The 142,938-nt window shown below is 30.1% G+C and overlaps 16 protein-coding genes across 29 annotated transcripts; 9 read left to right on the top strand and 7 right to left on the bottom strand.

Annotated features, from left to right (window-relative positions):
• The first annotated feature begins 40,473 nt into the window (after positions 1-40,473).
• Positions 40,474-41,131, top strand: LOC134837725 (mantle protein-like). Its single transcript, XM_063853112.1, has 2 exons — positions 40,474-40,482; positions 40,541-41,131. The coding sequence occupies exons 1-2, from the start codon at positions 40,474-40,476 to the stop codon at positions 41,129-41,131; spliced, it is 600 nt and encodes a 199-aa protein (XP_063709182.1).
• Positions 41,132-80,398: 39,267 nt separating this feature from the next.
• On the bottom strand, positions 80,399-89,124 carry LOC134838427 (protein kinase C). Its single transcript, XM_063853994.1, has 11 exons — positions 88,746-89,124; positions 88,327-88,558; positions 86,788-86,981; positions 84,899-85,060; positions 84,757-84,830; positions 84,563-84,594; positions 84,262-84,332; positions 83,924-84,205; positions 82,993-83,860; positions 82,794-82,936; positions 80,399-80,995 (listed from the first exon to the last, which is right to left on the bottom strand). Exons 2-11 carry the CDS (start codon positions 88,478-88,480, stop codon positions 80,831-80,833), a joined length of 2,145 nt encoding a protein of 714 aa, XP_063710064.1. The 5' UTR covers positions 88,481-88,558; positions 88,746-89,124; the 3' UTR covers positions 80,399-80,830.
• A 1,007-nt stretch (positions 89,125-90,131) lies between these two features.
• LOC134837954 (actin-related protein 2/3 complex subunit 4) lies at positions 90,132-90,750 on the top strand. The gene has a single exon (XM_063853354.1). The coding sequence runs from the start codon at positions 90,239-90,241 to the stop codon at positions 90,743-90,745; it is 507 nt and encodes a 168-aa protein (XP_063709424.1). The 5' UTR covers positions 90,132-90,238; the 3' UTR covers positions 90,746-90,750.
• Positions 90,751-91,026: 276 nt separating this feature from the next.
• LOC134833433 (ubiquitin fusion degradation protein 1 homolog) lies at positions 91,027-92,487 on the bottom strand. The gene is made up of 3 exons (XM_063847751.1): positions 92,361-92,487; positions 92,128-92,251; positions 91,027-92,067 (listed from the first exon to the last, which is right to left on the bottom strand). The coding sequence occupies exons 1-3, from the start codon at positions 92,361-92,363 to the stop codon at positions 91,232-91,234; spliced, it is 963 nt and encodes a 320-aa protein (XP_063703821.1). The 5' UTR covers positions 92,364-92,487; the 3' UTR covers positions 91,027-91,231.
• Positions 92,488-92,542: 55 nt separating this feature from the next.
• Positions 92,543-94,048, top strand: LOC134838056 (mitochondrial chaperone BCS1). The gene is made up of 2 exons (XM_063853500.1): positions 92,543-92,916; positions 92,968-94,048. The coding sequence occupies exons 1-2, from the start codon at positions 92,597-92,599 to the stop codon at positions 93,920-93,922; spliced, it is 1,275 nt and encodes a 424-aa protein (XP_063709570.1). The 5' UTR covers positions 92,543-92,596; the 3' UTR covers positions 93,923-94,048.
• On the bottom strand, positions 94,027-95,138 carry LOC134838057 (metaxin-1 homolog). Its single transcript, XM_063853501.1, has 2 exons — positions 94,977-95,138; positions 94,027-94,920 (listed from the first exon to the last, which is right to left on the bottom strand). The coding sequence occupies exons 1-2, from the start codon at positions 95,058-95,060 to the stop codon at positions 94,027-94,029; spliced, it is 978 nt and encodes a 325-aa protein (XP_063709571.1). The 5' UTR covers positions 95,061-95,138.
• A 77-nt stretch (positions 95,139-95,215) lies between these two features.
• Positions 95,216-96,797, top strand: LOC134836755 (nucleotide exchange factor Sil1). The gene is made up of 2 exons (XM_063851963.1): positions 95,216-95,368; positions 95,428-96,797. The coding sequence occupies exons 1-2, from the start codon at positions 95,218-95,220 to the stop codon at positions 96,612-96,614; spliced, it is 1,338 nt and encodes a 445-aa protein (XP_063708033.1). The 5' UTR covers positions 95,216-95,217; the 3' UTR covers positions 96,615-96,797.
• Positions 96,798-97,953: 1,156 nt separating this feature from the next.
• Positions 97,954-100,005, bottom strand: LOC134828024 (ADP,ATP carrier protein 1). Its single transcript, XM_063840968.1, has 3 exons — positions 99,724-100,005; positions 98,797-99,293; positions 97,954-98,737 (listed from the first exon to the last, which is right to left on the bottom strand). The coding sequence occupies exons 1-3, from the start codon at positions 99,899-99,901 to the stop codon at positions 98,492-98,494; spliced, it is 921 nt and encodes a 306-aa protein (XP_063697038.1). The 5' UTR covers positions 99,902-100,005; the 3' UTR covers positions 97,954-98,491.
• Positions 100,006-100,280: 275 nt separating this feature from the next.
• On the top strand, positions 100,281-101,028 carry LOC134838126 (zinc finger CCHC domain-containing protein 10-like). Its single transcript, XM_063853594.1, has 2 exons — positions 100,281-100,655; positions 100,718-101,028. The coding sequence occupies exons 1-2, from the start codon at positions 100,556-100,558 to the stop codon at positions 101,026-101,028; spliced, it is 411 nt and encodes a 136-aa protein (XP_063709664.1). The 5' UTR covers positions 100,281-100,555.
• Positions 101,029-101,046: 18 nt separating this feature from the next.
• Positions 101,047-105,978, bottom strand: LOC134838117 (DNA replication licensing factor Mcm2). The gene is made up of 3 exons (XM_063853582.1): positions 105,873-105,978; positions 103,676-105,808; positions 101,047-101,673 (listed from the first exon to the last, which is right to left on the bottom strand). Exons 1-3 carry the CDS (start codon positions 105,873-105,875, stop codon positions 101,146-101,148), a joined length of 2,664 nt encoding a protein of 887 aa, XP_063709652.1. The 5' UTR covers positions 105,876-105,978; the 3' UTR covers positions 101,047-101,145.
• A 51-nt stretch (positions 105,979-106,029) lies between these two features.
• LOC134828022 (serine/threonine-protein phosphatase 4 regulatory subunit 2) lies at positions 106,030-107,760 on the top strand. The gene is made up of 2 exons (XM_063840966.1): positions 106,030-106,097; positions 106,168-107,760. Exon 2 carries the CDS (start codon positions 106,191-106,193, stop codon positions 107,577-107,579), a length of 1,389 nt encoding a protein of 462 aa, XP_063697036.1. The 5' UTR covers positions 106,030-106,097; positions 106,168-106,190; the 3' UTR covers positions 107,580-107,760.
• Positions 107,761-107,779: 19 nt separating this feature from the next.
• LOC134828023 (transcription initiation factor IIA subunit 1) lies at positions 107,780-110,992 on the bottom strand. The gene is made up of 4 exons (XM_063840967.1): positions 110,659-110,992; positions 109,429-110,008; positions 109,123-109,358; positions 107,780-108,140 (listed from the first exon to the last, which is right to left on the bottom strand). The coding sequence occupies exons 1-4, from the start codon at positions 110,680-110,682 to the stop codon at positions 108,033-108,035; spliced, it is 948 nt and encodes a 315-aa protein (XP_063697037.1). The 5' UTR covers positions 110,683-110,992; the 3' UTR covers positions 107,780-108,032.
• Positions 110,993-111,087: 95 nt separating this feature from the next.
• LOC134828025 (large ribosomal subunit protein bL19m) lies at positions 111,088-112,188 on the top strand. The gene is made up of 2 exons (XM_063840969.1): positions 111,088-111,242; positions 111,300-112,188. Exons 1-2 carry the CDS (start codon positions 111,173-111,175, stop codon positions 112,118-112,120), a joined length of 891 nt encoding a protein of 296 aa, XP_063697039.1. The 5' UTR covers positions 111,088-111,172; the 3' UTR covers positions 112,121-112,188.
• A 5-nt stretch (positions 112,189-112,193) lies between these two features.
• LOC134828021 (zinc finger MYM-type protein 4) lies at positions 112,194-122,917 on the bottom strand. 2 transcript variants are annotated; one of them, XM_063840964.1, is made up of 9 exons: positions 122,801-122,917; positions 121,473-122,277; positions 118,934-120,428; positions 118,329-118,531; positions 115,315-115,410; positions 113,997-115,256; positions 113,662-113,934; positions 113,499-113,598; positions 112,194-112,490 (listed from the first exon to the last, which is right to left on the bottom strand). In XM_063840964.1, exons 2-9 carry the CDS (start codon positions 122,230-122,232, stop codon positions 112,316-112,318), a joined length of 4,362 nt encoding a protein of 1,453 aa, XP_063697034.1. In that variant the 5' UTR covers positions 122,233-122,277; positions 122,801-122,917; the 3' UTR covers positions 112,194-112,315. The 2 variants fall into 2 exon arrangements, with proteins under 2 accessions (XP_063697034.1, XP_063697035.1); XM_063840965.1 differs by lacking the exons at positions 112,194-112,490; positions 113,499-113,598; positions 113,662-113,934; positions 113,997-115,256; positions 115,315-115,410 and adding exons at positions 115,628-115,929; positions 115,990-116,089; positions 116,151-116,417; positions 116,481-117,830.
• A 417-nt stretch (positions 122,918-123,334) lies between these two features.
• On the top strand, positions 123,335-124,269 carry LOC134838259 (short coiled-coil protein B). Its single transcript, XM_063853751.1, has 3 exons — positions 123,335-123,559; positions 123,622-123,756; positions 123,812-124,269. The coding sequence occupies exons 1-3, from the start codon at positions 123,469-123,471 to the stop codon at positions 123,955-123,957; spliced, it is 372 nt and encodes a 123-aa protein (XP_063709821.1). The 5' UTR covers positions 123,335-123,468; the 3' UTR covers positions 123,958-124,269.
• Positions 124,270-124,612: 343 nt separating this feature from the next.
• On the top strand, positions 124,613-136,939 carry LOC134828015 (synapse-associated protein of 47 kDa). 13 transcript variants are annotated; one of them, XM_063840950.1, is made up of 12 exons: positions 124,613-124,717; positions 124,916-125,526; positions 129,543-129,800; positions 130,575-130,586; positions 131,739-131,818; positions 132,296-132,367; positions 132,538-132,638; positions 132,722-132,856; positions 132,951-133,090; positions 133,166-133,287; positions 133,442-133,708; positions 136,628-136,939. In XM_063840950.1, exons 2-12 carry the CDS (start codon positions 125,363-125,365, stop codon positions 136,750-136,752), a joined length of 1,476 nt encoding a protein of 491 aa, XP_063697020.1. In that variant the 5' UTR covers positions 124,613-124,717; positions 124,916-125,362; the 3' UTR covers positions 136,753-136,939. The 13 variants fall into 13 exon arrangements, with proteins under 13 accessions (XP_063697020.1, XP_063697015.1, XP_063697022.1 ...); XM_063840945.1 differs by having other exon boundaries at positions 129,543-129,809; XM_063840947.1 differs by having other exon boundaries at positions 124,623-124,717; positions 125,036-125,526; positions 129,543-129,809.
• Positions 136,940-142,938: the final 5,999 nt, after the last annotated feature.

Here is a 142,938-nt window from a genome sequence, read left to right as displayed (position 1 = left end):
AACTTAAAAATTTTAAAAATCAAGCATTTATTCAAGCATTGGAGTAATATAAAATCTCGTTAACATCCACAAATGAAAGCTTTTAAAAAAGAGAAAAAAAGGTTTAAAGCCATTTGAAAGCAATTTAAAACAAGAAAACGCATGAATAACTACGAATCAACAACTTTTTGTCAACCTCTATTAAAAAAAAAATGTAGAAAAAATCGTCTTTGCAATTTCTGCTACCGCCATTGCAACACAAACACCAACTCATTACATGACATTTCGATATGTGAACGTCAAGTTCGTAAAGACAAAAAAAACACAAGTACTGAAACTCATTCGCATGGTTTTTAGTGCGGGAAATATCAACTTGTCATTAGCACTTAAAAAATAAAAGTATTCAACAACCCTCGAAATGCAGCTCTATTTCGCGACAAGAGACGATATTTTCCAAGCAACAACTATACAACGCAATTACCCATTTAAAAAAACAAATCTAAGGCAAGAAAAGCTCAGAACACAATAATAATGCTCGTTCTCATATTGGTTAGCAACACTAATGATAAGCTTCATTAAACATATATTTTTCAAATAATCCTTTTGTTTATCATCTGGCCAGGTGTAAATTTCCTTGCAATGCTCGCCTCGTCTGGCGAACAAATACCACAACTTGTGCAGTCGACGGGAAAGAAAAATTGCGATAGTAAAAATGTTTGTTTTTTTTCTCCTGCAACGGAAAAAAAGGAATTAGGAAATTGTAGAAAAGAGACCATTTTATGGTCGGTTTAAGGTTGCAAAACCAACTGAAAGGCAGGATCATCCGAGAGATTTTTCGCACTCCGTTTGGCGACGATGCTATATGAGAAACGGAGCGGCAGAAAAGCGGTCTAGCATAATTTTTCACTGCTCACTGACTTGAATGATTTATGGTGGCGCGCCAAGAAAATTTACACTACATTTGCAAAAGAGATGCAACTTTTTTTTTGCTTTCTGTGTGCATAAAGTAAATAAATACACACAACAGACGAATAAAGAGAAGTTTTTCAGTTTTAAGAGTTACCGAGAAGAAAATATCTTTGTTTATAAATGCACCGCTGAGTCTACTTAGCTTGTTTGTATATGCAAAAAGTTTTCTGAGAAATCGGTTTTACGGTAGGGGCACAAAAGAAAATGGAATGTCATATCTTTGATTAGTTACATGAAATTGTAAAATGCAAGTCTTTTTGTGAGGAATTTGAATTATTTGCATACCAATGCAATGAGTTTAATGAAGAATTCTAATAAGAAAAGGTTTTAATCTTGAGAAATATTCTTTGAAACAAAATTCTCGGAATTGTTCAAGCCTTTTTGTGACGGAATAAATATCAAAATATATTTGGAACTCATAAAAGTGATCGAAAAATTAAAAAAAAAAAAATTAAAAAAATAATATAGATAAATTTTTTAAATATTTTTTTAAAAAAATTGTAAAATTTTTTATAAAAAAATTTTAAAATAAAAATACAAAAACAAGAAAGTTTATCAAAAATTTGAAATTTCATATTTTAGTTAAAATCATTTTCAAAAATTGAATTTGAAACAAAAACTTAAAATTTTTAATGATCTTAAAAATATTTTGTTTTTGTATTTTTTATATAAAAAATTTTTATTATTAAATTTATTATATTCATTACAACTAATAATAGTTTGTTATAACTAATAATTTTTTTAAGTAAAAAATATAAATTTTTTTATTAGATCTTATTTTACAAAATTAAAGTTGATTTTTGTAATTTAAATTTAATTAAGTTAATTCAATAATTAAATTAAATTAAAATAATTCAATAATTTAATAATTCAATAATTAAATTTAATTAAAATAATTCAATAATTTAATACAATTTGATTTTTTTTATTTTTGACGGTCTGCGAATTTAAAAACATTTTTAAAAAAATTGTTTGCGACCTTTAATTTTTATATAAATTAAGCGTTCAAAAATTTCTTTATTTACAAAATTTAACAGAAAAAAAAAATAAAAAAAAATTAAATTTGAACTTATAAAAAAATAAATTCTGAGGATTTAATTCTGAACTTTTACGACAACAAAGTTAAAATTTCTTCTTCAAACAACTTTTTTATGCTAATTGACAATAAACCCGAATTTTTATGAATTGCAACCCTCTCCAAATAGTCGCACCTGTCCCTCTGTTGTCGTTATTAATAGCCCGAATTTGTTGATTTTAAGTACTTTGGATTTACAATCAATCAATTGTACATGAAATAAAAATGGAAATTCGTGTAAGACAAAACAGAAGTAATAATAACGGCAATAATATCGCACAATAAAATAAATCACAGCTGACAATTGACAAGCATGGAAGACGAAGACGAAGCAGAAGACATTGGATAGATTGGATTGGATTGGATATGGATTAGCGATATTGGGTGACGCGGTAACGCCAACGATCCATCGATGGAGCAACGGAGAAGCGAGAGATATAAACAAAAGCAAGAAATCTGTAAGCGACTATTAATTTTGCTATCAATAACAATCAAGTTGATAAATGATAATCCTTTTATCATTTTGTGTACAGCGCATACACGACACAGATACACAAGGGACACTTTTAGTTTGATATGGAAACGAGAATAATTTGAGATAGATTTATTATGCTCGATACTCCGTCTCACACTCGGGCAAAGTCTCGCAAAGTGTGCCAACTTTAAATATTATTTGAGGGATTTTTGCTTTAAAGACAAGTAAAAAAAAAATTCTCACAATTTGATAAATTGACGTCCCATTTCATGTCGCACGATATTGGCACGGATGACTGACCCAGCACCGACCAAAAGCCCAAACGAAGGATTGAATGGATGGATTTCCAACGAAATTATATCCGGCACGGTAATCGGATATTATTGGGACGGCAAAGAAAAAATTAGCTAAAATGGTCTTTGAAAAGGGTTTCTCTTAGCTGAAAAGAAAGAATAAAAAAAAATGTGACGATAAATAATTAATGCGATGCGACGTCAAGTGACCCGTATCTCGATGAAGAGAAAAAAATAAATTATTAGATTGACGTTCAATTCAATCAGCGTCATAATTAATATTTACACATCAAGCAGCGCGATAGATGCAGAGCGAAACCTCACTTCAAGTAACGATCATTAAAATGTTTTTCAATTGCGGTTAACGCAATTAGTGCATCTTATGTAGACTTATTTTTCAACAATGCATTGAATGAAATGAATTTACTTCGTGCACATAAGCATTTAATGGACAGGTGCATAATGGAAAGAAGAGACCCGATAAATGTTTGCTATTTCATGCAAATATCATCGTACAAATAATGAAGGAAGAAGTAAACACAGGGATACCACAAAACTGTGAGTGCACTAATTAATTAGCTAATGAACATTTTTTTCTCATCTTCTAATAGTAAACTAAAAAAAAATTATATGATGTTGGTAAGTTAAAAAAAAATTAATTAATTCTTGAAAAAAATTTAAAAAAAAATAAATTTTAAATCGATTTTTTAATATTTAAAAAAATCTTTAAAGAAATAAATAGTATAAAAATTTTTCAATTTAAATAAATATTAATTTAAAGATTTTTATAAAAAAATTCTGATAAATTATTAAAATGATTTTAATTTAATTTTTACTTTATTTTTTTTTTTATTTATTTAGTTAAAAAAAAATTAATTTTATTTTATTTATTTATTTTATTTTCTTAAAAAAATATTTTTTTATTTTTATTTTTTTTATTTTTTTATTTTATTTTTTATTTTTTTTTTTTTTTTGAAAAAAAATGTTTTTTGTGTAAAATTAAATAAAAAGTAAAATTTCTCAAAAATTTCCACAAAATGAAGAATCAAATGTTGCCGGATTATCTGTCAAGAAACCTAAAATATCGAAATCTAAAATATGCCAACACAAGATAAAAATATAAAAAATAATTATATTTACCATTTACTGTCATGCTAAAATCCTTTTTGACTTGATACAATCTATCTAAGTTAAAATTTAGTAAAATTTTTGCTCTTGGCTCATTTAGCATTGAAAAAAAATCATTTTAAAAAATTTTAAATCATTTTCAAAATAAAAAATTTGTTCTCGAACTCTTTTATCACCTAAGCAACGCCGCAATTCTCATTTTTCACACAAAAATCTACTCATCTATACAAGTTATTGGTAATTCAAGCATAATCCAAAGCCCTTTTGAATAGCATTGAATTATTGATGTGATAGATTTTAAGTAGATGAAGAGGAAAAATCACTCAATTGTACATCGGGAAAAATGATTTGAATTCCAAAACACAATAAAAAATTTTTTTGCCGAGCTATTTCATGAATTATAATTATACAATAAATAGTAAATCATAACAACATTTTTCAACCCAATTGAACAACGCAACGAGTAGCCGCAAACGTATTGCGTTCGAATGACGGGAAAAATGCTAAATTCATTAATAAATAAAATGCCTCGTTCGTTGTTTTATTATTTAAACTATTATTATTAGTATTTGTTTTATTTAATTTCGAAATATATTTGTTTAAATTTTTGAATAAATAATCATAATAATTGCAAGAGTAACTCGTGCACGCGGCTGAAAAAAAAATTATTTGCATTCAACGCTCGCTGTACATTTTTGTCATTTTCATTTAAAGTAGAAAATTAGCAATTTAATTAAATTTTTTAGGTGTCTGTGTGTTTGTTTGTGTTAATGTGTGAGCAGAGCACGACAATCACTGTCATTACGCTTTTAATAATAATACATAAATGAATATTATATAATATAATAAAAACAAATGTCAGTCATGCCATGCCACAACACACTCGTCGTCGACACATTTCCCACTATTTTAATTACGTTTTTTTTTCTTCCTGATGCTTTTTCTCTCGCTCACTTATTCGGTGAATATTTACATTTGACGAAAAAAAAGCGATTTTTTTTACTGGCTGACAACGTGTGTGATTCAACACGAGGAAAAATCCCCCTTTTCGGCCCAAACTCAGCATGTAGTACTTGAAAACACTTGGCCATAAACTTAAATTAAATGAAAATATTTTAATTACTAAATCCTGGCTTCTGATTTTTGTTACATTCTTACAATTGTCACATACTTTTTGCATGACGACGACACAAGACACGTAATGCACGACATATGTGTGACCAAATCTAATCCTTTTGTATTTCCACGCATACAAACACAGACACAAACTTCATGCCGGATGCCATTAAAATGTCCACATATGGTGACCAGACCAAGCAAATACTTTAAATATGGGTATCAAATGTAATTTAGGTATGGGATTTTGTGGGAATTTAGGTGTATTTGACTTTGCATTGGTATTACTGGCATGGAAAATTAGGAGTTACGATATCAGAAATATTTTTTTTAATGTCACAATTTTTTGATAATATTCATGAATGTATCATTATTTATTTTTTTTTATTGTTTTTTTTAATTTTTTACATCCAAAATGGGTAATTTTAATTTTTGAAAATTCTAAAACATATTTATTTAATTTTATTTTATTTTATTTAATTTATTTATTTTTTTTTTATTTTTCAAAAAATAATAAAAATGTTTTAAAATTAAAAAAAAAATTTAAAGTGATATTTAACTTTTTTTTTAATTTTTAATATTTTTTTTTAAATTTTAAATTTTTAAATTTTTAATTTTAAATTTTAAATTTTAAATTTTTAAATTTTTAATTTTAAATTTTTAATTTTAAATTTTTTAATTTTTTTAATTTTTTTTTTTTTAATTTTAATTAATTAATTAATTTTAATTATATTTAAAAAAAATCTTCTTATATGAATTTCAAAGTTTGAAAATTTTTGATATAATTAAACATTTTTTTTAATAAATTAATTTATTAAGTTATTTTTACATAATTTTCATATAAAAATTTACTATTTAAACTCTACAAAAAATGTAAAAAAAATAAAAAAAAATTCTCAACCCCTAATAAATATTTTTAGACTATTCAAGTGGTTTTTAAAACGATTTTCAACAAATTCTAAATTCCTATAAATGCAGATTATGCGCAATTATTTGTCGTTATAGAGAGATTTTTTACATTTTCATCGCAAACTTTAATCAGTCTCTTTTCAATCACTCTCAAGCACACATCTCACGAATAAAACTGAATTGAAATATGTCCCACACTGCACCAATCTCAATTTGTCTTTATAGTCGTTTTGTCGGATGCAACTGGGAGTTGTAACTGTTGCACATATTTCTTGCCAGCTACTTTTCGCACGGCACAAGCACTTGGGGTGTGTCGTTTTTTTTTGCTTCGTCGTTTCTATTCTCTCCGAAAAATGTAAAACATTCCATTATTTATCTCACATTTTCTTCTTCGTCTTCATTTTACGAAGTAATAGTTCATTTATGTTTATTTTTGTGTGTGTTGTGTGCGAGAAAAAATCTCACCGGTGTCTTCCATTAAATTAACCTTAATTTTTCTGATATTTCCCCACGGTGACATTAAGCTTAAAATTTATTACTTTTCTGTGAGTGTTTTTACGTCTTCGCCTCCTTGTATTTATCAGTCTCTTATCAATTTCTGTACTTTTTTTTGTATTTTTTTTAAATGACAGTTGTTTTGTTTATTTCAAAAAACAAAAAAAAACTTTTGATTAATTTACTTCATCTTCTTCGTTTGGCGCGGAGTCGATTGATCTTGATAGATGCAAAGTTGTTTGTTCAAAAATTTATTTTAAAAGCAAAAAGAAGCAGATAAAAAGTGACAAAGGAGCAAATAAATGAATCATCATCCGTATCCGCATGAAAGACTTTTTCAAATATTTCTTTATGGATTAATGAATTTAATATTTTTCTTTTGTTTTTGTCGTTTTGCCTCTTTTTCTCTATTTTCTGTCATTATTTTCTGTCGTATTATATTTGAACAGTGCGCGCGAAGAAAAACTTTGCTCGATTTTTTTTTTTCTTAATTTAAAGTGTCAAAAGAAATAAAACCCTTTTTCCGTTACGTTCGAATGTCTTGGAAAAGTTTTCCTTTTTTTTAATCATCGACAGGATGGATTTACTGGCGAGAATAGTCAAGGTCGGTTTAAAAATTTATGATCGGATATCGCCTCTGGATTATTGGAAAAAAATTGTGACCTTGAACCTTAATTTTTTTTTTTTTCAAAAAGTCACGAAGTTTTTTTTTTTTTTTTGATTGAGTAATTTTTTATGTTTAAATATTTTTTTTATTTTTTCACAGAATTAAGCTTCCGCAAATTTGACATGTGAAATGACAAAAATATTTTTTATGGAAATTTTATTTTTCTTTTTTTTTCACAATAAACATTTTATGGTTTTTCCTATTAAATCAAGAGATTTTTTTTTTGCTAAAATAATTGATTTTTAAATTATTTTCTTACAATTAAATATTATCAAAAGAGACAAAAAAAAATATTTTCTAAAATTTTTTTTTGTGTTTTTACAAAAACTACTAAAACCCATCCCTGAGTGTCAGTTATGGCAATAAAAATTTAATAATTTTATTTCTGCTGTTCCCGCAACGAATTCGAACAAAGTTTCCAACTAGAAGCGCAATTTTTTTCATAAATCAAATCATTATCCAATTACCGTTTGTGCTTAACCATATGCAGCGAAACATTTATATTACTCGCACACACACCCGCCACACATGAAACAATAATTTTATACCCAAAAATTTCTGCAAAATTAAAATATTCATTTTCTGCCAGTTTTTCTGCCAAATTATTATCATTATTGCAACAACGATGTGTGTGTGTGTGTGTTTGTATTTGCAATTAGAAAATTTTGCAGTGTTGAATAAAATAATTTTTCTTGCACGCGCCAGCTGCTACCCAGTAGTTTTCTATGGTTTTATCATCATTTTAAAACACGAGCATTGTAATTTAATGTTACAAAGAGCGCGCTTGGGAGAAAAAACTTATCTATTAACTCTATTGTTTTGCACGATCATTAAAATAAGAGACATTTTCTCTAATCTTCTCGGGTTGTTATTTAAATATTTTCCACGGCAAAAAAAAATTATCTGAAAATTACTGCTAATTTGGCACCGTCCTCGCACTCGGGAATGCATATTAAAATTTAACGAGTTCAAACCCCAGATGATGCACGTCAAAAAGCTGCACCAAACATTTTCCACTTTTACGGCAATAAAATAATAATAAATGTTTATTGATTTGAGGAAATTTTTAAAACAAATTAAATCACGCTTGTTTAATTTAATTAGGATTTGTACACACACATAAACGAACATCGCCCGGACAATAGTCATTTTGGCAGGCTTATTGATGAGTGCGTGTGGAATTTCGGTTTTTTGAATTGAATTTAATTATTATCATTGTCATGACTAGATGCGGGGTGAAATGACGCGAACAGGACGTTTGTTTTAAAAATTTATCGAATTTTCCTCTCCCTCGCATTTTCTGTGGTCCAAATGTTGCTTCTCGTAACGTTAATGGAGACCTTGTTCGTTGTTGCTGTTATTTTTATTGCTGTACACAGAACACTAGTTTTCTGGAGAATAATAAATGAGGCGAAAAAGTCATAAAAACTTGTTGTTATTCATTGCACACTTAAGAGTCATATTATTATTGCTACTCTGATGTGTATAGTGCTATCAGCACTGATTTTTGCATCTTGTAATTGTCATTTTGTGAGAAAGTTTCACAATTTTTCAAAACACGAAAAAATTATTTTATTTTATTCATTTTAATTTTTTAATAAAAAATTTTTTGATGATATTAAAAGTATATATTATTTTAATTTTTTTTTAATAATATAATTCAATTCAATTTTAAGTTATTTAAATTTTAATTTTAATTAATTTTAATTAATTTATTCAAAATAAATTAATTATTAATTTTTAATCTTTAGTTTTTTTTTTAATTTTTCAAGGAAATTAAAATACTTTTTTATTTTAAATTAATTACTTTTTTAAAAAAATAGGTTTTCAAATATTTTTCTTAAATTTTTAGTTTTATTTTTTTTAAATAATTTATCTTTTATGAAAAATTAGACATTTCAAAAAATTAAAAAAATAATAATATTAATTAAATTTAATTTTAATTTAAATTTTTCAATTAAAATTTTAAAATTTAAATTGATTTTTTAAAATTAAATCTTTTATAAAATTTTATCTTAAAATAAATTTTTTTTATTTTTTAAAATTAATTTAATAATTTTTCTTTAATTTTTAATTAATTTCAATTTTTTTAAAATTAATTTTTTATAAAAATAAATTAAAATTAATAAATAATTATTAATTTATTTAATTAAATTTAATTATTAAATTAAAATTTTATATTTGAATTAATTTTTGCCAATAATCACTTGATAAGCAATAATTTTAATTAATTTAAAAAAATATTAAAATAAATTAAAATAATTAATTATTAAATTTGAGAAGCTTTTCATTAATTTTTTTCAGATATGCTTCAATAATATCTTACTAATGAATTAAAATAAATTTACTTCTAATAAAATTATTTTAAAAAATTTTGAGATCTTAAAAAAATAAAAATTTGCTAAAAATTTAAAAATTCATATTTACATGGAAAAAATTAATTTAAAAAAAATCGTTCAAATTTCTCCCAAAATCACCATTAAACTTCAAGAAAAAAGCTCGATAATAAAAATGTATGGGACTTGTAATTTAGTTTTTTTTTTACGAAGGAACGAAGGGGAATGAGATTTGTTTAATCAAAAAGTGCCAAACTTTCGACTTTACTCTCGAACATCCTCATTAACGCAAAGACTCGCAAAAAAATAACAATATCATTAATTTAGCGAGCCAACGAAGAACGCCTAACCAACAACTGTAATAAAAGTTGTAATTTATTTGCACTATTTTTAATTACATTTTGATGTCGTTTCCTTATTTTGTGTCGTTTTGTTGCTGGTGCGGCGCATGCAAGAAAAGCACTAAAAAACAAATAAAAAATAAAATAGAAACAAACACGTGTTTAATTTATTGAAATGACATAAAGCGACAACGAAAGCATGCCGCTCAGCCTCTTTAATCCGTTCAACAAATAATATTAAACTTTAACTTTTTTTCTATTTTTCATCTCTGTAATTTTTCTCGTATACTTGCAAAGAAACGCAATTTAATCACGTTTAAGCCATCCATTGTGCGGTTCGAATTTTGCGACCTTTCTTTCGCTTTACTTTTGCCATTTCAATCAACAACTGCAGAGTACAGATGCAACAATGAAAAAAAAACTAGAAGCAACAAACAAACGTGCTTTTAACGGAAATTTTATCAAAAAAGCCAACAAAAGGTCATGCATTCACACACACAAAATGCACTTTGCGAAACAATGTTGTTGAAAATCTTTTTCCCCAAAATTGTTGTCGAACATGGAACATGTACGAGAGACACCGACAGAGATGTCGATTCGAAAAGAAAGAGTCTCTTGTTGTTGTCATTGTATCACAAAATATCATATTTTAGTAATGATGATGTTTCTGCACTCCGATAAATGTTATTATTGTGTGTGTGTGTGAAAAATGTGTTTGTCATCATATTTTTGTCGAGACTTTCGGAGTGAGGCTTGAGTGGATGATGATTAGAAAATGCATTTTTCGTGTTCGTGTCAAAGTGATTTTCGAGAAAAAATGGATTAAATGCATTTCTGAGCATGGCAAAGACTGGAATGGATCCGACTTTTCTTGTTTCATTTTTATAAAATAAATAAAATACAATAATAAAAATATTTTTCTATGAAATTTCTCCTTTTTTTCTTATTTTGTTTTGTTGTTCTGTTTAATGAGTTTTTGTTTTAATTCTCCCCGGTTGAGCGACAAACATTGACAAAAGAAGGAAAATACATTATGCAACTCGACCGCAAAAATGCCTCAAAGCGCTTTTCATTTTGCCTTTATATTTATTGTTGTTGTTGTTGTCATTATCTAAACATAACCTCTCAACATTTCTTTGTCTTTGTTTTTCTTTACCTGAGCAAGTCTTTCTCTCATTATTTGTGACGACGACGACGACGACAAACACAAATGAAATTTAAATTGCGATATTTTAAAGGAAAAAAAGAGAAAAAAGATTTTTTATCGCAAAACAAAATTGTCGAACCAACATAAATTTTGCTTGAGAGTCCACAAAAGTCATGAATGAATACAAAACATAAATAAATAAAGCTCAAAGAAAATACAGACGTACAAAAAGTCAAACAAGTGAACAACAATACACAAAACAAGAAAAAGATTATGCTTATTTCATAATAATAAATTCTCTTTTTCTATTTCTCATACAATAATATAGTTATTTTCCGTAAAACAAGCAGGAATATTGTGAAAATTTAAGGTTTTGAATTATTTTAACGGAAATAAATTATGAGGTTTTGAAATTTTTTATGGTTTTGTGCACAAATTAATGATTCAATTGGTGTAAAATAAATAAAAAAAAATTTATTGGGGTAAAAATTCAAATAGATTTCTCAAAATATACAATTGGGCTTCAATTGGTGTAAAATAAATAAAAAAAAATTTATTGGGGTAAAAATTCAAATAGATTTCTCAAAATATACAATGGGGCGAAATTTTTAACTGAATGTGCATTGGGCTTAAATTTAAATTGTGAACATTTAGATCAAAATTTAAAGATCAACAAATTTGATAAAAAAAATAATTAATTAAAATAATAAATAAAATAATAATTAATTAAATAATAAATAAATTAAAATGTGCAATGGGACGAATTAATTTTAAATGTTTATTGGGCTAGTTCTAACAAAAAAATAATAGATCTAAATGAGCGATGGGTCAAATATTGTTCAAATATGCATTGGGCTACATTTAAATAAACAAAACAATCAAAATTTACAATAGGATAAAATAATTAAAATGTGCGATAGGACGAATTATTTTCAAATGTACATTGGGCTTATTTATAAAAAAAAATATGCAATGGGGCAAATTTTGATAAAATGTACATTGGGCTATATTTAGAGAAAAACTTAATAAAACAATTAAAATTTACTATAGGAAAAAATAATCAAAATCTGATAGGGCAACATTTTTATATGTGCTTTAGGCTAAAATTTAACAAATAAAATTTGAAATAGGACAAGATGTGCATTTCTGTGCATTGGGCTAAAATTAAAATTTTGGATATTTATAAGAATGAAAAAGTCAAAATGTGTATTAGGGCTACTTTTTTTAAATTTTATTGGTCTAAAGCTCAAATTGTTGTAAGAAATTTTAACTGGGAACGAATTTTAAAATAAATAAACAATATTTGGATTATTTTAATAACTGATAATTTTGGATAAAATTTTTTTAATGTGCATTGGGCATTAATTTTTTTTTGTTTCAAAAATTTTAAAATTTATGAACAAAATTTTAAAACATTGCGAAACGATAAATTACTATAACGCACCGAGAAATACAACAAAAGTCACATTATTTCACTTATCTCTCTAACTTGCTTGTAGTTCTGATGTTGTTTGGGTGTTTTTTGGCAACAAACATTAGAAACACACACAAAAAAAAGCTCAAATATGTAAAAAAAAAATCTCTGTGATTCGATTCAAAAAGGACTAAAAACCACAAAAAAAAATTTGTTAGACAATGGAAACAAGCAAAGAAACAATCACTATCTATAAATATTTAGAAATGTGTCATGTATTCACTCAATAGAGCAAAAGATGGAAAAAACCGAAGAAATTTCTTGTATACGCCCAGACTTTAATGCGACAAATAATTTATTGGCTTATGAATAAAAGATTGTCACTTTTCTAAAATATCGAAGATAATCTCATTGTTTCTCTGATTTTTTTCTGTGTATTTTCTTGTGTTCTTTACCAAATGACTTCAGAAGAAGTCATAAATTGAATTACAAGTCATTTTATTGGCAATATTAGTTTTTCTCTCATCTTCTCTCTGGTTATTCGGTCCAGTGACAATTGACGATCCAAAATCCTCTTAACACGACACTTTACTGTCGACAATGTCTTCGTCGCCTCCTCGGAAAAGAACAAAAAAAGCTCTTAACATCTTTTGTTTCTTCCTGTATTGTTTGTTACAACAACAACAACAGCGCAGCAGCATCTTTGATTGTAATAACAGCACTTTTCTGTCTCAGCTCTCGAGCAATCACGAAAAAAAAGGAACGATGAAAACAACAGCAAAAAAAACGAGTGAAGCTTAACTGCACTTGGCCATGTACCAAAAAAATGTTTCAAATGATAATAAGTGAAAAGTGATTTCATGCAAAAAAAAACTCGTTCCACGCGGAAAAAATTAAAAAGTTTTGCAATGAAAGGTCTGCTTTGCAACTCCTTGCATTTGCATTGCACCACGTCGTCGAGGAAAAATAATATTTTTGTAATAATAACTGTTTGCGACACAATTCCACGAACAGGAATGAATGCAAAACTAGTTCTGGGCCATTCATTCAAAATGACAAAAACATTAAAAAAAAAAAAAAAAATTAAAAGAAACGTGAAATTAAAAACGTTAAAAACTTTGTTGCCCGAAAAATTGTTTTTTTGAAAACTTTTTTTTTTATTTTAATTTTTCTTTATGATTATTATTTAAGGGAAAAAGTTGTGTATGACTAAATTTCGTATGCGAATCTACGTTTAAATAAAAAAAAAAAGAGTGAAAGAAGAAAAGTCACGCTACGTGTGTGGCACAGAAGTATGTTTGGCATCAGAACAGTAAATCAAAGAGATTTTTTTCGTTACGCGATACGATGCCTGGAAGCTGCAGAATAACAACAACAACCAGAGTTGCGACAACGAGTCACACACAACGAGCAAAAAGGAAGCAATGATTATGATGATGATATCATTTACGCTTGTACAACTTTTGAAAGTTATTATTTTTTTTCGCTTCTCATTTTTTTTGTGTGCGCTCAGTACTTTCCTAACTGCTGTTATGAAGAAGTTAAGTTTTGCCTTCAGTTTTAATATATGCGAAAATCTTGTGACTGTAGCAGCGAAGACGAAAAAAAAACTGTCTTTTAAAATTATTTTTATTATTATGAATGCATTTTCTTGCGGGCCGCCTTGTAAAGCAATGCAACTTACAATGTTAAGAACAATTTTTCGAAAATTAAGCTGCAAAAGTTTTAACATTAATTATATGCGAACATGAGCATCGTCGACGTAACTTATTACTATTAGTTGTCGCTCTACTTTGTATCTTTTTCTTAGCAAGAGTCTAAAAAGAAGAAAAAAAAATTTTTTACTTGCACAACAAATGTTTAAGTAGCATGTAACCACTTGATTTACAACTTGCTTATTAATGTTTTTCCTTCTTCATAATTTTCAGCTCTGATGTAACGAATTTCGTGAAGTGTTAAATTAGCTTCATGAGTGGTCAAATTCATTAATCTGACCACTCAGAGAACTCCTAATTTAGCATTTCGCGAATTTCGTTGTGGTTTATGTCATGTTACATCCGTCAGGATAGTTGCTGAAAACAAAATTAACAGAAGAATTTGTGCCAAAAATGACGAGTTACATATTTGACAAACAGAACAGCCATTTGGTTCATTGACGTTCATTAACGTGACAACAAGAACGATATATTTAGATGAAAACTGGCAACGAGCAACGTGCGGCTTAAGGTGCGACAAATTTTCAGCAAATATTAAATGTTGTTATCAGTAAACATAAACTGTTTACATCATTCATTGTAGAAAAGGTGAATTATGATGTGAGGAAAATTTTTGAATTAGTGAAGAGAATTCGTTTGAACCGCAAAAAAAATATTTATGAGAAATTTTATGGAAGATTAGTGGACCTGTAAACTTTGTTCTACCATAGTACTGCTTAAAGGTATGCAATGAATTTTTCAAAATATTTTTTTTACTGATTTTTTTATATTTTAGACATTTTTAGAAACTGGATTTTAAATGTTATATAATAAAAGAAAGTACAAAAAAAATTAATTTATCAAAAAAAAAAAAAAAAAAAAAAAAACAAACTATAAAGTATGAAACAAGTAAAAAATATTTAAAAAAAAATATTAAAGAAAAAATATTAAAAAAAATAAATCCATTAAATTTATTTCTCTTTGAATTCAAACTAAGCATTAAATATACAATAATTCAGAGATTTTGCCAAAACTACCTTATTATGATTCAAAGTTTTTTTTTAAGATAAAAAAATTTTTCATAAAAATATTAATTTGATTAAAACCGAAATTAATTAAAAAACAAAACTAATTAAAGCAAAATTAAAATAATTAAATTTTAAAAAAATTAAAGCAAACCAAAAATTTAAAAAAAAAATCTATGGAAAAGAATCTTAGAGGTAATTTTTATTTTATTTAAAAAAATAAAAAAATATAAATTTAATTAATTTATTAAAAATTTTATAAATAAAAAAAATTAAACTAAAATTTAATTAAATTCAACAAAAAAAAAAACAAACCGAAATTAAACAAAAAAAAAATCTATGGTAGATTGAAAAAAATTTATTAATTGAAAAAAAAAATGAAAAAATTATTTAATTTGGATTTAATTTAATTAAACTAAATCCAAATTTTATTTAATTTTTTTTTAATTGTAAAAAAAAATTTTTTAAATTTAAACTAATTTTTTTAATTTTTTTTTTTAAATTAAAAAAAAATTATTTAAAATTTAAACTAAATCTATTAAATTATTTTTTTTAGTTTTTTAATCAAAGATTTACCATAAGCTCTTTAGAAGAGATAATTTAAATCAAAAAGAATGAATTAAAATATTTTTTTCTCACCAAAATCAGAATTTCCTCCAAATATCTGTTCATGCAATCACATTTTCCGCCATCAAAAATAACATCCCATAAAATTCACTTGAATGTTCTCACGACCAAATTTATCGTTTTACTAAATCGACACAAAATATAATCCTTCATCTGCAACAACTCCATCTAAATTTACAAAAAAAAACAATGAAACGACAAAACTCGATGCTTGCAACAACAAAATTAGCAAAAATAAATTTGCTTAAAGTGCATCCCATATCAATTATGCCGTTTTGCCGCGCGCGCTCGGAAAAACAAAATGCGAATGACGCTAATTTGTTGAATGCTTGTAATTTACGTGATATTTCGCAGAATTTTTTTTTCTGTTTGACATGATCTGGTTTTGACAAATTTGCGTCTCTCATTAGTTGACGATATGCGATGCAACATAATAAATAAATAAAAAAATGTGTTGCTAACATTTTAATGAGAAATGTTTCCTGTTTTTTTTTCGCCTCTCTGTGTATTTGTTTTGTAATCATCATTGTAGTCGACGGCGCATCATCGGGCACACAAACGAAAGCCACATTTTACAAACAACAGCAAAACCTTGATGCAAGCATCCCATTATGTTAATTTTCAGTTTTAGTCGCGCTGTTTCACAATAAATAAAGTAAAGGATGAAGAGACACAGAGAGAAAAACCTTAACATAATTTATGTGTCGTAATTTGGTTACAAATGGAAAATTTAATTTTAAAATGCATGGAAACGATGTAGACGACGACGACGACGGATAGCGAATTAAAAGTAAACAGCGAACGAATGAACGCAGGCAACATGACTCTCCAACGTTAAATGCATAAAATAAATAAAATTACCTGATGGTGTGCGTGCGGTACCTGTGGTCGGCTGTCATGGATGTGCTGCTAATTATAAACTACCTGTTTAATGATTGATTAAAGGACATCACGTCGGGTGCTTGTATCAGATTTCCTCCTTTGATGCATCGCATTCGGAAACTCAAAAGTGCTGCACTTGAAATTCTTTTGCAGTATTTAACAAAGTTTTCCATTTTTTTTGTCTATTTTTGTATTATTTGCCAAAGCAAAACTATCTCTTTGTACAATTTTGTGAAGTATTTCAACGAGATATCATCATTTGATGCGAGCTACTTGTGCGTGCACACAAAACTTTTTTTACACAACTCTGATGTGCATCACTGACTAATATTGATACAAACGAGAATTATCATCAAAGAACTATGTTTGGAGTGGAAGTTCTCTCCTCCATTCAAATAGTTGAGCAACTTTTGCTTTATCTGGATCTTTATAAAATTTTCAAAACGAATGAAAAGGAATGTCAAAAACAATGAAAACCTTCTTCTTCATCGTCTTCTCTACTGTTTCTTCTCTTTTTAGGATTTTTCGTTTGTATTTTGTAGGCATGTGAAGATAAAGTACGTTTCAATGTGGGAGAAGATTTTTTCTTCTTCTTGTGCGTCAAAATGTACATTGTTGATATCTATAAGCAAAATGATGATGTTTCATGCATATTATTCAATTTCTAAATAATTGTTGATCGAATTTCATACTTTAAATATTTTTTAGTTACGAAGGGAAATTTAGTTTCAACAATAAGATAAAGAGGAATTTGAGCGGATTATTATTTTTTAAAAATTTTTTTAATTTATTTTTTATTTTTTTATGCATTAAAAAAATATTTGAAGAAATAAAAATTTTTAGACGTAAAATTAATGAATTAAAAATTTAAAAAATTAAATTTAAATTAATTTTTTTTATTTAAATTAATTTTAATTTAATTTTTTGAAGGAAAAAATATTTTTTTAAATTTTTGTGCAAAAATTTTTTAATAATAAAAAAACATATTTGGTTTAAATTTGTAAATATATTTTTTTTAATTATTATATTTTTTTACCAAATTTATTTTTATTTTATACTTACTTCTGTTTTTGATAAATTACTTCTGAGTCAAAATTCTGAAAAATAGGTACTTATAAAATTAAAGAAAAGAATGACAAAAACGTAAATGAAAATTTAATTGTTTAAATAAAATTAGAAAAAAATTAATTAAATAAATTAATTTTTAAGTTGTTTAGTTATTTAATAATTAATTTTAATTAATTGATTGATTAATTGATAAAACATTTATTAATTACTAATAAGTTTAATTAAATAAAAAAAAATATAATTTTCACACAAAAATAATAAATAAATTCATAAAAAAAAATTTATAAAATTTATAAAATAATTTTTTAAATCCCAGACTGACAAAAATCACCCAAAAAAATAATTTTTAAATTAAATCTTCCAAAACACGTTAAAAAGTTAAAATATTTCACATGCCATGCCAACAATCGTCATTCAGCGCAACAACCACACTTTGCACTACCAATAAAGAAACTTTATCCTTTATTTATGGAGAGTTTTCAATGTGAATGTTATGCACTTTTATTTATCGTTTTGTTGCGGAAAAACAAAATGAAAATACTTGAGAGCAAAAGCACGAGTTTATTGATAAACATTTATTGGCAATCTTCATTGCTTTTCTCTGAATACGAAAAAAAAAAATTCCTGCCTTCTTCAAAACTTCACATTTTCTCGTGAGTACGCGCACGATGAATTATGACGACGACAAAACTTTTTCGTTGTTTCAATTTATAAATCTCACATCTATAAATTTATAGTAAATTGTTTATTCATTGCCATCTCTTTCGTTCTATCCTCGAACTAAGACATCGTCTTTTTAAAAATAAAAAAAAAATTGTGAGGAAAAATAAATCTTTTTATGTACATATGTTAAAGCGTCTTCGGATGCATTAAAAGGTTTTGCCTGTGATAACTTATCTCTAGCAACTTTTCAAAAGATTTGCATTATAAATAAACAATTTGTGTGAGTGAGTTGCTTTTATAAATTTTTAAAATGCACTTCGCGTAACATGTGAACTTTTTATCACATTTCGTAATTTTTTGCATTTTTTTCGCATTTCAACGGTGACGTCAAAAAATTTTTTTTTAAATCTTCAAAAAATTTTTTAATAATATTTCACTTAATTAAGTCCTACAATTTCCTGCTGTTGGAAAATTTTGTTGAAAAGAGGACAAGAATGTAATAAACTTTTTTTTGTATTTTCCAAATTTCGTTGTAATTGAAGGAAACTTTAGTACAACACAAAAAGGGATGAAATTTTAATGATAAATTCTCTCGTATTTTATGCCGTTATGAACTTCAGATGCTAACGCTCCTGTAAGCTACACGAGAAAAGGAAATTCAAAGAAAGCATTCATCCAGATTTATTTTTCATCTGTGTTTGCCTGTGTTTGTGTGCGAAAACGGACAACTTTCCAAGTGAAGAATAAAAACGGAAAAACACAAAGTAAAATATTAAGAACGACTGAATGAATAATAAAGAGTATTAAATACTATCACCCCCTCATACACACTTCTTTTTCTTCGTTCTTCCGTTTCTGGCATGACAGACTGAGCAAAATATCGGCCAAACGCACAACGACACAACAATACGAACAAATTAATTACACTTCGTTTATTTAATCTAGTAGGTACCCGAAAAGTTGAATACCTACATAAGCTACTGTGAAAAATTAATATCGCATCCAACAAGGAGAGACAACAACAAAGAGAGTGAGTGCCAACGCCAAGAATACAAGACAAAGCAAAACGTTGGAGAATAGAAAGAGGAGGAGGATAAAATTTAATGAAACTTATTTTCATACAAATTCCAGAAGACATTTTGAGTGCCGACGTTATTAAAATATTGAAAATTGAGTAAAAATTTAATGGACCAGTTTCGTATTAAATAATAATGGAGCCGAACCATCCACTCGAACTATTTTGTCGGAAAATTTTCTCCACACACAGAGAGAAAGAGAACGAGAGAGAGACAGAAAAAGAGATTAATTGAAGTGATTTTGCCATGTATCCTTTTTCATTCACTTTTGCGAAACGACTTGGGTTTTCCCTCCACTTAAATATTCATATCATCATTAAAAACAATTTCACTTTCAGCCATCACCAATTCGGAAATTCAATACCTACAAAAGTGATTTCAACTGGAATAAAACTATGAATCCCTTTTTAGGAGAGAAGCCTTTTCTGGTAAATGTACTTCTCCTAAATAAGGAAATAAGAACGTCATTTATGGGATGATGAGATCTAAAATAAATAGAAAAAAATAGTTTAAAATTTGTTTGTTTTAGCAAGTGTAGTAGGAAATGTATCAAATGTTAAAACAAAGAAGCTAATGGCATTGCAAGGCTTTTAAAATAAATATGGTTTCAACATGAATTGGATGTTTACATTTTGTAAAATACTCAAGTTACATTTAATTTTTTGTGAATAAAAAAAATATTAAAGAAACTTAAGACATAAGTTCAAGAAGTTTTTCGAAGAATTTTGTCTAAAATATAAATTCAATTTTTTTTCATTTTTTAAAGACGTAAGTTTGTTAGACTTTCATTAAATTGATTTATGGTTTAACATTGTACAGATTTTAATATTTAGGATATTAACATTTTTTTTTTGTTTAAAAAAAAATTAGTGTAAAATTAAAAAATAAATAATATTTTTGAAAAATTAAAAAAAAAAAATAATTTATTAATTTAACTAATAATTATTAAAAAATTATACTTGAATTTTTGGTCAAAACTGTATAAAATTATTTAAAAATTAAATTTCTTAAATTATATTATATTTTTTTTTATTATTTTGATTTTATTATATTAAATCATATTTTTAAGAACTTATTCATATTATTTATTTGTTTTAATTCTTATTTAAACTTAAATAAATAAAACTTTTAATTAATTTTTCAATTATTTAAATTTTTAGAACTGAAAATTTACTTTGAATTTTTTTATTTAATTTATTTTTTTTTATTATTTAGAGAATAATTTTATTTAGAGAGCAAAAATTATTCCTATTTTATTTTAAATAAACAAATTTTTTATTTATTTTTTTAAAAAATTACTTAATTTATTTTAAATAATTTATTTTGATTAGTATTGTAAGAAAAAAAATATTTCGTAATTTTAACCAACTTCAGTCTAAAACACAATTTTCCCCCTTCTTTCTTACTAAAAAAAATGTTAATAATTCCTTTTTTGTAGCACGATTTTTAAAACGAAAAAATTTAAATATAAATGAATCTTTGAACCTTTGAGCCAAATTTTGACGAAAAAAAATGTTTTAAATATTTTTATTTTTAAGATTTGCCTTTTTTTTCTTCCATCAGTACAAAAAATTCAATATTTACATTATTTGACATCCCCGAAAAAAAAATCAACAACTTTCAATCAACGCAAAAAAAAATCTTAATAAAAATATTTTTTGGGACAAAATTTGCATGCAGTGTGTCACTTTCAACGGCAAACACCTTTCTCATCGCTATTCTTGAGACGACACAACGAACACACACATCGGAAATAAAAAATTCAATTTCCTGCCACACCAACGCGCTAAACCAAACCGCTTTTCTGTTAAAAATGATTTTAATGTTATAACCTACAAATAATTTACCTTTTCCTTTTTTTTCTCTCGCTCTTTGACGTTACTTACAATTTTTGCATTAAAAAAAAAACAAAACATAACAACAACGCCGTCAATCAAAACATTTAAAATACAAAAAAAAATAACATGAACTAAACTACCATTGATTCATGTTCCTGTCAGTAATGTGCAATTGAATGTCGTTTCCATTTAGATTGTTCCACTTCTCTTGTTGTATTTTTATTTCTCTGTTATTTTTATTATTTTTTTTTTATTTTTCGCTAAGCTCGAAAGTCAAACCACACAGAACTATTTCCATGATGATGATGATGTTCCTGGCGATGTTCGACAACATAAAAATTTGTGTATTTTCCTTGAAAATTTTCCATTTATGCGATTTGACACACAAAAAAAATGGGATTCCGGTGTAAAAAATATATATTATATACGAAAAATGGCACACACAAAGTTTGCTCTTTTCCATATTTTGTCATTATTTTCTATGCAATTGCGTCGTATTTAGACTTTTTTTCGGGAGTTTAGGCATTTTTGGAACGATAATATTTTTATTTATCGTAAGTTGCTGGATTATAGGGTGCTCGAAAGTTTTCTCGGGGGAAACGCAACAACGATTGGACATCGTACAAATCAATTTTTCTGCGGTTCGTTGCAAACACAGTCAGGAAACGGCATCCAGGAAATAAAATTTGAATAAAATTTTTAATATAAAACCACATAAACGTTTACTACTTCCACAAACCCATGCCATGCCACGACGACGACGAACGAGTTGACATTGGTTGTTTTGTGTGTATGCGGTTTCGGGTGCATTCGATGTGCATGTGGTTAAATTTTAACTGAACGCGGTATCGTCAGTAGATTAAAATTAAGTTTTTCAAAATAAAAAAATTGTCTCCCGCGGGAAATTTTAAACACAATGACGATCATAATATTAATGAATAATTAATATGGCGTCTGACACCGCAAGTGAAACACTCGGAAGACGGAAATTAAAATGGATCACTGTCTCGAGCGAAACGCGTGTGTTGCCATTAATTGAATAAATAAATAGACAGACATCCCTCGACACTCTTTTGTTTCATCTTTTTCACTTATTGTTATGGATGTCAACTTCATTTCGCGCCCACTTGATAAAATTTCAACACTTCCTATACCCAAAAAAAAAAACTACTATTTTAACTTGGCAGAACACGCTACTAAACAATCTGCGTGATATGACTACTAAACACACGAAGGAGATAAGAAAGAAGACGAAGAAGTGGCAAAATTATGAACACACCCTTTGACGCCACTTGCCACAGATTTGTAGGGAAAATTGTAACTTTTTTTTCGTGTGCGCGCGAGGCAATTCAACATGACTGACTTTTCGTGTTGTATCATGTCAAACTTGATTTTATACTCTTTTTCCATGTGTGTCTGTGTGTGTGTATGAATGCTTCTGTGACAGAACATAGAACATTATTCATGTCTTGCTTGTTGATAATATACATAATAGAAGTAGACAATTGCTCACATATTGAATGCGAAATAAGCTGAGAGACTTGTACGCGACACCAAATAAGCATTAAAATAAATGTTGAAGTTGGCACGGGGTAAAAAGTAATTTCAATTTATGTTTTGAATATTAAAAAAAAAATGAACAAAATTAAAAAAAATAATTTTTTATATGAAATTGATCTTTAACCTTATTATTTATTTTTTTAATTTAAAAATATTTTTTTTTACATAAATTCGTCAAAAATTTATTTTTTTCATTTTTTTTTCAATATTTTAAATTTCAATGTAGTTTATATTTTTTTATAAAAAAAAAATCAGAGATAAACATTAAAAATTTTTTTTTTATTTTTTTTTTAGTTCTAAGCTCAATTTAATTCTTACTTTTTTTATTATTTTAAAATTTTTATAACTTTTATTATTTTTAATTTATAAAACATTTATTTTATAACATTTATATTGTATTTGCCAACAAATTTTTGCTTCTAAAGAGTAATTTTCAAAACCATACGTTTCCGAGTGTATGTTCCATAGAGAAAAATGATCGTCGTAACGTAAGGAACGGTGTAAGCCAAAAAAAATATTTTCATATTAAGATATTCAATAAAATTAAAGTTTCCATATTCAAAAAAAAATTGTCCAAAATTTATATCATTTTGGTAAAAGATAAATTTTGATCTTGACCTTAAAGCTTGTTTCATACTTTTTAGTTCGTTTTTTTACTTTTTTTTTCTAAATATATTTAATTTTTTATTGTAAAGTTAAAAATACCTCCAATACCTTTCAATTTTGAAAATTTAATAATTTACCATAATTTTATTACTTTATGGTACAAATTTCTACAGTTATGAGTTCTATAAATCTAAAATTGATTCTGCTTATTGATTTAACTCTTCCAAAGCTAAATAATTTGATGTCAAAGCATCAGATAATTAAAAGTTCAAACAAGAAGCTTTTTAACTGAAGTTGTTCATCAAACGTTAAAAAAATGTTTCTCTCAGAAATCATTTCCGCACAATAAAAACACAGAAAGATTTAATTCCTCAAACAAACACACACACACCGACCAACCAGGTTTTCCAACAAAACTCAAAAGTAGGTTAGAAAAACAAAGTTGCATATATACGAGGGTTCGTTGCAGCAGCAAACTGAAAAAGGAACATACAGTTGAGTAAATCTCAGCTGTAAATTGAATTTGATGTCATAACAAAAAAAAACAACAAAAAAACTTTTGTCTGCCATATAGTTGTGTAACACTCTTAAATGTATGACGATGGAAGAGATGGAGCGAGATGACTGCAAAAAAAAAAGACGAAGAAAAAGTAGATTGGAAACTTGCTTGCATCCATTTTAAAATGATAGATTGAGCAAGCAAAACACACAAGAACGAAATAAATTAAATTTTAAAAATTTTGCTGGACAGCTTTTGCCACGCAGAAACACGAAACAAGAGAGAGAAAGAGTTAGGGAAATGCCAGATGGAAATTTGCTTTAATTATAACTTTTTGAATTTTTGTTTAAAATATTTCAATTTTTTTTTTCGTACCAAAAAAAACAGACTTCCGGCGGAAAAATTATTACTGCCGGAGATGCCAGAACCTCGCCTGTCTATAAATTCACTTTATTATTAATGTCCCATCTATCGCCATATTTATTCATGTAAGTATCTCTCTTGTGCGCGCCGCCGCTGGCATGTGGTGCCTCTTTAATACAAACGTGCATCATTGAACATTTACAAAAGGCCGTCATCGTCATCTTCTTTCTCCTTCGACAGAAACGAGCCAAGATTGCCACAACATTATCGCCAAAGAATAAGGAAATAGGAAGTTTCAACACCAACAACGAAAAAAAGAAAATGTAAGAAGAGAGTCAGCAGAGAGACGATACAACGAAGTGATAAGGCACAGATGTGTTTGATTTATGATTCGCAGAATTTCACCAAGAATTTCCTTCCGTCGTCATCGTCTCATCTTCCACGAAGACCAGAAGCCAAGAAGTAAATGAAATGATATTTATGCATGCTCGGTGTGTCGTTTTTGTTGTTAACATCATCGGCAGTCACATGAAGAATAGCAAAAAAAACCAGGAAATTTAATATAAAACCATTAAAGAGGACACTTTTAAAGGAATTTTCATTAAAAAAAATGCATGAAAGTAAATAAAAAACTATGTTGAGAGTCACTTTTCAAGTATTTTTTTATTATGAATTTATTTTATTAAAAACCGAAGCAATTTAACTTTTTCCTGAATAGAATGTTTAGTAGATAAAACTCAATTAAAAAGAATGAAAATAAAATAAATCTCAATTTGAGTTTTTATACTGTCCTATAATTTACAAGAGAATATGTTGAGGGTAAAGCAACCATGAAAGAATTCAGAAAAACAAATAGATTTTAATAAAAATTAATTCTTTTTTTGTGGAGTTTTTCTTTGTTTTGTTTTTGTAACATCATTAAATGTCGTTTATTTTGAATGAGCATTAATTATTTTTTTTTTATTTTTTATAGTGACTTTTTTGTGGTTTTAATGATTTATTATATGACATTATAAAATTATTTTTGTATATTTTAATAAATTTGACGCCAAAACGATCTTGAGATCAAAATTAATTGTTGGAGCGAAAGATCGATCGATTAAGAATAAATTAAGAATTTAAAAAAAAATCAACTATGATCTGATCAGATCTATTTTTAATCTGTCTTATTCCAGATTTGATCAGATATAATCCATTTTCTGATCTAAAATTGATCTTTTTAAAATATCACAAGTGATCTAAGCTCAAATGTTTAAAATTCTGTTTTAGCGCCATTTTTTGAAAAGATCGATCAGTTGATCTGATCTTAAGATCGCGATCTTTAATTAAAAATGTTTTTATGTAACTTTATATAATTATTTTCTAATTAAATGTGATTTTTAAAAATTATAAGTGATCAGAGATCAAATTATCAGTTTTGGCGCCATTTTTTTAAAGGAACGATCAGGTGATCTTATATTAACATCATTTTTTTATACAAATGAAATTTTTAGTAACTTTATTTTTTTTATTTTCTAAATTAAAAGTGCTCTTTAATTTAGTTCATAGATGATTTTAAAACGAAACTATTTTTAATATTCAAAATTCAGTTTTGGCGCCATTTTTGAAAGATCAGTTGATCTGATCTGAAAATGACAATCTTTTAATAAACTTTCAATTTCTTTCTTTACTTATAAAAACTTTTCAGACAGAAAAAAACAACAAAGACTTTCTCTCATCGTTAATTACATCTGTCTCCAAAAAGGTCAACGTTATTTACTTTTCCCTCCCAACCACGTGTAACCTTATCCGATTATCTTATACTACATATCGCGCATTAATTGCACGAGAGAATCCCCTAATCAAAAGACATACCCTAATTTTCTCACCTGTCACTAACAAATAGCTCTGCCATGTTGTTGTTGACACATTAAAACGCAGCAAGTGTCTCGGCTTGTGTTTGTACCGCGCGCGCACTCTATGATAAATGATTGATCCATTAAATGTATTTGCGGTAACGAATACCATAAATCAACTTAACATAATTCATATATCAAGCTGCTGTGCTGTTCTGTCGCTGATGTTACCATCCTCCTCATTGGAGAAGCCGCCGTTTGCTGGAAATTTCGCTGCATCAAAATTCGTCGCTTTTGGTCATTTTATACAATTATTGTTATAATGATGTTGCATATACAGATGAGTGAAGTGCGTTTTCCGAAATCAAATTACTTTTTTGGATCGTGCGATTAAAAATTTAGAAGTACCCCAAAATTATTGTCAACACACACACACAGCCTAAAATTATTGTATTTTATGACATTTTTGGTTAACCATAGTAAATTAATTGTAGTGGCATGGCATGGCAAGCAGTCTAGCAGCAGCAGCATGCACACATAAATATGATAAAATATATTTTGCTAAATGCATTCGGGATAAATAAATGTTTTTGCGGCGTAACAGGCGAAACGTATAGTTTATTATTGTGAATTTTCCGAGAGGAATGTTGGGGAAAAAGCGTTGTTGTTGCCACCATTTGTTATTATAACGTTATTTGATGTATGAGTTTTAAAACAATTTCGAAATGGTCGCATGGGAAATGCAAAAGAGATGAAAATCTAATAAAATGCGACGGACTTCAAATATTTTTTTTAATATTTTACTCCATTATTAGTTTTTTTTTTCGCTATTTTTTTTTCATAACTCTTTAATAATAAAAATGAAATAGAATAGTAGATGGCACAAAAGAAGATGACACAAACTATTTATTTAATATTTTATTCCATTTTCTACTTTTTTCCGTGAATTTACTGACTTGATATCAAGGCACTCGTGGGTGTGTGTGCAAAATCATCTGAAAAACTTTTTCATACAATTTTTTTTGTCTGTGAATTGAGGAAAATTGTACATATTACGTCCAACCGGATTCACTGAACGAACAAACGTTTCAAAAAAAAAAGTTTTTTTTTCGAGTCGTTTGTTAATAAATTTTGTCAATATTTATTTGCTGGTTATGTATCCGCCACGCTATCCTCTTTGTCTACGGTAGATTGAATCACAAATGAGAAGCTATTTGAAATGAAAAAGTTTCCGGATAGTTTTTTTTTTGTCCATTGCACGAATGCCACTGAATTAAATGATAAAATATATGAAGTTAGTGACAGTTTATAAAAAAAGAAGTAAAAAAAAGAGTAGAAAAATATTTATATAGTTAATTGAGTGGATTTTCACTGAAAATTTGAGTTCGTTATGATTTTTTTTTTAAATTGGCTATTGAGTGAAATATCTTGGGGATTTGCAAAGTTTTTTTTCCAATTTAGTCATCAAATGACTTGATCTTGAATGACCAATCAAATAATATATTCACGAGAGAGAATGAAAAAAAATGTAGATGAAAGAAATTCCTAATCGGAGCTCATCATCTTTTTATCCATTTATATTTTTTTTTATTCGTTGCTTCTTGTTCAGTAATAAAATATGGATCCTCTTTACGGAGCAAACATTGACGACGACGTTCAATATTGAAAGGACCGTTTTTGTTATTCTAATTTCATTGGTGCCTTTTTTTATAAATAAATACATATTTTGGCTGGGCAAGGCAAAAAAACATCAGTGTGTTGCTTCCCGTTCCGATGGGAACTGAATTTGCTTGAAAATTTTCTTTTTTTTAAGGGGTGACTGAAGAAAAAGGACTTGAGTGTATTTTTCTATTTTTTTAATGGTTTAAAGTTTATATTTTGATATTTTTTTGTCAAAAATTTTAAAAGAAATTTTAAAAAAAATATAGAATTAAATAAAAATATAAAAGTCACAATAATTTTGAATTTTTCGTTAAAATATTTTGTCTTGTGAAAAAAAAATTATTTAAATTATAAAAAAAAAAAATAAAAATAAATAAATTCATTAAAAACTCTTTAATTTCCTTAATTTAAAAATAAATTCATAAATTTTTATTAATGAAAATTTCTTCTATTTAATTTGAAAAAAAAAATTTATCAAAATTTTTTAAGCCTAAAAATTATCCCCCAAACTTTTTATACAATTTTTATTTTTTTTATTAAAATTATTCCTAAAATTTTCTTAAAAATTTCAATAAAATTTTAAAAAAATATATTTTTCTTCTCATTTAAAAAAAAAAATATTTAAATTTTTAAGAAAATTTTAATAAAAAAAAAAATAAAATTTTTATCAAAAAAAAATTAGAATTAAATTTTTTACGAAAACTCACCAATTTTTAGCAATTTTTTTTCAAATCACAACACAACCAATGAACTGCAGCTTTAAACGGTACATTATTTAAAAATCCAAGGCATGCCGATAGAGCAACATTTGCATCACAAAAGGTTCCCCGATGCCTATCTCTCGCAAAATATATGGCTGTTGTGTCGTGCCAAGCGGGTCAGAACGACGACATTTGGGAAAATTTATTGTTAATAAGGATGACAAGAATCTCTGAAAGGAAGAATCGATTTGAAATATGTCCGTCATTTCATTTTTTTCCTCTTCCTCTGCTTTTTCTTGTGCGTTTATGTGTGGGCGTTCGTTTGTTTGTTATTTTTCCTTCGCTCGTCCTTAGCCACGGTAGCCACAAGTTCTTTATTTCCTTTATTTCTCTATTGATACTTGATAAATTGTTGATGGATTTCAATTTCAATTAAATATCGTTTCCTGACAAACACGCGCTGCTGCTTCGTTCGTGCGCTTGCATGCGTCTGACATGTCAATAACGACGACGACCATCGTGATATTATTACCAAAAAAATAAAAAAAAATGCTTTTTTTCCTGTCGTTGTCTGCTCGTGTCTACGAAAACGTAATGGACAACAATAAGCATAAGCACTCAATTATTTTCATTGATGACTAGCTTTTATTAGTTTGGCAGGTCAATTGTTTTGTTTTCATGAAAAAAAAATTCTATTGCATGATATCTGGCTCTCTCATCTCTGTCTCTCGCTTTCTCGTGCGAAGCCTTGAACTGACATTTGCGAAATTGGGCATCGTTGTGAGGTTTGTGCGTGTCAATCAAACCAAAAATTCAATAAATAGAAAAAAATAATCATTTTTGTGGGTTTGACAGATTCCAGCTCGTGATTGAAAAATTGTCCAAATATTGACCGATTTTTCGCGCGAAAATCTTTTGCGAGGAAACAAAGCTCTTATTACGAGGAAACTTTGGTTCAGTTAATAATAATAAGAATTTTTTCTGCTGTCTTTTTTTTATTACACTAACAGACATGTTTCCACAAACTTTTACTACTTTAATAGTCCTAAATAACAATAAAAGTTTTTCGTTTATACAAACTTGCCTTTCTTCTTGCCTTCCTTTTGTTTGCTTTCCAATCCCTCCGCCAATGTGTTTGTGCATTTATTGAGAGGCGAGTCGACAAGCATGAGGCAGTAATTTACATGCGGTTGTTTTATTATTGGTTGAATTTTTGCATATTTGCTGCAAAAATTCCATTGGCAACGGTGTGAAAGGCAAAATCTTCATGGGAAATTATTTTTTGTGCGAATTTTTACGATGGAAGCTCGTTTCAAGGCATTTCTTCTTGCGTAACATTGTTGTTTTGAAATTTCTGGGGAACAAGACAACAACAAGAAAATGGTTATAGTTATTTTTATTGCACACCTATATAATAGTTTTCTGCACGTCATTCACAAGAAAAATTAAAAAAGTTGTCAGAAGAACGATTAAAACGCATTTTTTTGAAATTACGTCCCAATGCACATTTAGAATTTTTCACTCTTTGTATATTTAAACTTTTGACTTTGAGTTTTGTCTTAATGCCTTTTTTCTTTCAATTCTCATTTTGAATTACCTCTTAGTAAAAATTTTAATTGATAGCTTTCGAAATGAATATTTGATTTTTTTGAACCCAATGCACATTTCATATAAATCCCAAAGCAAATTTATTTTTTTTGCCCAAATCAAATTATCAAAAGAGTCTAATTTTGCAATTTAAATTTTCTCACCCCAATACACATTTCAAATTATGTTAAAGTCCAGAAGCCAATTTGAATTTTTGATCCTAATGCATATTTTGAATTTTTTCAATTCACATTCTGAATTTCTTGCCAAATATATTCAAAATTATCGCCCAAATGTTATTAGCAAATTAATTTAAGGTTCTAAAAAAAAATTTTTTTTGACCCTATGCACATTTATTTTAGTTTTACATCAAAATTTGTGTATTTTTTTAGCCTAATGCACATTTCTACATATTTTTACATTATAAATTCTGATATCAATAAAAATTTCTGGCGATAAAGCAAGTTTAATTTTTTTGTCCCAATATACATTTTTAAATTTTTTCTTAATGCAAATTTTTGCCCATTTGATTTTGAGTAAACAGACAGACTTTGGTCTTTTTTAAAAGCGTTTTCTTTCGAAACACGGAAAAATTTTAAAGAGGAAAGGAGCAAATCGTCGTTATGAATGAAAAAGTGTGTGTCGGAGTGTCAAAATAGTAATTTAAAATTTTTTGTGTGCGTTTTTAAGACAATAAAACAGGTTTCGTACAACTTTCTTAAACATTTATTCAAAAAACAGTCAAAATTTCCATTGAAACTTCCTCTAAAAAATATTCACTTCTCCCGATTTAGAGGAATTTCTTCAACAAGTTGGCTTTTGCAGCGAATTTGTGTCCCAAAGGTCCACGTGGAGGCAAAACGCCAACACCAACAGTGACTTCAGGCTTTGGCAAACTTGGCAACAAATTCTTCAAAAAAGGAGCTTTTGTCGTTGCGGGAAGAACGGCACGATCAACGGTGCGGACTTTCTCAACTTCAACGGGCACATGTACGGTACGTGGCACATGAACTTCGACGGGAACAGGTACACGAACTTCACGAGGTACTTCAACGCGTTTGTGGACAACATGTTCAACGGGCACTTCTTTGACGACTTCGACGGGACGATCGACGTAGTTGATTCGCTCAATTGGGACTTTCTTGACTACTTCAACGGGACGCTGGACTTTGACAATGCGTTCATAGGGCACTTCGCGAACAACGTTGACAGGCACTTCTTTGACGACAGTTCGTTCGACGGGCTTTTCACGAACAACTTGAACTTCGCGAACGGTATTTTTGACAGTTTCTTTGGGGGCGCCGCCGAATTTCAATCCGACAAAGGGGAAAGTTTGGGGTGCATTCCAGCCAAGAGCTTTTCCGAGAAGAAGTTTCTTCTTGAGAAGCAATGGCTCGGCAGTGGCAGTAGCAGCAACCAGAACAACGAGAACTGCTGTAAACTAATAAAAATTGTTAAATGTGCGTGAATTTCAATGCAAATAGGGAGATTTTATTTTACCAATTTCATTTTTATTTGATTTTCTACAAGGAAGGAATGATGTTTGATGTTGTCGATATTCAAATAGTAACTAACGACTTATTGCAATTTCGGCAACTATTTAAACAAAAAAACTCATTTGGTCGTTGTTTACCCAGTAGAATGCAATAAATGGAACTTTCTTCTTTTTACGTCATACATTTCTGGTTTCGACAAAATTATGTCAGTCTAACAATGCGAATGGAACAAGAAAAGGAATGCGAAACACGGCACTTTCTGTCTCTGGTGAATTTCTATGGTGTGCAACGTGCAAGAAATGTGTCAAGGTCGAGGATGATTAAATTGTTTTCGAAATAAATGCAGTTGTGGAGGACTTGCAGTAAATATAATAGTCGTTCATTAAATTATTACGCTGAAATTATATAAGAGTCTGTTATTTTGTGCCATTAAACTAACATGCAAATGCACTTCATAAGCTTTAAACAACGGTATCGCATGAATGCACCCACACAGGAAAAAATGATCCAAAATTCCGAATAAATGTCAATTTTTTCATATTCCATGCAAATTTTTAAACTAAAAAAAATCAGAGGGATATAATAAAATTGTTTGAATTGAAAATCTAATAATCTGTGTGCCTATCGCCTACGTATTTGACATATGTGATCATGTTTCGAGAGATTTAAATTTTTTAGTTTGAAAAATAAATCGATTATTCCAAAGCTGAAGCTAAAAATACTACAACAGGGAAAAAAGCTACGACTAAAGGGGGTGTTTATGGTGAATATACTGAACAACAAAATGAAAAAAAATTTAGCAAGAAGAAAATGTGATGATTATATGAGCGGTTTTTAGACAGATTTTTGGTTAAAGTTTTCTTTGAAAACGATGAAAATAATTTTTCGATAATTTTATAGGTCGAACTTATTGTCTTATTATTATTGTCATTTATTAAAAATATTTTTTCATACAAAATGACATAATTTAAACAATTTATGATCAATATTTTTGCTATTTTTGAAATATTTACATTAAATTTGCCATTTTAAAATATATTTAAAAATTTAAAAAATTAAATAAAAATTTAAAAAATTAAATAAAAATTTAAAAAATTAAATTCAAATTTAAAAAGTTAAATTAAAATGAAAAAATGTAGCAAATTGTAATTGATCATAAATAAATATTAAATTTCATTCATTTTAAAAAAAATAATTCAAGAAAAATTGCCAAAATTTAAATCGGTTAAAATCATTTAATTTTAAGCTTCCATCAACTTTCTAATTTTGTTATTAATTAATTTTTATTTATTTATTTTTTTCGGAAATTTTTAATATCTTTTAGTAAAAATAATATTAATGAATTTTAAATAGTAATTTAATGTTAATTAATTATTGATAAAATTTTATTTTTTTTTATTTTAAATATTAAAAATAAAAAAATTTTTGAAAATAAAAGTAAAATTAATATTTTTTAAATAAAATTTGTTAAATATTTTTTATTTATTTTTTTTAATTATAAATTAAAAATTAAAATATTGAATTAATAATAAATAAAATATAAATTTTAAGTATATTTCCTGAATTAAAATTTTTAAGCATTGAATTTAAATAATTTTTTTAAAAATAAAAAATTTTAAAAAACGGATATACTCAAAAACTCACCAAAATTCATAAAATTTCTTCACAAACTCCCTCAGAAATCGTTCTGTCTGTCATGCTTTTGCCATCGCATGCCTTTCCATGCACTGCATATCCCAACTATTTCTAGCTCGAGTAGATTCATATCTTTCTAGTGTGTATGTTACGAGGCAGGAGCTAGATAAAATCAATGGCAGTGTGCTTCTATTTCTTCTTTTATTTCACAAAAAAAAAAATATTGTAGCATGCACACACACTCCTTTTTTATATCCAATTTAAATACTGTCAATTGCAGATAATTTATTTATTTGCGCACACGGAGCAACGTACAGCACGAACGGAAGCAACGAGAGTCCTCACATAACATTTTCCAAGTGGATACTTCAAGTCCAAAGAGATATTTATTTATTTTCCCTCATGTGCCTTGCCGCTCTGTCTAGCAGTAGTAGTAGCACGTCAAGTACATCATAAATTGCCATGAATTGAAAATTGATTTAGAATTTTGTGGAAGGAAATTTGATGTGATTGGATCAAAAGTACTCGTTTTTTTTTCACTGAAATTAGGTTAAAATGCATCCACTTGTCCATAATAATAATCTCTCAGAAAAAAAAAACATTTTCAGACGGCGATGTGAAAGGGATGATTGAAACAAAAAGCCACGTTGATGTGAAAACCTCAATCAATAATTGCAACTGCATTACGTGCCTTTTGCAAATACTGCAACATTCGCATATGAAATGCAAAATTACCTCAATTTTTAGATATGATGTGTGCTTACGTGACTTTATGGTCAATTTCACCAACGAAGCAGACAGACTCGTCTTTATGATTTATTCATGATAAAAAAAAATGCATTTTTTCTATCAATTTTCCATCCCTTGAACTTTTACGATCCACATCTCTCGCTTAATGGAGTATTCACTCTTTCATCTCGATAAATTTCAAGTTTGCCGATGATCATAAAACAACAACAAAAGCGACAATAAAACCTTAGACAACACTGATTACCGTTTCTTAGACGTTTCTGTCGAAAAGTAATAAAGTCTGATAAGGACAGCAATTTTATTGCCATTAAATGTTTCTGACTCTCTAATTTCTGCGAAAAGCGACGGTAGCGACAAAAAATGCTGAACTTGGCAAATTTGTGCCTCAGACAGAACATTTCTGTGAAATTGTAACTGTAATTAATCATCTTTCAGCTGGGTGTTTATTGTGTAAATTTTAATATTTTCTACGATAAAGCGATGTGTCGCAGCTAAATGACTCACCGAGGACTAATAATAACAATAAAATATATAAGAATATAAAATATGAGTTATGCTTTAAACAAGAGTTCATTTTCGCGAGCGAACGAGCAAACGACAAGCATTTAATTATTGTACAGCGCGCGCACATATATATTTATACTTAATCATCAAATTAATTTATTAGTGTTAAAATTATCTCCTCGTTTATTTTATTATTATTAAATTATATCAAAAATGTTATCACTTATCTTTTCTTTTTACGAGATTCCGTAGCTACGCGATAAATTGCTTGAATTTTCGGCATACTATTGGAAAATTGTCAGAACCAATGGTCCTGCTGTACAAAAAATTTTTCGTCTGCATGAGAAGAAGTTGCGATTTAATTAATTTAATTTATCATTTCTTCGTTTCTTTCTCCAACGAGCTGCGCCATCCACGCGGTGTAGGTACTACTACAAGTGAAATTAATTAACACCATCTGTAGAGGAAATATCGCTTCGGAGAAATTTTCGAAGGAGAACGTTACAAATAATAATAATAATCAAATGAGTCGCAGATGCATATTCTACTAAATCAGCGATGCGTTTTCTTGATGTTCTCGAATTTATGCAATAATGAAAAATTCTTTCACTTTTCTGCTACGAAGGACGGTGCTTTGCTTTATTTTATATTTTTAATGATTATCTTCATTTACATCTCTTGAATTTTTTTCGTTCGTTTTCTCCCGTTTTATATGGAATTAGCCTTTTTCTGTCCTCTTGTTTGAAATATAATACAAAATTTAATTATATTTTCTCGTTTTTGTGAAATTTTGTATGATATTTTGTACACTGTTAAATTTGTTACTTCAGAAAAAAGAAGAATTTTTTAGATTTTTTTTTTCATTTTTAATAATTTTAATTTAAAGTATTTTGATTAATTTCAAATATATTTTTAAAAAATTTTTTGAACATAAAAATATTTTTATTAAAAATATGTTATTATATTGTTATTAAAATAATTTTTTTCAATCAAAATTCTAAAAATTTAAAAATTTTTAGAGCTTTTAAATTATTTGAATAAAAAGAATAATTTTTCAATTTTTTTAAGATTATCCATCAGTTTTAAAAATTAGGAAAAAATAACAAAAAAAAATTAAAATTAATTAATTTTTCGCTAAAATTAAAATTGTTAGAAAAAATAAACTTAAAAGTTATTTTAAATAAATTTTAGATTTATTTAAAAAATTTTTTTTGTATTTTATTTATTTTGATTTTTTATTTTTTAAAAAAAATAATTACCAAAATTTCGAATTTTAAACAATTTCTCAAAAAAAATAATTGTTTTAAAGCAAATACTTTTAAAAATCCAAATTAAATTGAAAATTTCGAGAAAAATTAAATAAATAAATATTTTTAAATATTATTTGACATGACAAAATTTTCTCAGGTAAAAAAAAAATTTTTAACAGTGTACCATTTTGAAGTCCAAATAATCTCGAGTGTTTCTTCTTTTGAAATTGGAACAATATTGGGACATTAATGAGATTATGCAATTAAGAAACGAGATGAAAATCAAGTGGACTCTCTCTTTGTAAATAAAACAATTGAGATCATTAACGTTGTTGAATTTATAATTATTTGTTTCTGTGAATTTTGTGTCTTTTCACTTGTTGGACCGAAATTTCAATTACCTCGCTCATTTCCGTTCAAACGACAAAAAAAATCATGTAAAAAATCACAAACAAACAGCAGTCACGACCTTTTATGTCGATTATTATTAAACGTTTTCAATTTGTGAGCTGTACATTGTTCACATTAATATACATCAGAAGGCACGCAATCTCAGTCTGGGTCTCAGAGCCACAAGTAAAGTACGCATTTAATCAAAAAACATCATCGTCGCATGTAACGTTGTTCTGTCAATATTTCATTTTATTGCTTTCACTCACAGTTTGACGATAAACCGCACTGAAAATATGAAAAATAAAAAAAAAACATAAAATAATATGATTGAACGATTTTCATCATGTCACTCGACGTTCTCGACTATTTTTAGCCATTTTTTTCACTGTTTTATTACTTGCATGGCATCGCAATGTCTATCCATCTTCTTCTTCCTTCAGCTGACAAATTAAACAATTGACCTGGTTGCGAAAAATTTTACTGTCAAGTTTTGCGAAAAGGATTGAAAAGTCTCAGATTCGAGGAAAACCCGCGCAAGTCGATTAAAATACTCGAATTTCGTACAGTTTGACCTTCGACAATTGATCACCACATTGTATCAAGCAACCGCAAATGTTGCTGACAGGCACGTTTGTTCTCGGCAAAATTGCATCAAATTCAATTAATTTAACGGTCGTTTAATACGGCTTTATCTCAGTTTGGGGCTGTCGCTGCTGCTGTTATTCTTGTGAAAATGCGTGTTTATCAATCACAAGTGGATGTACTCCGTTCACGCTTTAAACATCACAATATTATTGAACGGCAATTAAGGCTAATTATGTAAATGATGTAAAATTACGTTGAGTAATCTATTGAAATTTATTGATAATGTGTTGAAAATATGTCAAATTGTATGCATGAATGGACGAGAAGCTATTGTTTTATTTTCGCCCATTGTTCATTGGATTGTGACCATTGACAGGAATTTACAATGAAATTTCGTTTAAAGGTTTTACTAATTAATTTGTTAAAATTTTCAGTTTTAATGAATTAAGAAGAAAAGTCCTTTTGTATCAATTTTTCTTGTTAATTCATTAAAATTGAATTTTTAACATAAACATTAACATTTTAACATTATTGAAATTTTTAATGAATTTTATTTGAAAATTTCGCCAATTAAAAAAGATAAAATTTCACATAATGTCCTATAATATAAAAAAAATAATTCTGTATTAAAATTTTTAAAAATTCAAAAATTAAATTAAATTAAATTAAATTAAATTTAATTTAAATTTAAATTAAATTTAATTTAAAATTAAAGTAATTATTTAAATAAATTAATTAAATTTATTTAAATATATTTTTTTAATAATTTTATTCATTTATTATAAATATTATTTTTCAATTTTATTTATGTGTTTAATTTTTTTATTTAAAAAAAATATTTGTAGTACAGTTCTATTGCTACTTTGTTTTTTATTTTATTCATAAAATAGATTTATTTTTAAATAAATTTGAATTTTAATAGTTTTTTTCTAATTAATTAATTTTTTTTTTATCAATTTATTTTTTTTTTATTCAAACAAAAATATTATTTTATCTTTTATTTATTTAAATATTTAAACAAATTTAAATTTTATTTAAATTATTTTTTTATTTTTTTTCTTTATTTTTAATTTATTTAAATATTTATTTTATTTTTTTTTATTTTTTTTTTTTTGTTTTTTTTTGAACTAATGAAATTCCTGAAAAATTCTGTTTGTCATTAAAAAACATTCATTAATAACAAATTATTTCAACAATTGTTAATTTTGCGCCCAGATGCCGCGCTCAAACCATTTATAATTACTGATTCATTGACCTTAAAAACTGTTCGCTTGTTGTTTTTTTGTTATTGATGCTTCACCTGCACTGCATGACTACATTAAAATTTTATTTTGTGATAACCGCACATTCCCGTTAATTATTCACATTGTATTTACCAGGAAGCATGCCAGTCAATTAATTTTTGTGTTTTAAAATGTTTTTTGCATTGTTTTAATTTTTATTTTTTCTCATCAAAGGAAAACATTTTTTTTTTTAATCCATGGCAACTCATCCGTGAACTTAATTTGGAATTTGCTTTATCGGTAGAAAAAGAAGATACGCGAAACCGAAAATTAACGTCAAAGTTTAATTTTTTTAATTTTTCGCTAAAAATTTGTCTCTTTTCATTTCTCTGCCGATAAATGATTCGTAATCAATTTTTTGCACATGAATTAATCTCAATTGAAATCGTCGATGATATTTTTTGCCTACTTTTCAATACAAAATTTTCAAAAGTAGTACCTGCTTGCTTATGATGGCACACAAACAAAAAAAAAATAAAGTTTACTCGATGAAGGAAGCACGAGAAGATGTGCATAATGATTTATCAAAATAAATTCATAAGGTAGATTTTGCTCTTCGGTGTCTATTTAAGACGCACAAGTGAAGTGCGGAATGAAAAGAGAGAGAGAGAAAAAAGTGAGATTTGAAATGTGTCACAAACAAACCCATAAATTTTTGCCGTGCGCCGCTATTATTTCAATGAAAAATGATAATAATGGGGCTAAGGAGGATTTTTAGGCAGCAGCAGCGTGTGTGACACAAAAAGTGAATGAAAAAGGGCTCGGGATATGTCTGCACAAGCAAAAAAAAAAGCGTATGAAATATAAATGAAATGAATGGAAAGGTAATGAATTTGCAGATAATTTATAATTTTTTTTCTGTCTCCCTATCTCTTCTTGAATTTTCGGTTGAAATACGAAAAAAAAATCGTGAGACAGGATAACGGTTTTTATTTGTGGAGCACCAAAGAAGGAAAAAAACCATATGCCAGGAATATCCGAAACATATTTTGTTTATTTGTACTTTTTTTTTGCGCTGGCACGAGGAGGAAAACAAAAGACCGAGAGGTTGTGATATAGGTTGACAATGGGATTAACATTTAAGTTTGAGAAATTAATTTTCCCCGTGATTTGTTGGGAAATGGAGAAACGTCAATTACTGCAAATGGATATGGATGAATTTTTTGCTCGTTTGATTGAGTTTTATGGTCTTAAGTTGTCGCCGCCGATATAAAGATGGGCATTTAACGCGTTGAAAGGTGTCGTGAATCTTTAAGAAGGAACAGAAAATGCATAAGAAATATTTTTTTTTCTTCAAAATTTTACATAAAATCTTTCTTTGAAGACTTCAAATATTTTTTAAGCTAGGAATTAATGTACAATTTTGAAGAAAAAATTAATTTTATGCATTTTTTGTTCTTTTTCAAAAATTCACGACACATTTTAACGCGTTCAATAGTCTAACTTTGTATTAAAAACGTTAACAAGCCTAAAAAATTAAAATTTGAAAAAAAAATTTTTCAAAAAAAAAATTATTTAAAATAATAAAAATATTTTTAATATTTAATTAAAAATTAAATGATATTAACAAAAATTAAAATTATTTTAAATAATAAATAATTTTTTTAATAATTTTTTAAGCAATAATTGGTTTCACATTTGACGAAAGACATCATCATTAATATCATATAAATTTAAAATTATACCTAAAAAATTTTTGAACACATATTTGTAAAATTCTCATGTGACCAAATCAAGAAACAGGAATTTGACCTCTAAATGACCTTTGTTGACCAAATTATCAAAAAATTCCATCAAATTATTTCGAGAAACACAGAAAACTCATTAAAAACTACCCCAAAAAGTTTCACCTGTTGTCCAAAAATAGCAGCAACCTTTGCTATCCGAAAAAAAGTTTCTTGGAATGTGACAAAAACTGGACAAAAACAAGTAAACTGCTGTTTTCTCTGTGCAAACACCATATATCATGGCAATAATCGTCGCATAGTTATAAAGTATTTACTTTCCTTATCACCGTCATACATCATTTTTACTTCATTTACTGACCATAAAACATAATAATATGCTACGCCTCTTTCTGTCTCTCTCTTACGGAGAGGGCAACATTTAGAGCAAAACTATAAAATATCGGTGCATGGAGTAATAAATGGCCCATAATTCACACTTTTATGTGTCTACGGGACACGAACGACACACAACACAAAGTTCGTGACCTTACAGTTGTTGTTGTTGTTGTAACTCCTGCTCCCTTTGCCTGTTTATTTATTGTTGTTGTTGCTAATATGTCGAACTTGAACCTGTTTGAGAACTTTCTGTGTGAAATCTAGCAAAAAAATTTAACGAAATATTTATTTTTACTTTCCTAAACATAAAGTGAAAGGTGCAAAGGGTGTTTGTTTGGCATGTAATTATTGTGTAATGAACCGGTATGTGGCATCAAACCTGTTGAGTTACTTAGAACTCGGTATAAAAAGTAAAAGAAATTCACAAAAATGCATCATTCCAATTTTTGTAGTGAAAAGTGTTAGATCAAAAAAACAAATTAAAATGAAATTGGTAAGTTTTGACACGTATTTCATGTGACTCACCTTCATGATTTCCATTTTCCCTGTAGTTCATTGTTCTCGTTGCTGGCTTAGCGCTCGCCCATGCCGATCCCGAACCCGAGCCAAAGCCCCTTCTCGGCTTGAAGAAACTCAAAGGAGGCGTTTTCCCCTTCGTCAATGTCAATTTCCATCCAACGCCAGCTCCGTTGCCGGCTCCAACGCGTCACGTCGAGACCCTCAAAGAAGTTGAAGTTGTCAAAGAAGTGCCTGTCGTCAGAGAAGTCTTGAAAGAAGTTCCCGTCGAAGTTGTCAAAAAGGTGCCCGTTGACAAGGTTGTCTATGTCGATGTCCCCGTTGAGCGCATCGAGGAAGTTTTTGTCGACAAAACCGTCTACGTTGATCGCCCAGTCGAGGTAATCAAAGAAGTACCTGTTGAACGTGTCGTCGAGGACGTCGTCGAAGTACCCGTTGAAGTTCGTGTCCCATATCCCGTGCATGTTCCCGTCGATCAAGTCGTGCATGTGCCACACGAAGTCGAGCGTGTTGTGTACCGCGATGTGCCCGTCGAAGCAGAAACTGAGAAACCTTTCACATTCGGGTTTGGACTCGGCAACGTTTTGACCCACAAAAAGTTCCCTTTGTTGAACAAATTCTTCTAAAAATAGCTGTAAATAAATCTCAATTCAATTAAATTTCACACAAATGTTCTCATTTACGGGAAACACTTTAGTTAATGAGTAAATCTTCCCATACGAACGACACAATATTTAATTTATAGAAATCCTACCTCTTCCAAAGTCAATATGGTTTCATGCACCTCGTCACACACACATGAACACATGAAGATAAAGATTTGCAGCAACATTTCAAAATCTGATTTTCATTAAATAAGGCAAATATTAGTTCTTGCATTATTTGCTTTTTGGCTTCTTCATTCACTACGACTTCGTGCATCACAAGACGAAATGTGTCATTTGTCTTGCAACATGCAATTTCCATACTTCTGTCGCATCCCATGACGATATACGGCGGAGACACTTGAAAATCTGGTACACTGAAGAAACGTCTCTGATGAAAATAAATTATGTTTGATTACTTGAGATCGTTCAAGTGTGTCGTCGGAGATGTTCTAACGTGCCTTAGCGTGGCTTTGACCGACATTTTTGCTGTATTTCCGGCTCTGAACCAACATGGGGGATAGATGACGCAAAAAAGGAACACTTGACGATGCATTTTGTTCGAGGGATGTTTAATTTTGGGAAAATGCAACTTTGTTCATGTGTGTCTTTTCTGTCACTTTATTTACATCTGGAGAAGGATAGTTTGAAAATAATTTTAATTATTTTATTATTTTTTTTATATTTTTTTAAAGTAAATTTTTAATTTTTTCAACATTTTAAATTGATAAAAAATTATTTTAAATTTTTTTATTAAAAATATTTTTTTTAAATTTTTAATTAAACAAATTTTTAATCACAAAAAATATAATAATTAAAAATTTTAACTTATTTCTTTTATTATTTTATTTTTTTTTTATTTTCGATTTATTTTTCTTTTAATGAAAATAATCAATTAATTTTTTTAATTAATTAAGTTTTAATTAATTAGGCCGCTCCAAATGAAAATCAAAAATAAAGTCCAAAATTTTTGAAAATAAAAAAAAAAATATAAAAAAAAATTTTTGAAATACTATTTTCATACAAAATGACAAAATTTTTAATTATTTTTGAGTGTTAAATATTTTTCATTTATTTTTTTTTTTAATTATCTTTTTTGAGATTTGCTAATTTAAAATAGATTTCAGAATAGAACATATTAGAGAAAAAAAAATAATTAAAAATAACTGTCAAAAAAATTTGAAAAATAAATTCAGTAATTTTGCAAAAAAAAAATTTAAATAAGAAAATTTATGTTAAATTACGATTTTTTAAACAAAAATTATCAAAAATTAATAAAACTTTTTAAAAAAATTTCTCAAAACATCTTGAAAAATTAAAAAAATACACCTATAAACGGCAATTTTTGATGAAATTTTTAACTTTTTTTTTTGCCCTATTGGATTTTCGACTTTTAAAATGGGGCATCAGTCTTAATTTTTGATTTTCATTTGGAGCGGCCTTAATTATTTAAAAAAAACACCTCGATAATAATCAAAAAATATTAATTAAAATTTTTATTTTATTTTTTTGTGATTCAAAAATAATTTTATTTAAAATATATTTTAATTCAAAAATTTTAAAACAATTTTTATAAAGTTTAAATCGATTTTGGAGCTAAAATTTTTTATTTTAAAAATTTAAAAAAAAAATTAATTTTTTTATTTTTTTATTTAATTTTGTAGGTTTTTGTATTTCCTTGAAGAAATAACATTAAGAAATTTTCACTGAAAGCAAATTCAAACTTTGAAATGTATTTTTAGAACTTACAATGTTTGCACAGCAGTTTATCATCAATTTTACATTATTTATCTTGCTATTAAAACGCATGGAAATTCCTGATTTATGCAGAGATACAACTTCCTCTGGGAACATGGATGTTTTTCCAAAGAAGCAACAAAAAAAAAGTCATCAAACGAAAAGCACTTTGAAACCTATTTATCACCTGATCCATCTCTTCGCTTAATCCAATCACTTGAATCGGCAGCGCAAACACACCCGCCTAGACATCATCCGCATATAATAATAAATGAAATACGTGTTTCTCTTCCTGTTTATTGCCATGATTATCATTTTAATGGCATTGGAGCTTCGTGCACAACAAACATACAGAATTTTACACCGCTTTTATTTTAAGATTGATTTTGATAAATAAATCTTTCGTTTTTTTTTTTTGCTTCCCTGCCTGACGCCTATTTTGTGTGCATGATACGGAATTTCCATGCCATCCAACACAACACATGTAACTCACTTTTATTGATTTTCTGTCTCATTAAATTTGATTTCTCGTACAATGATTTAGTGTTTCATTTCGTATTTTTTCATATTATTATTTTATTTCCAATTCCGGGAACACACACGGGCCACGACACAGCACACAGGAAATGGGAATTGAGGTGAGAGAATTCGTGCATGTAAAAGGTGTCTGAACAATGAACGACGACAACGGCAAAAAGAAAAAGAAGAAAATGAAATGAATGACAAATTCATGGGAAGACATTTTTGATGACAGAGACACAATAAGGTAATCATGTAAATTGGTTTCGAAAATGAAATGACAGCACAATATTTACGTAGGTATATATGGGGGCGAAATAAAGGGTGCCAAAGCAATGAACATGATTCAATTTTAAGAGAGAGATACGTGTCAATTGTTGGTTGTGACTCTTTTTGCAATCAAATCATCTTTCGTGCCGCCGTCATGCCGCCTGCTGCCAGATAAGTGTCAATTTTGCACCGCCACACATAAATTATTAGACATTACTGACAGTTTAAAATTGAGATTTTATTGACTGAACTAATACGTTTCCGCAAAACTTTTTTTCTTCTCACTTTACCCCTTTTGCCATTGCTTTCGTTTCAGTTTTGCTTAAGTTTTCAATTACATTTCTCAGCTATAAATGCAATATGCAAAGGGTAGCTCATGTTCAAATATTTAAAAAAAAATCAATTTTGTTTAAAAATTCAGGTAAAAAAATATTTAAATTGGTAAAAAAATTAAAACTGTGTCAAAAAATCTTATTTTTGATGAAAAATATTTTTTTAAAAATGAATTTGAAAACTAATCAAGAAATCAAAAACTGTGTCAAAAAAAATCTTGCTCCAAATGTATTGAAATTTGTCAGATGGATCTAATTTATCATTTTTAATCATTTTATAACTCAAAACTGCAAAAAATTGAAACTGAAAAAAAAATTTTTCTTTGACATAGTTTTGTTTTGAAAACTAAATCAAGAGCAAAAAAACTGTGTCAAAAACTGTGTCAAAGCAATTTTTGTCAAATCTTGCTCCAAATGGATAAAAATTTGTCAGAGAGCTCTAATTTATCATTTTTAATCATTTTATAACTCAAAACTGCTAAAAAATTGAAACTGAAAAAATTTTTTTTCTTTGACATAGTTTTGTTTTGAAAACTATATCAAGAGAAAAACTAAATCAAAAACTGTGTCAAAAACTGTGTCAGTGCAAATTTTGTCAAATCTTGCTCCAAATGGATAAAAATTTGTCAGAGGGCTCTAATTTATCATTTTTAATCATTTTATAACTCAAAACTGCAAAAAAATTGAAACTGAAAAAATTTTTTTTCTTTGACATAGTTTTGTTTTGAAAACTAAATCAAGAGAAAAACTGTGTCAAAAACTGTGTCAAAAACTGTGTCAGAGCAAATTTTGTCAAATCTTGCTCTAAATGGATAAAAATTTGTCAGAGAGCTCTAATTTATCATTTTTAATCATTTTATAACTCAAAACTGCTAAAAAATTGAAACTGAAAAAATTTTTTTTCTTTGACATAGTTTTGTTTTGAAAACTATATCAAGAGAAAAACTAAATCAAAAACTGTGTCAAAAACTGTGTCAGTGCAAATTTTGTCAAATCTTGCTCCAAATGGATAAAAATTTGTCAGAGGGCTCTAATTTATCATTTTTAATCATTTTATAACTCAAAACTGCAAAAAAATTGAAACTGAAAAAATTTTTTTTCTTTGACATAGTTTTGTTTTGAAAACTATATCAAGAGAAAAACTAAATCAAAAACTGTGTCAAAAACTGTGTCAAAGCAAATTTTGTCAAATCTTGCTCTAAATGGATAAAAATTTGTCAGAGGGCTCTAATTTATCATTTTTAATCATTTTATAACTCAAAACTGCTAAAAAATTGAAACTGAAAAAATTTTTTTTCTTTGACATAGTTTTGTTTTGAAAACTATATCAAGAGAAAAACTAAATCAAAAACTGTGTCAAAAACTGTGTCAGTGCAAATTTTGTCAAATCTTGCTCCAAATGGATAAAAATTTGTCAGAGGGCTCTAATTTATCATTTTTAATCATTTTATAACTCAAAACTGCAAAAAAATTGAAACTGAAAAAAATTTTTTTTCTTTGACATAGTTTTGTTTTGAAAACTATATCAAGAGAAAAACTAAATCAAAAACTGTGTCAAAAACTGTGTCAGTGCAAATTTTGTCAAATCTTGCTCCAAATGGATAAAAATTTGTCAGAGGGCTCTAATTTATCATTTTTAATCATTTTATAACTCAAAACTGCAAAAAAATTGAAACTGAAAAAAATTTTTTTTCTTTGACATAGTTTTGTTTTGAAAACTATATCAAGAGAAAAACTAAATCAAAAACTGTGTCAAAAACTGTGTCAGAGCAAATTTTGTCAAATCTTGCTCTAAATGGATAAAAATTTTTCTTCACATTTCTTCATGAATTTTTAAAAGTAAAATTTTCATGAAATACCCTTTTTCTCGAAACTTGCAATGATGAAAAAAGGTGCAACGAACAACTTTTGTGAAACTCAAGAAAGTTTTGATATTGAAGTCGCAGTCGTTCATAGTCATGTAAAATTCCAAGTAAGGAAGTAAAAAGCGAAGAGATATTCAACTACTTTAAAAGAAAAAGAAAAAAAACTTGAAAGAAAATGCAAACGCAGCCAATAAAAAGATTGATTTACAATGACATTTTCAGTGTGAGGAATTTTTGTCTTGTGCGCCTCAAGAATGTTCCAACTTTTTCTTCGCCTCGAACCATTTTTATGCATTTTTCGCATTTTCTCAGCATATCTTGTCATTTCTTACAGCTAACGTCATCAATATATGCATTTAGTTTATGACGAGCAAAACGTAGAAGTAGAAGCAGAAAGAGGCAAAGTTTAAAATGATTGACAATATGTCACACATGCATAATAGATGATGACGCATGAAAAAGTTATATAATTATGAATGACTTGGGGAAGTGTTTTTTTTATTATTTTCGAATTTTATTTGACTTCTTTTATTATTTAAGGAAAATTCGAGGAAAATATCATCGGAATCAGTTTTTTGCCACGTCACATCAGTTAAATGTTAGGAACAAAAATACACACAGACGTCGGAGTATATCAAATTCCCATAAGAGGAATATCTTTATCGTTTTCAAGCATCAAACATACCTTTTCCAACATGTTTAATTCACAGAATGCTAACTATCTTAATGTGATTATTGCAATTGTCATGTACATTTGCATTTGCCTCTAGTTGTCACATACCTTTTGAGCTAAAAATGAATGAATTTCACGTTTTAGGGAAAAATGGGATGAAGTTCATTGATTTTTAGTTTTTGTCATTTCGTCCGTTCGTGTGTCGTAAGTTTTTGCCATCTTGCTAATTCAACCTCTTCATATTTGAGTTAAAATTAGCATGTTGGCAAGTTCTTTTCAAATGTCAAATTTGACAGCAATTCAATATTTCAAAAAAAAAATACGTTTAAAAATAAATAAATTTTTAAAGTTTATATGCTTGGTTTGAATTAATTGGAATAATTGGATGTTTGAAACTTGTCGCATCAAATTCCTAAAATGATAAAAATTAATTATATTAAAAGATTAATTAGAAAACTTACCTTTTTAGATGTCAATTTAACACCTTTTCGAATATCAGGTGTACGTGGTAGATGCATGTGACATGCCATTGTATCAAAATGTAGCTAAACATGCGAAGAAATTATGCATCACAGTCGTTGTCGTCGTCATTCTCCGTAACTAAAACTCAATTGAAATGTAAGTGATGCAGAAATAATTTGAAGCTGCATTGTTGTCGTCTTCCTAATGCTGCTGCTGCTATTGTCAGAAACTGTCATACATTCGAATTTACTGGGATTTGCTTTTTCACTGGTTTGTTACGTTATCATTAATATTTTAACATGTTCCAAAGTGAAACATATTGAACTCCATCAGCAAATGTCCAGCAGCATCAACAAAAAAGTTTAGCAAAAATGTTTTTTTTTAAATTACCATCTAAACTTTATTTGACTGCGAGACTAATATTTTGATGAAATTCTGCCCAGCAAAAAAAAAGATAAATGTTTGAAATAAACATTCGTTGAAAACTTTTTGATTGGATTTTAACTTTGTCATCACAAATCTCGGCATGTCACGACGAAGACCGAGAACGACACTCATTTGTTACAGTTATTAACAGTTTCTGCAAAAAAACAAAAAAAAAAACTAGAAAAATAAAACGACAAATAAAATAATAATTTATACTAAATGAATGAACGCAAAACATTGTCACTGACTGACTGTTGTCTGGACAGAATAAAAAAAAAAGATGAAAAATTATAAAACCATCAACAACATGAGAGTAGAGTTGTTTGTCTGTTTCTTCTATTTCTGTGTCACATTTTCAGCCAGAACGCAGTTTGAATTTTTAATTAAAACTTTTTTATCCGCTTTTTAATTTTTGTTCTGATTTTGTCAACTTTGTTTTACCTACAGGCCGAAAAAAAAAACGTAAATAAATCACAAAAATGTAGGTCTATGACACCGGAATTGAACATTAATTGAGTTTAAGCTCAATGTTTCGAGTACTTCCTCGTACCGTACTAATGAGTCTGGTTGTAAAATAAAAAAAGTTCAAGCATCCCAAAAAAACAACGAGATATCAACAATGGCAACATCATCATCATCGTGCTGTCGTCACAAACACAAAAGTTGTTGAAAATGATGTCATTCCACTCTGTAAAATGTTTGTAGTCCTTCAAAAATACATCACTTAAAGCCCACTTGTGTGAACAACAACACAAAAAAAAGCAAGACATGAATGGATGGAAATTGTTGTCATGCGATGATGATGTTTAAACATCAATATATGTATGACAGTTTTCAACTAAACAAGGAACAACCAGGCAGATATAATGGATGCTGATGAGAGGATTAGGGTGAGCTCGTGCCTTTTGCTTTGTTTTCCTTCTTTCACATATGACGAGCACTTTTCAACAGTGTTTTTCTACAAATTCTTCTATTTTTTTGTGTTTACTTAAATAATTGCAAAGAGGAGAGAGAAGTAAAGCAGACATCAACAGCATTAACGCAGTAAACATCAGTAGCAGGTATTTCTGCATGAACGACATAATCGTCCACTTGAGCACGACATAGGAGAGAGCACTTGCTTATATTTTTTTTTCTCTTCTTGTGCATATGCATAAAAATAAAAAGTAGGAAATTTATGGAACATGTGTTTTCTGGTAAGAAATTGTGAAAAATTATCCTTTGACAAACTTTTCATTACCGTAGTGTAGATAATGCTAAAAGAAAAAATGTTAAAATTCAAATGAAACGAAAAAAAGGAGATAAATTTAATAAAAAGACAAATTAAATTTTGAAGTCAAGAGAAAATTTTTGAAAATTTTTAACTAAAATATTTGAAATTTCAACTAATTTTGTACTTTTATGTATTTTTATTTTAAAATTATCATTTTTGTGTCAAAAACATTTAAAAATACAACTAAAATTTGTTTAAAAAATATTTAAAAATGTTAAAAATTTAAGAGAAATTGTTTTCTCTTAACTTCAAAATTAGCCTTCTCTTAATTTATCTACATTTTTTCGTTTCATTTGAATTTTAACGGTTTTTTTTTCTCTTAGCATTACGTAGATTACGGTATTTTTTTTACAAAATTTAAAATGATAATTTTAAAATTTAGAAAAAATTCAAAATTAGTTAAAATTTTCCAAATTCAACTTTAAAATAAGAATTTTAAACTAAAAGTGTTAAAAGAATGGGTTTTAACTTCTACTTTTGTTAAGAGAAAATTTTTTATCAAATTCTTTTCGAATCATGTAAAATACGGTATTTTTTTAAAATTTGGTCTTAAATTAAAAAACTAAAATAATTTTTCAAAAATAAAAAAAAACGATTTTTAAATTAATTTAGTCAAAGAAATAATTTTGAATCATATTATTTACAAAAATTATGTTAAAAAAAATTACAAACAAAATTTTATAATTTTTTTAAATTAATTTTAAATTTAATAATTTTTAAAATAAAAATTAAATACCTAATTAAAAAAAATAAATTTAAAATAAAATACTCATAAAATAAAATATTTTTTTTTTTAATTAAAATCTTAATAATAATTTTAAATTTAATCCTAGCAACCAATAAAAAATGATGAAAATGCATTTCAGCCATGGAAAAAGAAAGAAAAACAAGAAAATAAGCTTTTCAGATGTTAACGATCACAATTATTATGCATATATAATTGAGGTATTGAGTACAACAGAAAATGACAACAGAAACTTTAATGAAGAATAAACTGAATGTAATTTACGTTTGAGCTAAATTACGTCTTTGGATTTGTATTTTAATGAGATATTTAAATAGAATTAATTTGGTCTCGCTGTACGGAAGAAAAAAAAGAAGGATATAAAGAAAATGAGATAATATTTACAGAGAACATGATCCTATTATGTCATGCCAGAAGACGATGACGACGACATCGCAGCAGCTCAGCTAAGCTAAGACGATAAGACTGCGAGTGAGAACGCCAAGGAAAAATAATAATAATGAAGAAATTGTGTGTGCATTTAAACTTAGAGGTAAAACTAATACTGCTAAGCATATAAATCTACCTGCATTGCACTTTTCCTGCTGTTTCAATTTGTAGATACATGAGGCATCTTCTTCATCGTTTCTTATATGCGAAGATTGTGCGCCACTGACTGGCACAGAAGCAGAAAATAAATTGCGGTAACAACGACAATATTTCCTTCCTTTGCATTTAATTTTAAAACGGGATTGTGGTTACCAGTGGAATTAAAGTGAAATCTGAAAAGGAAACTAAAATTGCTTTGTATTAAATTTTAATTGCAAAATCTGCTTGCTCACAACGAAAAATAAATACAATTTCATTCAGATGGCTGGCAAATTCAATTTGTTGTGTTTATGTTCTCGCACAGAAATACAACAAACCACCGGATTTATCTGTAGCTACCATCAATTCCATCAATAAATTCTCTTTTATTCTAATTGAAATGTAGAGCGAGAGACTCTCGCCTTTGTTGTTTGACGATCATCATGACGACGACGACGACGACGACGATAATGTAGTTCAATCTAAATCTTTTGTATCCGCATTTTGTGTGTACGCACGGAAAATCGTCCAAAAATATAAATAAATAAATAAACATCTCCGCAGTCGTACGCTTCGATGAACGATTTATGGGAAAACATTTATCAAGGAAATGGAAAGTAAAATATAAAATATGTACATAATCCGATAGTTGATAGACTTTTGTAATGTATATTTTGACCAATAATTACACTTCTCTCTGTCCCGCACGAGTTCCAAAAGGTTTCGCTTAATGGATTCGAGACATAAAACCTTAATGAAGGTCATTTCAGTGTGTGCCAGAGGAGATTCAGGACGATGTCATGTCAAGTCATGTCGAAAAAAACATACGAAAAAAAAAATAAATCTGAATCACATTTATTTGTATTTATTTTTTTTTTTTTCCTTGCCTCATCCTCTTTTCGTTCATTTACTTTTTTATGTTATGCGAATTTCAGCTACTTACATGTGTAACATAAATGCATGCGATGCGAGGGTCATGTCCTTTCTTCATATCATCTTCGTCTTATGAGCAGCAAAGAAGAGAAGAGAAACAAAATATCCGAAAGATCTTGACGATGTGCACGTTTGTCTTCCACTGTCATCATGAACTTTCAGCGAATGTGAACGTGACGACTGTCTGTCATCGCACACATGATCAACGATTTTTTTAGATTTTAAATGGATTTGTAACAGGTGAGTTTTTGTCCTTCCGAGTTATAAAAAGTTCGAGTTGAATTTCTGAAAAATTGATTAAAATTTATCTTTGTTCGTATTAATTTTTTTTACTTAAAAATTTAAAATTATTTAAAAAAATAAATCTGAAAGTTAAAAAAAATTTAAATCAATTTGTAGCTTTTGACCCAGTGCACAGAAAATTTATCCTAAATTTCATAATGTGCATTGAGAAATGATCAGTAAAAATTTTTCGTCAATTTTTTACTTAAAAAATCAAAAATTTTAATTCAATTTGAAATCCTTAAATTTTAAAATGTGCATTGGGAACTGATTTGTGTGTGTGATGTGTGTGTGTGTGTGTGTGTGTGTGTGTGTGTGTGTGTCAGTAACACTGTGCCCCAAAATTTTTATTAGTAGGTATGTACGTGAGCCCACATAATAGGAGGATTTCGGCTGAAATTTTTTTGATCAATTTTTTTTGCTAACATCTTTAAAAAGCTCCTGTACATTGGAAACGCAAAATTTAGAAAAAGTCCAAAACAAAAGTTGTTCCTAATGCCAAAACCTTCAATTTGAGCTGGAGAACCGTGATCTACAAAAGTTGAAAAAATTTTGAAAAATCGGTATGTGAGCCCTCATAATAAGAGGATTTTGACTTAAATTTTTTTTCATCAATTTTTTTTGCTTACATCTTTAAATGGCTCCTGTACATCGGAAACGCAAAATTTAGAAAAAGTCCAAAACAAAAGTTGTTCCTAATGCCAAAACCTTCAATTTGAGCTGGAGAACCGTGATCTACAAAAGTTGAAAAAATTTTGAAAAATCGGTATGTGAGCCCTCATAATAAGAGGATTTTGACTTAAATTTTTTTTCATCAATTTTTTTTGCTTACATCTTTAAATGGCTCCTGTACATCGGAAACGCAAAATTTAGAAAAAGTCCAAAACAAAAGTTGCTTCTAACGTCAAAAGCTACAATTTGAACCGTGAACCGTGATCTAGCTCAATTTTCAAAAATTGGTACCTAATTCTTAGTTATTTGATGACCCTGAAGGTCTGTGGGCAGTCTCTTGGGTTGTGAGGTGTATGTAACCGTGAAATGGTCATGAGGAGTACATAAATGTGAAATGAGAGGAATGAACATGTGACTTGAGGAGTATGAAAATGTGACTTGAGGAGTACAAAAAAGATCGAAATGCGGTACAGTATGTCGTTCTTTAGACGACTACTTTGTCTATTTTTTTTTTTAATTTTAGTTAAAAATCAATTCAAGATAAATTTAACTTAAAATTATTTATTTCAATAAAAATAAAACACAAAGTTTAAAAATAATAAATTTTTATTCAATCTAAAATTCTTGACCCAATGCACAAAAAATCTTACATTTTAAAATGTGCATTGGGAAATGATCACAAAAAACACATGCGCTCATGCCGATCATTTATTTCAAGATTCTCAACGACTTTTTCCGAGTTTTTCTTTATTATCCTTTCAAATAATAATATAAGACTAATAGTTATCTGATTTCCTTTTCTTTACTACATACCTCGAGATGTTTCTGTATTTTATTTGGTACTCTACTATTTATATATAAATCTATATAAAAATAAAATAAAATACAACTGAAGTCGTTGTCGTCCATTCCACAAGAAAAAAACAAGCCTCATAGAAGTAGCCTGTCTATAAGATGATTCGTTTTTTTCTTCGTTTTCTTTTTCATTTTCTACTCGTATTCATTTCAATCAAAAACATCAATAATACGAAATGAGACCATTTTCTGTGTATAATAAAAATATATGTAGGTCTCTGTATACGGGAACTAGTAATGGCTTTTATCTATTTTCATTTATATTTAAATCAAAATGCGACGGAAAAAGGGGGCAGGAGTCATTCATTAACAAAGCAGAAGAAGACCTCTCGGTTTTTTTTTCACTAGTCATTACCTCCCTCAGATTCAAATCAAAAAAGTGCCTTTGAAGTGAATTTCATTCAGGTTAATGTGATAGTGTCATGTGCACAAAAGGGGGACTAGAAGGTCGAGTATATACATTTGAATCATAAAAGGAAAGTTTTTATGACGCGTGCTACCCAATAGTCCCAATATTTTTATTGAGTATCGATTTAGATTTCTTTTCTGACACACCCTTAACCCAGTTAAATTGATATCGTTTGTCGAACCAAAGACTTGAAAGAGTTTGCTTTATCCTTTTTTTTCCTCTCTCCGCTCAAAATCTCCGTTATAAGTAATAAAATGCTTCTTATCAAAACAAACTCAATGGACCGGAAATGCATTTTTATTATTTCAGTCGTTTTCCCCCTTTGTGTACCACGCAGTATAAAGACACGGAATTGACATCTCCTCCTTATTGTTTGTCTCTTCTTCTGAATATTTATTAAAAAACGAGAAGAAAAAAGAAGAAGCAACAAAAGTTAGTTGCACACACTGGATAAATATTTATTTTATCGATCTGAGAAATAAATAAATCTCATAATGTTATTCATGGCTTTGGATGCCAACCATTGTGTATGTGGTAAGGCTCAAGTAAAATAAAATAATAAAAAAATAGAAGAAAAAACATGCAGGAAGAAATTAGATGAAAACCAGATGTTTTTACTTGTTTTGATTTGCAGCAAGCAACCAGTAAATAAATAACACAAAAAAAACTGAAAACAACAATATTTGAATCACAAATGACTTTTATTGGATTTTATTAGATTTTTTCCGAGTAAATTTTTGATAGAAACATGTCAGATTCGGTATTTTATTATTACCATTTCTCGCGAAATTGTTGTTTTTCCACCTACCTGAAAGGTAATGAATATAGATTTTCATTTATTACCTTCAGTCTAGACCAGATAGACAGCCATATGCTATTTCGGTCATAAACATAATAAATAGCTACTCAATTTAGCCAGTTATGAATAAATAGAAGCACTCCAAGGGTTTCCATGAGAAACGTTAGCGACGCAAACAGGTCAAGTTTAAATTGAAAATTTATGACATTTTTGTGCCGAGTAAATTGGAAGGAATCTTAGATGACAACATAAGTCGCGTTTCTATCAATATTACATCAAATAATAACCTCAAAGAGGTTACAATAGCTTTTTCTCGTTGAAAAAGATTCGACACACACTCATAAGAAGATCACGTCTTTTCTCTGTTTAAACAAGGAAAATGACTTGATACTTACACACACGACATATTGAAAGCAGGGTCAAAAATACTCTAAGTCAAAAAAAAAAACTAAAAGCTTTTGCTTATTTAAAACCCTCAATTAAGTTGACTTTTGACTTTAAAGTTAAAAGTAAATGCTAATAATGCTAATTTACTTAAGTAAAAGTTAAAGTCAAAATTGAAAGCTTTATTTTTCAAATAAATCAAAAAAATTTTCGAATTTCGAACAATTTTTCATAAAATTTGAAATTTTTTGAAAAATTTAGCTTTTAATTTTGACTTTTTTGACTTAAACTTCTTCTTAAGTAAATTAGCTTAATTAACTGAGACTTTTACTTAAGCAAAAGCTTTTAGTTTTTTTTTTTTTTTTTTGACTGAAAGAATTTTCGACCCTGATTATAAGAGGAAAAGTTGCATTGTTACTATCTAGGTCTGATGCAGAAATATTGCATTTCACCAACAAGGAGCAGCGGCAAGTAACAACGTTCTTGTATCATTCATTCAAAATTAGCTCCCATAAGGAATAAAAATCATAAAGCTATTTCGTGATCGAATTCCTAATGTTAGATAAATAGTGTGTGTGTCAGCCTACGAACGCAAAGGAGCAAGAACGTTTCTTCAAGTGGTGGTATTAGTTTTCTTTTTCTTCTCAATTTCATAAACTCTTCCTGTGTGCACGTTGTTATGAAAGTATTGATATTATAAACGAAAAAAAAAATACATATAAGAAAGATGCAACTCTGATATTGTTGAAATGAAGCCACTCTTCACAAAATATACTGCATATTACAAAACGTGATTCGTTTCAAATTGCATTTCGCTCACATCCTTTTTGCAGCGGCACTACCATCATGCATTGTTCTATCATTCCATCTTTCGCTTTTTTTTATGGTATCGAAAGAAAATTAAGTGAAATTTTTCCCACTAATAGAGACAATTTCATATATATAAAGCAAATTGAATGGCTCTTGTCGAATGGAGCTTTAAAAGAGGCTTTGCTGTTTCCGGTCGTTGAATAGAAACAAAGTTTTCTTTGAAAGAAGGTAAAGAAATGGATGTGAGACTGTGGAAATTAAATATGTGGATTGAGAAAGTTTTATGAATAGAAATCCGTGCTCGATAACTTCCATAAACACAATTTGTCATTTTGATTCAGTAGAAGAGATTAAAATGCTCTTTTTAAAAAATAATTTTAGAACTGAAGAGCAAAAAATGTAAGAGAATAGTTTAAATTTTGGATTGTTGTGAAAAAAATTTGTCAACAGAATTTCATGCATTGAAGAGAATCAAAAATGCAAGAAAATGGCGGTTAAATAATTAAATTCTGAGTTTCGTGAAAAATTGTATGCGAAAGGTTATCAAGCAATTACATTCGAAGGAAATCATTTTTTCTCACTGGACAAAACAAAATGGGGGATGATATGGATGCCACACTGAATCCAAGATGGCCTGATAACAAAAATTAATGTTTTAATTGATGATTCTCAAAGTCACAAATGATTCTCTTTCTTAAATTTTACCTAGAAGAATAAAATTACATGTTTCTTCGTTCGCTTATTCTTTCAGAGTGAGGTTTATCTTAATTTTTGTGACGTTTAGCGTGAAAATCTAAATCAAATTGTTCATAGGGCAATTTAAAAAAAAAATTATCAGGTAATATTGTTCACTCACTAAGACTCATAAAAGGTCGAATTTTAAGAAAAATGTTTAAAACTAAAAGCATTAAGATGGCATAAATTTTGGTTCAAGCACTGCTTAAAAATTAAGCTAAAATTTTTGAACAAATAATTCAAATCAAAATGAACGTTTAAAACTTATTCCTACCAAATTTTAATTCAAAAGACAAAACTCTCCCAGATTTTCATGGTTAATTTGGCACGAACAAATTCTAAATCAACAATTACTTTTATCGTGCAATCCATCTGGTGATTTTCCTCCAAAACTCTTCTTAGATCTGCAATACAAACAAGCGATAACCTTATTTGCGTTTCGTCAAAAACTTCAATGTACTTACTTGGCGCAACGAAAAGTTTGCTTGTTCTCATGCCTTGCTTTGGCACTTTTTAGCTACACACAAAATATCACATGAAATTATGTAGATTGTGACACAATTATCCTCAATATTACAAGAAACTTTGATTGTTCAATGAGACTTTTGCATGTTTTTGTGCTTACTTGCGTTGCTGCTTATCAGCATGCTACTTGTAGTTACCATACATGACAAACACGACATACCGCCACTATTTGACTTTTAACAATTTTGCAGAAAATTTTCAGTATTTGCGAACCGAGAACATGAACAACATATTCGGAGTTTAAAGTGGAGATATCAACTTGTGCAAACTCATTAAAAGTTTACGAAGTGTAAACTTAATTTACTAAAATTATACGATTCCCACAGGTAATGCTGTTGTAGCTGGGTCGCATGCTGCCAGCAAAACAATGTGATGTACATTTGTGTCTTCTTTGCGTCTCTCTAATCCAAATTGTGCACACAAAGAAACATATGTAAGGATTATAACACACCAACACACACAGAAAGAGAGAAGTACGAGGAAAAACTTAACCTTTTACAATTAGAATGTCAAACAAATAATAAAGAGAAACTCACAGGAAGTGCATGCAACTGCATGTGAAAGTCTATTCTTCGGTGTCCAATTTAGGCAAACAATAAAATAGTAAATTATACAAAATTTTGTGTCTAAAATCTGTAAAAGAGACACACAAACACACACACTGATGCAAAATGGAACAAAAGGCAATAAGTTTATCGTTTTCGATTGCTTTTAGCCCTATGGGCGAAAAACGGGTCAAATTGATCCCTTAAAGGATCAAGTTGACCCCTCAGAAGTCAAATTAATCGTTTAAGGGAATTTTTGATCCCTTAAAAGATCAATTTATTTCGTTAAGGATTCAATCTGATCCCTCAAGGGATCAACCTGATTTACTTTGAAGTTGGAATTCCACAGACCCAAAAAAGTTAAACCCTTCAAGAGGTCAATTTCATCCCTTAAAGAGCACATCACCCGATATCAGAATTTCATCGAAAAAAAAATGGCAGGCGATTTTTTTATGGTTTTGTATTAGTTAGGCCTAAAGAAGTCCAAAAATCCTAAATTTAAAATTCTACAACGAACCAAACAGATTTTAGACATTTTTCAGTGTATTTGGTTATATTCAAGTACCTCTTTGACATACCCGATCTCACTAAAAATGCATAGAGATATTTTGGTTCGTTGTAGAATTTAAATTTAGGTTTTTTGGACCTAACTAATACAAAACCATCAAAAAATCTCATGCCATTTTTTTTTTTCGATGAAATGCTGATATCGGGTGATGAAGAGGTCAATTTGATACCTCAATGAGGTCATGTTGACCTTTTAAGGGATCAAAATGGCCTCTTAAAAGATTTAATTTTTTGGGTCTGCAGATGACAAATTCGGAAAAGGGAATAGGTTGATTCCTTACGGGATCAGATTGGGCCCTTAACGGAACAAATTGATCCATAAAGTGATCAAAAAGTTCCCTTAAGGGATCAATTTGACTCCAGAGAGGTCAACCTGATCCCTTAAAAATTCAATTTAACCCGTTTTTCGTCCATAGGGTACAATGTATAGATTCAAAACTAAAACTCACATTTGCAAAGAAGTCATCAACATCATCCATAAGTGTTTAGCCTTCGGCAACTTTTGTGAGTAGTAGGTGCATAAAACCACATCTAAGATCATTTTAATTGAACAACAGAAAATCTTTGAATTCAACATCTCTCGACTTGCATCGTCCTTCTGCGCAAGAAGTAGTGTTAATTGAACAAGAAATAATTTACTCACAAAAGTTTTTTATGTACTTTTGTCTCTTATCCAAATCCACCCGTAAATCTCGTTCGATCAATCAGCAAAATTTCTTGACATGACGTGAGGTGTTTCTCGAATCAAAGATTGTTTTTTTATGTTTGTTTAAATTTAAATAAAATCCAATTTCAAGGAAAAACATAAACTGTGAAAAAATAACAAAAACAGGAGATGAAAAAGCAGTGTCTCACATGTTGTTTTCGTTAACGGAGTAGCACACAGAGCGCATCAGATAAACTGAAAATAAAGTAAATATCTTTCATTTCACACACACACAAAATAGGCATACGGTGAATTTCATAAAAAAAAAATCGTTCGAAAAAAAGGAGAAAACAAAGTAAAGAAAAACACACACACAAATTCACTAACAGAAAAAAAACGATGGAATGAAGAATTTCCTGAATCCTGATGTAAATCTACGTGCTTTGATAACAATAACAATAGCACTTGTGTGTTTATTTTGTGTGTGTGTTTGGATGTTTCACGTGTGTGTGAGTCTCTTCTTCTTCTTTTTTCTTGATGATGATGATGCTCAAGTTGTTATTATCATATTTACGGCAGCATGTATGAATGTGACATGTTAAGCAAAATGAAGACGTTGATGATGATGAAAATAATGCTCTTTGCTTTCTTTTGTCTGATATTTCGACGTAACGCGCGGCTTCTCTTAGTTGAAAGAAGAAAGCAGTAACTGAAAATTATGATGTGAGAAAAAACAAACAACATTTTCCCATGTAAACGATTTTTGTCTATTTTTTGAAGTGTTTCAAGGTTGAAGAGGTTGTCAAAATTTTTTTCAATTAACTTTTTGGTTGAAAGTTCCTTTAATGAGTTTTAATCATAAGATTTAATGTCATTTTGTGATAAATTGAAAAATTTCAAAAGTTAGTCCAATATTGTGTAAGCGGACAATCCGTTCTCGAAATTCATTTTCAATCAATTTCAAGCATATTGAGCGAAATCAAATAGTTTTTCAAAAGCTGAAAAAAAATAATAATTTTCATTGAATTGAAAAAATCAAAGTAAATACCTAAAAAAATATTTTAATTTAATTAATTTTCTTTTAAATTATTTTTTTATAATTAATTTTATTAATTTATTTTATTTTTATTTATTTTAAAATTAATTTATTGATAAGTCCAATTTTGTTTAAACTTTTAAATATTTTTAAATTTTAATTTAAGTTTTTTTTTAAATTTTAAACAACAAAAATTTTAATTTAAAAATCAAAGTTATAGTTAATTAAATATATTCATAGAAAAATCATTTTCAATCCCATTTTAAACTAAATTTTTTCCTTACCTCAACTGCTTATCCATCATAACAACATACGAAAACTTGATAAACACCGAACAGGTAACTCCGCAACATCCTCATCGTCGTCATTTCTTGTCATAAATATGTTACACGGATATTTAATTAAATGGAATGTGGTTTCACTTTACCACAACTGAACGCAGCTTGGATATGAAATTTCAACATATTTATAATGTTTTCTAGCAACGACGATGGAATGAATGAATAAAAAAAAGAACTTTCATATTTTATAATAGTCGAATTCGTGGAAAGAAGCAAATAATAAAATATTCTTCCATATAAACTCGTAGAAAAAGGGAAAAAACATCTTTGATTTACTTTTGCTTTTAAAATTCAAGTAACTCATTCATTTTGATAATATTAATAAAATTACGTACCGGAGTTATTTTTGTTTAAATATTTACATTTAACATTCTCTCATGGTAAACAATAAACCATTATTATCATCGTAGCGAACAAACGTACAAACATATGCCTTGAGATATAAAATACTTTAGAGAAAATTAAATTATTTTCTAAAACTCTCTAGGTATAACAACAACATGAGAGAATTTAAATTCCTTTTGACGAGCAAATATGTTGCTGCTATGCCTGCCATGCCATGCCGAAAATAAAATAAAATTATAGTCAACCTTTCTCAACTTCTCCGTGAAATTGCGTCGTCATTGTTTGATTTGCCATATGAAACTTTCAGGCGAAAAGTCCTCGAAAACGCTTAATCAGATTTTATATCGTAAGCCAAAAGGTCAGAATTCAATCCGAATTGCCTTCTAAATTAAATATGTCGCTTCGCATCGCCGAACACGCATCAAAAGACAAACCACTGATTTATTTATTGTGTCTAATTGACAAATGTCAACAATTGAACGGCCTGCAGCTCAAAATGTTTTTTGGTCCGAACCAATGACAAAACTACAATCGAAATTACAATAATTTAATAATGACAACAACCACAGTGAAAATTTTACATTATCATCGGACGTCAACGCACCGGGTACTGGTCGTAACAAATGATTGAAATGAGTTTAAAATTTTAAAGGGAACGTGACGAGAATGCAAAACTGAATTTAATCACATGGATGTCAAACGTATTTTGAAACAATAAATTGCAAAAAAGGATCGCTCTCCATATGCATACAACGACGACGATGATGATGATGGCATAAAATAATAATGAATCGTGCGTTTGTATGGTAATAATAATTGAGGTGCTGATATGGCATGGTCCTCGGGAAAAATTTTTCCTATCTGCAAAATTGAAACTGTAAACACGTTCGACCATCTTTATGTGTCCGTGCAAGCCGCATAAATGGAACACGAACAATTTAATTTGGTTATTAAAATATTATATTTTCAACATGTCGCAATTGTCTGAATTGACCGTTTTTTTTTGCTTATCATGTTGCGCCTGCACAATTGCAACTTATTTGACCTTTTAACTGAGCGCATTACATTTTTTTTGTCGTGTTGTTCTTTTGTTCCAACTTACAATAAATTAATTTTATTGCCTTCATTACCCTCGATTTTTTTCTGTCGTCATCAGTTGCTTTTCAATAAAATTTTTATTGAAATATGAAACAATTGTAGTTTTTATGGTTTTAATTGCTTTAACGAAATTTTTATAGAAATTCAAAAATATCAAACTATTATTAAAAAGTTGAAAATAATTCCAAAAGCTCATGTTGAGTGATATTGTCTGAGCAAAAAAAAATTTTTTTTTTCTATACGAAGCTTTATAAAAAATTCATAAGACAAAAACATATATTTCAGCAAGTAGAATGATGTTCAAATTTTTTCTTAAATTTTTAAAATTACTTTGAATTTTATTGATTTTTTATTTAAAAAAAATATTATTTAAGTATTTTTAAACACTTTTTTTAATACTTTTTAAATGTTATTGATTTCTTATTTAAAAAAAAATATTATTTTTTTAATTTAAATTAAAATATAATTTTTACACAATTTTACAACATTTTTAAATATTTTTAATTATTTTTTATTATTTATTATTTTTATTTTATTTATTTTTTTTTTAATTTTCTATAAATTTCTTTCAATCTAATTTAGTTTAATTTAATCTCAATCTCTTTTATAATTTATATTTGAAAAAAAAAAATTTTTTAAATAATTTTAATAATAAAAATATTTTTTTTTTCTAAAAAATAATAATTATTTAAGTACAATTAAATTAAAATTTAAAAATGGAAAAAAAGAAAAATTATAAAAATTTGAAAAATTGTATAAAAATTTATAAATATAATTTTTTTTAACAAAAAATCAAATGAATACATTAAATTAAAATAATTTTAAAAGATCAACGAAAAATTTATTAAAAGTTTTAAGTTTCATACAGTCATATGAAAGTTTTTCTAAACCATCCGTATTTTCTGAGAAATTTGATATTTTCTCTATTTTTCTCTTACTTTATTTATTTATTTTTGATAAATTTTAAAGGATTCCTAAAAAAAAAATAAAAAATCTTAAATTTTCTCAAACTAGTCATATACCAAGATTTTTTAAACTTTCATGAAATTTGATATTTTCTCCATTTTTCTCATATTTTATTTATTTATTTTTGGATTCCAAACTCTTCTCATGAGTGAACCAAACTCTTCTCATGAGTGAACAACAAAAGCAACACTCGAAAGTGTAACACAATATTTATCGCTACAGGAAGCTCTACTGATGTTTAATAACTAGGCCGAAAGCAAATAAATGTTCCATTACTGCGTGTTAAAATGGTTTATGTCCTTCTTTCTTCTCTCTTTTTCGTCGTCGTTGTCGTCTTTTCCATAGATTTTTTTTTCATGTCGCATGTGCAAAAAATGCAACTCTTACAAACTTATATGTGTTTGTACGCCGGACTTTTAATATTAATTTTTCAGCAAAGAAAAAATAAAATTGAATGTGACATCGAAATCAAGGCAGCAGTGTGCAGGACGACACGCAGAAACGAGGACACAACAAATGAAAAATTAAAGTAACATTTTGTTCCGTTTCACTGTATTGTGTCGCTAGCTTTTGCGTATATTGTTACGCTTTTAATGAAAATAAATGACTAGTTTTCATGGCACATGCGATGGACCAGCACGATATTTTTCTCCTCTTTCTTCATTTCATTCCGTTCTTTTTTTTCATCATCAACTTCTTCGTCTTCTTCATTCTCCGTGTGTACATCTGCGACGTGTGTGCATTGAATTTTCAATTGAATTGAAAAATAAACGCAAAATACAAAAAAAGGAGAAATTCATCAAGAGCGAGCACACACGTGTTTTGTTTATCTAAGTGTGTGTGTGTCTGTGCACGAAATATCAGATGATAACAAAGTAAATAGCAGTGTTTTGCTGCCTGTAATTCCTAGATTCCCGTAATTGATTTCTCTGTAGCTCGGCTTTCGTAAACTGCTGTAGTGTGAAATCCAAGAAATTTATTTGAATTCAAGTACAACGGAGTAAGTTGAAATTTCTTAGGAAACACAAGATAAATGATAAACAAGTTTTTGCTTGGTGCTGTTGTTTAAAATAATAAAACTTGTTTTACGACATTTTCATTGAAGATGAATGCAAACAATGCTTTTTCGAGAAATGTTTCGTCTTTTGCACCTAAGAGACGATGTTTTGTTGCTTTTTAGTAGTCTTGTGACAAAAGGCTTTCATTCCTTTTGCAAAATCATTCGGCCAATAATACGAAAGTTTAATTAAATCGCACGCGTTTGAGAGTTTTTCAAAGGGTGTCTCATTTTCTGACTCATTTTCAGCAATTTTATTCAAGGTTTTGAAAAAATTTCTTAAAATCTCGATTTGAAAATTATTTTAAGTTCAGAAAATACAAAAATTCATCAAAAAAAATTAATTTTAATGAAAAAAAGACAAAATATATTTTTAATTAATTAATTTTTGAAAATTAATCTTGATGTAAAATTTTTGAACATTTCTTGTATTAACATTTTTTTAAATTTTCAAAAAAGGTCATTTGAAGGTCAAAAATTAACATTTAAAATTTTATAATAATTAAAAAAAAATAATAAATACGCGAGTTAAATTTTCAAAATATTATTAAAAATTTTAATTAAATTAATTTACCTCTAAACTCTAAAAAATTTTAAAAATGCTTATAAAAAAGATTGAAATCTTAGAAAGAAAAATATTTAAAAAAATTTTTGATTTTTTTAAGTCAATTTAACTTATTTTGATGCAATTGGTTCAAAAATTGTCACAAAATTTATCATAAAAAAAAATTAGAAATATTTTGTGAAGCATTTGAGGTCTGATTTTCCATAAAATTTATAATCAATATTTTTTTTTAATATTTTTTCAAAACTTTGTTAAACCAAAATATTGTAATTTGAGGATTTTACGTGACGTCACGTGCAATTTCCAACACCAAACTACGAAAAATTTGTTCATCCTAATAGTTTTTGCCGACGCTCACCACTTTAGTCAACAAAAAAATAAAAAAACGAAACTTTCGTACCCCCGAAACTCAAAAGCAACACCAACAATACAAATGAGAGTGTATTTAATTACAAATTTACAACATTTTGTGCCTTGTTGAAAATGATATATTATACTATTTTAATTACATTTCAGAACTTTATGATTCTTCTTGTTGTTTCGTGCCGTTACTTCTGATGCTGCATGTTCTTCACTCTTTTACTGCCATACACTATTATTATAAACATATTTATTATTGTCATTTTCACAAAGTGAGCTTTTGTCTCGATCACAGAGAGAAATGATGTGAAACGAGTGCAAGTTGCAGAAACAATTTCTTTTTGAGTCTTTCACACACGTACAACTATTTGAATTGTTGCATTCTTCTGGCTCGAACGTGTTTATCAAATATTTTGCAGACAATTTTTCGGTTTGTAACACATTTTTAGGAACTTTTCGATTTTCATCAAATGTTAGTTCAGAATAGCGCAATGTTTTTCTTTCATTTTTTGGGAATCAATACCTCGCAGATTGATTGAGCGAATGCCGCAATCGAAAAGACGTGTCGTTTTCAATTAATCACGATTGAATTGAATCGCAAAAATAAACAGCTGCAGAACCAGCAGATCCCTTTTTGCTTATCTCCGCGATGTATCTTGCTCAGAGTCGACCCAAAAAAAATTAAAACAATAAAAAAATGTCAAGTTAAACTTCGTGCCTTATCATTAAAAATTCAAAAAGTTTTCTACAACCGGAGTAGAATTACACGCGACGACATTCGTTGGCGTCCTTTCATCTTGTCATGGTACAATAAAAATAAAATAATAATCTACAAAGCTAAGTCGTCCCGTTTTGTGCGTTTTGTACAATTTCAATTAAAACGCCAAAAAATTCATATCTTCTACCTAAATTTAAAATTTTTGCCTTTTGTTTGAGTTTATCCTTTCATTATATCATTTATTATACGTTTGAGTTCGCACAGTTATTAAATTCTTACCTTTTATTTCGCTCGTCGTCGTTCTCGCTGCTGCTGCTTCTTTATCATTTTCCGTTATTAGATTTCCATTGTCTTTTAATTAACATTTTTATTTGAATAACTTTCAACTTTTTCGTGTTTTTGGCGAATAGAGGCCATTCGAAGTTCTGTGACGAACCTTTTTTTTCTGTCGCCCATTTTCATAAACATCTCAATTTGCTTGGGTGCCATGTAACAGTTTGCGCTCAAAATTTAATCAAGACTTTTTCTCCCGAAACCAACACAAACAAAGGCGAAAAAGCATTTTTAAATTAAACTCGTCGGACGTGTTGGCGCACTCGTAGATGCCGCGTCACTTTGTACGTCGATTTTTTTTCTTGCAGTTCCACAAAAATAAAAACCAAAGTTGTGTACGTGATTTTTTTCCACACACACACACACACACTACTTTTGAGTTGAAGTTTAAATAATGATGGTATTTAAAAAATGAACATTTACAAACTATGTTTGTTGAGTTTTGCACGTTTCCTGGCTGATGTGCTGCTGCTGCTGCAACATAATTTTCTCTCTAACACCATTCAAGCGAGCCGAAAGGAGAAAAAAGTTGTGCTTAGATGAAGATGAGTTAATCTGCAGCCAGCCAGAGATAGAAATGAAGACAAAAGGGAAAAGAAGGAAGTTGAAAAAAAAAACGTTAAAAATTGGTCTATAGCATCATCACGGGAAAAATTAAGACGTAATGTGTCTGTAAATTGTGTGTGTGTGACCACGTACATACCAAGGAGATAAAAGAAATTGAGCACAAAAAAAATCGGGCAGTTAAATAAAAGTTCGTGTAATAAATTCAATTATGTCATGCTTAACTATCTACCTGGTTGGCGGTATCTCCCGTATCTCAGATTCTATATCTGAACAAAAAAAAGTTTAAATATCGACTTTGTGGTATATGGGCTCATGCATGGAAAAGTTTTAATTTGTTTTAGGTTTTTTAGAGCAGCACAGTGGGATGAAACAGATTTTTTTGTCAAGTTATCAAGCTAATTAAAAAAATAAATAGTCATCGAAAAATAATTAATATACGGTCTTTACAACTCCGTTGTCAGAATCCGAATGTCGATTTTTTTCTATATTTTATAGAAGGCATTATACTCCATGGTTGCTTTAATTTGACTTTTTTTAAACAGCTTAACGGCATTAACAAGTGATATAACTCATTAGAACGTGTTATTTCACATCTCAAATTGATTCCTGTTTATGTAAAGTTGAAGCTGAAAATAGAAAACAAAATTAATAATATTTAAAAAATTTTTAAACAAACAATAAAAATTAATAAAAAATTAAAAATAAATAAAAATTAACAAAAAATGAAATATAAAATGAAAAAATGAAAAAGAAATGAAAATTGAATAAAATATCGAAAAACAAAATTTTTGGGTCACTGTGAATTGAATAAAAAAAATTAAAAATAATTAAAATTTAATCAAATTGAATAAAAAAATATTGAAAAACATTTTTTTTGGCCCACTGTGACTGCACCCACAATCGCGCATGTAGATGAGATATCGCTTTCCAGGTCACAATTTACTCTTTTTTACGACTACATTACACTTTTTAATTATATTATAAAACTACCTAGACAATTTTTTTCAAACTCAAGCTTCATGGCTCTCCCCCTCCCTCAAATAAAAAACGTTTAAAAGTCAAAACAGGATCACTCATTATTATTATAATTCAACCACATCATGTCCCATCATCTTCTAAAGTGGTTTAATATCAAGCGATGAACGAATAAAAAACAAGTACTTTCCTCCCTCACAAGTCAAGCTGATGATGGAAGAGAGAAAGAGCCATTCAAAAATCTAAAACCCTCATTCATTACATTATCATAAAATTCATATTTTAATTTTGTACATAAAAAAAGTTTTAACAATTTCTTCTCGCAACTCGATCTTTGCTTGCTTGTCTTGTCTTCTCCTTGTTCTTCTCTCACTTTCTGGCACACGATGTTGAAGCTGTCTTATCACCGCTTTTGTCCGTTTTCTGTCTTAAAAAACATTTCCGTACAAACATTCGTTCCCATAAAAAAAAAGTAAGGAGAAGAAAATTCATAATATTTCTTTTCTCTGTTAAAACTTCGCTCATTCTTTTTTTCTTTTGTTTTATGTTCCTCTATTCTATTCGAGGACGACACAATTTGATGACGACGACGACAGAAAGGAAGCAAGAATGCAACCATCATGTCACACAAAACATTTTTCAGGATTGAGTTTTATGTATTCAAAGTCGAGTTTTGTCGCTAAACGGATGAAAAGTTATCGTCATATTTCTGCTGCTGCTGCTTGACAATTATTATTAAAATCATTATAATAATAAATATAGAAGAAGAAAAAATGTTTGATGGAAAAACTTTAGAAAAAAAGACAAATATTGTCATTCATAATTTTTACCCGAAAAAAAAGAAATAAGGCCGTTCCAAATGAAAATCAAAAATAAAATTGAAAGTTTTTGAAATAAAAAAAAATTAAAAAAAAAAATAAAGTAAAAAAAATAAAGAAAACAAAACAAAAGAAAGTTTTGAAATATTTTTTTCACAAAAAATGGAAAAATTTTACAAATTTTTGAGTTTTTTTCAATGTTTTTGTTATTTAAAAAAAGCTAAAAAGTAAAAATTAAATTAAAAATTAAAAAAATAAATTTAAAATTGATTTCAGACCGTTTCAAGTTAAAAATTAAAAAAATAATAATTTCATAAAAAATAATTGTCAAGAAAATAAGTTCAGTAATTTTATAAAAATTAATTTGAGAGAAGAAACTTCATTTAAAAATACGATTTTTAATTCAAAAATTAATAAAAACAAAATCAAAACATAAAAAATTAAAATTTTCTGAAAAATTATTAAAATATTTATATATAGACAAAAAATATTTTTAACTTTAGATTTTTGAATTTTTCAACTTTTGAAAATTGTGCATCGGACTTTATTTTTTGTTTTTATTTGAAACAGCCTAAAATAAACGGAATAATATGAGCAGGTTGAGGTAGCCTCTCGAACAAACTCATTTGTCTACATTAGAGGTTTTTTACCAGACAATTTCTCATTTCGCCTCATTACACATGCACGTGCTTGTCACTCTCGGCTTTACCTTTACAAACGAAAGAAAAAAGGGTTTTTTCGCCATAAATATCAAGAAGCAACACAATGAAGAATAAATTCCAATCCAAATTAAATGTTATCATTTTTCTTGATGTATTACCAGAATTTCGTACATTTTTTTTTCTTTAAAGTCTGACTATTTTTCAACGTGCAAAAGTAACAAAAAAAAGGTGAAAATAAATTGAAAATGTTACCCTTTTTCTCGCATCTTTATTCCCATCATCTACTCTCGCTCTCTCATTTCCTTTTCTTGTTGTGCCTTGTTAGTGTGTTGCCATCGAAAGTTATTGACTGCCAGTGTGCACAAGGAAGGTAAAGGTGAAAAATGATCGTATTTTGAAGCCAAAATGATAAAGGCAGGTGGACAAGATTGAGGTAAATTATAATGATTTTCTCTCTCCTCTCGTGAATTTTCTTGCTGCTTTTACGTCTTATCGCTGTAATAACAGGTCTGACAACGAAAACTTTGCACGTAAACTTGCTTGGATGAGCCATCGGTCAAAAAACGATCCCTTCGTCTTCTTCTTCTGCTTCCATGTTGGCTACAAATTACATAAGAGAATTTTTCACTCGAAACGTTTTCATTCGTTTGTTGCTTGAACGGCAGAGCGTACCTGATTCGAATATTTATTTATATACAATTTTACTTATTTATTATGAGTCTCAAATTAAATTGAATGGATTTCCAATAATACTACCAAGCACATGTGTTTGTGTGTTCACAGGTCGAATATATCTGTAAAAGTAAGGTTTTAAATTGATTTGTGACTTAAAAAATAAATCTCAAGAATCCCAGCTATTACCTATTTTTTTTTTCTTCTTATCCGTAAGTCCATGTTTTGTAACATTTTCGACCTATGCACGTTTCATTATTTTTTTTGTCGTTCCTTCGATTGTAAATAAATTAAATTGCCAGTAATTTTTGTAAGCAATTTCGTACAACAAGAGGAAAAATTGAAAACGAGAACTATTTAATGTTTATTGCGTCATGATAAAAGTAAAAGGCTTCTCCATCAAAAATAAAAAAGTTCATTCGTGTACGTAAGCAATTAGCACAAAAAGTCATATTTTCAATTTTATATATATTTATTTATTTTATCCACGCAAGAGTTAATTAATTAATGGCAGTAAACTTGTTTTTTCAGAGTGGAAGCGTAATTTTTTCTATGGAAAGTTTGATTATTAGATATCAAGTGGCAATATGTATTTGCATGAATTAAAGGGAAAAAAATGATAAATGCAAATGTTTTTGTGTCAAATGTTGATGTACTGTCATTAGTAATAATTAAAAGTCTTTAACAAGGTTTATGTTTTGCGTGAAAGGGAATGTCATGAATATTTTTCTTTGTTTAATTTTTAAAATGAAATTCAAAGTTTTGATCCTCTTAATTTTATTCTGTCTGAGAGAAGATTTTTTCTTAAATATTGATTTTTTTAGTCATATTTTATTTTTTTTTTAATATTGCTTTAAATTTTTGTTTGAAATAATATTTAAATTATATTGAATAAAAAATAAAAATAAATAAAAGTAATATCAAATTTAATTTTAATAAATAAATAAAAATATGTAAATATATAAATAAAAATTAAATGAAAAAAAATACATCAAGGTCAAACACAAATTTAACATAAAAATTCAATACCAATTAAATTAATAAATTTGCTTACGAAAAAAAACCTTAAAAGAATTTAAAAAAGCAATTATAAAAAGTAAATTTAATTAAATTAAATTTAATTAAATAAAATAAAATTAAATAAAATAAAATAAGGCCGCTCCAAACGAAAATCAAAAATAAAGTCCGATGCCCCATTTCAAAAGTCAAAAATCCAATGGGCCAAAATAAAAAAAAAGTTAAAAATTTAACCAAAAATGACCCTTTTTGGGTGTATTTTCATAATTTTTCAAGACATTTTCAAAAAAATTTATAAAAAAATTTCAATTATTTTAATTTTTGTTTTGAAAATCATATTTTAACTTGAATTTTCTTCTCTAAAAAAAATTTTCATAAAATAACTGATTTTTTTTTTTCAAACTTTTTTGACAGTTATTTTTTATGATATTTTAATTATTCAATTTTTAACTTAAAATGATCTTAAATCAATTTTTAATTTGAAAATTTCAAAGAAGATTGATAAAAAAAATTGGTAAAATTTTGTCATTTTGTATGAAAATAAGTATTTTAAATTTTTATTTTGCCCCCCCCCCCATTTTATTTTCAAAAATTTTGGACTTTATTTTTGATTTTTGTTTGAAGCGGTCTAAAATTAAAATAAAATTCATAAATTGACAAAACAGCTGAAAAAACTTTAAAATAAAGTAAATAAATTGGCAGTCAAATTAAAAGTATTTTTTCTTTCAAATTTAGTGTGAAAATGCAAATTCATAAAACTTTGATCTGATCTTATTAAAATTTGAAGTACCTGCAAAATTAAAATTAATTTTTTTAAATAAAAATAAAAAAAAATAATTTAATTTAATTTTTAATTAAAAAAAACAAATTTTAAATTTATTATAAAATAAAATTAAGTTTTTTTTGTAAACAATAAATTACCAAATAAAATTTTAAAAAAATTATTTTATGATGAAACTTCTTTTTTAAAACATTTTTAAAAACTTTTCACATTAAAAACTCAAACTTTTAAAAAAAAATGTTTTTTTCTAAGAAACGTAAACGATCTCACACTTTGTTAATTACTCCTTTTCTCCCCTTTCATTTTCATTCCACAAAAAAAAAATTGCTCGTCATTCTTTTCTTGCGTTTTTCAGCCACAACTTCATAACAAACAAGAAAAATTAACGTGCAAACTACCATTTATAGACGTTGTTGACACCTGTTTACCGCCGCCGTCGCTCGTCAACTTTCCACAATTTTTCATTCCCAACTTATTAAAAGTTAAATTACGATTAAAAGCAATTATACAATTTTTTCTGTGCCTTCAATGTTTGCATTACAAATCAGGCTTCCAGTTGGCTGACAAGGGAGTTCTCATGACATCCACACACACACTCTCAGGATACATTAATATCGAAATCAAGAACAAAATTTAATTTCATTTAAACACCGTCGTCGTCGTGCTCCGTGTTTTGCTCAACATGATTGTCGTTGTTAAGTACGTGCAAAATGGATAAATGTTTGGGTAACATGCGAGGTTCCCTCTCATGCGAATGTGTGTTTGTATAAAGTAAATTACCACAATCAAATACATGTACCTCTGTGTGTGTGTTTTGTCGTTAAATGGCATTAAATTAAGTAACCACAATAATTTGCATCATGCATTAAAATTCACCGAGTAGTCTAGCAGTGAAGTACTCGAGGAACGAACGACGAGCGAGTTGTACAGAATAATGTCAACATGTCATTTATCATGAAATTAATCATTTCTGCTTGGCTTGGGAAATGTGAAAAAGATAGATCTCCGTCGTGTCATGCGGCAAAACGAGTGTTCCTCGGCACGCAGGTGACTACCAAGCAAATAAACGAGAAAAACAAACATTTTCTCAGGGAATTTCGGAGTGAAAACCCGCAAACGGAATGCCAAATAATGCTCAAATAACGGAACAATTGACGAAAAAAAAAATGCAATATTGCAACAAAACAAAAGCATTTATCGCTGCACTCGCACACACACACATGTGAACGGCACAAAGCAAAATAAAATCATCAAACCACTAATGATGAATGCTTTTAACAGCATTTTATCTACCATATCCTGTAGTTTTCTGCATGTTGGCGCGTCGTACAAAACCAAATGTCACGAACGACCCGAAGGAGAAAAATCAAATAATTTGACAAAAACAAAAAATCGAGAATCAACACATTTAAACTGGACATGCGCATTTCGTGTCGTCACATCGCTCCGAACATTTTTTAGTACAAAAAGTGCGGAGTTTCTCCTTCAAAAAAAAACTTTCTCTCTAGAAAAATTCTCATCGTACAAAAATTGCGTTTTACGCTGCGTTTCTCTGAAGCACGAAAAAACAATGACAAACAAAACTCGGGAAAAATACACGGGAATACACACACAGAAAATATCGCTGTCATAATTGAGCGATAAACTTGTGTCGTAGGTCAGGATTGTTTAGCCATTTATTAATCCCAAGAGATATTTGATTTTTTTTTCTGTTTCATTTCATTGAATGATTCCAATTCGAAAAAAAAAACACAAAAAAAAATGTTGAAATATTATCACTTAATTGATTCATCGTTTGCTATTTGATTGGTATTGCTTGCAATGGAATTTAATATGAAACAATTTATGGGCAATATTAATCAAAAACTTCAGAAAAAGCTCTCTTGATGATTTAGAGAAACTCTTTATTTCAATCGAATATGTCACATAAATGTTCAATTTAATTCAATCAGGATGAGGAAGTTTCAGAGATGGGAAAATTATTTATAGAAAATGAATATTTTGACATTTATTAATTTAACTGTAAAAAAAATAATTAAAAAATTAAATAGTTTAATTAAATAAATATTTAATTTTAATATAAATTTTTATTAATTTTTAATTTTATTAATTTAATTTAAAAAAAAATTACATTTTTAAATAATAAAAATAATTAAAATAAAATTTAATTCAATAATTTTTAATTAAATTTTATTTTAACATTTTTTTTTTTTTTCAGTTAAAAAAAATAAATGTAAACTTTTTTTATTAATTAAATTAAATTAAATAATTAACTACGTTAAAAATTAAAAAATTTAATTAAATAATTTTATAAATTTAGTAATTAAATAAAATTTAAAATTTTTTTTTAAATAAAAAATTAAATATTAAAAAAAAAGTATTTTGGCTAAATTTAAAATACGACAATTGATTCAATAAATTTAAAGGTTTTCATCAATTAATTTATTAATTATTAATTGATTGTTATTTATTTTAAATAAATAAAGTAAAAAATAAAAAAATAAATTTATAATAATTTAAAATAAATAAATAACTATTGGCAAAAAAATAATGAAAAATAAATTTAATAATAATTAAATTTAAAATAATAAAAAAAATTAATTTAAAAAAATACAAAAAAATAATTAAATTAATTAATTAATAAAAATATTATTAAATTATAAAGTTAAATATACAATTTTAAATAAAATTTAATGATTGACAAAATATTTTCAAAAATCTTTAATTTATTTTGATCATTTAAATACAATTTATTAAATGATAAATAAATTTGTGAAAATTCATTTAAAATTTCTTGTTAAATATTTATTTCTAAATTTGATCTAAAAATTAATTTTCTTAAAAAACATTTTTGCTCCAATTAAAAATCCAAAGCAACATCCCTGCCTCAATTGATAAGATAGGAAGTTCATTCCAACTCATTTATAGCCCTCTAGATAAAATTTTATGTGATATGTGATTGTAAATGTCACAAACATCGTTCGAAGATAAGAGAAGATCGAGGAAAATATCTCATTCCGTATGCCGTTTGTGCTAATTTCAATTAAAACAAGGCCAAGTCTGGACTCCCAAATTAATTTCCAATCTCTTTGAAATGGCAGCTATTGAAGCGTTAAACATTCCTTTTTGTCTTTTCGCGCACAAACCATCGATATTACTCGTCTCACGTGACATTTTGCTCTTTTTATGGCCAGCTTTATCATTGTCTGTGCGTAATAAAAATAATAATATAGGAAATTTATGAAACAACGTCACATCACAGCAACAGACAACGAGAGAGAAAACAAATAAAAAGATGAAGTTGAAGAAGAAGAGGAAGCAGTAAAGAAGGCAATGAGATGGAAAACAATAAAATAAAACAAAAAAAAAGCGGCATTACCTCCTAAAAATGAAGACGACGAAAGAAAAAACTACGAAAATGAGTTTCATCAATCAACATTAGTGACGCGCTAGTGGATGAAAAATATTTCTCTTTTAACGGTAAAAAAATAATATTTATTGCGACGCTAATAGTTTTTCCATAACAGGACAACAATTCGTCCTCAGGTGCGGCGAAAACAATAAAAAAAATTAAATTTACTTTTAATTGACCCAGAAAACTTTAAAAAAAGAACAATTTTTATTTAGAAGAAATAAGTTTCGTAATTACAAGAACCTTTTTTTATTTTTTTTTTTTTTTCAAATCCAACACATTTAAACGACACTCACTGACGAAGTCGATAATGAACAGAAAAATGTGCAAGATAAAAAATAACACTCAAACACACTTAAAACTGCAGCCTTGTCTCGACTCGTCGGCAAGCAACATAACGCCTCCTCAACAAAAGTTTCAAATGTTTTATAATAAGTTTAGTTAAATAAGTGCAGTTGAGTGAATCTACAAATTAAGTGGTTACCATGCAAAAAAAAAAAGTTAAGAAAAAACCACAATGAAAAATAAAATTAAAACTAGAAAAAAAAGGTGAATATAAAACGAATGAACGAGTCAGTTTTTCATCACACAAAAAATGTTCTTCGTGCTCGAAAAGAGGTAAATTTATGTGGAAAAAAAAGAGCTAGAAAGATAGAAAAAAAAACAAAGGTGGATAATGAGATGTAACAAGAGAACGGAGTGACGTAACATCACTTCTTGAGCTATCGCGGCGAGCTACCGCATTAGAAACCTGCAGAATGATAAAGTTTGTGCAGTGAATTAAGATGAAATTATTTTAAATATAAAAAAGAACCGGAGAGAAAACTTTTGTATTATGCAGTTGTTTTAATGGTGAGCGGCGAATAGCATTTTTTTTATGTTGAGTTTTGAATAAAGTTAGTTCTGTAGTTAAAAAGAAGTGAATTTTAATGATAGATGACACATTTTCAATGAAATTTTGCGATAAATGACAATTAAAGGTATTTTTAATCAAAAATTTTCTTCTATTTTAACTTCTTTAATTAAGCGGAATCGAGACATATTTCTAATTTTAACTTGATTTTTTACTTAAAAATTCTCAATATTGAATAAAAAAAAAGTTAAAATTAAGAAAAAGTAACATTTACATTTTTTGACTTAAAAAAATTTAAGGTATTTTATTTATTTTGTTTAATTTTTTTTTATTTTTTATTTTATTTATAAAATTTTTTTTTTTTTTTTTTTGACGAAAAAAAATTAAAATGTTTTCCACATTCAAGAGATTGAAATTGAAAATAATTTAGATTTAATTTAATTTTTTATTTAATTAAAATTTATTTTTTTTTTTCATAAAACTTTAATATAAAAAAAATTTATTTTATTTTTATAATGATTTTTTTAACTTTCATTAAATTATTAATTTTTTAAAGTGTCTGTTAAAAATAAAAACTCAATTTTGCCTACATAAATAAATGAAAAAAAAATCTATTTTTTTTTTAAATAAATAATTATTTTTTTTTTATTGTAGTTGATTTATGTTCAAAAATAAAAATTAATTTTTTTTTTTGACAAAAAAAGCAACTTGTTTTCAAAATCTCAAAAATTTTTAAAAATAAATTAATTTTTTTAAGTTTTCTTTTTTTATTTTAAAAACTTTTATTTTTTTTTTTTTTTTTTATTTTATTTTTTTTTTTTGATGAATATCTTTCAAAGTTAAAAACTTAATTAGCTAAAAAGTAAAAACTTTAAAAAATATTTTTTTTTTAATTTATTTTTTTTTATTTTATATTTTTTCCAATTATTTATTTTATATTTTTCTGAATTCCGTGAAATTTAATCATAAAACAAGACATCAAACGACATTTTTTCCCGCTCAAAGTAAAGCCATCAACTACCGATTCCCATCTAACGTTCTCTTCTTCATACCGTACAGCTTCTCAAAATAATGAGATTTCCTCAATACATTAAACCATCAACATTGGCATGCATGTTTTTGTAAATAAAAACATTAAAACTTGTATCAAGATTGTCATGAATAAAAAAAAATAACGACGAAATTCCAAAGTTGATCAGATCAATCAATTTTTCATTTGATTTATTCCTTTTTAAACGTCATAATCTAGTATAAAATCTCGTTCCATTATTTTTTTCTCCTTTATCCTTTTCCGCATACACTTTTTTTTTATTTTGGATGAAGAAAAAAAAATGACATAAAACTCGTTTGATTTATGATTTTTATTTTTATTCATTGCTTTTTATGAGAGAAGCCTACGTATTTTTTTAGGAGAGAATCCACTTCAAAAGCCTTTTTTACTCTTTTTTGTGTGTGTGTCGGTCGCAATAACGACGGAATTTTGTCGAAAAACAAACATTTTTGATGCCTTAAAACCATAATTCGCATCGTTTTATCGGCATAATGAGTTGGAATGTGATTTACTGCGAAACTTCCCATTTGAATCCGCTGAATATTTATGTCATTACCTCTGAATACTTACCGAAATACCTTGGGTTTTTAAGGGTAATTATGAGCGTGTTGTTGATGCAAACAAACAGCGAAAAAAAAATGTCCCATCATTAAAATGTGTCATTTAATTACCTGTATCGTTGTTGCGATGCGCCTCAACTCGGAAAAGGGGATGTACGTGATAATGCAAAAAAAAATTTTTTTTTTCGTGAAAAATGTAAAAGTTTGAACAACGAAACTTTTGCTAACAGAAAAAAAAATTATAATAAAAAAAATGTTGCACAAGACAATCAAATTTCCTTTTCAGTTCATTTTATTTTATTTTCAATCTCGGCATTTTCTTCTTCCTCTACTTTTTTATTTTTATTTTTATTTTTTTTTTTTTTGAGAAAATGGAGTAAGCAAATTATTTGATAAAAAAGAATGTGCACAAAAAAATAAACTAGATTCAATATAAAATAAACGTAACACGACAACAACAACTATTCTTTGTGAAAAATCCTAAGAAATTTTTTTTTTTGCCTAACATTTACATGTCACTCGATTGTACATTTTGTGTTTTGTCATTTCATTTGCAGTTTGCACACCTGCAAAAAAATCCGGAGATGGCTCAAGGGATGGCATGACAATGCAAGGAAAAGACAAAAATGTGCTTTGAACAAAAAAAAAAGCTAGATAAGGAATGAAAGGATTTCAATAGACGATAAAGTGGGAAGCATTCAAAAAGTTTTTTCTCATTTTTTTCTGATTCATTTGGGATTACAACCTGATCGGTTGGTTGTCGTTGTCGACTTTTTGCGTCTTGTTAAGCCGTATTTTATTTCAATTTCTCGATGTTTCTTTCAAATTTTATCAATATTAGTGTCAAGATTTTTTTTTGTGTGCAAAGAAAAAGTGTCGTGTCGCATCTTTTGTCTTGTCATTTAAAACTGTCGATGCACAATTGTTATGCATTTTCTTTTTCAGGAACTTTTTTTTGTTTTTTATTCATTCTCATGTCTTAGCGGAAGAAAATTATTGCTCAAATATGTATGTTTGGCGCCAGTTTCTTCATCTTGGATCAGCAAATAACATTTTCACTCGAGAGAGAGAGAGAAGAATACGACAAACCTCAAGACAGACGAAAAGCATTCATGCTAAAGAATGAATGAACATGTTTATTTTGGATTTAAATCAATTTTTCGGATGATTTCACAAAATATATTTGCTCTTACCTTTTTAACTGGCAACATATACACCTCTCTCAATGTAAATTTATCTATAGTTTTCCTTTTCTCTGTTTTATTTGTACTCCGTACCGTATAGTTTATTTATTTGCGGCAAAGACAATTCAATTTTTCTCCATAATTCTGTGGGATTATCGAAAGCAATTCAAACATGCCATAAATACACGATACACTTTAAATTTGTATGGCTTTGAATGACAAATTGCACTTTTTAATGGGTTTATCGAATTGAAATTGGTTTTGTTTGTGGCTTTATGTAACTTTTTTCTGTCTCTGTTAGTTTTTCCTCTTTTCCTTTTAGTCATTTAAAAATGGATGAAAACTAGAAATTCTTGTTATGGACTAACTCACTTGAATTTTAATGATCGTTCTCTAACTTTTGTATTAATTAAAGTTATAAATAAAAAAAACTTTTTTTTTATATATTATTACATCATTTATTACACATTCATATATTTTGAATTTATTTGGAACCTAAGTTTTTCTTTGTTCATTTTACATTTTTTTATAATTATTTTTTTTATTATTTATTTAATTAAATATATTTTTTTATCTCATTAATCATTTTTTTATCTTCCTTTTTTGATTTAAATAATTAATTTTTTCCTCTTAAAATAAAATTAAAATTAACAATCAACTAATTAGTTTCAATTTTCATTTAAATACATTTTTTTATTATATTTTTTTCATTATTTTTTTATTATAATTATATTATATATTAATTGCGTATCATTTACTTTAATATTTATATATATTTATATTTTTGGTTTACTTTCCTTTTTTTATTTTCCTCTTTCTTTCATATATCATATATATTTATTTAATTAACGACGAAAAATAAACGATTTTAATAATAATAATAAAATTTTTTCTTATATAATTTTATAATTTAAACAACAAATCCATATAGATAGACGCTTTTTCTTGTTTATTCATATGTTAATAATAAATATATACTTTGAGTAAATAAATTTATGCGTTTTAGTTTCAAATTCTGTGTGTGTGTTTATTTTTTTCCTTATTCTCTATTAATTAACAGCTCTTCTGATTTACGATCAAACTACGCGCGTTTCTAAAGATATAGATTGGCAATAATAATCGTTGGATTCGAAAGTATTTGCGATTAAAATATATATTTATATTTTTTTGTGTATGGCATTTGTTGTGCTTTGACGAATCTCATGAATTATTGGATATGAATTACAAAAATAAATATAATTAAAAACATTTTTCTTGGATGAATGTTTTTTTTTTTAGTTTTTTGAAAGAACATTCATCTGCGATCTCCTTCTATTACAATTATTTATTACTTGTTTAATTTATTTTTTTTAAATGTTTATTTCATGGTAATAATATTAATTTATTATATTTAGTAATAATTTATTAATATTAATAAATATATGTATATTTTATAAGAAGTATTTTATAATATTTTAGTATCTAAATTTTGTGCTCTCCATTTCAGTTAATTTTTATAATTATTATTTATAATAACTATTATTTTTAATCTTTTTTTTTATTTTTATTATATATGTATGTAGTACTGTATTAGTTCATCAATATAACTACATATCATTAATTACTTAATATTATTTTTATTATAATGTAATATTTAAACATAACGCTGATGATAGTAGTATACAACTTTGTGTTTTTATAAATAAACATTTTAAATATATTATTATAAAAGCAAAAACACAACATTAACAGAAAAGGATAATAATAAAAACGAGAATAAATTAGAGATTAAAAAGGAACAAATGAGATTTTAAAATATTGCACACAACTTACAATACTGAATAGGTTTCAATAACATAATAAATAGTCATATAAAATGTATATAAAGCAACAGGAGATAAAACAGTAGTATTAAAATTTAATGTTATATAATTTTTGTTTGTTACTTAGGCTTTCATTCCTATCATATATAATTTCATTTATTTTTTAATTTAATAAAAAATAATTAATTATTATAATTATATAGGTTTTGATTTATTTGGCAAAAACTGAATAACTTTTCTTTCTAGTTTACTTCTATATAATCATCTTTCATTTTAATAATAATAATAATTTTTTCTTTTAATATACCTTTATATTATTATTATTATATATTTTATTTATTTATATATATTTATTTTTGATCACGTTTTAAAAATTCATTTTTTTGTTGTTTTAATTTTTTTAATAATTTTTTTTTTAGTTTTAAAAACTAATATATAATGTTACATTGACCGTTTTGGCAAAGTAATTGAATTTCAAAACAATTATGTGTTGAATATTCGAATGGTCACGTATTGGTAGATAAAACATTAATTTATATTATATTTTTTTTTTATAAAATATGACTAACCAATGTTTGGGCGAAAAACATCGATTAGTCAATAATTTTTTTTATTTTAATTTTTTTAACAAAAAAAAAAGTCACCATTCAATTTCAACGTGCACCACGTAGTAAAAATTGAAGAACGTGGGTTTTTTCATAAAGTTTTGAAATGTGTTTTTAACGTTCATTTTTTATTATTATTTTTTTTTTAGTTTTCAATTTAATGTTTTATAATAATAATAAACTTTTTGTCGTTAATTCATTATTATTATTTATTTTAATTTGAACCAGTTCTTATTTTTTTATGAGTTGTTGTTGTTGTTTTGAGGTTCATTATCATTATTTATAAGATCTATGCGTATCTAAAATGATTTTTATTTTATTGTAGATCTTTTTCTAAAATTATTTTAATTTCATGCATTTTTTTTGTAGTTTATCTGGTGGTTCGTATTTTATTTTTTGAAAGTTTTTTTTTTATTTTTCGAAAGAAGTTACAGATTTGAAATAAAATATGAGTAAAACTGACTAGATGTTCACTTTTTATTCATTGAGAGTATTTTTATAAATTTTTCGCGTTAATAAAAGAAAATAAAAATAAAATACTGACAACCTTAGTCACTGACTAAGACAGTTGTTGTGCGATCCGTTGTCAAATTTGTGAGAATTTGAGAAAATTTATTTTTTTAGTCTTGTTTTGTTATCCGCAGAAGGTGGGGAAAACCTTCTCACATAACGTTGAAAGGTTACGTCGGTGTTTTTCTTTCTTTTTTTATATAGGAATGGCTTTTTCTTTCATTGTTCGTTAAAATAGTAAAAGTTTTGAATTTTCAAAAAAAAAAAAAAAAATTAACGGACGAGAGTTCTGAGGATTATTTGCATTTTTTAGACGGTTTCTTGCCCTTTTCATGTGACGATGAAAGGGTTTTGGTTGAGGCCTAGCAAACAATCTTCCGTTCGGGCCCGAATTCGGCATTGGTGAACGAAAATCCAGCGAATTCCTCTTGGTTTATGCAACGCACAATGTCGTTCGCTACGGGCGTCAGTACGGGCTCCTCTTTGGTGAATTCCGTGTCGAAGTTTAATGCGTCGCGTGCACTTCTCTGAAATTTTTTAATAAAAAAATGTTAGAAATTTATCATAAAAAAATTAAAATTTAGAAAATTTCTCAAGATAAATGCGAAATTTATCGTGAAAAATTTGGTTTTGTTCTATTTTAAAGCAAAACAAGAAGCAGTTAAGCAAAATTTGTCAAAAAGAATTTTGAGTTAGAGATCCCCACAAGACGTCCCTCCTCGAAGAAAAAAAGAGATGTATGTTTTTTTTTGGTTTGCGTTTCGCACAGACAGACGGGTAAAGAACTCGAGACTCAACTATTGCTAAATTTGTTTTGTTTCTGTTGTTTTTTTTTCTGTTTGTTTTGCGGGAAAAGTTTGGAAAAAGATGTAAAAGTGGTGTGAATGTCAACTAAATATACTTATTATTAAACTAACGACATCAAATTATTCTAAGTTTTTTTTTTTAATTTATTACAAATACACATCAATTGATCTCTGGATCTTCGTCACTTCGTCACACAAAATTCAAATTCACCTTCTTGTTGACGACATTCGAGAAACGACGGCCTGAACTTTTCGAATCCTTGCTCGAGCTGTAACCGGCATCCGAATGTCTCAGGACAGAATCGTCAACTGTGCTGAGTCGATGCTGCGATTCGGTCGTCGCGTTCGAATTCAGGAGGTAGGTTAGCAAGAGATAATAATAAAAGAGTAGAGAGAGATTGGAGTGTAAAGTTATGAGATGTTTTGCGGAACAAGAAGAAGACATCATAGTTGGTTGTTTATTTTTTTGGCTTACGTGTCAATTTTGTGATGTGTAACGACATCAGTTTTTACTTTACGGAGCTCATGCAAGTACGGAGCGGATAGAAAATGCTCAAAAATGCTACCGAGTGAAAAGTTTTTCAACCAAAAAAAATTTTTTCATACATTTTAAGCACTCAAAATACGTTCAAATGATCGAAATTCAACAAAATTTTCATTTTTCGATTTTTAAATTAATATTTTTTTAATAAAAAGATATTTTTAATACAAAAAAAAATATTCCGTAAGTCACTTTTTAAATCTCAAGTCAAAAAGTAACATTAATTTTCTCGTCGAAATTCATAAAAAATGTGTTTTTGTCGTTTTTTAGTCATTTAAGAAGAAATTTCATCAGAAAGTTATAAAAAAGCTATTGAGATATTTACAAAAATTTGTCTTAAATAATCTAAAAATTATTTGTATTTACAAAATACGTTGAAAAATTAAAAAATATTCTAATTTTTTCCTAAATTTTTTTTTACAAGTGAGTGCTCAAGTGTAATTTCCGTACTTTCTATTACCTAAAATTTAGAAAAATTGTGAAAACTGATGTCGCTATTGTGTAATTGTGAATACTTAAGTGACACTGAGTGAATATTTCTGGATAATTTGTTGAACATCAAACCATTTAACTGTGTTTTGTCTTACTTTGTAAAATATTATACAAATTTTTGTGTGTTTTGAGTGTGAGGCGAGCAATATTTAGCCCTCCAAGTACATTTTTTTTCGGGATATTGGTCTAAGTGCTTGAAGCTCGGTTTCTAAAATACACTTTACGATCACGGGCTTGATTTTTTTACTGCATTAAAGTGAAAAGGGGGAAACATCTCAGAGGAGGGCATGCTTAGGCGGGAAGTTTTCTTAATATTTTTACTTTTACAATTTTTTAAGCCGATTTTTTGTCGTGTTTCGTCGCTTGCTTGCGTTTGTTTTAATTATTTTTGCATTGTTTTACTCTAAACATCAAACGTGTGTGTATAATTTTCTAACTATAGAAGCAAAAACAGTCCATCAGCAACAACACGCAGCGCGTACTTACCACACGTGGTCTAAACGGTGGTTTTACTTTACGGTTTTCCAATGCCTCCCAGTCCATGTCCTTGAAAAAGTTGTGAACGCGAATTTGATTTTCGCCATCTGTTGTGCATCCGAGACGACGGGCGGGATTTTTTGTCATGAATCCTAAAATAAAATTTAGAAAAGGTAAGTTTTTGTTTAAAATGTGATTTTTTTCTTACCTTTGAGAATTGAAACAGCTTCGCGTGACAGCCAAACGGGATAAAGGACGTCATCTCGCAAAATTGCTTCGAACAAGTCGTCTTCATTGTCTGCCTCGAAGGGCGGTTGTCCCGCCATCATTTCGTACATCAGCACGCCAAGTGCCCACCAATCAACGGAAGGCCCATAATCGAGTTCCTGCAGAATTTCGGGCGCAATGTAATCCGGCGTACCGCAAAATGTCGACGTCAAATTGCCATCTTTGATGCCCTCCTTACACATGCCGAAATCCGCAAGTTTGCAATGCCCATCGGAGTCAAGCAGAATATTATCGAGCTTCAAGTCGCGATAAATGACGCCGTTTCGATGCAAAAACTGCAGCGCAAGCGTAACTTCGGCAGCGTAGAATGCGGCACGTGGCTCATCGAATTTTCTGGCACGTTGAATTTGGAACATGAGATCGCCCCCGTTCACGTACTCCATAACGAAGAAGAGTCGTTCGGGCGTTTGAAAGCACGAATGGAGCGCCGTCAAGAAGGGATGCTTTGCCGCCAACGCCAGTATCCGTTTTTCCGTCATTGTGCAATCGACGTCGTCGTCTTGCAGGATCGTGTCCTTTTTCAGCACTTTGACGGCGTATACTTCGTCGGTGCCTTTGCGTTCGGCGAGCATCACCTTGCCGAAGGAACCTTTGCCGAGCACCTTGATGAAATTGAAGTCGTTCAGCGAGAACTTGCCCTGACGATGACGCTCCGAATCTGTCGAAGCAACGCTGTGACGACTCGTCGATGCTTTTGGCTCGCCATCGCTATCTTTGAAGGAATCCAAGGACGTGATATCAGTACGGTCAGTGCAAACACTACTCGTGTCACTAATTGACTGATTATACTAAAAAAAAAAACGAAAAATTCGTTAAAAATCACAAAAAATCGATTTTCGACAAAAACTTACTCTTGTCTTCCTGGGCGGAGTTTTGTCCATCGTAATTCCCATTTCGCTCAAAATCTCGGCCAACTGCTTCGTATTGATGCCACAGTTGTTCGCGACGTTATCTTGGCACCGCCGATGGATATTCATGTTGCAAACTTCGCATTTCAAGCCTTGTCGGAAGATGCCGTACAACAACGACCCGCAGTGATCACAGAATGTCAAGCGTTTGAACGAATGCACCGTAAATCGATGCGGAACATTCACATTGAAACGTTGCACGATCTCTTGTTGCGCTTTGTTTTGCTAAAAATTTAAAAAAAATTAATTTTTTTTTTCAGAATTTTCGTAAAAAAAATTACCTCATCTTTCCTCTTTGGACATTTCGTGACGACACTCAGATGGCATCGCTTGTGAACGACACATGTGCACACTAAAAATGAAAAATTGGATTAAAATTTGACTTCAACAAGATTTTTTACAACTATAGAACTGAAAATTTCAGGAGACGATGTTAGTAACACACGAAAAAAGAAGAAATTATAAAGGAAGAGAGCTCGAAAAAATACCAAAAGCGTCAAATTAGTGAGAAAATTGCGAGAAAATAGAGGAGAAACACTGAACAAGATGCTCCAGACACCAAAAATCCGAGAAATCGCTTACCTTGACATTGATAACCTTGTTTTCCTAACCCCCTATTGTACGTAAGGAGGTTCACGATAAGAATAAATGAGAGAAAAATACGAAATTTCATTAAAAATTATGAAGTTTCTTCACGGATTGAGGGGATTTTGCTCAAAATTTCAACGGAAATCAATATTTTCTAACGAAATTTTAGGTTTTTAATCGTTACTTACCAAATAAACTCCCGACAATGAGAACAAAACGTCGGTTGACGTAAAAATGTTGCCATAAATTTGTGTCCATTCACCTGTTGGAGTGCATCAGATGTAATTTTTCATCAAAAAACAATTCAAATTTTCAAAAAAAAAATCTTACCTGATGAACACGCCGTCTCATGGCACCACGTCGTCGATTCAAGAACGGTTGCTCTTTCGTTTGCGTTATCTGACGACGTGACACATTTTCGGCTGCGGTGGTTTCTTGTGTCCATTTTACATCAACTCGTATCTTGATTTTGCCCTCCGGCTCCAGGTCGACCTGCAAAAAGAGATCAAAAGAGAAAAATTTTAGTAACCAGTCGTCTCCTCATTCAATAAAACTCAATTTAACCACAACTTGATACTCTTTAGGTCAATAAGACGTGCACTTGAGAGGCAATTTAATACATTAACCACACATATGCCGAAAAGTAAAATAAATTATAAAAAATGCTAACGATGTAAAATTGTGTGAGAATGCAAATTTTAATATTAACCACATCGTCATCATGATCATCAACGCGGCGCTATCCACACATACGTCTCAATTAGTTATTTATTTATTATTTTATTACGCGAAATTCGGTCGAAAGTTGTATGGCGCACGGTAAGGCAATAAAAACAGAAGAATGATGAATCTCTGAATAGAAAGAATTTCGTTGTTAACAATGACGAGCTGAATTGTCAAAAATTTATGATAAAAATTAATAAAAAGTATAATTTAGAATTTTTAAAGGTTAAGTGAAAATATATTATAAGATTTTAAAGAAAAATCGAAAGATTAAAATTAAAAAATAATTTTTATTTATACAAAATATTTTATTTTCAGATATCAATTTTTTTCAAAATTTTTATTCAAATTTATTTAAATTTATTAATTTTAAATTTAAGAACAAATTTATTATTTTTTTTTTTCAAATTAAAAATTAAAAAAATTATGAATAATATTTTTTTAAAAAATAAAATTGTTAAAAAATAATTAATAAAAAATTCATAAAAAAAATAAATTTTTTCAATAAAACAGTAAAAATAAAAATTATTTTAAAAAAATATTAAAAATTCTCATTTTGTCATGTATTTTTTTTTTTTTAATTTGAAAGGTCATGAAAATATTTTTTTTACAAAAAAAAAATAACTTAAAATATTCTGAAAAAAATTAAATTTGTTATTAAATTAAAATTCTTATTTTGTCAAATATTTTTTTAAAAAATTTGAGAAAAACATGAAAATTATGTGAATTGTTCCAGATAAAAAAAAATAAATTTGGCAATAAAAAATATTTACATAAAAAATAACTGTAAAGAAATTATAAAATAAAAATTTTTTGATTTTTGAAAATTTCTTAAAAAATTATGAATTTCTATATGATTTTTTTTAATTAATTCCCATTGAATTTTTATATTTTTTATAAATTTTTAATTTTTTTAGGACCAAAACTTGAGAATAAATTAAAAAATTTTTTTGAACCTAACTTTTGATCCTTGTAACTAATTCAAAATAAGAAAAATTACTAAAAATCATTAAATTTAATTGCTCTTTTAATAAATTTTTAATTAAAAATGAAAAAATAAATTATCAAATTTATATAAAATTATAAAAATCTATCCAAAAACCAACTTAATAGACCTTCCAACATCTAAATCCGCCACTGACAGTGAACATTAGATAAAAATTGTAACATATGTCATCATCATCAACATAGTCGTCGTTTTTTTTTTGTCTAAATTGACACAAAAGACACATGGTTCAATTTTTTTTCGACTCTTGACTTTCGACGATTTTTTTTTATGTTATAAACTACTACGACGAAAAATGCTCTTAATTGTTTCCTTAATAAAACTCACTGATAACACTAAGCCTCTTGCCTCGTACAACGCAACGACTGACTTAAACAACAATTTATTTTAAATAAGATAATTATCTGATAACATCTTCAAACTCGTCGTAATCGCTCTTTTTTTTCTTCTCTCTTTTAGGAAAAATAAAAAATAAGGAAATTTTTCTTACCCAAAAGTCTTGCTGCTCCTGGTCCTGCCGCTCGGAAATATCGTCGAAAGGTATCGTGCAATTGGCGACAAACACATCTGAGGGCAGCGCTTGATGGAATATTGTGATGCCTAATGTGCTTGCATTTTCGACCTCATGTATGAATGTTTCATCCCATTTTGGATCGTTTGTTTGTTTCTTTGTTGTGGATTTATCTTTTTTTATTTTTTAAGAAAAAAAAAATTTTTTTTTAGTTCAGATATGGGAATTTCTATAGAAAGGCAACGAAAAATGAAGAAAAATCGACAAGGCGTCTCCACGTGATACGTGAGTTCATTAAAAATTTCCCCCCTTTATTATTTATTTCTTGCTTCCTAAACGAAGTGACCTTAATTTTTCAATTTTTTCGCATAATCTATAAGTTCACACGTTATTATTCGCATGTCGTTGTTGTTGTTGTTGCTGCTGCTGCTGCTGCTCGGGCAGAGAAAGAGAGTGAACAACATATATTTAAAATTAATAGGGCATCCACCGTTTTTTTTTATTTCTCTGACTACACTACTCTCTAAATTATATCCATGGATTGTGCAAGAGTTCTATTTTTTTTTTCGAGACCTATGCTAATGCAAACGAAGTGATGTACACACGCCGAGGTATTACAACAACAACAATAATAATAATAATTTTTCTTAAATAGGTGTAGTGACGACGACGACATGTGTACGCGATGTGTGGCTGTAATAAACGTGAATTGTAGTAGAAAAGGCCTTGACCTGTTTTTTTTTCGGAGGGATAGTAACTCAAAAATTTATTTTCTTTTTTTTATGGGAGAAAAAATTTCATGAATGGATTTTTTTTTTTAATTTTCGAGAATTTTTCCGCGAAATCATTTTGTTACTTGGGAAAATTTATATATTGAAAGTTGATTTTTTTTTCGCACACGTAGAACGTACAAAAATGTGTATGTATGGAAAACATGTCCACCATTTTTCATTCAACATTCACTTTTCCAAGGTTTAAATTTTTCTCGAAAAAAATGTTTTTTTCTCTCGAAATTTGGCACTAAAATAATTTTTTCCAACGGAAAATTCACGTGGAATAAGGGAAATTGGTCCGTCGATGCGAGAAAATGTCGAATTTTCCATCGAAAGTGGCAGACATTTTTCCCTCACACAATTGATTTTCTTTTGTCGTGCACGCGCCACGTACCCGTACGTCGTTCTATGGGCGAAACGTTGTTTGTCCATGTATGAGAATTTTCCTCCACTCTTTTTTTTTTGCACACACAGCAGACTTGTAGCAGGAAAAATGACACATTTTTGGCACAAATTGTTCCGAATGTGGCTCAAAATCGCGCATAAATTATGAAACAAACACTGAAAAAAACGATAAAAATGTTGCCGTTTTTTTTCTCTCGAGTCGAATCCGTAATCAAAATAATAATTGAACGGATAGTTGTCGCGATTCATGGGGGCCTTGTGTGTAGGTATGTGTGTGTACATTCGATTTTTCTTCATTTTTTCCGAGGCTGAGGACGAGGCAGATGATGCGAGATTTTACCAATGAACTTTTCGTCGACGTCTATCGAGACGTAGGGATCGAGCAGTTGCTGTGTTGCATCGCCGAGCTTCCCGAAATTGTGTCGTTTTTGAAAGTCTGTTGGCCGTAGTGATGCAGCTTCATGGATTTTCAAACGTAATGTACCCGTAAACATTTTTTTTTATAATTTTTTCTATTTGTTATATTTTTTTGTTAATTATTTTTTTTTATTTATTACTATTAGACACTAGATCTGTTGTGTTTTTAAAATAATTTAATAATATTTATATTATATATGTGTGTATAATATATAAGAATTATATTTTATTATAAATAAGAACTTTTTTCTTCGCGATCTTCGAATAGACTAAAGGTATGTGTGAATTTTCCTGTGTGCGATGTGTATGCGGATCATATGTGTTGCTCATTGTCGTACGTACGCGAGTGTTTCGGAGAGGGTAGTTGCGCATAACTCGACTGCGATGTCGTGAGAAAAGTCGCCCAATGCACTCTTTCGAATTTTCAGATTTTTCCGCCGTTACGCGAGCCTTTCCCATTTTTTCACACAATTTCCTCCAATTCTCATATCTCACGACGACGATGAGATTCGATGATGTTGATGATGATTAATTGAGAGCACTGTTCGTCAAAAGTCCATAAATTAATATTAATTAATGTAATGAGTCAGAGTTTCATGTTCCGGAGATTCACTTTGAGTATTTGTAGCACTTGAGTTGGATGGATTTTCACATAAAAACCGTGAAATAAAGTCACTTTCATTAAAAATTATCGAAAAATCACAGAATTTAAGATAAAATTTCGCTTTTATCATACTCTCACATACCGAAACAACAATAACACTTTTGACACATAACTGTGATTTGTGCATATGGATGGCATATGTGAGAAAATGTCATGATAAGAAATATGCAGTTTTGAGTGTTTTAGTGTCTGTCTGAATTTTTTTATTTTTTTTTTTTTTTTTTTTGATAAATAATTATAAATTAATTATTATATTGAATAATTTTTTTTAATTAATTAATTTTTTATTTAATTTTTTCAATTTAAATTTCAAACAAAATCTTTAATATTTTTATCTATAAGAATTAATTCAACAAAATAATAATTAGCTCGAAGTAATTATTAAATATAATTGAACAAAAAAATAATTTAATTAATTTAAAATATTTAATCATATTTAAAAAAAATAAAATTATCATAAAAAATTAATTTTTTTTTTTTAATTTAATAAACTAAAAATTGTTAAATGAATTGAAATTAAAAAAATAATAGTTTAGCGTATGAATTAAAAATTTTTCATAATTATTTAACTAAAGTATTAAATTAAATTTAAAATAACTAATTAATTATTTAACTATTGGAGTAAAAATTTTTGAATTTTGCATTTTTAGTTTTTTTATATTGAACATTGAATGTTTAATTATTCAAAATATTTCTGTAAGTTACAGACTGTAACAATTAAAAATAATTAAAATATAAAAAATATTAACAAAATATTTTTAATTTTTTAAAATATTTTTATTTTTTAAAAATTTTAAAAAAATAATTAAAATTATTTTTCAAATACATTTTTTTATTAGTTTTAAAATTTATTTAAATTTTTTTATTAAAATAATTAATTAATTAATTAAATTAATAAATAATTCATAATTAAATTAAATGATTATTTTAATAAAAATAATTTAAAACGTTTAAAATGAATAAAAATATTTTTTTTAAAAAAAGTTATTTATTGACAGAAATCTCAAAATGCACTAAGGTAAATTTTTTATACGAAAACACGACGACTTTTTGCATTAGTCATTCTCGCTTCACACACACAGGTGTGGCAAACACAAAAAAGAAAGAGTCCAAATCACTGAAAAAATTTCATCCAAATAAACCTTGCCAAATACACAAAAAATCCCCAAGAATGGCTGCCACGCTAAAGCCCTACTTGACGGCGGTTCGTCACACGCTCACTGCTGCAATGTGCCTTGAGAACTTTTCGTCTCAGGTCATCGAGAGGCACAACAAGCCCGAAGTCGAGGTGAAAAGCAGCAACGAGCTCATCCTCACGCCCGTCATAATATCGCGCAACGAGAAGGAACGCGTTCTCATCGAAACCAGCATCAATTCCGTGCGCATCAGCATCGCCGTCAAGCAGGCCGACGAAATCGAAAAGATTCTGTGTCACAAGTTTACGCGTTTCATGATGATGCGAGCCGAAAACTTTATCATTTTGCGACGAAAACCCGTCGAGGGGTACGATATCAGTTTCTTGATAACGAACTTCCACACGGAACAAATGTACAAGCACAAGTTGGTCGACTTTGTCATTCACTTTATGGAGGAAATTGATAAGGAAATCAGCGAAATGAAGTTGGCGGTGAATGCACGGGCACGAACGTGCAGCGAAGAGTTCTTGAAGCGCTTCTAAAACGGCAAACTTCCGAGTGAAATAGTGATTTACGAGCATTTTCTTTACGTGTAACATGCAATTCCTCGTCGCTTTTTGCGTTTAAAAGTGAATTTATTGTTAAGGAAACTTTTTGTACTGAAATCCAACATTAACTTTTTTTCTTAAAAAATTATTTTTTTATGTTTCGATTAACTCTAAATAAAGTCAGCATTATATTTTTTTGTATTATTATTATCAAAGTTGAAATAAAAAGACTCTATAACTTACTTACGAGAACAAAAAAAAATGTTAAAAGTGACTTTTGTTTTATAAAATATTTTATTAGACTTTCTAAATAAAAGATTCGGAGATGTTGCGACTTCCTGATCTCGATCCTGAACCTGATGAATTTGCAAAAGAACGAAAGGTGTTGCTGCTGTGTGTTAAAAATTGCTTGCTGTTGAAGGTTTTTGCAGTTTTTGATGGAATCACAAGTGGCGTCGACGACTAGGTGTTAGAGAGAGGTCATTTTTTGCTCTTTTTCAGCTGGAAACCCTGTCCCGCGAACTTTTCGAAAGGGCTACTGGCATTTGCCGCTGCAGTCTTCTCAGCTTCCTTCTTTGGATCGGGCCCATCACTGATCGGTCGTATGCTCCGATCGAATTTTATCAAGCCATACGGATGATCGTAGTCGGGAATTCCGCGGGGACGTGCAACTTTCGGCGCACTCCCGCTCGATGTGGATGGTCCGGCGCCGCTATCACTTGAAATCGAGTCATTTTTCTTCTTTTTCCCGTCCAAACGCATGCCGGATCCCTTAAATGCGACAAATCCCGTCGGTTCGTGAAAATCTTCCTCCTGATCGACTTGCATTTCCTCCTCCTTCGCTTTGTGATTTGGCTCGACGTAGTCCAGAGGCGCCGCAAATTCGACATTCATGTCACATTCGATAATCGTGACGGCATTTGCGGGTTTTGTCTCTAACACGCAAAGCTCGTAGATTTTGTTGTTGTATCGAATGGCAACGAGATCGCCCGTCGTGAGACACGCAAAGTTTCGCAGGCAATTTTCAAGTACGGCCTTTGGATTTGTGATATCGAGAAAGTCCACGGATTGCGGTTGGAACTTGGAAAAAGTCGCAACTGGCATCGAAACACTCTCAATTTGTACAATATCGCCTTCTTCGAGCAACAAATTCCGCATCATCCAGTAGGGCAAGTAAATTTTTCCTTCGTCTGCGACAAATTCCAAGACGCCCGCGTGTGTGATTCTGTTTTGTCGGCGATTTGTGATCTTAAAGAGCATCGGGTACTCGACATTTAATCGCGTAAGTTGATCCAACGCTGACGGAGGCATAATAACTAAAAGGAAAAAGGGGCTTCAGACACAACAACAACAACAAAAGAACAGCTGATACTCACTTTTACCACCGTTTTCGACGTCTTGCCGCTCGTTGCCCGGCAACATGCTCACCGAGTAGCATTTGTATGTGTTGGAGAAGGGTCTCGCAAACTCCGGGAACATATTGAACCCGTTAAAGTTGAACTAAAAAGAAAAAAAATACAAAATGTCAACAACACTTTTCGGACAATGATTCAACAAAATTTCGTCAGCGACACAAAAATTGCAATTCTCAGCGATGCGAGCGCATTACCATGATGCTAGTTGCGTGTATTTGTCTCTTCTCTGCAATTTTTCTATCGAATGTCTCCTTGATACCGTCTCTTTGTCTCAAAATTTGGAATTTTCTTGCTCCCTTTTCGGATCTCTTTGATGACAACCGTTTGACACAAGCCAAATACTCAAGTCAAATACCTCGGCTTCGTTCATAAATAACGAAATTCAGTCAAAAAATCAACTTTTTTTTAAATTTAATTATTTTTACAGAAAATGACGATCACCGATTACTTTGGAGGCTTAGCAGACAATCCCTATTTCGGGGCAGGTTTCGGGCTTTTCTCCGTGGGACTTGTCACAGCGATGGGACGCAAAGGCATGCAAGCCGGATTCATCCTTTTTCGCAGGCATTACATGATAACGTTGGAGGTTCCGTGTCGCGACAAATCGTATCAGTGGTTGTTGCAGTGGATCACGAAGCGAGGGGCACGAAAAACGCAGCATTTGAGCGTCGAAACGACTTTTGTGCAAAAAGATACGGGTCATGTCTCGACGAATTATGACTTTATTCCGAGTGTTGGGACTCATATCATGTGAGAAATTAACCTTTTCCATCAGAATTTTAATAAAAATTATTTTTTTAGGTGGTATAATGGGCATTGGATACGCGTTGAACGCACACGGGAGCAACACACGCTCGATCTTCACATGGGAACACCTTTTGAAACGGTAACGCTCACGGCGCTGGGTCAAAATAAGGAAATGTTCTACAAAATGTTGGAAGAGGCACGACAACTTGCCCTGAAAGAGACTGAAGGGAAGGTTGTCATGTACACAGCGATGGGATCTGAATGGCGTCCCTTTGGGCATCCAAGGAAAAAGCGAAATATCAACTCTGTGATCCTCGATGATGGCATTTCCGATCGAATTGTTGCCGATTGCAAGGAATTTATCACAAATCACAAATGGTACACAGACCGTGGAATCCCGTATCGTCGCGGTTTTCTCTTGCACGGACCTCCAGGATGCGGAAAATCGAGTTTTATCACTGCCTTGGCGGGAGAAATCGAATATGGGATATGTCTCTTGAACTTATCTGAACGTGGATTGACTGACGATCGCTTAAATCACTTGCTGAATGTCGCGCCGCAACAAACGATCATTTTATTGGAAGATATCGATGCGGCATTTGTCTCGCGGGAAGATACACAACAACAAAAGGCAGCTTACGAGGGTTTAAATCGAGTTACGTTCAGTGGTTTACTGAATTGCTTAGACGGAGTCGCTTCAACAGAGGCAAGAATTGTATTTATGACGACAAATTACCTAAATAGACTCGATCCGGCACTGATAAGACCCGGCAGAGTCGATGTTAAAGAGTACATTGGCTATTGTTCGCAGTCACAGTTGGAGCTGATGTTCCTGCGATTCTATAACGGCACCGAAGGGGCAGAAAATGCGAAGAAATTCGCGGAAAAAGTCATGTCTTTTGGCAAAAATGTGAGTCCGGCACAAGTTCAAGGCTATTTTATGGTGCATAAGATGTCGGATCAGCAAACTGTGTTAGAAAATGTCGCTGATATTTGGGAAAATAAGTAAATCTAGTCGTGAATTGCATAAAAAATATAGGAAAAAAGTCAAAATTTAATTAATTACTAACATTTTCATTCAACGGCAGTGATTGCAAAACGATAAAAAGTCATTTATTCACCCCCTTCTTCGCCCTCATCGACGTAATCGCCCTCAAACTCGAACTGGGGCACTTCTTCGTCGTCATAACGGGCTGAAATTTTGATTTCCTTCAAAATTGCGAAGACTGCCATGGAAATTGTTGCCACAAAAGCTGAGACAATGTAACGTTTCCGCACTTCTCGTTGCTCTTTTTCCTGTTCCGCCGTGTAATATTCCTTCGAACTGCTTTTCGGCGTGTTTTCTTCTTTTTTCATACTGCTAAAAGCCTCTTTTTCAAAATATTTTTTCGTTATTCGTTGCACGTATTTCGTCAGTTTGGGACATTGTTGCAAATGCACTTGCAAACTGTTGTTTGGCATCTTGTGATTTATCAAAATTGAGCAAAAAGCGTAAATTGTACAGTCAACCATGCCGGGCGTATTGTCTCCTAACCATCCTTCAGGCGTAATTCTCTCCTCCAACAAGTTCAGACACTGTTTCGCTTTGGCGGCAATTTCAGCAATATCATGTTTCGCAATCGGATCGTCGAAGGAAAAGCCACAAATTTGTTGAATTGTGTTCTCGGCACGCTGCAAATACTTTTTCGGCGTGTAAAAGTTCAGCGGAAACTGGATACGATGGGCGTAAATAGCTCGCGTTTTGTCAATATTCTCGGGACACCACAGCAAATATTGGAAATACGGATAAAGATTGAGACGAACGAATCCTTCGTCGACTTCCATGGAAGTTGCAGCGGCTTCATCTTTCAACGTGTACCCCAAATTGTTCAAATAATGAATGATTTTTTGAAATCCGGCAATTTTGCGGCCCTTATGTTGAAGATATGGCAAAATCCCATTGGGAGACCAAATAACTCCATTCGAAATTTTGATCTCAACTGGAGCTCCGGTGAGTTTTATGAACATCTACAAGCAAAAATGTCAAAAAATTTGACCGGAAAATGAAAAAATCAAAAACTTACAAGAGCTTTTAGGCAATCCAAGTCAATTGAGGGCAATCCCCATTCTCCTTTGTACACGTAAATCGATAAATCATCAGAAGCCATCCTGTGGAAATGAAAATTTTTGATATTAAATCCAATGTTACTCCGATGTTTTCGATAAATATGTGTCAAAACACACAAAATGTGGTTCGTTCGCGAAGAATTGCGAGTTGTCGTCAAGCCAGTTCAATTCTGACGTGTTTTTGTTGTTAATTTGTTCATGAAATTTCAAACGATTCACACGAAAAACATGAAATCCTTAATAATTTTGTTAATTTTAACGTCTTTAATTGGGGTGATTGCCCCCACAGACATCGTAGAAGACAACAAAACCTTCGTACCGACAAAAGAATGGCAGGAAATCAAAAAAGGTATGAAATTTAATTCAAAATTTTTATGAATTTCTGATGAAATTTACCTTTTTTTGTAGGACAATCAATTCCGCCCGGCTTACATGTCAGAATGAACTTACAAACGGGCAAAAAGGAAGCCAAATTGCTCGAAGAAGACCCTCCGAATAAAGAATCCGCATTAACTCTAACTGACAATCCATCAGAACCTCCATCGGAAAGCGCTGAAGCAAGTAAAGTTCGTTTAGAAGAAGCTCTCAAAGGAATTCCCACAGACGATTTCGAATATTCTGAGGAAAAAATCAAAGAAATTACGAAAAAATTCCGTTCTTACGAGACACTCAAAGAAGATATGGCTTCCTTGAACATGGGAATCAAAACAGATTTTGAAATAATGTCGGAGCTTTTTGCCAAATACGAGGAAATTCGTTCTCGGGAACACTCAACGAGCGAATTGAAGGAAATTTTGGATGCTTTTCGCGAGATGTCACATCAAATCGATAATGCAAACGAGTTTTTACTCTCAGGCGGGCTCGAAAAACTCATTTTACCGAATTTAAAGAATCAATCAGAGCCTGAAATTAAAATCAGTGCGATTCGTTTGCTCGGTACGATCATTCAGAACAACCCAAAGGGACAAATTGCGGCATTCGAGAAGAACGTAGGTCAGTTACTGCTGAAAAGTTTGTCCAAATCAACGGATAACAACGAGTTATCGACGACAATTTTCGGTTTAGGCGGAATTTTACGCAAATTTCCGATCGCGCAGAAGGAAATCCTGAATAAACCTGGCTTGAAATTGCTCGTTGAACTGCTGAATCGTCAAGCAGTCGACTATAAAATAAAAATCAAGTGTCTACGATTGCTCGGTGATCTGATAAGCGATTATAATGATGCAATTTTGGATGGTAGCCTTGATAAGATCAAGCAATATAACGCAGCAGACATCAAGGGACGTCTCTCGGAAACGGATTATTGCAAAGCCATCGATGAAATCTTCACAATTTACCGAAAAGATTTTTTGGAAAGTCTTTATGCGACGGAGGACATTCTCGAAGTGCTGAAATTATCAAAGGACATGTGCCAAATTGAATGGTCCGAATCTCCGATACTGCGACACACACTGCTCGTTATCAAAAATCACTTTGACCGGATACGAGAAACAGATACGGACTTGGATAAAAATGACGTGGCGAGCGTCGTACGAGATCTCGAACACTTGAACGAATTTCTCTTCGGTCATATCGTGATAAAAGATGAATTATAGTAAATCGTTGATTTTTTCTTTCACTCAAATTTGTTTTTTACTGCCTTTGTGTGAATTAAAATTAGGTCACGTGTGAAAATTTTATTTTTGGCAGACTATTATTATTGTGTTTTTCACAATCCGTACAGAAAATGACCAAATTTTCCGTCTGTATGTCATTCTGTGAGGGAAAAAAAAGTTGCATAAGCTCAAGGTATCGAAAATTTTACATAATCAATGCTGTTCGTCGTGGAATGAATGAACTCCAAAGACAAAATTGGGACATGTGACGCTCGAAAAGTAGGTGAACGTCTCGTATCGGATCGTTATCTCAGAATGTGACTGTGTCTGAGTGCGATTACAAGGAAACGAAAAGATGACGTCGTCGTTTTATTTGTTTTTTTCTCGATCTACGGCATTGTAGAGTAATAAAAATTAGCACTTTGTCATGAGAATGCGATAATTTTACGTGCGTGATACGAAAAATATGGGTTTTTAAGATTAGATTTGGTGAGAAGATGCTCAGAGGAAGACAATTTGGTCGTTTTGAGGCTTCAATTGTAATCAAAAATTAGAATTAAAGAAAAAAAAGAATCGAAAAAGGTGCAAAGTTCAATAACGAAGGTCGTTGCTCTTGAAAAAATATCAATTTTACATCGACTCAGCTGATTTTAAATTTTTTTTTAGTTTTAAGTCAAAAATTTTATAATTATGACTTAAGTTTAGAAAAAAATCACTTAAGTTTGACTTAAGAAAAATTATTTGACTTAAATTAAAGTTTTTTTCATTAAATTTTTCAAATAAAAAAGATATTTTTTACGAAATTTAATCGAAAATCCAAAAATTAATTGATTTTTGACTCATATTTAAACTTAAGTCAAAGTTTAAGTTTAAGTCATTGAAGACTTAAGTAACTTAAACTTAAGTTTAAGAAAATTTTAACTTTAGTTTGAGTTTAAAATTTAAAATAAGTTAAAAATTTTTATTTTTTCGATAAAATCTCATGAAAAATTTAATTTTTTTTAAATTTTCTTAAAAAATTAAGTCAAATTTAATTAACTTAAAAACTTAAGTTTCATTAAAAATTTCAATTGAATTTGGCTTCCAATAAAAATTCTAATCCACCTCAAAACCTTGTTACGTATAAAAATCAATAAAATTCGACATTGACCTTAATTTGATGCCCCATTTTGTAACAACTCGTGTAAATTTCTCGTTTGAATAAAGGAAAATGCAAAATTTCTACGTTTGGATCATACAATAATCACCTTAAAGTTTTATTTTCTCTTTATTGATTGAATTTTTCCATAAGTTGCTCGTCTTTCTTCGAAATAAATTTATTTAAAATAAAATTAAACTATTTTTGTTTGTCCATTTCTTTCTTTTTTTTTGCCTATCATCAATTGCAATTATAGTAACTTAAGCTAAGTAGTTAGTTAGTGACTTTGAGACAACAACAAATAAACGACAGATAACAGAAAAAAATGCAAAAATAAAAGCTCTTGACTCGTGTGAGGGATGGGGTTCTCGACATACACATTTTTTTCGTTAGTTATAGTTTACGGGGAATTTATTACATAATTATTCTCTAATGTTTGTAAATGAACAAAAAAATAAATTTGATCTCTCTCTTTTCGTTTTTTTTTTAAACTTTTTTTTAGGAATGAAGTCTGATCCTGTGTGTGTGTTTGCGTGGTAAAGTAGAAGAGATTTTTCTGCGATTAAATGCCGAAACTATAATTGCGTGAACGTCCTAAAATTCGTCAATTGCATTAAACTTTATCTATAAATTACTGTATGATAACATTTTGCGTTTTTTTTAACGGGAGTTTTTTTTTTGAATTTGTTTTTTTTTTTACTTATGTAACTGCGTTTACTGCTTGCATCGATAATACAACTTAACCCAAGACCTTCTTGATTTCATCGTAGAATACTAATACAAGAGCGCCGCCAGTACCACGGAGAACGTTGGAGAAAGCGCCCTTGAAGAAGGCAGTGTGGCCCTCGGTCTTGGCGATCTTAACCCAGCAGTCCAATGTGTTCTTGTACATAATTTCGGACTTGGCGCGACCCGACTGCATCATCATACGTCTTCTTACGGTATCGAAGGGATATGACAAGATGCCAGAGAAAGTTGTGACAACCTATTAAAAAAAGACAAAAAATTAATATTTTAAGAAATTTTTTTTAAAAAAATACTTACTTGAGCAATAGCCCATGAAACGAAGAAGCCAGCGCTCTTGGGATCGGGCAACATACCCTTGGCAGTATCGAAGCAACCAAAGTAGGCGGCACGATAGATGATGATACCTTGTACGGATACGTTGAAGCCACGGTACAAACCAACGATACCATCAGATTTGAAGGTCTTCTTCAAGCAATCAACGAGACCGGTGTATTGACGTTCAGCTCCGGCACGTCCAACGTCAGCGCCCAAACGAGTACGAGCGAAATCCAAGGGGTAGACGAAGCACAAGGATGTTGCGCCAGCAGCACCACCAGATCCGAGATTACCCAAGAAGTAGCGCCAGAATTGCGTCTTTTGGTCAACGCCGCCCAAGAAAATCTGTTTGTAGACATCCTTGAAAGCAAAGTTCAAGGCTTGTGTGGGGAAGTAACGGATGACGTTGGCCAAGTTACCTCTCCAGAAAGCTCCGATACCTTGTTCCTTGGGGATACGGACGAAGCAATCGATGATACCTGCGACAAAATTTGGCGAAAAATCAAACGTTATGTAAAGCTAAGCATTTTTTCTGACATGTATGACAACCGCCCGTGCTCCGTTTGCGTACGTCATTTCTGTAGAATCGCGTGTTACGTAACCAATTTACACGAATTTTGCCAAAAATTGTGACGTAAACTACGGAAAAACTGAATGAAAAGTCAATTTTCCCTTAAAAAATTCCTTTTCTTAAATTTTCATCCACTTTTTCACTGAAAAAAGCCATTTTTTCCCATTCATCGATGACCTTGAAAGGCATTTATGTAAGAATTTCCAGGCAAAAGTGGAAATTAATTGGTTATGTAACTCGTGTAACGCACGAAAAACGTGAAAAATCCCGTGAAAAACGCCCGTAAAGAGAGAAAAAATATTTTTTTCTCGCAAAAATTTTTATTACAAATGGCGTACCTTTATATTGGTTTTCCTTTGCGATTTGCTTTGACGCGTGTTGGACTTGCAAGAGCAATTTCACACGTTCAATTGGAGCTACAGCAGTCTTGGAGACAGCAGCACTAATTCCGCCGGCCATGAAATCCTTGGCGAATGACATAGGATCCTTTGCTTTCTTGGCTTTAGCTTCACCCATTTTTGAAGGTTTTTTCTAGTTTTTTTCACTCCTTGAACCGTGGAAATATGAGACCGCAGACACGCGTGATGTCGTGAATCGTGGTTGAAACAGAAATGACCGGATTCTGCGTCGTGCGCAGCGTCGTATGAAATTGATGAACTCAATTCGCCTTCTTGCTAATTCACTCTCATCACTTTCATTCGTCTCAAATGAGGTTGCCAGAAAAATATCATTTTCATTCGTCTCAGATGTGATCCGGCGAACAACAAACTCCGGCTTGGGTTGTAAACCGGACGAAAACCTCACTTTCGCGCGTTTAAATTCGGACGAAAACATTACACTGATGATTTGAGACGAATGAAATTGATAATTTGAAAAAAAAATTGTTACGAAAATTTAAATTTTTTTAATTATTTTCACTGAATTTTAACCAAAATCATGAAAAAAAAACTAATTTAAAATTATAAAACAAATTTTCAATTAAAAAATCATAAAAATTTGTAATTTTCAAACGTTTAAAATTTTAACCAAAATCTCAAATCAAAACAAACAATTAGAACCATCAAACAAAAAAGCAATTTTCGTGAATTTTCTCAATTTTCCAAGAAAATTTCGACCTTTAATCTCTGTTAACCCAATAATTCACAAGAAAAACATTCGAATTTACCCAAAATGACGATCGGAGCACAGAAAATCGCACAACGCAAACGAGATGAAAAATTAAAGGCAGCATTCCCGAACGGAGCAAAGTGTCAGAAATGCCTTGAATACGGTGAGTTTCCTTAAAAATCTTTCCAAAACTAAGAATTTTTTATAAATTTTCATCTTTTACAGGACATTGGAGCTACGAATGCAAAGGAAAACGAAAGTACGTTCACAGATCGAGTCGCACAAAAGTATTAAAGAAGAATTTGGAAGCCATCAAATCGAATGAAGAACCGCCAGAAAAAGTATCCAAAGGCGAAAGTTCAAAAAAGAAGAAAAAAGACTCGTCTTCTAGTTCTTCCTCGTCGTCAAGTTCAAGTTCTAGCAGTTCAGATTCAAGCAGTGGCTCAGATTCAGATTCGAGTAGCGATTCCGAGTCAAGCAGTTCTTCAAGCAGTTCATCGTCGTCGTCATCTTCTTCGTCATCGGAAGAAGATTAAGAAAAAAAGTCGCTTTTAATGGAAAAAAAATGTTCTTTATTTAAACAAAACTTCTTAACAATATTTCGTAAAAAAAAATAAAAACTTATGTTAAAAAAAATACTTCCAACAAGGAATTTACTCCTCGACGCCCGCTTCCGGAACAATTTGCAAGATAACTTTCCGCGTTGGTTCGTACGTGAAGCCATTCGTTTTGAAAATCTCGCTTTCGTAGAAGGGTTTCAAGCTGAAAATGTCAATTTGCTTTGCACGTTCAGCCAAATCGCGTTCCATAATTTCGATGTGTGTCGCTTTGGGGCCTTCCTTGCACCGCAAATAGGTAAGTTGGTCGAGTGTGAGTTGGCGCAAGATGAAAAACAGCAATTCCGAGTGATCTTTTTGGAAGGACAGGTACTTTTGGAACGTCGAACGCATTTTTTTCATGACACTGAACTTTTGGGCTTCAATGAAACTCTCGAGCATCATGCGAATTGCCATGTTGACGTCAACTTCTTGCACCGAGTCACGTAAATGCATGCGAGCATGAGCTTCAGACATGCGGATAACGCTTTCAATGTGACGCACGGTGATGGGTAAGCTGCCCGTAGCGAGAGATTCTTGACGGAGTTGGGCGTACATCTTGGCGATTTTGTCTTGATCCATGTTCTGAAAGAGAAAAAACAAATAAAAATTGTTAAAAGTTATTTTGGAAGCCATTTTTGTCAAATCTTGCTCCAAATGGATAAAAATTTGTCAGAGAGCTCTAATTTATCATTTTTAATCATTTTATAACTCAAAACTGCCAAAAAATTGAAACTGAAAAAAAATATTTTCTTTGACATAGTTTTGTTTTGAAAACTATATCAAGAGAAAAACTAAATCAAAAACTGTGTCAAAGCAAATTTTGTCAAATCTTGCTCCAAATGGATAAAAATTTGTCAGAGAGCTCTAATTTATCATTTTTAATCATTTTATAACTCAAAACTGCCAAAAAATTGAAACTGAAAAAAAAATTTTTTCTTTGACATAGTTTTGTTTTGAAAACTATATCTAGAGCAAAAAAAACTGTGTCAATAACTTTGTCAAAGCAATTTTTGTCAAATCTTGCTCCAAATGGATAAAAATTTGTCAGAGAGCTCTAATTTATCATTTTTAATCATTTTATAACTCAAAACTGCCAAAAAATTGAAACTGAAAAAATTTTTTTTCTTTGACATAGTTTTGTTTTAAAAACTAAATCAAGAGCAAAACTGAGTCAAAAACTGTGTCAAAGCAAATTTTGTCAAATCTTGCTCTAAATGGATAAAAATTTGTCAGAGAGCTCTAATTTATCATTTTTAATCATTTTATAACTCAAAACTGCCAAAAAATTGAAACTGAAAAAAAATTTTTTCTTTGACATAGTTTTGTTTTGAAAACTATATCAAGAGAAAAACTAAATCAAAAACTGTGTCAAAAACTGTGTCAAAGCAAATTTTGTCAAATCTTGCTCTAAATGGATAAAAATTTGTCAGAGAGCTCTAATTTATCATTTTTAATCATTTTATAACTCAAAACTGCCAAAAAATTGAAACTGAAAAAAAATTTTTTCTTTGACATAGTTTTGTTTTGAAAACCAAATCAAGAAAAAAATTAAATCAAAAACTGTGTCAAAAAAAATTTTGTCAAATCTTGCTCCAAATGGATAAAAATTTGTCAAGAGCTCTAATTTATCATTTTTAATCAAATATTTTCTTTGACATAGTTTTGTTTTTTGTGCTCTAATTTATCATTTTTAATCATTTTATAACTCAAAACTGCCAAAAAATGACTTGCTCTCAAAAATGGATAAAAATCTTGCTCAGTCAGAGGGCTCTAATTTATCATTTTTAATCATTTTATAACTCAAAACTGCCAAAAAAAAAGAAAAAAAATTTTTTCTTTATAGTTTTGTTTTGAAAACTATATTTCAAAAACTGTGTCTTTTGTCAAATCTTGCTTAAATGGATAAAAATTTTGAGCTCTAATTTATCATTTTTAATCATTTTATAAAAAATGCCTTTGAAAAAAATATTTTCTTTGAACACCTTTTGAATGGTTCTCAAGCTTGTCAGAAACTGTGTCAAAAAAATAAAAAAAATACGTAATTTTCATTTTTAATCATTTTTTGAGAGCCCATTTGATGGTTTTTGAGCTTGAAATTGAATCAAAAGTTATGAAAAATGTCAAATCCTTTGGATGCTCTTTTGGATGGTTCTAACTCAAAAGCTTGAAAAAAAATTGACATAGTTTTGATTTGAAAAAATAAAAAATACGTAAAAAATACGTAATTTTCCTTTTGAAAATTGAAACTGAAAAAAAATTTTTTCTTAGACAAATTTGAAAACTATATTAATCGCCCATTTGATGGTTTTTGAGCTTGAAATTGATCAAAAGTTATGAAAAATGCCTTTGAACACCTTTTGGATGGTTCTCAAGCTTGAAAATTGAGAAATAAAAAATACGTAAAAAATACGTAATTTTCCTTTTGAGAGCCCATTTGATGGTTTTTGAGCTTGAAATTGGCCAAAATTTATAGAAATTTTATCAAACTTTAATATTTTCAAATTTTTAAAAAAAAATGATCAATTTTGTAAAAAAAAATATTCATTCCTAATAAAAAAAAAAATTAAATATTTTTAAAACTTACCGTAATTTTAGGCCGAACATTCTCTTTGGAGTAAACAATGTACTTTTTGAGCAAATCCTGTGGAATTTCCAACGTATTTCCATCTTCCGTTGCTGCATCGTCTTTCGCCTCGTTATTCGGATGGTGCTTCATGTGCGATCCAACGACAAATTTCGCCAAATGCTGATCTTGCATCGGATCAAATTCATCCTTAACGACGCATAAAATGTCAAAACGTGACATAATTGGCTCCGAAAGATTCACATTTTCCGAAAAAGTCAAACTGGGATCGTATCTACCTCCGATGGGATTTGCTGCGGCGATTACGGCACATCTGGCTTGCAACGAGGTCACGATACCTGCCTTGGAGATGGAAATGGATTGTTGCTCCATGGCTTCGTGAATTGAAGTTCGGTCCTGATCATTCATCTTGTCAAACTCGTCGATGAGACAAACGCCCTGATCCGCCAAAACCAAAGCGCCTGCTTCGAGAGTCCATTCTTTGGAGACGGGATTACGTCGCACATAAGCTGTTAAACCGACAGCACTTGCTCCTTGTCCCGTCGTGAAAACAGCACGAGGGGCAATTTTTTCCGCATACTTGAGAAATTGAGATTTGGCAGTGCCGGGATCGCCACACACTAAAACGTTGATGTCACCGCGAACTTTGTGTTTTTCGCCAGCATTTTTTGATTCTCCGCCAAAAAGTGACAACGCCAAAGCACGTTTGATAAAGTCATGTCCGTAAATACTTGGAGCCATACTCGCGATAATACGTTCGCTAACACGAGGATCCTTGCTGAGCTTCTGAATTGTGTGGATATCTTCGTCTGTGAGCGATGACACGACCTGTTTCGAGTCCTTGACGACGAGATGATTCGCAATAATGACAGTTGCGAACACAGGAAAGCCATTGTCAGTGTTCAAAGAGCCATCATAGTTGTTTGTGTAAATTCCCGTAACTTCAATCTCATCGCCTGGCTTGCACATGTCACACAAATCCGCTAACAAGATGCAATCTTTGCTGCGTGGAATACGACCAGCGGGAATTCTGCCCGGAGATTCTTGCAATGTGATTTTTTGGTAGTTGCGGTACAACGTTTGTTCCATATTGATCGAAAATGGTCCGCTGGATTGACATTCGGGGCAAGATCCTGGCTTTACTTCGGCATTTTGGCTTTGAACAAATGGCCCAAGTACATAACCACATTTGACACAATCGTATTTGACGACAGAAAGTTGCGGTAAGACGCCCGTTGTAGCAGTTACGACACCAAAAGTGCGAACCAATTGATTCAAATGCAATTTTCGGAAGGTACGGAGCTCTTCGATCAACGGAAGTTCGGAAATTCGAACGTGAATTTCGGTTGTTACGCGTTCATACCACGGAAAAATGCTCAAAACCATTTCTTTGGCGACGGCATTGAAGATTTCGAGGATCTGGAAGGGAGCTTCAGGCAAAAAATAGGCAAGCACATGCTGCGAACTCGCCAAATCCGTGTAAGTTATGACGAAACTCGATTGATTTTGTTCGCACATTCGCTTGATACGTTCGCGATAAATGTACTGCCCTTTCGGATCGACAAAGGTACGCAAGAAACTCTTGAAACGATTGGAGATTTCGGTGCGGGGACCCAACATGGAAACCCATTCCTTGACCGTATGCCCTTTTGTGTCTTCCAAATTTTCAATCGATTCGATCATTTCTTGGTCCTCAACTTCGCCATCAGCTGCTTTTTCGGCGTCGCGACGACGTTTTGCACGAGGAACATCGTCGTCGTCGCCTTCCGAGTAAACCAAGTCACGATCGTCGCGATGAATGCCAGCTGCCCGATCACGACGAGCCATTTCCGCTTCGGCAGCACGACGATCTGCCTGCGAAATATCGCTAAAATCTGCTTCGTCATCCAAATTTTCGGGGTCATAACGATCGAGAGCGGGATTTGGCAAGTAATCACGTTCCATGTCGTCTCCGAAAAGCTCCTCGCCATCATCTTCCTCTTCGACGACGGAGTTTTCGCCCAAAATTTCGGCTTCATCTTCGAAGGGCTCAAAGTCTCCGACGGGAGAAGTCATTGTGGAACGCATATCCGCTAAACTACGGCGATCACGATCGCTTGGAGTATCGGGAACGGGTGATGTATCTCTTGCACTCTGAAATTTTAAAGAAATTTCAATGAGTTAAAATGATTTTTGCAAAAAAATTTAAAAAATTTACCATTTTTGATAGTTTTTCGATAAAATTTCACGTGAATTAATAGAAAATTATAAAAAATTTAAGACAAGCTGCTTTTTTGTTGTTTCCTGTGAATTTTGGCGCGTATCTACGACGAATGTCAGTGGGTTGGCATTTGACACGTGAGCATCGTGTGTCAACTGGTGCTGACATTTCCGAGGAGCTAATTGTTTTTGGAAGCGATTTGTGTGATTTCTGCGAAAAAATGTAAGTTTTATCCGTTTTCAGGGCAAATCCCGTCGTTCAATTGTCTCCTAACCCCTTCCTCCGTCCGCAGATTATAAAAGTTTGTGCCGCAGCATGGAGAATGCCGAAGAAATTCAGTTAGTATTAGAACGCTATTCGCGTCTCAAGCCAAAGGAAATTCCCGAGGCACTCGAGGAGTACATGAGTTTCGTCGCCAAAACCGGAGATACAGTATTCAAATGGCCCCTGGTGCAACACTTGTTCCGCGAAAAGCTCATGAATGTGATAACGGAGTTCCACGATAGCAGTCCCTCGATTACGGATTTGCCGCATTACCCGAACGTTGATCCCTTTAACTTTGACCTCATGAAGAAAAATCTCATCGAACGCATGGAATCGTTTTGCGCGGCGCCCTTTACCATCCAACGGATATGCGAGTTGCTGACAGAACCGAGAAAACAGTATTCGCGCATCGATAAATTCATGCGGGCGATCGAGAAAAACATTTTGGTTGTTAGTACGACAGAACCTGGTAGACAGAGACACGAAAGCGAGAACGGCGAATCACTCGATTCCACGGTAAATGGCGATATGATGTCGTCCGAAGGTAATTTGGATGTCGGCAGCAGCGAAGAGGAGCAAAATATAACAGATAATCCCTTGCCCGCGACAGAAAATGCTAATGGGACAGAAACGACGACAACAACAGAGACTCCTGAAACGACAATTGACCCATTGACAGCCGACATTGAGATTCCGCTGGAAAAACTCGAGCCAGAAGTGAATGTGCTCACGATGGAGAACAGCGATCCGATTGAAACGACAAGCGAAAAAACTGAAAACGTTCCAGAGACTGAAGAAACTTCGACAGACGCGACAGAAACTGCCACAGAACAAACTGCCGAAGAGGAAAAACCCGAAGAATCGGCAAAACGTGAGATTGAGGGAGACGCCACAGATATTCCAAATGACGAAAATGCCAGTAAAAAAGCGAAATTCGAGGAAGACTTTGAAACGCCAACCACAGAAGTTCCCGAACAGCTTCTCGATACGAATGCGCCGCCAGAAGAAAATGCCGCATCCGAGCCCGTTGAAAGTGTTTCCGAAAGTCCCGTAATTGTTGCTGTCGAAACAACAGAACCCGTTGTCGCAGCTGAAACAACAGCAGAAGTATTAGAACCTCAACCAACTTTAATCCTCGATGCTATTGACGCAACAACGACGCCCCCTGACACAACAAATGACGCATCTCTGCAACCCTTGCCGCCAATTGAGACGATTCAAGCGCAAGAAACAAACATGGAACCCGAACCTGTCACTCTTGCAGTCGAAGAATCCGTTCCCGTTGCAGAGCCGGAAACTGTCGAAGACTCCGAGATGAAAGTCGAAGAGACAACGCCTTTGGTAAATGCCGAAAATAAAATGCAAACAGACGAAATTGAGGAAACAGCTGCGAATGCGATGGACATTGACGAATGTAGTGCCGATTTTACCATGGAATGAAGTGTTTCTGCGCGAAAATCCATCAACGTTATTCCATTTGTTTTACATTTCTTTCTTGCATCACTCACTTATTATATTTTTTTCATTCAACAAGGACGATCCAGCTTAGTAAAGTGTCGAGCAACGTAGATTATTTGTGTAAATGACGATAAAAAATTAATAAAAAAAAATTTTACTTAGATTTTTTTCTTTATTTTTCATTTGCTAATTTTTTTTTATTTTTGACTTACATTTAAACGATTCTATGGATAAACTGACTCAAATATATAATAATAGTGGAGAAGGAATACTAGATACTTTTTTTATTTGTTAGTTTGCGAAAAATATTGAAACAGAAAAAAAAACTGAAACGTAATTCTTGGTTCATCTGTACAAAAGACAAACAAGTTTGAAGCCACGAATACGAAGAGACACATTTTTCTTTGTTGGTTCTGAGCAAAATTTTTGTTTTTTTTACCATTCAGCGTCGCCATTGGACTTTTGAAAGACATAATCCTTCCCGTTTACGTTCATGATGCCGTCTTTTAAGTAAAATTTCCATTTGTTACGAGATCTGGTTATCTGAAAATAAGAAAAAAAGTTTTTTGAATTAAAATTTATTAAAAATCAAAATTAGATAAAAATTAAACGCTGAACTTTTTTGCAAGTCATTTTTGATCAAATTTCAAAGCTAAAATTGAATAAATATTCATTCTAAAGATTATTTCCATCAAAATCTTCTTGATTTTTGAAGAAATAAAAAAAAATTTTTTTTTTCCTTGACCGTTTTCCGGAAAAAAAATAAAAACGGTCATGAAATTTTTCAAGTCAAGATTTAACAAACTTTTGATGGATTTCAAAGCTAAAATTAAATAAATATTCATTCTAAAGATGATTTCCATCAAAATCTCCTTGATTTTTGAAGAAATTTTTCATGAAATTTTTCAGTTCGCTTTTTTTTCAAGATCTGAAAACAAACTTTTGATGGATTTCAAAGCTAAAATTGAATAAATATTCATTCTAAAGATGATTTACATCAAAATCTCCTTGATTTTTGAAGAAATAAAAAAAAAAATAACAAACTTTTGATGGATTTCTAAAGATGATTTCCATCAAAATCTTCTTGATTTTTGAAGAAATGACGAGACAAAAATCAAGAAAAAATTCGGTTTTTTGAATTTTCGGTCAACCGTTTTTCGAAAAAAAAAATTTTTTTTTCCTTGACCGTTTTTCGAAAAAAAAATTAAAACGGTCATGAAATTTTTCAAGTCAAGATCTAACAAACTTTTGATGGATTTCAAAGCTAAAATTAAATAAATATTCATTCTAAAGATGATTTCCATCAAAATCTCCTTGATTTTTGAAGAAATAAAAAAAAAAACCGTTTTTTTCGGTCATGAAATTTTTCAAGTCAAGATCTAACAAACTTTTGATGGATTTCAAAGCTAAAATTAAATAAATATTCATTCTAAAGATGATTTCCATCAAAATCTCCTTGATTTTTGAAGAAATAAAAAAAACAGCGTTTAGACGTTCAAAAGAGATTGTTTAAAAAAATACTCACTTTATCATATTGACACACCACAACGTTGTCCGTTTCAAATAATTCCGACGATTCTTCGTCTGTGACGTCATCTTCGCTATTTAGCGGCTCCTCTTCCGCCCCATCCATATTCTCGTCGTCACTTTTTTCCAAGTTGTCATCGTCATTGTCGAGATGATCGTCACTAATGTCACTGACGTCTTCTTCATCGGAGGTGTCTGCTGCACCATCCATTTGTTTTTGTACTGAAATGCGATCTACAAAGCAACAAGAAAATTAAAAGTGTCAAATTTCTCCTGAAAAATCCTAAAAAAAATCTCAACTTACTCATATTAACGTTCTGTAGTTGTGAGTTGACATGTTGCTGCAACACACTTGAGGCAATTTGCGGTGGTAATGGCATAATTGATGTAATTATCGGTCCCGTGATCACTTGATGCAACTGATTCTCCTGCAGCGCCGACGCAGGCACAGTAATTGTCAGGACACGTGCTTCGGATCCAATGACGCCCGGCATGGCGGGCAGCGTAATTTGTATCGGCACAAGTTTATTCGGATCGAGTCCGATAACGGCAGCAGGCGGGGCGGGAAGTGATGTCGACGAAGCTGTCGTATTGCCCGTCATCATTGTTTTGTTGTCGTTGTTGCTGGCGGCGGCTTGTTGCGCAGCACGCGATTTACTCTTGGAGCCGGATTTGCTGCTGCTCTTTGGATTATTTGCCAACGATGGCGGCGGCACGGGTTGTTCTGATGGATCGGGCGCCATTTCAACCGCTTTGCTTGCCATCAACTTGTTTGTCCATACCTGTTTGAGTTCTTGCAGCACTTGCTCGTCGACGCCCTCATCCATGAAGGGATCACGAACGCCCGCAATTACATCGTCAATCACGGTGTGATACAACTTTAGCTGCAAAAAAGTAAACAAAAACAGTTAGGAGCGTCGCGCATCACTGAGATAAGAAAAAAATAATCATTTATTTACGACAAACAAAAATTACTTGTCACTCATAGAACGATGAATTAAAAGAAAAAAGCGAACATTACACAACGGCGATCCGTCGAATGAATAATTAGGTGAAAGTTAACGTCATATGCTACACAACAATACTACATTGTCTCGAATGCGAACGCGAACCAACAACCAAGAAACCAATTCTTCTTTAACTTATTGATTTTGCGCAACAAGTCATTCTCGCAAAAAAAAAAAAAAATAGCCGTTCCATATGTTTCGACCGTTTTTCCATTCAAATCACTCCCAATGACGAAATTTTAATGACAAAAACAGGTTATCGGTAAACCAAATCCATTGTTTCGTCCAGAATTAACATTTCATGCATAACTGTTTCGTTCTCTACATTCTCGGGTAACACAACGCTCGCATTGATAATGAAACGAAGACGAGCTGCTGATTAATTTCCGCACTTGAGACACGCAAAAGTCATGCATTAGTAATTAATTGGGACTTGCAGCTTTCAATTTCGCTCTAATCGTATCCGTTAGTCGTTCTTGGAAGGTCTCCGGAGGAAATTTCACGGAAAATGCAACAACTTTACTCACCACTGTCGACTGACTCAGTGACATATTGTGTCTGGTTTTTTCTGTTGTGCTTCGGGAAAAGTCCTGAAAATGCTGGATTGGAGCTTTTTTTACCAATAAATCACGTAAATCGCCTAATTTAATCCTCTCTAGTGTGTCTGTGTAGTCCAAAGTTTGCCAAAGTTAATTTACGGAGGTATTTCCGGTTTTATGCACTGTTCTCCACGTTGAGCACTTGCAAAAGCACATTCGGTACGCGTTCGATGCGAATTCGAGGCCTCAATGGAGCTGCTTTGCGATGAAAATCAGAGAAAATCAGAACACAAAACTCAATATGCCATAAATTTGTGTTATCACTTTCATTCGTCTCACATGTCTTTTGAACTATATGAATTAGCAAAATGGAGAATTTGTTTTTTTTGCATCCAAGTTTATTGTACAAGTGTTTACTCCAAGTTTTTTTTTATTATTATTGAATTTCGCTGCTGAAAAAATCACAAAATTCCCATAGAAATAGCTCTTAATTAGCCCGAAAATGTTGCTTAACTCCGTCAAAGTGCTCAATTGCGTGCGGAGTCAGTGTCGTGGTTACGCTTCAAGACTTGGTAAGTGATTTTTTCATCAAAAATTCGTTTTGAGGTTAATAATTTCTTGCCTTGCAGACCGAAAAAAAGTTGTCACAGTCCTAAATATCCCCAAAAAGGGCGAAACACTTGATCAACGATCCTCTGCTGTGCCTCCCAACTACCGTCATGTCTACCAAGAATTCCTTCCGGACCCAAAAGTCGAATGGCGCAACAGTGTGAAGGAAAAACTCGAACGCCAAGACATGCTAAATCGCCGAAAACACATTGACATCCCCGAATTTTACGTGGGATCTGTGCTCGCAGTGACAACATCTGATCCGCATGCCGAGGGAAAGACAAATCGCTTTGTCGGCATCTGCATCGATAAAGAACGTTGTGGTTTGCGGACGGAATTTACGCTGCGTAACGTCATCGATCATCAAGGTATCGAAGTGCGATACGAAATGTACGATCCAACCATCCAAAAAATCGAGTGTTTGCGTCTCGAGAAACGTCTGGATCCGAAATTGTGGTATTTGAGAGATTGTTTGCCCGAGTACAGTACCTTTGATGTGAACATGGAGCCAGAAATTTTGCCTGAAGATGCACCGGTGCCCGTTAATCCGATCAAAGTCATCATGAAACCACGACCTTGGCTCAAACGATGGGACAGATTGGATCTTCAAGGTGTGGCAAACATCAACGACTTCTGCAAGGAAAAGCATCGCATCAAAACGAAGCGTATGGAGCAACCGTGGGAGAAATACGACTTAATGAAGGAATATCGCAGATCGATTCCCGAAGAGGAACAACAGGAAATCTTGCAAGAAGTGCACGCGCAAATGCATAGTCTCGAGCATTCGCGCAAGCAGCAGAAGAGAAAGCGAGTTTTCAATAAACCACAAAAACTTGCATAAAAAAAACAATCCGTAGTTGATAGGAAATGAAAAAATTTTAGAAAATACACGAAAAATTTCAATTTAAATCGTTTATTAATAAGTTTTTTTTATGATTTCTTCTCTAAAGTTATGACATCTAAATTAATTTTAATCTTTTTTCTTGATTTTTCGTCTCTGACTTTATCGTGGTATGTACAAAAAATGTGAAGAAACTTAACTCGTCAGCAGTGCAATGTTAATTTCCTTGACCATCTTCACGCGATGCAACATTTTTGCGAGCGAATGTCGATTGAGCGGCTGCGTGGAGTACCAAACGGGAGAATCGGGAACACAGGAACGCTCAGGTTGCAAGTAAAAAACGTCGTTGCGGGTCTTTACGCTTTCAGGGCTGAAAAAAAAACAAATTTTAAATATTTTTTCTTTGATTTAAATTTTTTTTTAATTTTGAAATGCAAAAAATTAATGGAATAAGAAAAATATTTGAAAAAATTCATTTTTATTCATCATTTTTTCAACTAAATTTTTTAAAATAATTTTTTGAGTCGTCATTTTAGAAATGATTTTTAAATTTTTATTAATTTTTTTTTTCATTCAATAATTTTTGTTATACTTTTCATTAATTTTTTTAATTTTAAATTAAGGCCGCTCCAAATTTTTTTCGAACTTTTTGTCCCAAAAACTTTTTTTCAAAATGGGGGGGCAAAAAAAAAAAAAATTTTGAAATACTTTTTCATACAAAATGACAAAATTTTAACAGTTTTTTATCATTAATCAATATTTTAGTTAATTTTGTGGTTTTTACATTGAGATTTGATAATTTAAAATTTATCTTAAGTATTTCAAGTTAAAAATTAAAATAAAAAAAATATCATAAAAATAACTGTCAAAAAATTTTGAAAAATATTTTTTTGAAAATATTTTTAAGAAAAAAATTCATGTTAAATTTTGTTTTTCAATACGAAAATTCTTAAAAATTTGAAATTTTTTTTTTAAAAATTTTAGGAAATTACTTGAAAAAATATGAAAAAAGACCAAAAAACGTTCAATTTTTATGTAATTTTTAACTTTATTTTTTATTTTGCCCCATTGGATTTTCGACTTTTGAAATGAGGCATGGGACAAAAAGTTCAAAAAAAATTTGGAGCGGCCTAAAATGCGTAAAAAAAATCTTGAAAAATAAATTCTCAAAAATAAAAATTCTCAAGTTCTCCAAGGTCAAAATTTTTTCTTAAAAAAATATATTTTTTTATAATTTTTGAACATTTTTTAGAAATTTTTTTCTTTAAATTTTAATTTTTCTTAAGTTTTGATAAAAATTTCTCATTTTTGCAATTTTTATTATTAAAAACTTTTACTTTTTTGGATTGAGGAGCTACTTTAATGAAAAATTTCTTACCATTTTGAGAGATAAAACTCGTAAAGCTTCACGGGACAACGTAAAGGATTCTCTTCGTTCTCCTGTTGCTCATAAACTTTCTTTTTGCGAGCATTTGCAGCTATAAAAGATAATTTTTCATGAAAAATATCTCTTAAATTACAAATTTTTGTGAATTTCTTACCCAAATATGCCTGTGGAGGATAATAACGCAGTAAAACGTTCCGACTTCCTTGATTTCCGCCTGTTCCGGAGCCTTTGCCGCCTTGTCCTGGATTGCGCTTCCAATGTTTCATGATGTGAGAGAAGGACAAGTCGATATGTTCCTCAGCCTGAACTAAATTGAAGAATTTTGTGTTGAAAAACATCAAAGTGCTCAGTAAAACGTGAGGAGAATGAGCTCCGAGTTGCTTGCATTCCCACAAATGTTCTTCTTCGACGCGAGTTACGATGTATTCTACAAAGAAAAATGTTAATTAAATATTTTTTATTTATTTCAGATAAAAATTTAAAACTTACGAGAATCATTGTAGAGCACTGAGAACTTCTTTGCGACTTCATCCAAGCAATCGGTGAACTTTTCGTAATAGATATCCGTGAAAATGTTATCAATTCGTCCATTTTCATACAAATATTGCTGAATACCCAAAACCAAGTAGTAAATTGTATCAGGAGCATATTCGCTTCCATTTGGTTTTCGCACCTCTTTGACGAACAAACACAACGAATAATTGAGTTCATCGGCTGTCATTTGCAAAATTTCCGTTTTAAACGGTTTGCGACGGAATGAACTCTTTTCCAACTCGGCATTTTTCGTAACGACCCATTGTTTCCACGCATTCACCCCGAAAGTGTATTTCAAGCACATATTCGCATCTGGTTTCTCCGCCGGTTGACGATGCGGTTCAACCATCGCCGGCATGTGATGCGTCGGTTCAGACTTGATTCGTTTGCTGGGTGCTTTAACAGGCGCCAATTGAGGTCGTTTTCTTCCGTAATCCGGTTGTTGCGCATAACTGTTCATGTCGTAGTCATTTGTGGCCATTTTCAGAGCCATTTGCACGATATCTTCGTCAAATTGGGGATTATCAAAGTTGTTGTCGTCAACACTTTGGGGTTCATCGGGTTTTTTGGCTTCTGCGCCTGCCACAGCTTCCGCCATCATCAAAAGCTCCGCTTCGAAGGGGTCTGCGGGCGCAACGTCGACCTTTTTGTTCTTTTGCACGAGCTTCATGACACTCGCTGCCGTCGATTTCGTGATGGGAATGAACACGGGCACGGGAATCGGAAAAATGAAGGGCTTCGGCACGGGTCTCGGAAGTGCAAATGATCGAATTGGTGTCGGAATGAAAATGGGAACAGGTAAAATGCACGTTTTAACTTCCTCCAAATCGGAATCTGTTTGAAGTTCTTGCGTTGCTTGTTCAGGTTTGACATTAACTTCTTGATTTTCCGTGATGACGTCGCACTGCGTCGACATATTGCTCATTTCCTTGACTTCGCGCGGCATATGGACGACATATGTTTCGAATTCGATTTTTGGCGGAGGTTTGCGAGGCGGCAAATATTCACCGTCTTCGCCGATGACGACGCGCGTTGAGGGAAGTGTCGGAAGGGGTTCCAGTAAGACGCGAATATCGGGACACGGAATGCCTTTGTAGTGCTTGCCTTTACCTTTGCCCTTGCTGATGAAGGGAGCCAATGAACGGGCATTCGTGATGAGAGGTAATGGCGGCAAACGACCTACGGGACGAGTCTCTTGAGGTCTCGGGGGAGTGTCTAACGGAGAAATTTGACGTTAAATAACTGAAAAATGCTAAAAATGAGAAAAATTTACCTCCGTAGTTGCGTGAAAGCGAAAATTGCTGCAAAAATGAAGTTTGTGTGCGCGAAGTTGAACGACTTTGAACTTGTGATTGTACTCGAGAAGCATCTGAAAATAAAATTTTGACAAAATTTATCGAAATTCCATAAAAAAAAATTAAAATTAAAAAAAAATCTTGAAAAAAATTAATAAAACTTCAAATAGACGACTAATTTTTCGTTTTTTATTTCCTTTTTCAAGTATTCTAAATGAGAGCTACAATCTAAATTTTAAATTTACATTTTATTTGATTATCATCTTTTGTTATCATTTACTTTTTTGTGAATTTTTAGAAAAAAATGACATTTATTTAAATTTACGTTTTGGTTGCATATTGACTCGCATATTTACAATCCAACTTTTTGTCTTTATTAATAATTTTTTATTTACAAGCTAAGAAAATTTTCGGAGCTTTAACTCGTCAGTAGAGCAATATTGATTTCCTTGACCATTTTGACGCGATGTAACATTTTGCAGATGCCTTCTTTAGACATCGGTTGTGTCGAATACCAAACTGGCGAATCGGGAACACATGATCTCTCTGGTTGCAAATAGAAGACATCGTTGCGTGTTTTGACGCTTTCAGGACTAAAAAAATATTTTTTTTAGAAAAAAAACTTGAAAATTTAACAAAAAATTAATTTTTACCATTTTGAGAGATAAAATTCGTACAACTTCACGGGACATCGTAACGGATTTTCTTCATTTTCCGATTGTTCGTAAACTTTCTTTTTGCGTGAATTGGCAGCTGAAAAAAAAATTTCAATTTAAAATCGGTTTTTTATGATTTTTTAATCCAAAAAAAGTACCTTGTGATGACTGTGGAGGATAAAAACGCAACATAACGTTCCGCGTTCCTTGCATATGTCCCTGACCTTTGCCTCCTTGACCGGGATTTCGCTTCCAATGTTTCATGATGTGCGAAAATGAGAGATCTTGATGTTCCTCGGGGCTTACCAAGTTGAAATGTTTCGTGTTGAAGAACATTAAAGTGCTTAACAGGACATGCGGAGAATGAGCTCCGAGTTGTTTGCATTCCCAAAGATGCTCTTCTTCGACGCGAGTGACGATGTATTCTACAAAAAAGTATTTTTAATTAATTTTTGGGGAAAAAATTATTAAAAAATTCAAAAACTTACGCGAATCATTGTATAACACAGAGAATTTTCGGGCAACTTCATCCAAACAATCCGTAAATCTCTCGTAATAGGGATCCGTGAAGATGTTGTCGATACGCCCATTTTCATACAAATATTGCTGGATACCCAAAACCAAGTAGTAAATCGTATCGGGAGCATATTCGCTTCCATTTGGCTTCCGTACCTCGTTGACGAACAAACATAAGGAGTAATTAAGCTCATCGGCGGTCATTTGAAGAATTTCATTCTTGAAAGGTCTTCGTTTTGTGCCACTTTTCTCGATTTCCGAGTTTTTCGTTAACACCCATTGCTTCCATGCGTTCACCCCGAATGTGTATTTCAAGCACATATTAGCGTCAGGCTTGATTTCGGGTTCTCTCGGAGGCTCAGGTTGCGGAATATGATGCATTGGCTCCGATTTGATGCGTTTTGCGGGCGGCGCACGACTTTGAACGGGTCTTGGAGCGCCAGATCCGCGTTTTCTGCCACGTCCTGAAGTTTGCATCTGTCTTTGTTGCTCCATCATGAGCAGTTGTTGATGCTGTAACAATGCCGGATCTTCGTAAACTTGCTGTGTCGGCTGATGCGTAATCGTATTTGCTGTCATTTCGTTCTCCAAGTCGACGTTGTTGTCTCCGTACTCGGCAGTTGCCATTTTCAGCGTCATTTGTACGAGATCTTCGTTAAATGCGTTCTGATTGTTGTAATGTCCGAGTCCCGTTGTGCCATCGTCGTCTTCAGAATCAGATTCGCTATCGTCGTCGCATTTGCGTCCCGACACAAAATCCGCCATCATCAGTAATTCCGCTTCAAGAGGATCGGAAGGCATTTTTTCGTAGATTTTTTTGATCTCTTTCATGATGCCAGCTGCCGAATTGCGATTCGTTGGCACGAAAATCGGCACGGGAATTGTCAGCGGAATGGGAACAGGAATCGGAATGTCAACGTTGTACATGCCAACGGGAACAGGAACGTAAACGGGCACGGGAATTGGCACTGTGCGTTTCCTTTCGAGACGCTTGCATGTCTGAAGCTCAACCGAACTATGCGCCGGACGACAACTAACAGCTTTTGTCTCCGTAAGTGGCTTCGTTTGCAGGATTTTGTTGGCAATTTGAATTGTTTTTGCGGGACACACGACGAGATTGATGCGTTTTTCGACTTCTGGCTCGGGCGGAGGCGGCGGTAATTTAGATTTTTTCGGAAGTTCGCCCAATTCCAAGCCCAAACCGTTTTGTTTGCCGCTCGCAAGAGATTTTACGGAAGCAATTACAGGAACAGTTGTCGATCGTTTTGGTCGAGTGTGCGGAATTGTGTCTTCGGGCGGTGCTTGTTGTGCGTAGTTGAGATCTAAAGTACATTTGAGATACCGTTAAGGACATGAAAGACTGACAAATCTTTCAAAAACTCCTAAAAATCGCCGAAACACTGCTTGATTTTTTTTATCACTTTTCACTTTGACTTTAAAAATCCCGAAATCGAACTTTTTTCATACTGCGCAATGTCTCAAAGCACCTTTCTTAATTAAAACGCATTCATTTGACGCAAAATTGATCGGTGCTGCTCAGTCATTGCTCAGTTTCGTACTTTTTTGTAGATTTTTTTTTTTTTTTGAAAATTTCGCGTGATATTTAATCAAGCAGCGCCTCACGCGAATCAATTAACAAAGGAGCTTCTGAAACATTTGCGCAACACATTTGTCATTCTAATTTTGTCTTTTTTTAGTTATAGACTGTCAATAGAATTATTTTTCTAGCCTTGGCTTTTATGACATTTTTATGACAAAAAATTTAAAATATCCTTTCGTCAGTAAGGCAAAAAACTCAAAAAAATTTAAGGAAAACTCACTTTTCTTCACTCGTTTTGGCAATCCGGTGGGCACGGGCGCAGAAATTTCGCTCTCATTCTGATCTAACGTCAATGGCTCCTTGCTGAAGCGACTTTGGAACGACATGACACACTGATATGTGCAAAAGTTGCGAATTGAATTGTCTGACATGGTCAAGTGATATTGAGATTGTTTCATCGCCTTGCATTGGTCACATTTGACTCTGTTGAAAAAAAAGAAAAAATAATTAAATTTTATTAGTTTTTGAAGGTTTAAAATAAAAATCTACTAAAATTTTTTTTTTTTAATTTTTAATTTTGAAATTTTTGAGAGTTCATGTTTCTTTAATTGATAAATTCAGATTTATTATTTTAAAAAAATAAGTTAAAAATCCAAAAAAAATAATAATAAAATTGTCAAAAAATTTAAAAAATTAATTTCAGAAAAAAAAATTTTTGAAAGTGAAAATTTATTTTAAAAAAAATTAAAATTGAAAGTTTAAAAAAAAAATTCAAAAATTATAAAAAAAATTTTTATATGAAATTTTAATTTTTTTTCATCTCAAGGAACAAAAGTTCGAAAAAATTTAAAAAAATTTCTTAAATTAATTTTTAGAAAATTTTACCTTGTTTGCTGCATTGCATTCACGGATAGTTCGCACAGCGTAACGCAATTGAGGGAACACATGACGACATTTGTGGTTATCTTCCTGATCATATCAAAGTCGTATTTCTTCACTTTACACCACTGACATGGCACAATTTTGCGATTGCTCGTTATGTAAATGTTCATACATATTTTCGAGCAAAAAACAACGAATTCCGTCGTCCCAGGATACAGTGTGAACGCTTCATTCTCCTTCCGTTCAAAGTGTTTGCAGCACAAACCGCACTGATCCGTGACGACATTGTTGACAAACTGAAATGCCGACAAGCAGGAACTCGTACAAAAGTTAAGCTCTTTGTTGTCGAGTGTCACTTGCACACGTGACGGCTTCTCGACTTGGCAAACGGCGCAAATGGCATTGTGGGTGCGTCGTTTTGCCGGCGGCGTCGTGACTTCTTCGTACTTTTTCATGCAAACTTGCGTACAAAAGTCCTTAAATTGTCCCTTTTCGCCGACGGGAGCAAGAAATCCGGGCTCGTCAGCACCAATATCCATCTGGCAATAAGTACAAACTTTGACGCCCTTCTTGTACTCGTTCAAGCACTCGCTACGACAAAATTGACGCACTTCAAAGCCGAAACGAACGCAATATTTGCCGAGACTCGTAGCAGGAACGGGCGAACTACAAGTTGTACATGTCGCCCCGATGACATTTTGATAGGCGCTCAAGCACTGTTCATTGCAAAAGTCCATCGCCTCCCAATTGAGCGTTCGCGGATCGAGTTGAATGTCGTTTGCGCATTGCGCGCATCTCCGTACAAAGCTATTTTCACGTTCAACGCGTGCCGTTTCCGCTTCTTCTTCTGTGCGTGCATTGAATTTATTCGCTTCCGGATCAACTTCCATCGCTTCTTGACTTGCTGGGGTCTCACGAACACGTGCCCGCTTCACACGAATCCGATCTGCTTGTTCCTCGAGCAAATTGTTCAAACACTCGTCTTCGCACAGGAAAATTTTTTCGTCTTCTTGTTGCACAACGAATTTGCATACTTTTGATTCTTCGCATTGCGAACAGACATTTTCCTCTGTGGCCGATGGATTTTCCTCCGCGACATATTTTTTGCGACGAACGACGTATTTTTTGTCAGTTTGCTCCGCAGTGAATGCATCGACGCACGATTGCCCGCAAAAGTAGTTGGGCTCGTCTTCGTTTTCTTTCAAGCGGAAAGCGCATGCCTTCGTTTCTTTGCACTGATGGCATGGCGCGAGTTTGTCGAGCACGTAAAAAATGTGAATGGCGGATGCATCGACGTCGTCTGTTAAGTCGACAGTGGGTTCGGGCTCGTCTTCCTCGAGATTTTCGTCGTCAGGAAGGGTTTGGGGTTGATCTGCCTTGTCAGATTCTTCACGTGCTTGACGAGCACGTTCTTTGTCAGCTTCGGAGATTTCACGTTCGCAATCGGGAAGTAATTCGACGTGTTCGTTTTCGCCGTCGTTGATCTCTTCAATGGCATCTAAGGGGAAAAAATTATTAAAATCAGGAAAAAAAATTTTTTAAATATTTTTTACTCAATTTAAAAAATTGTATACAATATTTTAAAACAATTTTTTATTTGTTTCTGAACTAAAAAAATAATTTAAAAATTCAAATTTTTGTAAAAAATTTAAACTAATATTGTACCAAAAAATTATTTAAAAAAAAAATTTGTTTCAAAAAAAAATATCTCAAATTTCAAAATTTAAAAAAATTTTTAAAAAATTCATCCGATAAATAAATTTAAAAAATATAAGGCCGCTCCAAATAAAACTCATTAATTTTGTCCGATGCCCGATTTTAACAATCAAAAATCCAATGGGGCAAAATAAAAAAAAAGTTAATAATTTCATCAAAAATTACCGTTTTTTAGTCTTTTTTTCATATTTTTTCAAGGAATTTCCCAAAATTTTTTAAATTTTTTTTAATTTTTAAGAATTTCCTTATTAAAAATCGTATTTATCAATAAATTTTAATTTTTAAAATTTTTTTCAAAAAAATTATTTTTCAAAATTTTTTGACAGTTTTTTTTACGAAAATTTTTTGTTTAAATTTTTATCTTAAAATATATTTTAAGAGATATATTTTAAAGTATCAAATCTCAATGTAGATACCATAAAATCAGCTAAAATATTGATAAATGACAAAAAACTGTTAAAATTTTGTCATTTTGTATTAAAGAGTATTTCAAAAAAAAATTTTTTTATTTTGCCCCCCCCATTTTGAAAAAAAGTTTTTGGGACAAAAAGTTCGAAATAAATTTGGAGCGGCCTAAATAATTCTTCGCAATTTCCTTTTTTAAATTTAATTCGTACAATTATTATATTTTTTATTTTTTCATAAAATTTAATTTTGAAAAAACAAATTTAAGAAATATTTTTTTTAAACAATTTTTCTAAGCGAATTTTTTAAGAAATTTCTCATTTTGGTAATTTTTTATTAAAATTTCTACTTGAAAAATTTTCGTTTTAATAATTTTGAATAAATTTTGACGATTAAAAAATAAAAATAAAAAAAAACTCACCATCAGCTACTTCTTCAGTCTCCTTTTGATGACTAGTTTCTTCTTCGTGTTCTTCCTCGTCAGCTTGATCTTTGTCTTCAGTTGTAGCATCTGCAACTTCTGTAACATCATTGTCGTTATCATACGCCGATGTATCAACATCATCATTCGTTTGTTCATGTTCCTCCTGTTCTTCACTTTCTGGCACAGCTTGTACATTTGTCGCATTCAAACTTGTATCCTCGACATTCGATTCGTTGTTGACACTCTCGTCATGTGAGCTCGTTTGTTTCACCGCGTCAAACGGATCAATCGCCGAGCTATTGTGCAACGTGACATCCATGGACTTTTCCATTTGTGCGACGGAAGAATTGGGATCTTGGTCCGTTTGTTGCCCGTGTTCGTGTTCGGGCACATCATGAATTGCCATCGCGTGCGGTTGTTCGCCGTCGTCTTTTTGCTCATTTTCTGTCGTTTCGTCGGGCGTTTCGCCGACTTCTTGTTGATTTTCTTCGGGAACGTCGTCTGTTGACATATTTTTGAGTTCTTCACCTGTTTCAGGCTCGTCTTCCGTTGCTTTTGGTGCCGCTTCCAAGTCAGTTGGAGGACCCGCAATTGACTCCAAAGCATCCTCGAACGCCGCATCGTCAACTTCCATCGACGAATCGGCAGGTTGTTCACTTGCCACTGCAGGCGGATCAACGGTTGCTGCTTCAGGTGTCGGCTCTGGATTTTCCTCGTCCATTTTCTGCACAGCGCTCACGTCACTTTGATCATCCATAGTTCACTTTTGCCGATTTTGGGATTTACATGGGATTGTTAAACACTGCAAGAGAAGAAGAAGAAACAAAGACTTTTTAGTTTTGCTTGTTTTCACATGCTACGCGATGTTTGTTTTTATTCTGTCGAACCGGCTACGGGGGGTCGGAAAAGCATTTCGTAACGCGAAATTTTCCTGCATAAAAATGCGCGGAAACGAAGCGAAATCACAGACACGGATGAAAAAATGCAAAAACAGCCGGAAAAATGGCAATGAAAATTTTATCGCGTTACGTGAAATATGAACGACCCCTGGCATCGCGCCCTGACGCTGTCGGAAAATATTTTTCTTTTTGCCCATTTTCGCAGCAAAGTCTTGCGAATTTTTACACATCACTTTGTCAAAATTGTCCGGTAACGTTAATTCTTTAGTTTTAACATCACTTTTGCAGCACAAAGCGGTTATTTCACGAGAAAATACGATTTTTCAGCAATTTTCACCATGTCAGGAACAAAACATCATTTTTTGACGCGCTTATGCAAAAATACCGCATAAAATGGAGAATTTTTGCGTTTTTTCGTCGCATTACCTGTTCAACTTGAAATGTATCACGTTTTTCCGGGCTTTTTCGTCGAATTTTCCGTGAAAAATGCTAATTATTGGGGGAAAATTAACTTTAGCAGCGCACCAGAATGGCGTTTGGATGATTTATCTTTTGCATTCGTCTCAAATCGCAGAAATGTCAATTTTTTCAAATCGACCGTTGATGCATTTTTGCAATTTTGTGTTAAATGAGGCTTTTTTGAAAATTTTAGGTGATTTTTAGAGAAAATTTTAGTTTTAGAATTATAAAAAATTAAAATTTCAAAGAAAAAAGTGCAAATTTATCCAAATTTTCAATCAAAAACTTACATGGCGTCGTTCATATAGCATGAAGCGCTTTTAAAAACCATAAAAATCTGAAAAAAATTGTAAAAATCATCAAAAATCCAATTTTTATGATTATATTCATAATTATTTCCTTCTATTTCTTCATTTTTACGATTTTTTGTCCATTTTCTGTACTTTGCAGCACCCCATAACTTTCGACGTCATTAATGGATGGCTTCATTCGACGAGGACTGTCATCAGGGAACAATAAAAAATTATTTTGTTGCATTTAACACCTAAAATTCATGATTTTCTACTAAATTTCTACGAAAAATCAGTCGATCATCGAAATAAAAAAGCACTCAAGTCGTGAAATAATCAAAAATCATGTCGATAAAGTCCCAAGATGACATTCCGCTGGCAGATGCTGATGACCAAGCCATTTTCGAGGAAGACAACACAAATAATTTAAGAACAGGTTGAATTTTTCTCTAATTATCGCTCGAAAAATAGATAAATTAACATTTTTTCTCGTTTTAGGTCAATCTATGGACTCCATTCCCAGCTCGTACAGCAGCTCCGATGGTCAAGATTTGCAAGACAACACGCCAGATGAGCAGGAAGAAAAGGCGAGGCTCATAACACAAGTGCTTGAATTACAAAATACTCTCGATGGTAGATTTTTCTCAAATTTTTTCATAGAAAAATCTCTAAAAATTCCTTTTTTCAGACCTCTCACAACGCGTCGACAGCGTAAAGGAAGAAAATCTCAAACTCAAATCGGAAAATCAAGTGTTGAACCAATACATCGAGAATTTAATGTCTGCCTCCTCAGTATTCCAATCGACAAATCCCAATAATGTCAAAAAGAAGTGAACTACGAACAACATGCTGCCTGTTTGAATGACGAAAAACGACCATTTAGGAACTTTTTAACAAAAAACTAACAAACCAAAGAAGAAATTTCACTTAAAGTCATTCAAGTTGCTTCAGTTTTATCCAAAATGTGCACAATTTCCAGAATTACTACTCACTAATTTTAAGTTATTTTAAAAAAAAAAGAGCCTGCATGACATCAACTTGGCTCGCAATCCAAGCAATGCTGTTTTGAGATTTTTTTTTCTTATTATTTATTAAGACGACTAAACATTACTAGAGACTATTCTAAATCAAATAAATGCTTTGAATGTTGCAAAAGCTTCAAAAAATCAGGATTTTCTTCCTTGTAAGCAGTTTTGAAAGCAGTTTTACTTCCATTACTTCCAATATCACTTCCATTATTCCAGGCTGGAAGCGTGTTTCTATACACATACACGGTACGGCGTCGGAAATTATTTTTTTTGCACTGGGATTTGTCGGAAATTATTTTTTTTGCATTGGGACTGAGTGCCGTGAGTGACTTTGAGTTACTTTGAGTTACTATGAGTTACTAAAGTTTCTGTATCTCACGAAAGATGGCGCTTTTTCCGGAAAATATCATGAATTAGCATGAAGCGATTCAGTTTTATCACTTTAGTTCGTCTCAAAAGTACTTGAATCGTAAACAATAATAAATTAATTCGTAAAAATTGAAAAACGCGTCGGAAAATAATTCTGAAAATCTCACGCGAGTATCGGAATTGCAAAGAAAACCATCGTAAGTTGTAAATCTCAATAGAAAAGCCTGAAATTAAAAAAAAATATTAAAATATTTTGTTATTGTGAGACGAATGAAAGTGATAAGTACCCAGTTGACATAAAAATTCCAAAATTTGAACTGGGATTTCATTATCACTTTCATTCGTCTCACATTTGGGCAAAAAGTGTTACCGCCTGGTACTTTACTTTTTTTGAGATTTTCAAATTTTCACGAAAATTTTAAGCCTTCATCCATTAAAGAAGTCGAAAAAAAAGAAAATTTTAAACTTGAACGACATCATTAATGGATGACGCCTTAGATTTCGGACTCTCAAAGTGAAAATGCTCTCGAGTCGGCGCAGTGGCGTAAATCACATGAAAATTTGTGGAAACTCCGTGTAGAGAGCGAAGAAAAACTTGTGTCCTGTGTCACAGAGAACGAAGACGACGAAGAAATTGTGCGAAAAAAGTGAAAAAGTAAACTGAAAAAAATCCAAAAAAAAATTGTGAAAAGTCTCAAGAGCCTCGAGAAAACGCGAGAATCGACAAAATAAAGGAAAATACGGAAAAATAACGCGAAAAAATAGTGAAGCTACGACAAATCGATCGCAGAGAGATAAAAAAAATAAAAGAAGAACGTAAAAGAAAAATATAAAGAAAAATAATGTTTTCGGGAATCACAAATCAATTTACGAATCTGCTCGGCAAGACTGGAGCAGAAGGTGCTGAACAAGCTGGCGAAGCTGGCGCGGAAACAGCAGCTCCAGCAGCTGAAAATGTCGCCACAGCTGCAGACACAGCCGAAGCAGGTGGCGAAGGTGCAGAAGGGTAAGTTTCGTGTCAAATTTTCCTCCTGTTTCATGAAAAATTCTCCCAAAAATCTCGATAAAATTGATTTTTATCACTTTTGAGTTGGAAAATTTTCATTAACTCTCCATTTAGTTGGCGAACAAAAGCTCTCTGAAGAAAACTCATGCGTGCATAGCTATGCTACAGCTACACAAGTCCGATCGATAAAGAAAATTATAATAATATGCATGGCACAAAAGGCTGTGTGTGTGGACAAGCGTGCCATTTTTGCCATTTTTCGTGTTTTTTCACGCCATCAACGTCGTCATTTCCAGCTGCAAAACTTTTTATCAATGAAAATTGGAAATTTTTAATACCAGACGCCTCCATATGCAGCAAGTCTCTCCGTTTCGCCTTGAAAATGTCATTCTGACCAATTAGTTGGCCTCGTGGGACATCCTTTTTCCATATTTATTTAAATATTTAATTAAGCTTTGCTGATACAAGTGCTCGAAATGAGCAATAAACAATGGCATTTTACACGAAGAGGCATGACGACGTCTTACTTGTTGAAAATAAATGACATGGATACTTTAATTAAAAAATTCCTGCGTACACTTTTTCCCGTATTTCATCGATGGAAACGGCAAAATGGATTGTCATCGCGCCTGTGAGTGTGAAAAAATTGCAAAAAGCGATGCGAAGACGCAAACAAGATAAACAAAACAATATAATTAATACACCAATTAACACATTCAGCATCGTCTTGCGAAGTCTTAAAACTGAAAGCAACTCGCAAATGAATTTAATTTATCCAAAGTAATATCCTTTTTAATATTTTTCATAACAACTTTTTATCTCTCGTGTTTGTGTGCGCGCGCGAGTGGGAAATTAAATAAATGGCAAAGAGGAAGAAATGTGTCGCCAGCAAAGTGAAATCTGTTGCATCACTTTTTTTTTTGTTCGCTCACTTTTTTTTCACATGAAAGGGAATAAATTACGTTTCAGGCAAATAAAAGTTGACATGCATTATTTACCTCAATTTTACACGAGAAAATGGAAATGAATGGATGTCATAACAATAATAACGGCAAAACATAAAATATGAGTGTGTGTGTGTCAAAAATTAATCTAATATGTCTTGTAAATTGTAAAATAAAGGGGAAAACACTACATTTTCCGGTATTGGAGAGTAGTCAACAGGATGTTAGCGAAGTATTTTCATTATTTTTTCTAAATTTTGTGGCATCTGGTATTGAAAATTGAATGTTTTTGGTCAAAAATATTCAAAAAATACTTAATTTTTTTTAATTTATTAAATATTTTTAAAAATTTTCAATTTTTCTTTTATTTTTAATAATTTTTTTTTAACATTTAAAATTACTTCAATTAAGCCATTAAGAGAAAAAATATTTAAAAATTATTGAACATGTTGAAAAAATTGTAAAAATTTCCCTTAAATTATTGAAGTATTTTGAGCTATTTTTTAAATTTTGGTTTTTTTTGAATTTTACTGAAAATTGTATAAAATTATTTTACTAAATAATTGTTTTAAAATTTGATAATTGTTTAAGAAATAATTTTGTTTTGTTTCCTAAAACTTTAAAATTCTGAGGTTAAACTTTTTTTTTTAATTTTACTTGTATTAATTTTTTATAATTTTTATAAAATATTTTAATAATAATATTTTGAATAATTTTATATGTATGTATTTATTAATTAATTAATTTATTTCAATTTATTTATTATATTTTAATTTATTTTTTATTTATACAAAATTTTTTTTTATTTTTCAAAAATTTTTATTTTAATTTTTATTTAATTAAATAAGATTCTTCATAAAAATTTTTTAAATTGATAATTTATTATTTTTTTTTTAAATAAAAATTATTTTTAAATTAATTTAATTAAATTAAAATTTTTAAATAAAAAAATAAATCTAAACTCGTAAATAATTTGAGCTAAAAACAAAAAAAAATATTTAATAATAATTAAAAATAAGTGAAACAAAAGCTAAAATTACTCTTTTGGTAGCTTTTGCTTTGTAACCTTTGAATGAACTCAAACCAATTTAAACTCGAAAAAAACATCATTAAATATTGATCAAAAAAGCCTCAAGTCAAAGCATCAAATTGTACAACAAATCCACAAACATCAATTTCTCATTAAAAAAATTCCCCGAAATAGCACAATTTGCCATAAAATTCAATCTTTTCGTGTTTCTGTCATTATTCATTACATCAGAAATCTCGTCTGCAAATCCCTTAAACGCGATTTGCTCTACGTGATTTTTTTTCCTGCAACATACTTCAGGCTTATCATTCATGTAATCGTAAATTATGTCATATGCGCGAAAAAACAGCAAAAAAAATGTTGTTTGAGAGTAATCAATACTTACTGACAAAAATATTGAAGGTGAAGGACCTTTTGAATCGTTGAAGTTTAAAATTTTTCACGAGAGAGTTAAAAAAAATATCAAATTTCAAGCATTTTTCAATGAATAAAAAGTTTGAAAAATTTCGAGTGTCTGTCAAAATTATCTGTGGATTTAGGATACTTGAAAAGGTTTTATTGACTTTGAACGCGATACAAAAAAAAATGTCACACAAAGTTTCTCTTCTTTTTCATCGTAAAATGAGAAAAAAATATTAAAAAAATAAAATAAACATAGAAAAAAATTGATTTTAATTCAAGGACATGCTACTTCAAAGATATTTCTCTCATCTCATAAAAGTATCTTTTTTTTCTATCTTCCTCGTCTTTTATGTCCGTTAGTTAGACATTGAAGTAACATGAAAGAAGAAAAGAAAAAAAAAAGAAACAGTGTCAGTATTTTTTTTTTGTTTGATGGAAATTACTTCCTGTTACATTGTCTTTTATTACTCTTCGCATCGTCTTGAGTGCGCTTCGTTGCTCGCCTTCGCCATTGTCGTTGTTTTCGCTGTAAATGAAGGTTGATTAATTGCATGTTTGCATTTTAAGCAGTAAATTTTCTAAAATCAATTACAGCGGCGTCGACGTTGTCATCGGTGATGGTAACAAGTTGCTCGACGTTTTGCGCGCAAAACAAAAAGAAAGTAAATGAAATTGAGTTTTCACAACATTTCATAATCTAATTAAACCCATAAAATAAAGAGATACGTGTCGCTGTATGGTTTTCTGCATCCACATTGCCTGGCAGAATCCTATTCATCATCACAAATGTATTTATTTGTGCGGGGCATGTGAGGGTATAAATAAAAGAGGAAATTAGATTTATGACTATTTTATGAAATGGAAGTATTTTTTTTTTGTTTTTTTTTACTGGTCGTTTCTGGGTACGACGTCTCTGTCACTCTCGTACTGCAAAAAAGATGAAAACATAAATTGGTCTTGTCATTTCAAAAAGAAAATTAAATTGAATGGGATATTGACGTACTCACTGACCTCATCATTCATCAAGCAACTTCCCTCATTTTTATTCCCATAAGGTTGCTCTAAATTTATTTATTAGTTTTTGTCCCAAAAAAAATTTTTTTTCTTTTATGAAAAAGAAAAAATTAAAAAAAAAATTAAATATTTTTAAAATAATAATAAAATATTTTTTTACATAAAATTGTTGAATTTATATTAATTTTAATTTTTTTTTTTTATTTTATTAATTTTAATTTTTCGCTCTAAGAAAACTTTTAATTTTTTTTTAAATAAAAATTAAAAGAATTTAAAAAAAAAATTAAAATTTTTTCAAAATACTAAAATTTTTTCATTTTAAAAAAATATGAAATTAAAATTAATTATTAATATTCGATCGAAATCCAAAAATATTTAATTTAATTAACAAAACATTTTTTTAATTAAAAAAATTAAAATAAACGGTTCCATGATTTTTTTTTTAGATTTATATCTCTTATATTACCTCATAAGATTTTTTTTTCTGAAAAAGAAAAATATAAAAATAAATTCGCAGCAGAAAAAAATTATAAATAATAAACCCATAAATTTTTTTCCCTGACATCCCGTCATGCAATCACGATCCATAAATTAACATTTTTCCCTCATTTTTCCTTCTTTTGCAGTGCTGCAAAGGCAGGCGGTGTTTTCTCCGGCGTGTCATCCAAAGTCGGCGGTTGGTTGAGTAATGCTCCATCGATGCCCGCGATGCCAGCGATGCCAAATATCTCGATGCCGAACATGCCTTCGATGCCATCAGTATCCATACCGGGCTTGCGGAAAACACAAACGCAAGACGAAAGCGCCGGAGTCGCCAACGAAGGACTGGAGGGCGTACAACCCACAGAACGCACAGAGGGAGCCGACGATGATGACAGATCGAGGTACATTAGGTATGGGTCATACACACAATCAAATGATATTTTTTCTGCCACGACGCAGCAAAGACACACGTCCTGTCAAGTATGGAACAACCGCAAAATAAATTATATAGATGAATTTTTTACCTTTTACAACTTTTTTAAAAAAAATTATTTAAAAAAAATTGTAGATTTTTTCTTAGCAAATTCTATGATAATTTTTGATTTGTTTGCTAATGCTCTCTCATCTTTCATTCAATTCAACTTAATTTATTAGTTTCCTCGTCTGCAAGTTAAGCTTCATATTCATTTTTTTTCCTTTAAAATTTTTCACATTTTTTAAAAACCACTCAAAAATCATCTTTTTTGCAATTTTTTTCTGAAATGTAAAAATATCATCTTTTACAACTCTCATGAAAAAAAAAATTAAAAAAATACAAAAAAAAATCATTTCATTTGTGTATGGCCCATTCAAATCAATGTTATTAATTAATTAATTAACTAACATATTTTTTAAATTTATTACATTTTAAAACAAAAAATTTTTATTTTTAATTTAATTTATTGGTTTCTGAAGAAAAAACGCGTTTCCGGTGGTCGTGTTCTAAATAAAAAAAATTAATTTATTTGTAAAAAAAAAATTAACGTGCACGTAACAATTAAAAAAATATTATTTAAAAAAAAAATAATAAAAAATTGTTAAAATATTTAAATTAAAGAAAAACACTCTTATAGCTTTTAAATGTAAAGTAAAGTAAACTCTATTGACAAATATTTTCTGTATTTAATACTTTACAGACCGCATGAAAGGTATATCTGTTTTCTTTTCTTATCTTAAAATTTATTATTATTCAATTTTTCCAATATCTATATTTTTTTCTCTCGCATTTTCGCACATCTCGCACAGTCAGTCATTGAAATTTTTTACATTTTTTTGTCAATAGAAATATTTTTAGAGCACATTTTGCGTGAATTTTATATTTTTTTGATGAATCCTTCATGGAAATACTTAATAATCCATAAATATCGTCGCATTTATTGATTAAGTTATAGAAAATGCCTCGTGCTTACGTGATTTAATTTTGCTCTTCGATATTTTTTGCTGCTACGACGAACCAATAGTATTATAATGGCAATGAATCAAGTACATGAAAAAATTATCTTCCCATCATATCTCTAAAATAAAAGCAGAGCAGCATCCCATGTATTGATTTTCTTTTCAATTTCAATTATTTTATTACGATGTGATGTGAGGAGGACTAACACCTACTTTACCAACTCCGACTAACTTGGCACCATACAAAATGAATAGCAAAAAAAAAATATTTTTTCTCATTTTACCTCATCTATAATTCAAACGCGGCATGAGCACAAAAGAACGGCGCAAAATAAAATTGATAACAAGTTAATCTAATCTACATAATTCTCTCTAATACTTGAAATGAAAGGATTTTCCCGTCAAGTCACAAAGTTAGTTTTTTTTTCGCATCAAAGGGGATTTGTGTCCAGGTCCAAGGCATTTGATTGATTCATCAAAAATTCACCTCTTCTCGTTTTTCATGCATGAAAAAGCTTTTTCTGTTTACTTTACTCTACAAGTTTTTTTTTATTTTTTTTTTTTTGTTTTCTGAACTCATTCACTTGCATGATGATAGTTTGTTGTTGTGTATGTCTTTTCAATCAATTTTTAAATAAATTAAACGCAAGAACATGAAACCAATTAGAGACCATCGATTCAAAATTCTTCATAAACTGCATTAAATAAAAAGTTCAATATTTATAATTTTTTCTCTTTTTTAATTATTTTTGATAAATTAAATGCAATTGACCACAATTTTTTGATAATATATATTTTTTATTAATTAATTAATATTTATAAAAATATTTAATCAAGATTTTGAATTAGAAAAATTTTTTGTGGCAACTTTTGTTGTAATTATTATGTTAATGTTCCTAATTTAGCGCTACTGGCGGAGCTGACTCGCGTCCCTTGTCTCCCACACAATTAGAAGCTGATGCTGAAGCTGGCGGTGTCGGAAATGGTGAGTTATTTAATTAAATATTTTTTTTATTTATTATTTTAATTTATGGAGCACGTAATTAAATAATTAAATTAAATATTAAAAAAAATAATAATTTTAATTTTTTAAAATTAATATTCATTTTATTAAATTTATAAAAATTTTAAAATTGAAAAAAAAAATTAAATAAAAAAAAATTGAAGTTATTTTTTAATTAAATTTAATTTAAAAATTTTTTAATTAAATTTAATTTAAAAATTTAGTTAACTAATTATTTCAAAAAATTTAATTTAAAAAAACAAAAAAAAATAAATTCAAATATTTTTTTAAATTTAAAATTACATTTAAAATAAATTAAATTTATTTGGAAGCAATAAAAAAATTGCGTGCTCCTTTTATTAAATAAAAATTTTATTTTATTTTTTATTTAATTATTTTAAGTTTTTAATTATTTTTTATGTATTTATTTTTGTATTATTATTATAATTTTATTATTAGTTATTAAATCAAAAGGCCTTAGTTTATTTAAAAATTTCCAAAAAGAAGTATCTCAAGTAGATGTTAATGAAGGTATGTAAAAATCCTCCCCTTTTTATTTTTTATTACTTAATTTTATTTCTTTTTATTATTATTTCACGTGTTTTTTAATCAATATTTGATTTTCTTTTGTAACGAAGATATAATTGACAATTTCACTCATACAAAAAAAAAACATATTTAACATCAAATTTCCTCCATAGTTACTACAAAGGTAACAGCTGGTGCCAAATCATTTGGTTCATTCTTGTTCTCTGCCGCTACGAAAGTCGGTGACAAAGTTAAGGAATCTGTTGTGCATAATGTGAGTCATTTTCATTCATTTTCCCTCATTGCTTCATTAAATTCTCATTGTCACGCATTTTGCCTCGCTTCGTCAATTTGCAGCCAATTTTGGATAAATTCAACAAAGAGCAAGACGCCTTCATCAAGAGTCAAGGCGGCGGCGCATCCGGAGGCTTGCCATGGGAAGGACATCAGGCTGCCGACAAAATTAAGGAAGAAATATTGGCATTGTCAGCTGTGAGTGCTCTCCTAACAACGTTATGTGTTTCCGTCTTAGAGTTTATTCTAATGAAAAAAAAAATTTGTGTCTGTGTATTAAAATATATTCTAGGACCGACGTAACTTCGTTAGAGCTCCACCCGCTGGCATTGAATACGAATTCAACTATGATCAGTCATATCCAGTTGCTTTAGCTATCATGAATGAAGATAAACAGTTAGAGCAAATGCGATTTGAGCTCGTACCTAAGATGTAAAGAAACTTTTTTTTTTGCTTGTTTTTCATTTTAAAATTATTTTTATTGACAAATTTACCTTTTTTTCGCAGCATCACCGAGGAGAACTTCTGGCGCAACTATTTCTACCGCGTGTCACTAATAGTTGAAGCTGGCGACTTAGGAACCTTGGGTAGCGAAAACGAATTCACTAAACGTGCATCTTCTGACGAAGGTAAGTTTTCCATCGCAATAGAGCAAACTCACATCCAACACTCGCCGCAGAAGAAAAAGTCATTTTATTTTATTTTATTTTCCGTTAATTATTATTTTATTCTTTGTTTCCGTTTTAAACGTTCCCCCTGTTATCGTAACGACCGCATAAATAGATCCAAAAGACAAAATTGAACCAAAAGTGCCTGAAAAAGACAGCAATAAAGAAATCTCAAGTGCAAAACAAACGAATGCCAATAAACGCGATACCTCCGCAAATAATAGCAAGAAAAAAGACAAGAAAGCGAAACGTGTAAGCGAGTCGGAATTCGTCTCAGACACATTGCAAACGAACGAGGCGGATCTCGATGAAGTGAAAGAGGGCATGAAGAAATTAGGTATCGATTCGTTGGCAAAGCAGGCACTTGAGACCAATAAAAATGGTAAGAGAATGACGAGTACTAACAATGCCGTCGCGTCGTCTACTAACAATTTGCGAATTTTTGAAACCGCAGTGTTTGGGAGGGTATCTCGCACATGTGCAATTTTTGTCTGTTGAGTTTTTTTTTCGATTTTTTCAACTAAAACTTTTGAAAAAAGTTAAAATTTTAAGGAAAAAAAATTTTTTGAATGATAATTTCTTAAAAAAGTGAAAATTTATATCAAAAAAATTTTTTTTCAACAAAAATATTTTAAAAAAATTAAATTTTAAATAAAAATTAATTTTTTCTTCGAAAATTTCTTGAAAAAATAAATAATTCAACTGAATAAAAAATATTTCTGATAAAAAATAATAATTTAAAAATAATTAATTTTTTTAAAGAAAATTTTTTATCCAAAAATGTAAAAAAATCAAACTTAAGAATTAAAACCCAAAAAAAAAATAAAATCTTTTAAATTAAATTTTAAAAAATATTCAAAAAAATATTTTTTTAACAAATTACTAAATTGTCCTTCAATATATTTAATATCTCACACAAATTATCAAATTTATGTGATGAAAATATTATTAAATAAAACTTTGACCCAAAAACACTCTTTAATAATCCCAAAAGTAAATTTATACCAAAAAGGTACATTTTAATACATTCGCACATGTGAAAGATATCCTTCCATCTACTGCGACTAACTTCGATACAAGGAACGGGGGAAATTTTTACTTTAAAAACACATATTTTTTCATTTATTTTTATGTTTTGTCAATACATTTTATAATTTGAGCTGATTCAGCTGCATGTCCATTTTTCGCAATCATTAAAAATTGAAAAAGAGCCATAATAGGGTTGCCAGATATTTTCCTTTAGCCAAAAAAAAAAATTGAATATCTGATAAATAAATAAATTTTTTTTTTTCTACTTTTAAAAATTAAATTTTATATAATGCTGTTGATTTTTTTCTATACTATAAAAAAAATTGTTAAATTAATTTTTAATTATTAATATTTGTTAATTTATATGTAGTTGGTTCTTTAGGCTGTTGTTCCTCTTCTTCTATCGTGAATTTTTAGGAATAGTCGCATAATTTTTCTAGTTGTTTAATGTTTTTTTTAAATGTTTTTATCTGGCAACCCTTAAAATAAATAGTAATAATGGAAAAATCCTTTCGTGTTTCAATCAATCATCATCAGATTTTTAATCATTTTTTAAAAAAGAAGCTTATTTGTACATACCTACATACGTTTTTTGTGTTTTTTTTTCTCTTTCGCCATATTATGTCATTTATTTACTATTTTAAAGTAGGACATCACATGTACATCCATAACAATGTCCTTGACATACCTTTTAGTACATTATTATTATGTGTTTATGTTTTGTTTTTTTTTCCTTTTCTACAAATACATGACACAGAACCCTTTTTGAATAATAATAATAATGACAAGAAAAACTTTTTCTTACTAATTTTCTTTCTCTCTCTCCCATTTCTGGTATTTTTTGCGTGCGTGCAGCCTAAAGAAACCATCTACTCATACTACCAAACAATAATTAACAAATTATATTTATAATTATATATCTTTGAAATTTGTTTGTAATATTATTATTGTATCAAAAATTAATAATTATTATGAAAATTTGAAACAAAAATTATCATACAAAACGAAAAATAATTTCCTGAAGGTAAAATTTAATTTAATGATAAATATTTATCCCCCTAACCCAACGTAGATAAAAATAAAAGAAAAACTATAATAATAATAATAAAATATATGCGATCGTCAACTTGGCTACGATTAAATGTTAAATATATATAAAAGATGAAAATTGAGGCATTTTAGATAAATCTAACAATGTTCTAGTCTAGATAAATATATAAAAATAAATACTATATATATATTAAAAATAAAGAATAGGAACAAAAGTTAGAAGAACTGTTTAGGGAATGTGCTATAAAAACAAAACAAATATAAATATTACATGTTATTGACACTCCTAAAACCTAGAATCATCATCAAATGACAAAAAAGGAGTTTGCTCGTTATCAATAATCATCTATCTCGATATCTAAGACCTACATAGAGACTTAAAAAAATATGTAAATGTAATACGTATATCAAACATATACAATTTACTTTACATTTTTTGTTCAAAACATATGAAAATATATATATTTAAGATAACGAAAAGGAAAATTATATAAAGTGTTTCAAATCTACATATATATTATATATACATATGTTAAATATATATAAAATACTATTAAAAAAAATTCTCTTTACAAAATTTCTTGCAATATGTCGTAGAGATCCTTGTTGATACATTAATTAATTATTAATAAAATTCCATAAACGTTCCAATGTTTGTCGTTTTTAACAATGAAAAGTTACATACGAATGTCTTTGTTATTTAATTATCATAAAAAACATATATAATAATATATATATTATAAAAAATATTGTTTTTTTTTCGCTCTTGTCAATTACCAGCCATTATTGTATAGAGCTAATCTTTTTGAACATATTCGGTTCGAATATTTTCTCACAACACCCACACTTTATCTTCTTCTCTCGAAACAGTTCTCTCCAAAAAGCGGCTCCTATTTATCGCAGTATTACTTTAAACATTTATTATTGTTATGAAACAAAATAGTAGCGTGCTTTCGAATACTTGCAGCAATATAAATTAACAATAAATATTTATTAATAGAAAAAAAATCAACAACATTATAGCTTTAAAACGAAATTATATTTTGTAGAAACAAATTTTTATTGATTCGAACGATGTACATGTTACGTAAAATTATTAAACAAATTTAAAAATATAAAAAAATAACATTAGGACATAGGAAAATTATTTAATGTTCATTGACAAATCCACTTGTTATTTATTATTTTTTTAATAATTTATGTGTAATTTCAATCAAATTAGAAGAACAATGGGAAAAGGATCTGGAAGCCGAGTTACAAGACTACGAAGTGGTTAATGATGGCAACGACAAAGTCAATTGGGAAAAGGATGTCGAAGAACTTCTCGAGGAAGAGGATTTAAAATAAACTTTTTTTTTTCGTAAAACTTAATTTTAATTAATTATAAATATATGTATAAAAGAGCAAAAATACAATCAGGGATAAATGGCCTGAATTTGACTTTTTTCTTATATTTTTTTTTTTATTTTTTTGTGAATATTTTAAACAAACAAAAATATTGAACACCGATTCCCCAAAAAAAGATAAAAATATATTTAAAAAATTAATTAATCTTCCAACATATTATAGTATACATATTATTATGAAAAGAGAAAAAACATGTACAACACAAACATACAAAGTTCTATTTTACGAAAAATTTAAAAAAAAAATATTCCTTCTTTATTGTACATACACTGAAAAACACACAAATTGAAAATACACTACATAGAAGGATTCTATTCTTTTTAAGTTTGTTTTTTCCTCAGTTGATTTGAAACATCATTAACATAATATTGGATCATAATGAAGAAAAGAGGAAATATTTGAAATAATGTTTAAAGAGATATAAATAAACTATATATTGCATTATTAACTATAAATGTCTTATCTACTATGATTAATTAAATTAAAAAATAAATTATTATAATTCTTGTGGCGCCTATGAAAAAAAAAGTAAATTGAAAACAAAAACAATGAGAATAAATAAAACTTAAACAAAAAAAAAATCTTGAAATTAAAAAAATAATAATAATAAAAAGTTACGCTTTACACGGTGTTAATAAAAAAAAATATTAAAATTAATAAATATAATTAAAATAAAAAAAAAAACATTCCACATACATATTATAAACCATATTCAGAGCATCACAAAAAATATAAAGAATAAATTACAAAATTTTAACAAAAAAAAATAATAATAATAATGAAAATTATTATTCAGTATAAGTTTATCAATTATCGCAATTATACAATATTTTCCATATTTAATTGTCAGCAAGGGCGAAATATTTGCCGGCAATGACATATGAAAAGAATTGTATTACCAACCTACATGATAACTCGATAAAATATTGAATAACAATGAATATCAATATCAATTAAAACATAAGATAATACAAAATTTTAAATGAAAAAAAAAACATTGAATTTGTCTAATTAAAGTTATTATTATTAATTATTATTGTTCGAGTAATTAATTCAAGAATTTTTAAGAATTTCACAAATTCGATGATATTACTACAAAAAAAAAAGAGTCAACTGACATTAAATATATATGATATATCATACATATGAACATTGTGTAATCTATAGAAAACAAAAGATAAAAAAAATCAATCTACAGAATAAAATGATATATTTAAAAAAAAACTAATAAAACATGAATGAATGGATTAAAGTTAGTTTGCAGAATCCAGTGAGACTTGAAGAGTGTTTAAAGAAAGTAGAAAAAAATATATATAATGTGAATTTTATTCATTGATTCATGTTTTAGTTCAGTCTTATAATAAAAGTTAATGAATAACAACAAAAGAAAACATAGTTTAATGTATAAGAGTCAATAAAGTATATAAAAATAAATAAATAAACAAAAAAGAGGAATATATAAAAATCATAAAAAATAATAATAATTGAGTATCGAACAAAATGTTTTTATTTTTTTTCTCTATTTATCAAGTGTCATGATCTAGCGAAGATGCTTTTGTTGTTAAAAATATGGTAAGTAATAGTGTCTGCTGTATTAAATTAATTTTTAATGTATTTCCGAAAATTCATTCAACCGCACTTCTTGTGTTGTTTATTATGTATTATGTACAACATATGAAACATTAAAAGGAAATTTTATTTTAGCAAATTCGCGAAATTCCGCAAAAATTGACATTGGAAAAATTTTTAAATCAAGGTTTTAATGCAAAAAAAAATACAGGAAAAATATTTAAACAGGAAAAATTAATTAATTAAAAAAAATAAATAATATCAATAATTGTTAATTTATCAAATTGCAAAAAAAAAACAATATTAATTTTATTTTATAAAAATTAATTAATAAAATAAATTAAAATTATTTTAATTAAACATTTTTATTAAAAAACAATTAAAGATTAATAAATTTATTTAATTATTATTCATTAATTATTTTTTATTACAAATGATTAAAATAAAAATTTATTTATTTATTATTAATAATAATTAATTATTTTTTTATTTAAAATGCTTTAAAATAATTAATTTATTTATTTTATTATTAATAATTAATTATTTTTTAATAAAAAAAAACATCCGGAAAAATTAAAAAAAAAATAGCATTAAGTGATGTTATTTGTTTACCCAAAAAATTTTTATTTTCATAGAAATTCTTTAATATTTAACATAGCATGACGCCTAGATTTCCTTAAATTGCTGATTCATAACAAAATTCTAAGTTTTTTTTAACAATCTTGATCAGAATGACATTAAGAAGGAAGTTTTTTTGACCCGATCTATTTAATGCATAGACACAAAAAAACCGCCGGCTCACACAACATGCGATTTTTTTTTAACAGCAACAACAAAAAAATCGCGGATTACACACACAATACACCTTTCACGGTACTCCATTGTACATTGTTACGTACGGCAGAATAATTGTTACCACCAATTATTTGGCTTTGCAGAACAATTTTTCAATTTACTGTTTCAGTTGTTGATTTAATTTGCGACCGACTGGATGTGTTACGCGAAATTGAAATAAATTACAGTAATTTAAGGAGAAAATGACGAGAATTTTTTACGTGATACTGACCTATCTCATTGTTGTGAGCTGCTGTGACGCGAATTACACAAAAAGTGATTCAAATTATATTTTAATCGATTTGTTGAACCGAGTTTCGGCTAACGGCAGCAACGTAATTAGCGAAAGATGCCAAGAACACATGATGTTTTTGAAAGAATCAATTGACATGCGACGAATTTGGGCAATTAAAGGTATTATTTTATCATCAAGTACAAAAAAAAAATTAAGAATGCACGTCAACTTGTTTTGTTTTGACGTCTCTTCGTGTGTTTTACTTCTAAAAAGTGCAAAAAAAAAGTCTAGAAGACTAAAAATTTATGAATTAATTTAACGGACAGTGATTAATTTTTGTCGACAGCTCTCGAAGCGTCTGCGACTCTTCCTTCGAGCTACTTGTATGGCAACAACTTTTGGATTGGCTCAAAATGGGAATGTGAGATGATCTCGAATCCGGAGGCACCAACTTTGAGTAAGGATTATTACATAAAAGCGAACGAACATTTGATGGAGGCACCACGTGAGCTGACTTTTGTGTATAAAGTTGCACGAGCGAATTATTTTTCGGCAATTCAGGCAAATACGAGATATTTTATGAATGTAAGAAAATTATTTTTATACAAAATTTATCCTTTAATTAATTATTCAACTCATTTCAAAGAGTTTATCCTCATATTTCTGCGTTATACGTCAAAAATGTTAAAACAATAACGTACTAAAGTAACATTAACTCTTGATTTTTGAACTTTTTAACCTTTTTTAAATCTATAACTTGAGAAGATGATACTTGTTATTTCCAAGTATCACTCAATTTAAATGAGAATCGTCATAAAGCCAATTAGATAATGGAAAATTTTGCTTGTCAATAATAAAATTTAAGAAAAAAATTTAAATTTTCCCAAAATTTTGTTCGATTTACCTAATTTTGTGATTCAAACAAGTAAATTTTGATACAAAAAGCATTTAAACTTTGAGTTTTTACGGTTTTTGGTAACCAATTGATTGATTTTTTAACGTTTAGTTAAGCAATCTCCAATCGTGATCGTAACGAATTGATTTTAGGTTTTTTTTTCTAATTTCTTTTGATAAAAATAAACGTTTAAAGTATCATTATCTAATACAAAAAAAACAAATATTGCTTATTTAATAGAGTTTTAGTATATTTTACAGTAACAGGTGTTCAAATATTCTCTTTTATGATTTAAAATTTTTAGTCAAATTAAATTTTTTATGTTTAAAAAATTATTTTTATCATTTTTTTAATGAATTTTCAGGCAGATATTCTTCATGTGGGTCTCTGTCTCCCGGAAACTTGCACAAATGAAGATGCAAAAACCCTTATTGAAGGATATTTCGATGAAAAAGAGACAATTTTAAAGGATTTTTATAACTTAACTGTAATCGATGTGAGAATCAGTGACCTCAAACTTCGACCAGGATTTTTTTATAAGCCAACTTTTATCATTCTTTGGTAAATTTTATGATTTTTAATCAAATTCACGTATTTTTAATAATTTTTTTTCAGTTTAATTTTTGTAGCAACAATATCTCTCACGATATTTTCAACTTTATCCACGCTAAATTGCAGTTTGAAGACCGACAATGGACATTTAGCGAATATCGTAAAGGCTTTTTGCCCGGTTTCGAATGCACACGCAATTTATGACACGAAAAAATGTAAATTTCCCGAAATCAACGGACTACGAGTCATTAGCAGCTTGTTAATTCTCGCATTTCACGTGCAATATTTCTCGTTCTACAAGATGAGGTCGCGATTTCATGCGTTTGTGATAGCGGAGGAGATTCAAACTGTCCTCATCACGAATGGACCGATTTTTGTCGAAGTTTTTTTCGTCATCAGTGGTATTTTGCTCACTTACGGATACTTGAAGAACGAATCGCAGAGTCACAAACTCGCAGGAGCTCATTTAGGGAAGTGTCTTTGCTTCGTGGGTGAAATGTTGTTGAAAAGACTCGTTCGTATCGTGCCTCTGTACTTTGTGGTAATCCTGATGTCGGAAGTGACAAGCTCATATTTCGCTGATACCGCCGTAATTGAAGTGTACGAACGTTATGACTTGAATTGCAAGAACTATTGGTGGCGAAATTTGTTGTTTATCCAGAATTTTTATCCGTTTAACGAACTTTGCTTGAACTGGTCATGGACATTGGCATGCGACATGCAATATTTTCTCATCACAACCGTTATGTATGTGATTTATTGCAAAAATAAGCTCTTTGGGAAGACATTCTATGCGATGACAGCACTTTTCTTCCTCGGATCCAGCTCATTTTTGGCGGTTTATTATCAATTTAAGCCGACTTTTGATATTTTATTCACGACTTTGGATGAACTGTATCATTCGCCGCTTTCGAGAGCTCCTTCGTATTTTGTGGGAGTTGCAGTTGGTTATATTCTCGCGAAAAAAGACATCAAAATGAGCAATATGCAGTGGCATTTGACATGGATCGTCGTTTTTGGCATCACTTGGTTCTGTTTACTCATTACAATGTACCGGACAGCTCCATTGTGGTTTACTGCTCCGATATTGAGTGCGGTAAAATGGATATTTCCCGCTTGTGCGGCTTGGTGGGGTGTCAGCAGTACGTTGGGGCATCAAAGTAAGTTATTATTGATTGAATTTATCACAAAAATCATTAAAATTTTTATTTTTTATGAAATTTTTAATAAATTTTCTTGATTTTTCTCTTTCAGATACCATCACATTCCTCCTGTCACATCCCATAGTTCAACATTTCGGAAAAATCTCGTATGGATTCTACCTTTTGAACCCTTTTTTGATCCTCTATGGACTCTCGCACTCTGATTTTCCGTGGGAAATAGATCCAATTACTGCATTTGTCTTCACCATGGGCATCAATATCTTAAATTATCAGTTTGCCTTGGTTTTTACCATTTTATTTGAGATGCCTTACAACAATTTGTTGCGACTTTATACCGCAAAGCCTACAAATAAAGTTAACTATTAATAGTAGATGTAATATAATTAAATGTGATATTGGTCAATGAACTAAATTCGATAAGGAAGACGACTTTTTTAACAGTAAATCTGCCGCTCTCCGGATCGCATCTCGGATTTCGTCATAAACGACAACACGGGTTTGCATAAATTTATCAAATCAGGTTCCTACCTGTATCTGTCTATTGTTTTGTCTCTCTTTTCTACGTTTTTCTATACATTGCATATGCGTTCATTATTTTTTTTTTATTTTTTGTTAGTATGTGGTTAGATGATTAGCCACAATTTTGATCAAGTTTAGTTTTTGTTTATTTGTCGCCAAAATCGGACGAAAAAAATTTTTAAAATTTTATACAAAAAAAATATATTTTATATTTTAAAATAAAAAAAATGAATTGTTTTAAAAAAATATAAAAAAAAAATAATTGTTAAAAATTATAAATTTTATTATAAATAAAAAAAAAATAAATAAAAATGAATAAAATAATTTTTGCAATTTTTACATTAGTATTAAGTGTTTGT

Source organism: Culicoides brevitarsis, chromosome 1 (assembly GCF_036172545.1).
Source record: "Culicoides brevitarsis isolate CSIRO-B50_1 chromosome 1, AGI_CSIRO_Cbre_v1, whole genome shotgun sequence".
Classification (NCBI taxonomy): Eukaryota; Metazoa; Arthropoda; class Insecta; order Diptera; family Ceratopogonidae; genus Culicoides; species Culicoides brevitarsis.
The sequence above is the reverse complement of the archived record's forward strand: the minus strand, read 5'-3'. Positions and strand labels throughout refer to the sequence as shown.

Coding starts and splice junctions, on each gene's coding strand:
- LOC134828025 (XM_063840969.1), top strand. CDS start 111,173: ATGTTGCTTAACTCCGTCAAAGTGCTCAATTGCGTGCGGAGTCAGTGT. Junction 111,243..111,299: donor TGGTTACGCTTCAAGACTTG/GTAAGTGATTTT, acceptor CTTGCCTTGCAG/ACCGAAAAAAAGTTGTCACA.
- LOC134837954 (XM_063853354.1), top strand. CDS start 90,239: ATGGCTGCCACGCTAAAGCCCTACTTGACGGCGGTTCGTCACACGCTC.
- LOC134828022 (XM_063840966.1), top strand. CDS start 106,191: ATGGAGAATGCCGAAGAAATTCAGTTAGTATTAGAACGCTATTCGCGT.
- LOC134838057 (XM_063853501.1), bottom strand. CDS start 95,060: ATGGCTTCTGATGATTTATCGATTTACGTGTACAAAGGAGAATGGGGA. Junction 94,921..94,976: donor TGGATTGCCTAAAAGCTCTT/GTAAGTTTTTGA, acceptor TTTTGCTTGTAG/ATGTTCATAAAACTCACCGG.
- LOC134838126 (XM_063853594.1), top strand. CDS start 100,556: ATGACGATCGGAGCACAGAAAATCGCACAACGCAAACGAGATGAAAAA. Junction 100,656..100,717: donor TCAGAAATGCCTTGAATACG/GTGAGTTTCCTT, acceptor CATCTTTTACAG/GACATTGGAGCTACGAATGC.
- LOC134838259 (XM_063853751.1), top strand. CDS start 123,469: ATGTCGATAAAGTCCCAAGATGACATTCCGCTGGCAGATGCTGATGAC. Junction 123,560..123,621: donor CACAAATAATTTAAGAACAG/GTTGAATTTTTC, acceptor TTCTCGTTTTAG/GTCAATCTATGGACTCCATT. Junction 123,757..123,811: donor ATTACAAAATACTCTCGATG/GTAGATTTTTCT, acceptor TCCTTTTTTCAG/ACCTCTCACAACGCGTCGAC.
- LOC134838427 (XM_063853994.1), bottom strand. CDS start 88,480: ATGTTTACGGGTACATTACGTTTGAAAATCCATGAAGCTGCATCACTA. Junction 86,982..88,326: donor CGTCGACGAAAAGTTCATTG/GTAAAATCTCGC, acceptor AAATAAAAAAAG/ATAAATCCACAACAAAGAAA. Junction 80,996..82,793: donor CACCGTTTAGACCACGTGTG/GTAAGTACGCGC, acceptor AAAAAATTTCAG/AGAAGTGCACGCGACGCATT.
- LOC134828023 (XM_063840967.1), bottom strand. CDS start 110,682: ATGTCACTGAGTCAGTCGACAGTG. Junction 110,009..110,658: donor CACTGAGTCAGTCGACAGTG/GTGAGTAAAGTT, acceptor ACTTTTTTGCAG/CTAAAGTTGTATCACACCGT. Junction 108,141..109,122: donor TGGTGTGTCAATATGATAAA/GTGAGTATTTTT, acceptor TCTTATTTTCAG/ATAACCAGATCTCGTAACAA.
- LOC134828015 (XM_063840945.1), top strand. CDS start 125,363: ATGTTTTCGGGAATCACAAATCAATTTACGAATCTGCTCGGCAAGACT. Junction 132,368..132,537: donor TCAAGTAGATGTTAATGAAG/GTATGTAAAAAT, acceptor TTTCCTCCATAG/TTACTACAAAGGTAACAGCT. Junction 132,857..132,950: donor AAATATTGGCATTGTCAGCT/GTGAGTGCTCTC, acceptor AATATATTCTAG/GACCGACGTAACTTCGTTAG.
- LOC134833433 (XM_063847751.1), bottom strand. Junction 92,068..92,127: donor CGTCGAAAACGGTGGTAAAA/GTGAGTATCAGC, acceptor TTTTCCTTTTAG/TTATTATGCCTCCGTCAGCG.
- LOC134828021 (XM_063840964.1), bottom strand. CDS start 122,232: ATGGATGATCAAAGTGACGTGAGCGCTGTGCAGAAAATGGACGAGGAA. Junction 115,411..118,328: donor GCCAAAACGAGTGAAGAAAA/GTGAGTTTTCCT, acceptor TTTTATTTTCAG/ATGCTTCTCGAGTACAATCA. Junction 115,257..115,314: donor GCTTTCACGCAACTACGGAG/GTAAATTTTTCT, acceptor TTTCTCCGTTAG/ACACTCCCCCGAGACCTCAA.
- LOC134838117 (XM_063853582.1), bottom strand. Junction 101,674..103,675: donor ATGTTCGGCCTAAAATTACG/GTAAGTTTTAAA, acceptor TTTCTCTTTCAG/AACATGGATCAAGACAAAAT.
- LOC134836755 (XM_063851963.1), top strand. CDS start 95,218: ATGAAATTTCAAACGATTCACACGAAAAACATGAAATCCTTAATAATT. Junction 95,369..95,427: donor ATGGCAGGAAATCAAAAAAG/GTATGAAATTTA, acceptor CTTTTTTTGTAG/GACAATCAATTCCGCCCGGC.
- LOC134838056 (XM_063853500.1), top strand. CDS start 92,597: ATGACGATCACCGATTACTTTGGAGGCTTAGCAGACAATCCCTATTTC. Junction 92,917..92,967: donor AGTGTTGGGACTCATATCAT/GTGAGAAATTAA, acceptor TTATTTTTTTAG/GTGGTATAATGGGCATTGGA.
- LOC134828024 (XM_063840968.1), bottom strand. CDS start 99,901: ATGGGTGAAGCTAAAGCCAAGAAAGCAAAGGATCCTATGTCATTCGCC. Junction 99,294..99,723: donor AAAGGAAAACCAATATAAAG/GTACGCCATTTG, acceptor ATTTTGTCGCAG/GTATCATCGATTGCTTCGTC. Junction 98,738..98,796: donor TTTCATGGGCTATTGCTCAA/GTAAGTATTTTT, acceptor TTTTTTTAATAG/GTTGTCACAACTTTCTCTGG.